The sequence below is a fragment of the Aotus nancymaae genome, unplaced genomic scaffold (genome assembly GCF_030222135.1).
Source record: "Aotus nancymaae isolate 86718 unplaced genomic scaffold, 86718_ANA_hifiasm-v0.15.2.pri h1tg000004l, whole genome shotgun sequence".
In the NCBI taxonomy this organism is placed as follows: domain Eukaryota; kingdom Metazoa; phylum Chordata; class Mammalia; order Primates; family Aotidae; genus Aotus; species Aotus nancymaae.
This window is the reverse complement of record NW_026988415.1, coordinates 35,707,574-35,851,752: the sequence shown is the minus strand read 5'-3', so window position 1 is coordinate 35,851,752 and position 144,179 is coordinate 35,707,574.

Sequence of the window (144,179 nt, the reverse complement as noted above, 5' to 3'; positions counted from 1 at the left end):
CTACCCATCACTACTTCATCAGCCTTTTCCTAGATGTATCCACAAATATACATTTTATATTCCTGTCAAATTTTCTTCATTACTTGGTCTTTATTATTAGACTAAAAGCTACTCATCTAGGAAAAGTTTCTGGAGATGACCACTGTGTAAAGACAACAGCACAATCAAAAGTATAAAGTTTTCTGGTGGTTCTTGAGGTTGAATATTTTATATAAGCTGCAAACTTTCAGGCCATGTTCAACACTGACTAGGGTCTCCTGAACTACTGTATCCATAAGATGCCAATGGAAGTGACAACTAGAAAGCTCAGTTCCAAATCCTGAGATGCTACAAATCTCCAGATGTTCATGCATCACAGGGAAAAAGCATTCCCATTTTTATGGGATTTTTAGTTTTTCTTTGGATGCTTTCTATTTTCTGAGGATTGCCAGGAACTGGGGACTACAATGTCAAGGGACAGTGTGGAATCTCCTTAGAGTTAGAAAAATATGTTCAGGAAGGTCAAGGTTTTTAGATTTTGGCAGAGATTTATTTATTGATAAGGATTTTGAAATATAACATCTATCCAGTGGTTCTAATTGTTTAAAGCAATATTTATCAAACTTTTGGACAATAACCCACAGCAAGAAAAACATTTTATTTTGAACCTTATATACAAACGTGAACATATACATGTGTGCACATACACACATGAATTACTAAAGTAAGGTTAATGAAACAGTGCTTACTCTTACTGCATGAGATTCACATTTCTCTCTTTTATTCTATTTCATTTAAAAATAGTGGCTATCAACTATTTCACAGTGTATTAATGAATCACTGCCCACAGGTGGAAAACTACTGGTTTAAAGGGTAGCAAAAACCAAAAAACAAAAAACAAAAAGCAAAAAAAACAGAAGATGGTGAAATGCTCTGTTTTGTGCCACTAGAAGGCAAGTGTATATTGTATGCTACTGATATGCTGGAAAGAAGAGGCACTTACGTTACAGCTAAAGAACAATGTTCATAGTAGGAATGATAAAATAATTACTTCTGGTATACTGATTTTGTCACTAGCTTTATTCAATTCTTTGTTTAAACCAAACTTATAATCTTTTGTTTTCAGTGCCTATTGCTATATGAGATGGTACCCAATTATATGGTAACCTGTTTCAATGTTTGTAATTATGTAAGAGTTCCATGCTCTTCTGCAAAATAGATAGCTGGGTGTATTTTATCAAAGATTGTTTATAAATAAGACATTACACTTATTTATGCTAAAATATAATCACCTCATTACAATATGGAATAATAGTAAAATATATTTCATAAATATATGTTTTTTCCCACTGTACACCGTGGGCATTCTTTTATTCTTCTTCTTCTTTCCCTCTTCTTTCTCTTCCTCCTTCCTCCTCATCTACATTCTCTTCTTCTTCCTCTTCTTCTGACTCTCTTTCTCTTCCTTTTCTTCTTCCTCCTTCTTTTTCTTTTCTATTTCCTTTTCTGCTTCCTCTATCTCTTTCTCCTTTCTCTTCTTCTGTCTCTCTCTCACTGTCTCTCTCTCATGTTTGTGTTTCCTAAAATTCCAGGACACTGGGATGTTCAGATAAAATTGATGGGATACATAACAATATTGAGGCATTAAGGTTATATAATGTATAGAGTATTCAAGTGAGCATCATGGGGTCAAAAGGATTATAAGGCATTTTGGAAAGTAGGTAGAGTCACCAGTTGCTTAGGTAACTGATTGGCCCAAAGATCTGTCACTTAACACAGATGTTAGTTCTTCCGAAGTTGCATTGTAATGAGAATGCAACAAAAGGACAAAATGGATTTGAGCTGTAGTTTGAGACATTTTGTTAAAGTGTCAAGATATTGCTGCATATCTATTCACGATTGCTTGTATTTTCATTCAGAAGTTTTAGAGGGAAACAAATCAAATGAGGGAGGGGTGGGGACAACCATGCAGATGGAAAACAGAATACCTTTTTACACATTTTGATTTTTAAACCATGAATATAAATTAACTATTCAAAAATGTGAATAAAAAGATAAAACACAAAACAAAATAAAAACAACAAGTGAAACAATAACCACCAAAAGAGCTTTCCAACAGTGGGGCAGCTGCATAATGTAGGCCAATAGGGAAAATTCAAGATTTGGAGGAAGAGAGACTGTGACTCTGCCTCCACCATTCACAAGTTGTGCAATGTTAAACATACCAGCTAACTCGTCTGATCCTGTTTCCTTATCTGTTAAATAGGAATAATAATAATTCCTATCATATAGAAACTGTAGTGAATTTCATTTAAGACCATGTATTTGTAGCACTCAACACATGGAAGATTATGGTAGACAAGATATGGCCACCCCGTAAATATGTCAACACCTTTATCCCCAGAACCTGTGAATATGATGTTACATGGTGAAAAAGATTTTTCAGATACAATTGAAGTGATAATTAGCAGACCTTAAAATAGGAAATAATCCTGATGGCCAGCAAAGAAATTAAAACTTCAGTTTTATAACCTCAAGGAAGCAAATTAGGCCAACAATCTGAGTGAGGAACTATATTCTCTGTTAGAGCCTTCAGAAGGGAAGGCAGTCCTGCTGAAACCTTGATTTTAGCCCAGTGATCCCTGTGTCGGACTTCTGAATTACAGAACTATAACAAGAATACATTTGTGGCACAGTGATTTGAGGATAGAGATACTGTGCCATATATACTTTATTAGTTAGCAGGAGGCATCTGAACAGCTTGGTATACTAAGGTGAAAACAGGAACCTTTGGCAGAAGTAAAGCAGGCAGAAATGCTTTGGTCTACCACCTTCAGTGATGGAGACATGGCAAAAGACAAATTAGAATATTCAAAAACAGGCTAGAGGAAAGCAGCATGACACATTTGAAATATCCACTCAATAATTAAGCACCTGAATGGCTTGCAGATTGGAATTTAATATTGTATGGAGTGAAATGAGATGGCAACACCAAAAAAATACTCCAAGGTCCCCAGTTCCCTGGTTCTATGGAATTCTATCATTGTTTATTCAGTATTTGCAAGTCAAACACAGGCAATTTTAAGATGCATCACATATGAGTTGATTTCTGGATTAATTCCATTCCCAGCCAAAGCATACACCTGGATAGTTTTCTCTCCATTTGTTTCAAAATATCTTCAGTTCTCTCATATTCCTCTCACCTTTTTCCCCTCTGCATCTCTAATTACCTGGCCTAGTCTTCTCTAAGTACTGTGGTTCTGCGTGCCACTCTGGTTTTAGTTATTAGGTCTAGAAAGAACAGAATCTTAGGATTATAGTTCTTACAGCTGAGAAGGATGGCAGATATCTGGTTCAGGTCTTCATGTTGAAACGTATACTGAAGCCAGGTGAATTTGTTTCAGTGAAGCTGGGGGCTACATTGGTTCTGAATCCCTGAACCTGCTGACCTGCTTGTCCCCTGGGTGACCATCAGGTCTCACTTCAACAGCCAGATACTTATATCACCAAAAACAGAGAAAAACCTACACTGTAGGCTTCATTTGTGTTGAAATTTTGAGTTTTTCCCCAATTATGATGCTGCCAGTTCTTTCTTACCTGTCTGCAACTCGGTCTTTGCTATAGCTATAGGAAAGTGTAATTTTAACCTAAGAAAATACTTACTTATGGTTGCCTTTAAAAAGTAACAGGATGGGCACCTTTTCAGATCCTACTTAGGTAATCTTCATTCTGCTCTCTTTCAGCAGTGAACATTAGAACAAATTGCCTGATGCAATATAAACAGTTTCACCTAATGCAAAATCTGTTTCTCTTATTTGCTGAGTTGGAAGGAGGCAATTCATTGCATTTTGGTAAAGCAGTAATAAATAGAAAGTTTAGCAGAAGAACCTGGGTGTGTTGGAAGCACAAATTCACCTCCTGCTCCCCTCTGTTACAAAAGCACAGAGCCAACATTGTATGGGGTTGATTGAGGTCCTTGAAAAACTACACACACACACAGATTCTCTCTCTCTCTCTGTGTGTGTGTGTGTATATACACACACACACACACACACACACACACATACATACAGTGAAAGTTTATGAAAACAGCATCTTCCAGGGACCAAATGTGGATTTTTAGGTGGCATTCAATTCTTCCTTCAACCTCACAGAGAGAGCTTCAGAGACTCCTTGACCCTGTGGGTTTCATTTATCCCAGACTATACATTTGCCTTGAAACGAACTTCATACTATGTAATTGTATTAGCATGCCTTCTAAGCAGATTTGAAAGACATGATGAAAGGTACCATGTGATATCATTTATATTTCTGTTTTTAAAGAGTTTATGGGTAAGGAGACATCATATAAATCATCAATAAAACATCAAAAAACCTAGGGGACTAACAATAGACAATTATGAATGCTGATATATAAACTTGTCTTTCTTGTTAAATGCCATGAAGATAAATACCGGCAATAAAAAACGGGTCTAGGTGTGCCATATCGATGTAATAATTATTTCTCATTTGAAGCCAAGGGCTAACATGCACAATCTCTAAAAGAAGCATTATTGATTAGTCTGTGTGTCTCCTACTCTTATAATAAACTCGGGTAAAGTTCAGAGATTCTATCTTCCAGGCTGCTTTCCGCACTTCAGGCTTTTCATGAGGGAGTAATAACCTTGCTAAACACTTGACCATTACCAGGTACATGACTGTGATCCAAAGAGCCCAGGATATAATAAGTAAAAACCCTTCTCTTAGTCTCATTCTAAGAGACCGTGGAGAAAGATCAGCATCTGTGAATTCAGCTCAGTACCTGCATATGTGGGATATGATCATGACCATTTGTCCAAGCCAGTGTATGTGTAGAGAGGGAGGGAGGTGTCTACTTTGCAGCAGAGATCTGACTGATGCCCCTCCATTTGCATTTCTTGGTTCCTTTAAGGAAGCCAGGCAAACAAACGTGGCCCTTTCTTAAGTTTGAAGGATACAAGAGAAAGAAGGTAAATGGGGACTCTGGTTCCTGAACCTTCATGATCCGGCTCCTGGCTCTCTATTTCTGAAGGTGGCTTTTGACAAAGGGCAGGTATCCTTGGTCCGAGGGCCACACTAATGGATTTTAAGGAGGCCTGGGATCCCTAGGGATCTTAAAATCTACCCAAGAATGAAGCAAATCATTGTCCAGGGATAGGACAAAGCTGTGAGCTGTAGTTCGGGAAAATATTCCCAGTGAAGGGATGCTTTTGGTCATCGCCAAGGAGCACCTTGTCCTATCACCCCTAGAGCTTGCCCGCATTGCATTTCCTCTTCCAAAACAATCTGTTGCTGGCCTCCCTCTGCCACCCTGAGCCCACAGCTAGCCAGTCAATACCTCTCAGCCTACACCAGCCCAGCATCTTCATTCAACCTACACTTTTCTGCCCCTTGCCCCTCAGCAGCGCTCAGGCAGCGTAATGGACTGCACCGGCCGCCTGTCGACTTACCCTGAGCCAGGTGGTTCCTCCGGATCAGACCTGTGTCGTCTGGGTGTCCGCCGGCCAGGATGCGAGGTGCGGCGCCTTGCCGGACTCCTCTTTCGCAGCGCGCAAACAGCAGCCGCCTGGGACAGCCTGGGGCCTCTAGGCTGACGGGTGGGCGGGCTGATGAGCACAGGGAAAGGGGCGGGGTGTAGAGAAGAGCGCAAATACTGACTCCTACCTTGACTTCCCCTTTGGATACTCAGTTATTCCCAAACTTCCCTGTAACAGATCAGCCCTCCTCACCTTTCACCTTCACCAGTGCCCCGAAACTCTTTGCTCTACCAGTGTCCCTGCCCTGTTCTCCCAGCTCTCTAACCCAGCCTGAGCTCCTTTAAGCGCACACACTCCCTTCACGCAGCCAACCACATACAATAAGAGCTAGGGAAGAAACTGACACAGGGAAACTGACAGGGGTAGCTGACACTGTAGTATGAAGGAGAGGGAGAAGGAGGGAGGAAGGGAGAGATTCAGAGAGAGGGGAGAGAAAAGAGAAAAAGAGAGAGAGAGAGCAGCATTCACACTCTTACCTGCACGCTCAAGCTCCAGCTGTTAGGTAGCGGCTGGCGGGAACGCTGGCCACCCCTCCAAATCCCTTTCTACACTAGAGGTTTCTATCCCCTTCTGCTGCCTTTTCTGGAATATGCTATACAGGGAAGGGGAGAGAAAAGCAAAGAGGGGTAGGGAGGGGAAAATCGAGGAGGCACGCTCCCTTTCTCCTCCCCACCCCAATCTCCAAAAATGTTCAACCCTGAGCTCTTCCTTTTCCCTTCTTTCTGCGCTGGGCTTCCCCCTGCTCCTGTTCTCTTCCTTCCTTTGGGGTGGCTGAGAGCTGCGGACAGCCCGTCTCGATTGTGATGTGGGGTGTGTGTGTGCGTGTGTGTGTGTGTGTGTGTGTGAGAGAGAGAGAGAGAGAGAGAGAGAGAGAGATTGAGACAACCCTGGTAGGCAGGCGAAAGCACCCCTCAACTCCCCCAGCCCCGAAGCCTCTCTCGATCTCCCGGTAAAAGGCTGTGGCGGACGGGGTGGGGCGGGGGAGGCGGGGACGGGGGAGGGAAAGAGGGAGGACGGGGCAGGCGGCACGGGCAGCAGCTCCTGCCTTCTCTGCAGCTCAGAGGCCAGGGGTGGAAGGAAGCCGCAGCCGCAGCCCCAAGTCAACCCCTGCTGCCCCGTCCCACCATCTCATCTCTCCCCCCTCGGTACGGAATTTTCTATCTCCTTCCTTGGCTTCCCCAGACCTTCCCCTCCCCTGGGTGGTGGCAGAGACCGGAGGGGAGGTGGGAGGCTAAGCGCGGGTGCGGAAAAAGGGGACAGGAGCCCTCGGATCCTCTGGCTAGCAGAATCTCTCTTTGCTCCTTGACCTGAGTATTTCCTGGTTCGGCAGTGACCTTTGCCCACCACCCTCAGCCTGGGCTCTGGGCCGGCGGTGGCCAGGCTGCTCCAGGGACCGCAGGTCATTCTGGGGGAAGGGGAGTTGAACCGGCAAGAGCGCAGGTGGGTGGCTGATAGGACAGCGGGACAGCGGGGCACTGAGTCGCCAGGAACTGACCCAGGGTCCTATCGGGTGGGCTTCGATCCCTGATAGATCTAGTTTAATCTATTTGGAGCTACCTAATTCTCCCATCCGTGTCCCTCTCACCCATAGGATCGGTTTCCCAAGATCCAGCCTAGACCGATGCAGGGACGGATAGTGATATTGTAGGATGGAGGGGCTAAGTTGCTTAGTGGTGTCTGTGGTTGGAGGAGAGGGGAGGTATCACCGGACACTTGGGTGACTCTTTGATCTTTACGCCTTCCTTTCACGTGAAGCACCTCTCCACTTCCATCTTTCCCCCTATACCCTGGCGCCCAGAATGTCCACCCTCTTAAACCTAACTGGAAGGGGCTAAATAGCCCCACCCCCACCACAAGCCTGAGACTTCTACCTGCAACCTGCAGGCGCGTAGGTCCGCTAGCTGGCAGCATCTCATGGCCCGGCTGCACAGCCCCAAATCTCGGCTTTGTCTTTTATCTCCCTTCCTCACTCTTTCAGGAAAGCGGCAAGTGAGTCTCTGCCTTTCTGGACGCTGGGCTGGTACCTGAAACCGTTTTCCCTACCCATTCTCAGAACCATCCCTAGCTCTGAGAAAGCTCCACTGTACTTCCTGCTGCTCTTTAACCCCCTCTGCATGCCCTGGGAGCCTAAGTCTAAGCTCCAGAAGAAGCCAGAACCACCTCCCTTGCCTAAATGGCCGAGTGTTTTCATTGCGGAGCCTGTGAAGCTGGTATTAGTTATGTTTCCTGCAAGCCTTAGGCACTCTCCTCCTAGTTTACCTTGGAAAAGTCGTTTGGACCAAGCAAGACAAATTTTCCCGTTGTCCTTAGTCCTCCTAGTCCTGAGGGGTCCAATATTCTGGAGAGTATTTAGCTTTTGGATGGGAGCAAGGCATTGGAGAAAAGAAAATGATTATCCTGGGGGATGAAGAGTTTGTGTCGATGGGGAGGGGTGTCGGGAGGGAGAAGTGAGGGTGGAGCTTCCACCTCCTTACAGCTTAAATACTTGTGGAAGTGTTTCTCAAGATTGGCCAAGAGGGTCGCTGAAAAAAAAAATCACTTGATTCTTTGCCTTTCATTCAAAGACAGTTGCCTGTGAACCAGCAAACTAATATATCCAAACAAATAATATACCCAAACTAATATCCCAAACAAGGGAGGTCTATGTTGTGATTAAGCCATCTTCCCTTTGGCATGAGGGTGAGTAGAATATGTGACTGTGGATAAAACTTTGGGGGCATTTCCCTTTCTTTTGCCAAACTGCAGTCCAGCTGAGACTTCCACTTCAAGCCCAGATGCAACCAGAAGCAGTGCTCAGGGATAGTGAAATCCTTATTCTTGTGAGCTGTTTCCTTCAAAGGCTCTATATACAGTGCAATTGTCTTTAACATATGAGAATTGTGTGTGCTTCTGAAGTTTGGTGCTTTCTCAGTGGATTGTGGATAAGGCTAAAATTTCTTTCTCTGCTCCTGCCCTCTCCTCCTAAACTCTTCAGATCAAGGGTATATAAAGAAAAATTATTTCAAAAGTTAAAAGTACCATACAAATGCCAGGCATTACTATATGAATTCCAGAACAAACCTAGCATAGTCTCTCCTAGTGCAATTAGACAGCTGACTTAGGCAGGAACCCAAGCTTTGTCTAGGTTGCTTCTCAGCCTTGGGGCTGGGTGGCTCATCTTCTCTGTCGATAGGGAAATATTCTGGTTTTCCACTTGGTGGCTGAGAGCGTATGTCTCCCAGGGTAGTTTGCAACTACAGACTACATCTGCGAAAGTGGTTCAAAGCCAAAAATGGAAGCAACTATCTGGGTAATTTAAGCCTGGAACTACCTAGCTTCTAGGCTAGGTTTACTCCCGTGGCCTGGCCTATTCAAATACCATGACAAATATGACTGTCAAAATGTAATTGAGACACACTCTTTTCTCCTCTCTTCTTAACAGCCTTGACCATAGTTTTAAATGGTATATATAGACTAGAATTTAATGTAATATCATAGGTGAAGAGAAACTGTTATGAGGAACCCAGAGAGGAGTTTTCCCGGTCATTAAGCAGGGCTTCTCAACCTTGATGCTATTGATATTTTAGGCCAGATGATTCCTTTGGTGGGGGGCTGTCCTGTAGCAACTCCACTAGAGTCCAGTAGCAACCCACCCCCCATATGTGATAACCAAAAATGTGTCCAGGCATGGCCAAATGTCCACTGAAGGGCAAAATTACCCCTTCCCCATTCAGAATGACTGCAATTTAAGGTAGTGTCACTTTTCAAAGACCATATTTTAGCCTTCATTCTACCCATATGGCATGTCCAGGCTTTGCGTAGCACAAAGTCTCAGAAAAATATTGAATATTTTGTGAGGAAACAACATAAAAAGGAACCCTCACAAATTAATTAAGTTTTGATAGATGGTAGAATTCATTGTTATCAACATTACCATCTTCTGGTTACCATCAAATTCTTGTCAAGCACACACTATGAGTAGGGTATTGATTATAGCAAAGATCTATAAGGCATAATTCCAGCCTTCAATATGCTAAGAAATTATTGACCTTTCTTTCCCCAAAGGGAAAGGGTTACTGATTTTCATAGATAACCAATTTCTGGATTGAATCCAACTTGACTTTTTCCCTCTTCTGTTTCCTATTTGTCCCCCAACAGTGACTTATTCTTTGAAGTTCTGCCTTAAAGAGACTGCATTTTGTCTTGCTAATTACCATAGCCCTACAACAATTTTTTTGTGACTTCTCCACATGTAGCATTTGTGTCATAACAATGTACCCAGCATAAAAATGACCACAACGTCACAAGGGCTGTAACAAATTGAGCAAATTTGAAGGCAGGATTTTTGTTTTCAAGGACAGTTTCTAACTACCTGCGTGGTAGAAAAATACTCAACAATGGCAAAAGCAAAAGAAATGGAATGTAAAAAGAGATGATTCTTAAAATACTGTGGAGTGTTGAAAAAATTTGTCAGCGTGATTATGGGTTTTAACACTCAGCACTATCTCTACCCCAGGAAGTCAAACAACACTAATGCAAGTTGTAGGATTTTTACCAGGAATTCAGCAAAGGAAAATGCAGGAGGAAGCGTGGAAGATCTGTTCAAATCAGCTGACTAAGCTCCTGCCTTAGAAAGTAAGTTTCCAGTGAGCCAGGCAAGACTGCATCAGTGTTATTTGCTTTGAATAATTCGTAGCCCAATACCACACATATATATATAGCAACATGTCACTTGAAAAACTCATGCAGCTACCAAGAATTAGCACATTCAAACTTTACACATTCATAAATTATGATGCTATTGCCAAGACTAATTATTTATTTAAATAAAAGTTTTGCCTGAATTGGGATCATGAATGACTATAATTGAAAAATAATTTTCACTTTTCAAGAGAACATTTAAACTGTTATATAGGAATGGGATCCCTATAATCAAGGGATAAGGCCTTACATTAATTAATGATTAATCTTAATAAAAGACGTGTAAATGGAGCTACATTTCATGTATTAGCTATGGACTTTGCTGTTCTCACCAATAATAGCAATGCAAATGGGGCCAGCTCTGAGCAAATTTACAAAGTATAGTTCAATCATACGATATTGCAGAATATTGTACCATTGAGAAGCACCTTGCCTGAGGTTAGAGGATAGTGACAGAGAAAGCTCCAATTGTGTCTTGCTGGTCTGTGACTGACTCTGTGGGACCTCAGGAAGAGTAGGTTTAGTCTTTACACTGCTTGCCCCCTTCCCAGCTTATTAAAAACTATCCCTCATGGAATGATATAATCTGTCCTAATCACTATACTAGAGTGTTCCCTCTCCAAGGAGTAGATCGATCTTCAGCCTTTTTTTACAGTTGTGGGGAAAAAGGCTCTACCTCTTTAATAAAAAGATTTCAAGCATGAGGAAACATGTATGTCCTTGGCATGAGGACTTCCTGAAGCTCCTAAAGATTACCCCAACTGCAGATCATGTTTTGTAAAATCTGTGGAAGCTGGGAGTAGGGACATGAAAGTTTGTTTTTCCCACTATTTCAAGAATGGGCAATTTTTGATATCAGAGAGGGCTTGGTGCAAAAATTAAATTTTGATTTCAGCATTTTTCTCTGGAAAATTTGTCATTGTGAAGGAGTAGTTGGTGAGCCATGCTTTATTCTGATCAAATACAAAAGTCCTTATGGACAGAGTAATGAGAGGCTAGCTATGAGAGGTTCCTAGAGAGTAGGTGGTCATAAAGGGTGTAGGCTTTGGAGTCAGACAGACCTGGGTTTGATTTCCAGATTCATATTTATTATCTAAGGAAATTAGGTTGCATGGGCTTTGGTTTGCTTATCTGTAAGCTAGGGACAATGACTCACAGCGTTATTTAGTGGATTTAATTGGATAATACATAAGCTTAGCACAGAGCCTAATATATAGCAGTAGCTCACTAACTGCTAATTTCCTTTCTTCTCCTTTGCTGCCTTTTTGTATTGAAGTGACATAACATAAAATTAATCATCTTAAACTGTACAATTCAGCAGCATTTAGTATATTCACAATGTTGTGTAACCTTCACCTCTATCTAGTTCCAAAACATTTTCTTCTTTTTTTTTTTTGTTTGTTTGTTTCTTTTTGTGGAGAACGGCGCCTTGCTATGTTGCCCAAGCAGGTCTCGAACTCCTGGGCTCAAGCTGTCCTCACACCTTTGCCTCCCTAAGAGCTGAGATTACAGGTGTGAGCCACCATGCCTGGCTCCTAAATATTTTCATCATACCAAAAGAAGATCCTGTATCTCTGAATCAGTCACTCGCCCATTTTCCCCTCCTCCAGCCACGGACAACTAATTTGCTTTCTGTTTCTATAGATTCAGCTATTCTGGATATCTCATAAAAATGGAGTCATTGGCCTAGCGCGGCGCCTCATGCCTATAATTCCAACACTTTGGCAGGCTGAGGCAGGTGGATCACCTGAGGTCAGGAGTTCAAGACCAGTCTGGCCAACATGGTGAAACCTTGTCTCTACCAAAAATGCAAAAGTTAGCTGGGCATGGTGGCAGGCATTTGTAATCCCCACTCCTCGGGAGGCTGAAGCAGGAGAAGGCTTGAACCCAGGAGGTGGAGGTTGCAGTGAGTCAAGATCATGCCGTTGCAATCCAGCCTCGGGGAGAAGAGCAAGACTTTGTCTTTTTTTTTTTTTTTAAGTCTGAGTTTCACTGTTGTTGCCCAGGCTGAAGTACATTGGTGTGGTCTCGACTCACTGCAACCTCTGCTTCCCGGGTTCAAGTGATTCTTCTGCCTCAGCCTCCCAAGTACCTGGGATTACAGGCATGCGCCACCACACCAGGATAATTTTGTATTTTTAGTAGAAACAGGGTTTCACCTTGTTGGTCAGGCTGGTCTCGAACTCCTGACCTCAGGTGATCCGCCTGCCTCGGCCTCCCAAAATGCTGGGATTACAGACGTGAGCCACCTCACCCAGCCCGAGACTTTGTCTTAAAAAAAAAAATGGAGTCATACAATATCTGACCTTTTGGGTCTGGCTTCTTTTTCACTTAATATAATGTGTTCAAGGTCCATCTGGGTTGTAGCATATAATCAGTACTTCACTTCTTTTTACAGCCTACCCAATTGTATAGATGTAAAATATTTCAGATGTTGGACATTTGGCTTGTTTCCACCTTTTCGCTATTATGAATAATGCTACTACAAACATTAGCGTACAAGTATATGTTTTAATACATATTCTCAAATCTTCTGGGAATATACCTAAGAGAAGAATCACTGGATTATGTGGTAATTCTATAATTAACTTTTTGAGGGACCACCAAATTGTTTTCCACAGTGGCTGTACTATTTACATTTCTATTAGTAATGCACAAGAGTTCCAGTTTCTCCACATCCTCACCAACACTGGTCGTTTTCCATTTTGTAGGTTATAGCCATCCTAGTGTGTTTGAAGTGGTATCTCATTGAGAATTTGGTTTGCATTTCCTTAGTGACAAGTGATACTGAACATCTTTTCACATGCTTGTGCACCCATTTTCTATTTTCTTTAGAGAAATGTCCATTCAAGTCCTTTGCCCACTTTTGAAATTGGGTTGATTGTCCTTTTTTCGTTGAGTTATAAGTGTTCTTTAAATGTTCCAGATACTAGTCCCTTATCCAATATATTTAAATATTGCAAATATTTTATCTCATTCCCTAGGTTGTCTTTTTACTTTTGTGATAGTGTCCTCTGATGTGCAAAAGTATTAAAGCTTGTTGAAGTCCACTATATCTGTTTTTCTTTTGTTACTTATGCTTTCAGTGTCATATTTAAGAAACCCTAGCATAATCCAAGGTCATAAAGATTTACTCTTGTGTTTTCTCCTAAGTTTTATGGTTTTAGTTCTTATGTTTAGATCTTTAAACCATTTTGAGTTAATTTTTGATTATGGTATGAGATGGGGTCTAACTTCATTCTTTTGCATGTGAATATCTAGTTGTCCCAGTATCACTTGTTGAAGAGACCATTCTTTCCTTATCGAATGATATCGTCACCTTGTAAAAACTCAATTGGCCATAGACATATGGGCTTATTTTTGAACCTTCAATTCTATTCCACTGGTCTATAGATCTACCTTTATGCCATACCATACCATTTTGGTTACTGTATCTTTGTATTAAGTTTTGAACATGGGAAGCATGAGTACTCCAACATTGGTCTTCTTTTTGATGATTGTTAAGATTATTTTGGCTGCTCAGGGTTTCTTAAATCCAAATGTAGATCAGCATTTCCATTTTTTCAAAAAAAATCTTTAGGCTTTTGATAGTGAGTACATTGAATCTGTTGATAGCTTTGGGGAAGTATTTCCATCTCAACAATATTTTATTCTAATCCATGACACAATTATGTCTTTCCATTTGTTTAGTTCTCCCTTAATTACTTTCAGCAGTGTTTTGTAGTTTTCAGTGTGGAAGTCTTGTAATTTCTTGGTTAAATTTATTTCAAAATATCTTATTCTTTTTGATATTATTGATTACTTAATTGTTTTCTGAAATTCATTTTTTGATTTTCCATTACTACTTTACAGAAACAAATAACTTTTGCATGTTGATCATGTATTCTGCAACTTTGCAAAATTTCTCCATTAGTTCTAATAGTTGTTTTGTAGATTCTTTAGGATTTCTTATATGTAGATAATCTGTGAATAGAGGTACTTTTACTTCTTCCTTTCTAATTTAGATTCTAGTACAGTGTTAAATAGGAGTAAAAATGTGCACATCCTTGTCTTGTTCCTGATCTCAGAGGAAAAGATTTAAAATTTTCACCATTGATTATGATGTTAATTGTGGGTTTTTAATAAATATCCTTTACCAGGTTGAAGGAGTTGCTTTTAGTTCGTAGTTTGTTGAGTGTTTTAATCATGAAAGGATGTTGAGTTTTGTCAAATCTTTTTATCCTGCATTAATTGAGATGGTCATGTATGTTTTTCTCCTTCATTCTATTAATTTGTGTATCACATTGATATTAATATGTTTTTAAAAAATGTTTAACTAACCTTATATTCCTGGGATTAATCCCACTTAGTCATGGTGTATAATCTTTTTAATACGCTACTAGATTTGGTTTACTAGTATTTTGCTGGGGATTTTTGTGTCCCTATAAATAAGTAATATTGGTCTGTAGTTTTATTTCTTGTGCTATCTTGGTCTGGCTTTGGTATCAAAGTAATGCTGGACTCATAGGAGGAGTTAGAAAGTATACTATTATAATTTTTTAGCAGTTTTAAACAAGAATTGCTGTTAATTATTCTTTAAATATCTGATAGAATTCACCAATGAAGTTATCTGGTCCTGGACTTCTTAAAGAGGGAAGTGATTAAATCACTTTACTTGTTATAGAGCTTTTCAGAATTTCTGTTTCTTCTTGTGTCATTTTTAACAGTTTGTGTGTTTTTAGTAATCTTACCATTTCATCAAGGTTATGTAATTTCTTGGTGTATAATTATTCAATGTTATATCTTATAATTATTTTTATTTCTTTAATATTGGCAGTAATGTCCCCACTTTCATTTCTGATTTTATAATTTGAATCTTTCCTTCTTTTTCTGTCAGTGTAGCTAAATACTCTTAATATTGTTGATCTTTTCAAAGAATGAACTTTTACTTTTGTTAATATTCTGAAATGTTTTTCTAATATCTGTTTATCTCTTGTCTTATATTTACTATTTTCTACCTAGTGCTAGCTGTGGGTTTAATTTGTTCTTTTACTAGTTCCTTAAATGTAAGTTAGGTATTAATTTAGGTTGTTCTTTTTAAATGTATGTGTGTGTCATATAAATATCAGTTGGAATATTGCTTTCACTGTATCACATAAGTTTGGTATATTGAATTTTCATCTTCATTCTTCTCAAAGTGTTTTCAAATTTTTCTTGTGATTTCTTCTTTGATGCATTTGTTGTTTAAGGGTTTGTTGTTTAATGTCCATATATTTTTGAAATTTTGTTTTTCTTCTGTTATTGATTTCTGTTTCTAGCTTTAATTCATTGTAGTCAGACAAGATACTTTGTATTATTTCAGTCTTTGTAAATTGAGGACTTGTTTTGTGACCTGGAGCATGTTCCATGTGGACTTAAGAACGATGTTTATTTTGCCGTTTTCAGGTGACATGTTCTGTATATATCTCTTACATCTACTTGGCTTATAGTTTTGTTCAAGTCCTCTATTTTCTTATGATTTTCTGTCTTCTGTCTATTATTGAAAGTGGGGTATCGAAGTATCCAACTATTATTGTAGAACTACATATTTTTCCCTTTAATCCTTGCTTTATATATTTGGGGTTTTAGTTGTTTGTTGCCTGTATGTTTATAATTGTTGTTTTCTTGATTAATTGACCATTTTATCAATATATAATGTCTTTCATTGTCTCTTGTAGTAATTTTTGGCTTACAGTTTATTTTGTAAGATATTATTATAGGTATCCTAGCCCTTTTTTGTTAGCTATTTGCATGGAATATCTTTAGTGTTCCTTCACTTTTGTGTCTTTGTATCTAAAGTCTACTTGTTGTAGACAGCATATAGCTGAATCTTGCTTTTAAAATCTGTTATGCCTATCTCTGCCTTTTAACTGGACAGTTTAATCAATTTATGTTTAAAGTAATTACTGATAAGAAAGAACTTACTTCTGCCACATTGGTTGCTCTCTTTGTTTATGCATAAAATATATTTTGTTCCTCAAGTTTCTCATTTGCTTGCTTTTGGGTTCAATTGATTTTCTCTTCTGCTCTGGGATTCTGCTTTATAAAGGACCAATATGGGAAAGCTGTAAATCTATTCTTCCTCATATATGAATTCAATAACTATGAAATAGAAAACCCTCACTTCTATATGTACTTCCTCATTGTCTCTCATAGACATGCAAATCAACCTGTCACTCCCATATCTATTCACTTAAACCATCAGTTCAAACTCAGTGGTTCTGCAATTGATTGCATCTCATCAGATGACATGGTTTGGCTTTGTGTCCCCACCCAGATCTCATCTTGTAGCTCCCATAATTCCCACATGTTGTGGGAAGGACCTGGTGGAAGATGATTCAATCATGGGGGTGGGTCTTTCCTGTATTGTTCTCGTGATAGTAAATGGGTTTTATGAGATCTGATGGTTTTAAAAATGGGAGTTTTTCTGCACAAGCTCTCATTTTGCCTGCTGCCATTCATATAAGATGTGACTTGCTCCTCCTTCTGCCATGATTGTGAGGCCTCCCCAGCCATGTGGAACTGTATATCCAATTAAACCTCTAAATTGCCCAGTCTTGGGTATGTCTTTATCAGCAGCATGAAAATGGACGAATACACCAGAAAATTCATTTTACCTTAATTAATGAAATATAACTAGAAGTTGTATTATCCCAGTTCTCAAGGCTTAAGGTTATGTTGGCCTCCTCCCCTCGTTTAGCCCCCATTCCCATAAAGTCACTAAGTGCAATTGCCAGTTCCTCTCTATCAATTGGATTAAATTTATTCTATTCATTTCCACTACTACACCTGTATTTATTGATCCATACCTGGATAATTGCAGAAGACTTCTGAATCATTTCTTTGCCTTGGGTTTTGGCACCTCCAATATATCCTGCTTGAGTAATCTTCTGAAAGTATCATTTTAAATCAAGGCACTTCCCTATTTAAGAATTCATAAAATTATTAATACATGGCCTATCAGCTCAAGTCATGGAAACTCCCAGTTCTCTCTAATCAGGTTCAAGTTTATGTAACCTTCTCCCAATCCACTGTTAAGGTATGTTGAACTTCTCTTGTCATGTAAAAGCCCATCACTGACCCATCAACATTCATTGTTCATGCTAATTCCAGTATCCCTCTCCCTTTGCCACTTTAATCATCTTTCAAGAGAGTTTTCTTCCTTACCAAATATTTGTTGGATACCTCTTCTGTGCCAAGGTATATGCTAGATACTGTGGATATAGATGTTTTTGGTATCTACTATCATAGACCTCATAATCTATTGTAGAAGATAAATAATAAACCATTAATTTAAATAATGTGTGATGTTTGTTAAAATAGAGGAAGTATTTGATAGCAGGATCTAGTCCAGAGGCCTGGAAAAACTTTTCCGCCAAAGTTATTATAAAATGAAACAAATAATGAGTAAAATGTTAGCCAGACGGAGACGACTTGGGATGATATTCCAGACAAAGGTAATAGTGTATGTGAGAACATCTAGGCAAAAGTACAGTATGTTCTAGGAAGTGAAATAAAATAAATGCAATGGCCGTAGAGATTCTACAAAGAGTAACAGCAATAATAGAAACTGTTATGCAATTATATGTGGTCATGTGAGGGCTTGTTGCCATGCTAAATTCATCCTAAGAACAAGGAAAAGCTATTGAAAAAGGAGACTTACATAACTAGAAATTCATGTTAGAAGGATCACTCTGGCTATGAAGAATGAATTGGTGGGGAAGAAAAGTAGAAGTGGAGAGACTAGTTAGGAGTATATTGAAATAGTATCAGAAATAAGTAATTGTGGCTTAGAATAAGCCAGTTACCATTGTGATGTAGAGAAGATGACAGACTCATGAGATAATTAAGAAATATAATCAACAAAACTTAGTGTCAGATTGAATATGGTGGGTAAGGCGGGGGATGTGTCAAACATGGCTTTCAAGTTTCTGGCTTGAACAAGTAGGTAAATAGTGATACCATTTTACTGAAATGAGGAAACTGAAGGATATATGTATCTTAGGGGGAGGATATGAGTTCAATTTAGGATGTGGAGAGTATAAGATGTGAGACATCCAAGGGGAGATGTTAGAGAATTGGTCACATAGGCCTGGAGCTCAGAAGAGAGGTCAAGGTCAGTGACAAGATTTGGAAGTTGTCACCATATAGATAGTATTTCAAGTCATGTGATTGAATTATATCACCTAGGGAGAGAGAATAAAAGCAAGAGAGAGGAGGATTGAGCTGTGGAGTTTTTCAGTGTTTAAAGATCAGGTAGTGAGGTAAAGACCATCAAAGGAGACTGAGAATACTATAGAGAAAGGAGAAAACTCAAAATAGTTTTATATTCATATGTTATTTGAATATGGTGACCAAGGGAAGAATGTTTCAAGAGAGAGTAATCGACAGTATTTGATGCTGCTAAGAAGTCTGGCAAAATAAGGATGAAAAGTGACTGCTCGGGTTAATAACACAATGGTGATTGATTCCTTGATTTTAGCTAGAATGCACTGGACTGAGGAGTGAGAGGGAGGTGAGGAAATGGAAACAGTGTGAATAACTAGATTCTCTCAAGAGATTCTGTAGAAAAGAGGAAGTGGAAAGACTAGCTAGTGGGGATATAGGGTAAAGAGAGCTTGGGTTTTCTTATTTGTTTTTAAGATGAGAAAACCTTTGACATGTTTATATGCGGACATAAAATAACTAGTAGAAAAAGAAAGGAGAAGGAGAGAGGAGATAATATGATGGGATAATCAAGAAAAAGGCAGGATTAACGTTAGAAAGGAGAGAGGACACATTTTCCAATGTAACATGAAGGAAGGAACAAAAAGGATCCACATGAATTCAGATAAGTTTGTAGGTTTCATGGCACAAAGCTGGGGCCATTTCCTTCTGACTCTTTTATATTTTCTGTATAGTAGTAGGAGATGAGATCATTTGTTGAGGGAGGGTTCAAGGTGTGAGAGCTAGGAGGTTTGATGAGAGTGGAGAAAATTATTTTGAGAATGGGATAGCCAGCTAAGTAAGAAAATTGGAATTACCAGGCATTGTTGAGAGCAGGTTATTGGTTCTTCTGATACCACTCTACAGACTGGGTGCAGATGCAGCGAAGGGAAATGGTGAATTTATCCAGGGTTTTGCGAAGTGAGTGTGATAGGAGTTCAATGGATCCAGGGAGCTGCGAATGTGATGGATCATTGAATCATAGAGAAATAAAGTCAGGGGAAATCTATGGATAGGGTAAAAAAAAGAGAGCTCAGTATACAGGTGGTCCCAATGATGGGACCACCTGTCTATTCCATTGATACAGTGCATGCAATGGAATAGTAGGAACTTGTGGTAAGAGAGTGGGGCCAGAATTTGTCATTTTAGAGAATGAGAAGATTCTGGTACTGACCAAGTCAAGGGTGTGGCTGTAGGAGTGGATGGCTGAGGTACAGTGGTGAAGGAAGAGTTAATTGGAAGTATAACTGAAGGGTCAGGGCATTGGCTGGATCATCTATACTGCCATAGATGTCACCCAAGATGATGGAAAGAATTGGTATGTAGAGGAAGTTGAGCACTTAAAGTTTTGATTGAACGGCAGAGGATAGAGATGGTGGAGTGTTATTGAGAAAGTGACAGAGATATTGGTGTATGACAACAACAAGAAAGTTAGGAGGCTATTTAGCCAAATGATAGGTGCCTTAAAGTATCAGAACCTATATGTGATCTGGAGCCAAACTGCCTGAGCTTGAATTCTGGCTCCATCCACCCTGAGTGATGATTGCCAAGTTATGTAACCTCTGTGCTTCAGTTTTTATCTGTAAAATTGATATGATAATAGTATCTGCCTTATAGAGTTGTTAAGAAGATTAAATGAATTAATAGCTGAAGAATGCTTAGAACAGTACCTGGTTTATAGTAATTGCTACACAATTGCCAAATTTCATGTAGGGTTCTACTTTATAGAAGACTGGGTGTCCAGCTCTGATTGTATTCAGATAGAAGGTCTCAACCAACTATAGGTATCCCATTTGTCAATGAGGGGTTTTATTTCTCTCATCTGTGACCTAGTTTTATCATGGATATATTGACTACATTTGTAGTGGGTCCTGAGATCCAGCCATGTCAACAACATGGATGCCATGCTTTCTGAAGCCCATTTTTGTTGAGCAAGGGACTGATGAAAAATGTATCAGCTATCTTGCCAAAGGCTGTCTTGGTAGTGACATTAGACTTACTATATACAGAGTGACCCAACAGGAGCTTCATCAGCAGTGTTACATCTACATTAAACAATATGGTATAGCCATTCCTACTGAAAAGTCACAAATCACACACCAACTAGCCATCCCCACACTATGAGAGCTCTGCACTGCATAGCAAAGCAAGGATGTTGGATAAGAAGATAAGAGGATGAAGCCACACTCAAGTAGATACTCTGTGAGGGAGAGTTACACATCACTATAAATCAGTAATTGTCCTGGAGGGTACAATTGGAGGATGCCATCATGACTTAACATTTTAGGGCATGTTCCAAAGTAAGCATTTGTTCTCTAGCATCCCTTAACAGATGCCGCCATCAGGTGATTCTAATAATAGAATCATAGACTCTGAGATGTAAAAGAGGCCTTAGAGATTAAAGTGTGCCTTTATTGGGAAAATTGGAAGGTTATAAAACAGAATACAACATCTTTGATTGTTGAGGTGTATGGGAACTCTGAAATCAAATAATATAACCAACCTTACCCCCACCCTTACATACATTCATTTATTCATTCACTTATCCATTTGACAAATGATTATTTACTGGGATATATTAGTGAACAAACCAAACAAAAATTCCTGTCATTGTGGAATTTACAGTCTGGTTAGTGGGAAGAAAGGAGGAGGGACTACATAGCAGTTTATTAAACCAAAAGAATCATGGTTATTTATTTAAAAAGTAATGAGTTACTTCATTTTTACCTGCCAAGATGACACAAGACTATATTGAAAGAGAAACAGGTGAGGCACGGTGGCTCACGCCTGTAACCTCAGCACTTTGGGAAGCTGAGGCGAGAGGATCACTTCAGCCCAGAAGTTCAAGACCAGCCAGGGAAACATTTCAAAACCTCACGTCTACAAAAATTAGCCAGGTGTGGTGGTGCACATCGGTAGTTCCAGCTACTTGGGAGGCTGAGGCAGGAGGATTGCTTAAGCCTGGAAGGTGGAGGTTGCAATAAGCTGATTGTGCCATTGCACTCTAGCCTGAGTGACAGAGTGAAAAAGAGAAACAAAGACTCTGCCAACAAAATATAATGTCTGTTTCCCTCCATTTCCCTAATAAATGCCAAGTGCTGCAACTGAACTTTTTAAATACCCCTTTGGAAAATGTCTGATAAAATGACAATGAGCACTTCTGGCGCATTCCAGAGACACATATTAACAATGGTGAGTGCCTTAAACCAAAGGTGGAAAGGTAGAATTTTAGGCCTTAGTGAGGTGGAAGGGGCTGGGTATTTTGAGGACCAGGAATCTTTTTTTTCAATCTGGCCTCTTTTTTGAGCTAGATACTATGCTATATTCTAGATTTAAATAAGACAGTTCTTGGTTTCAAGAATCTCATGGTCTATAGGAGGGAAATAAAAGCTACAAAAGATAATCACAACATGGATCGTGCTATAGCAGTGGTGTGGGCAGCATAGTGAGAGTCTAGAGCAGAGAGAGAGAAAGTGACTAATTTCTAATTCAGTCTGTGAGTCAGGGTAGGCTTCATGGAATAGGTGAAATTTTAACTGGGACTTAAAGGATGAATCAAAGTGTGCCAGAGAAAGAATATAGAGAAAATACTCTATCCAGAGGGAACAGCATGTGCAAAACGAGGGAGCCATAAAAGGATTTACAGAGGCATATTTTTAGTGGTGTGAGAAATCTACTGTGCTGGAGCCTAGGAAGTGGGTGGGGAAGGTGTGGCAGGAGATAAAATAGGAGAGTGAGTGTGTCCAATTGTCAAAGAATTTGTACACCCTACTACAGAGTTTGGCAGTGGGGAATCAATAGATTCTTCTGAGAGCAAAGTGAATAAGAGATCAAATATGTTTGGTTTTATTTTTCAGAGAATGGGGTTGATACAGCTTTATGGAGAATGAAAGACAGACTAGAGGCATGAAGATAAGGTTTTGGGGCAGCCCAAACAAAAGACAATAAGGATCTGACCTAAAATAGACATTTAAGAAAAGTTGTGATATATTTTTGAGGTAGGATTGAAAAGATTTGGTAACTAGTTGGAAATACAGAGTGAGGCAGAAAGAAAAATGAAGGATGGCATCAAGTGTGCCTGTGTAGACATTAACCAAAATGAAGCATGCTGAAGAAACCAGGTTTCAGAGGGGATAAAATCAGTTCAGTTTTGAGATGGCTATGAGACATTCAGCTAGGTAGTTAAAATATGGCTCTGGGCTTCAAGAAGAAAACCAGAAGAAAATAGCATGTTGAAACACAACAGTGTGAAATGTTCCAGAAAGATAAAGTATAATGAAGATTGAAAACAGGCCACTGGAGTTTAGCAATGAAGGGATCTTAAAAAGAGGACTTTCAGTGCAATGGTGGGAGCAGACATAAGATTGCATTGGTTTGAAATTTAGAAGAGAAACCTTAGATACAAAGATATTATCAAAGAATTAAAATGAGAGATAGTAAAGTTAATATTGGACAAATTAAAATGAAAAAGCAACACACAGACTATTAGGAAAAAGAGGGTTATTTTTTACTGACAAAAGCCAGTCTACAATAAATATGAGTCATGAATGTATATACATAGAATGATGCAGCATGACAGTTTATAAAACAAAGACTGTTACAAGAAGGAATTAGCAATATTTTAATCCTAATTGGAGACATTATCATACCTGTATTGGTTGATATTTATTTTAGCTTCATGTAAGGAAAAACTGAAAATAGCAGGAGCTTAAACTAGATAGTAGCTTATTTTTCTTCCATGGAAAAGAGTCTGGATGTAGTCATTCCAGGGCTATATATCTTGCTATGCTGCCATCATTAATGTATTACTTCTTGAACTCTAGCAATCATATCTACATTCCATGGGGGAGGAAGGAGGAAGAGGAGCTACCCCCACCATACACACTTAAATCATAGTAGCCAGAACCTAGTCAGATGGGAGCTGTGATGGAGGCTGGAAAATGTACTCTCTTATTTTGGGTGTCAATATGCCCATGTAAAATCAGGCAGGCCCTCTGTTATCAAGAAGAAGGGTAAGATCAGATGTTGGATTGGCATGTAGCTGCTTCTGCCTTACAATTTTCTTAGTCTTTGACAGACCAAATAGACAAAAGAAGAAAGAACAGATCAATTGAATAATACAGTTAGTAAGTTTGACTATCTATATCTACAACTTTGTGCCCTACACAGAACACACAGCTTTATTAAATGTTCATGAAACATTACAAAAATATTTTTATATTTTATATTTAAGAGCACAAAGGAAACAATATATTACAGAAAGCAGAAATAGTTTAGGCCATAATTTCATAGTCTGTGATCACAATTCAATCAGACTAGACATTAAAATCCAATGGGAAATAAACAAACAAAATCAAACCATGCAGAACATAAAAAAAAAAAAAACCCTGCTGAATAATTTTTGAGTCAAAGACAGAAATAAAAACTTCAAATATATTCTATTTAAATGGTAATGATGAGTGAAACATGTTAACAATGTAGGGAATATCCCCAGTGCTTTGTTCAAAGGAAAAGCTACATGACTTTTTGTCAAACAAAAAAGGAGAAAAATCATGAAGGTAGAAAAGGCAAAACAAAGGAAGATTTGGAAAGCCGAAATAATTATTATAGATAAAAGAAGAAATGAAACAGAAAACAAAAGCCCAGAAAAACTGACAGATAAATATCAGAACTAGCTTTTGAAATGACCCATAAGTGACAAATTCCTGGCAAGAGTAATCAATAATATAAGAAAAAAAGAACTTTAAAAAGCATATTAGAAATGTAATACAGTGAATTGAATAGTTTCCCCCTCGAATTTATGTCCCTCTTGAAGCTCAGAGTGTGACCTTATTGATAATAGGATCTTTGAAAATGTAACTAAGATAAGATGAGGTCATACTGGATTAGGGTGAACTCTAAATACAATGACCAATGTCCTTATAAATAGAGGGGACATACAGAAAAGCACAGACACATAAGGAAGAAGGCCATGTGAAAATGGAGCTAAAGATTATAGTTATGCTAACACACACCAAGAACTGCCAGGAGCCCCCAAAAGATGGAAGAGGGAAGAAAGAACCCTTCCCCTATGGCCTTTCAAGGGAGTGCAGCCTTGCTTTGATTTTAGACTTCTGGCCTCCAAAACTGTAAGAGAATAAGTTTCTTTTGTTTTAAGCCCCTAAGTGTGTCATACTTTGTATGACAGCCCTAGGAAACAAATATACATAAAAGCTTAATAATTGATGGCAAAATATAGTATAGGGATTGTTCTATGTGTTTTACACTTTCATATACATTAAGTAATTTCATCCATACAAGAATCTAATGAAGTAGGTACTATTTTATAGATAAAAGTACTGAGAGTTTAAGTTATTTGTCCAAGTAAATAATTCAAATGTAGATTAACTTCAAAGCCTGTGGTCTAAATCACCACATGTAACTTCCTGTCTTATATAATAAAAACATAGTAGATTTTTAAAAGAGAGAGAGACACACACACAGATAGAATATTATAAATGTAAAATCCTAGGGAAATTATAAGTGACTAAAGAAAAGTACAAAATTAGTAACCATATAAAGTTGTTAAACAACTGTCAATTCTTCCATCACAAAGCAAACAACAAAACAAAACAAACAGCAATAATACTTCATAAAGTTCCACAGGTGAGTTATTTCAAAGAAAGAGAAATTTTAGTTATTCCAGAAATAAGGAATGTCTCTAAATTCTTTTATAAAACTAGCCTATCTGGGAAAATCATATCCGACAAAGAACCAAAAAGAAAAAGAAAAGCACAGCCTACAGAGTGGCAGAAAATTTTTGCAATTCATCCATCCACCAAAGGACTAATATCTAGACTCTACAAGGAACTTAAACAAATTTACAAGAAAAAACAACCCCTTTAAAAAAAGTAGGCAAAGGACATGAACAGACACTTCTCAAAAGAAGACATATATGTGGACAACAAACATACGAATAAAAGGTAAACATCACTGATCATTAGAGAAATGCAAATCAAAACCACAGTGAGGTACCATCTCACAGCAGTCAGAATAGATATTATTGAAAAGTCCAGAAACAATAGATGGTGGCAAAGCTGTGGAGAAAAAAGAATGCTTTTACACTGTTGGTAGGAGTGTAAATTAGTTCAACCATTTCGGAAGACCGTGTGGCAATTCCTCAAGGATCTAGAACCAGAAATATCGTTTGACCCAGCAATTCCATTACTGGGTATATACCCAAAGGAATACAAATAATTCTATCATAAAGACACATGCACACATATATTCATTGCAGCACTATTAACAATAGCAAAGATAAGGAGTCAACCCAAATGCCCATCAATGATAGACTAGATGAAGAAAATGTGGTACATATACATCATGAAATACTATGCAGCCATAAAAAGAATGAGGCCATGTCCTTTTCAGGTACATGGATGGAGCTGGAAGCCACTATCCTCAGCAAACTGACACAGGAACAGAAAACCAAACATTGCATGTTCTTACTTGTAAGTGGGAGTTGAACAATGAGAACATGAATACATGAGGAGGGAAATAGCACACACTATGGCCTGTCAGGTGTGGGGGTGGAGGGACAGAGAGCCTCAGGAAGAAAACTAAGGGATGCTGGGCTTAATACCTAGGTGTTGGGTTGATTTGTGCAGCAAACCACCAAGGCACATGTTTACCTGTGTAACAAACCTGCACATCCTATATATGTACCTTGGAACTGAAGAGAAAAAAAAGAAAAGAAAGCAGACAGACTTTACTTATGAATATGGATTTAAAATTCTAGGTAATAGGGCCGGGTGCGGTGGCTCACGCCTGTAATCCCAGCACTTTGGGAGGCCGAGGCGGGTGGATCACGAGGTCAAGAGATCGAGACCATCCTGGTCAACATGGTGAAACCCCGTCTCTACTAAAAATACAAAAAATTAGCTGGGCATGGTGGCGCGTGCCTGTAATCCCAGCTACTCAGGAGGCTGAGGCAGGAGAATTGCCTGAACCCAGGAGGCGGAGGTTGCAGTGAGCTGAGATCGCACCATTGCACTCCAGCCTGGGTAACAAGAGCGAAACTCCGTCTCAAAAAAAAAAAAAAAAAAAAAAAAAAAAAAAATTCTGGGTAATACGATACTCAAGTGAGTATAACAGGGATGGAAAGAATAATACTTAATGACCTAGAAGGATTCATTTCAAGAATGCAGACAGTTTATTAGGAAATCTTCTATTATTATTTATTTTTTAATCTACAGGGAAAATCGTATGTATTTATTATTTATAGCATGATGTTTTGAAATATATATACATTGTGAAATGGCTAAATCCAGCTAATTAACCCATTCATTACCTCATATATATATCAATCTTGTAATGAGAACATTTAAAATTTATTTTTTACCATTTTCAAGAATACAATATATTATCGTTAACTACAGTCACCATGTTGTACAATAGATCACTTGAACCTATTCCTCCTATTTAACTGAAATGTTGTATTCTTTGAGCAACATATCTCCAAGCCCCCCACTCTCTCCATTGTCCTAGACCCTAGTAAGCACCATTCTATTCGTCATTTCTCTAAGAACAAATTGTTAGATTCCACAAAGAAGTGAAATCATTCAGTATTTGTCTTTCTGTGTCTGGCTTATTTTATCTCACATAATGTCCTCCAGGTTTTATCCATGTTGTTACAAATGGCAGAATTTCCTTATTTTATTGATGAATAGTATTCCATTGTGTATATACACCACATTTTCTTTATTCATTCATCTCTAATGGACACTTAGGTTGATTCCATATTTTAGCTATGGTGAATAATGGTACAATAAACATTGGAGTGCAGATAACTCTTCAACATACTGATATCATTCCCTTTGGATATACACCCAGTAATGGGATCACTAGCTCATATGGTAATACTATTTTTAATTTTTCGAGGAACCTCCATACTGTGTTTCATAATGGCGATACTAATCTACCTTCCTACCAATGGTGTGCAAGGGTTCTCTGTTCTCCACAGCCTTGCCAACATTTGTGATCTTTTGTCTTTTTGACCGTAGCCATTGTAGCAGGTGTGAGGTAATACTTCATTGTGGTTTTAATTTGCATTTCTCTAATGATCAGTCACTTTGAGCATTTTTTTTTCATGTACTTGTTGGCCATTTATATGTCTTCTTTTGAGAAATGCCTATTTGGGTTCTTTTCCCATTTTTTAATTGGGTTATAGGTTCTTTTACTATTGAGTTGTTTGAGTTTCTTATATATTTTGAATATTGATCCCTTATCAGAATCATGGTTTTAAAACACTTTCTCCCATTCTGTAGATTGTCTCTTCACATTGCTGTTTCCTTGGCTCTGCAGAACTTTTCAGTTTGAAATAATTCCATTGTATATTTTAGATTTTGTTGTCCATACTTCTGGATTTATATCTAACAAATCATTGCCCAGACCAATTTCATCAAGCTTTTCTCCTATGTATTCTTTAGTCTTTTTTCAAGTTCAGGTCATACATTTAATTATTTAATCCATTTTGAGTTTACTTTTGTATACAGTGTGAGCCAGTGGTCTAATGTTACTCTTCTGCATGTTAGTTATCCAGTTTTCTCATCATAATGTATTGAAGAGACTATGCTTTCTCTCTGTGTATGCTTGGTAGTTTTGTATAAAATCAGTTGGCTGTAAATGCTTGTATTTATTTCTGGGCTTTCTATTCTGTTCCATCGGTTTGTCTGTTTTTATGCCAGTACCATATTGTTTTGATTACTATAGCTTTATAGCACATTTTGAAATAAAGTTGTGGGATGCCTGTAGCGTTGTTCTTTTGCTCAAGATTGCTGTGATTATTCTGTTTGTTTTTTGTGGTTCTGTACAAATTTTAGGATTGTGTGTTACATTTCTGTGAGAGATTTCATTGGTATTTTGATAGGAATTGCATTGAATTTATAGATTACTTTGTATAGTATGGACATTTTAACAAGACTAATTCTTCTAATGCATGATCATGGGCTATCTTTCCATTTATTTGTGCTTTCTTCAATTTCTTTAATCAATATCTTTTAGTTTTAATGTATAGATTTTTCACCTACTTGGCTAAATTGAGTCCTAAGTGTATTTTATTTTTTTGGAGCTATTGTAAATGAGATTATTTTCTTGATTTTCTCTCTGAAAACTTTCTGTTAGTGTATAGAAATGTTACTGATTATTTTCTCTTGATTTTATATCCTGCAGCTTTACTGAATTTGTTTATTAGTTCCAATAGGCTTTTGTTGGACTCTTCAGAGTTTTCTCCATGTAAGTTAATGTCATCTGCCAATAGAAACAATCGAACTTCTTCCTTTCCAATTTGTATGCCTTTTTATTTTTTTAATCTGACCTAACTATTGGGACTAGGACTTCCAGTTTTATGTTGAATGGAAACAATAAGTGTGGTCATCCTCATTTTGTGTCTGACTTAGAGAAACGTTTTCAACTTTTCCCTGTTAAGTATGATATTATCCATGGGTTTGTCATAGATGAACTTTATTGTGTTGAAGCACATGCCTTCTACAGTTTCTTTGGAGTTTTTATCATGAAAGGGTTTTGAATTTTGCCAAATGCTTTTTGTGTACCTATTAAAATGGTTATATGGTTTGGCCATTCAGTTAATGTGGTGTATCACATTTGTGGATTTGTGTATATTGAATCAGCATTGAATTCCTGGGATGAATCTTACTTGATCATGGTGAATGATCTTATTAATGTGCTATGGAATTCAGATTACTAGTATTTTTCTGAGAATTTTTACATCTATCTTCATCAAGCCTTTCTTTGGCTTTGATATCAGGGTAATGCTGGCCTCATAATGTGAGTTTGAAAGTATACCCTCGTCTTCAATTTTCTGGAGTAGTTTGAGAGGGATAGGTGTTAGTTCTTTCAATGTTTGGTAAAATTTAGCAGTGATGCTACCATAAACATGGGAGTGGAATAAATGTGCAAGTACAGATATCTCTTCAGTATACTAATTTCATTTCTTTTGTGTATACACACACACACACACACACACACACAAACATATAGCAGTGGGATTACTGGATCACATGGTAATTCTATTTTTGTTTTTTTGAGTAACCTCCATACTGTTTTCCGTAATGGATGTACTACTTTTTATTTCCACCAGCAGTCTATGAACACTCTCCTTTCTCTGCATCCATTTGTTATTTTATGTTTTTTTCGTAATAGCCATTCTAACTGCAGTGAAATGATGTCTTGTGATTTTTATTTGCATTTTCCTGATGATTAGTGATCTTGAGCACTTTTTATTTTTTTTGAGATGGGGTTTTGCTCTTGTTGCCCAGGCTGGAGTGCAATGGCATGATCTTGGCTCACTGCAACCTTCACCTCCCAGGTTCAAGTGATTCTCCTGCCTCAGCCTCCTGAGTAGCTGGGATTGCAGGCATGAATCACCATGACCAGCTAACTTTTCTATTTTTAGTACAGACAGGGTTTCTCCATTTTGTTCAGGCTAGTCCCGACCTCAGGTGGTCTTCCTGCCTCAGCCTCCCAAAGTGCTGGGATTACAGGTGTGAGCCACCATGCCTGGCCTTGAGCACTTTTTAAATATGCCTATTGGTCATTTGTATGTCTTCTTTTGAGAAATGTCTATTCTGGTCTTTTGCCCCTTTTTAATCAGATTTTTTTTTGTTTTGTTTTACTATTGAGTTGTTTGAGTTCCATTTATATTCTGGTTATTAATGCCTTGTTGGGTAGATAGTTTGCAAATATTTTTCCCACTCTGCAGGCTTTTCTCCATACTTGGTTGATTGCTTTCTTTGCTGTGTAGAAGTTTTTTAGCTTTATGTAATTCTATTTGTCTATTTTTGCTTTTGTTGCCTGTGGTTTTGAGGTCTTATACAAAATATTACTATATTACTATAGCTTTTTGCTTTGTGGTTACCATGATTCTTACAGAAAACCTCTTATAGATATGACAGGTTATTTTAAGCTGATGACAAATTAACTTTGATCAAAAAAGAAGAAGAAGAAACTATACACTTTTACTTCACTTCCCCTCAATTTGGAATTTTTTATGTCAGAATTTACATCTTTTTATAATTCTTATCTTTAAACAATTTTTTGTAACTGTTATTATTTTAATGATTTTGTCTTTTAACCTTTGCACCAATACTCTTAGAGTATTAAAGTATTCTGAATTTGACTGTTTTATACTTACCTTTTTTCAGTGCATTTTAAACAAACCCATTCAAAAGTGAGCAAAGGATACGAACAGACAGTTTTAAAAAGAAGACATTTATGAGGCCAACAAACAGTATTTCAGGACTTTGAATATATCATGCTCACTTTTGAATGGGTTTGTTTGTTTGTTTTCTTGTAAATCTGTTTTAGTTCTTTGTAGATTCTGGATATTAGCCCTTTTTCAGATGGGTAGATTGCAAACATTGTTTTCCTATTCTGTTGTTTGCCAGTACACTGTAATGATTGTTTCTTTTGCTATGCAGAAACTGTTAAGTGTGATTGGATCCCATTTGTTTATTTTGGCTTTTGTTGCCAATGCTTTTGGTGTTTTAGTCCTGAAGTCCTTGCCTATGCTTATGTCCTGAATGGTATTGCCTAGGTTTTCTTCTAGGGCTTTTATGGTGTTAGGTCTTATGTTTAAATCTTTAATCTGTCTGGAGTTAATTTTAGTGTAAGGTATAAGAAAGTGGTCCAGTTTCTTTTTTCTGCACATGGCTAGCCAGTATTCCCAACACCATTTATTAAACAGGGAATCCTTTCCCTACTGCTTGCTTTTGTCAGGTTTGTCAAAGATCAGATGGTTGTAGGTGTGTGGCATTGCTTCCAAGGCCTCTGTTCTGTTCCATTGGTCTATGTCTCTGTTTTGGTACCAGTACCATGTTGTTTTGATTACTGTAGCCTTATAGTATAGTTTGAAATCAGGTAGCATAATGCCTCCATCTTTGTTCTTTTTGCTGAGGATTGTCTTGGCTATGCGGGCTCTCTTTTGGTTCCATATGAAGTTTAAAGTGTTTTTTTTTCCAGTTCTGTGAAGAAGGTCAATGGTAGCTTGATGAGGATAGAGTTGAATCTATAAATTACTTTGGGAAGTATGGCCATTTTCACAATATTGATTTTTCCTAACCATGAGCATGGAATGTTTTTCCATCTGTTTGTGTCCTCTCTTATTTTCTTGAGCAGTGGTTTGTAGTTCTCCTTGAAGAGGTCCTTTACATCTTTGTTAGTTGTGTTCTTAGGTATTTTATTCTCTTTGTAGCAATTGTGAATGAGAGTTCACTCATGATTTGGCTGTCTGTTTGTCTGTTATTGGTTATAGGAATGCTTGTGATTTCTGCACATTGATTTTATATCCTGAGAATTTTCTTCAGTTGTTTATCATCTTAAGGAGATTTTGGGCTGAGATGATGGGGTCTTCTAAATACACAATCAGGTCGTCTGCAAACAGAGACAATTTGACTTCATCCTTTCCTAACTGAAAACCCTTTATTTCTTTTTCTTGCCTGATTGCTCTGGCTAGAACTTCCAATACTATATTGAATAGGAGTGGTGATAGAGGGCAACCTTGTCTAGTGCCAGTTTTCAAAGGGAATGCTTCCAGTTTTTGCACACTCAGTATGATATTGACTGTGGGTTTGTTGTAGATAGCTTTTATTATTTTGAGATACATTCCATCAATACCTAGTTTATTGAGGGTTTTTAGCAAAAAGGACTGTTGAATATTATTGAAGGCCTTCTCTGCATCTATTGAGATAATCATGTGGTTTTTGTCTTTGGTTCTGTTTATGTGATAGATTACGTTTATAGTTTTGTGTATGTTGAACCAGCTTTGTATCCCCAGGATGAAGTGTGCGCGATCATGGTGGATAAGCTTTTTGTTGTGCTGCTGCATTTGGTTTGCCAGTATTTTATTGAAGATTTTTGCATATATGTTCATCATGGATATTGGCCTGAAGTTTTCTTTTTTAGTTGTGTCTCTGCCAGGTTTTGGAATCAGGATGATGTCGGTTTCATAAAATGAGTTAGAGAGAATTCCCTCTTTTTGTATTGTTTGGAATAGTTTCAGAAGGAATAGTACCAGCTCTTCTTTGTACGTCTGGTAGAATTTGGCTGTGAACCCATCAACCTGGACTTTTTTTGGTTGGTAGGCTATTAATTGCTGCCTCAACTTAAGATGTTGTTATTGGTCTATTCAGGGTTTCAGCTTCTTCCTGTAGCTTTGGGAGGGTGCAACTGTCTAGGAATTTATCCATTTCTTCCAGGTTTACTGGTTTATGTGCATAGGGTTGCTTGTAGTAATCTCTGATGGTAGTTTGTATTTCTGTGGAATCTGTGGTGATATCTCCTTTATTATTTTTTATTGCATCTATTTGATTCTTCTCTCTTTTCTTTTTTATTAATCTGGCTAGCAGCCTGTCTATTTTGTTGATCTTTTCAAAAAACCAGCTCCTGGATTTATTGATTTTTTGAAGGTTTTTTGTGTCTCTATCTCCTTTAGTTCTGATCTGACCTTAGTTATTTCTTGCCTTCTGCTAGCTTTTGAGTTTTTTTGATCTTGCTCCTCTAGCTCTTTCAATTTTGATGATAGGGTGCTGATTTTTGATCTTTCCTCCTTCTCATGTGGGCATTTATTGCTATAAATTTTCCTCTAGACACTGCTTTAAATGTGTTCCAGAGATTCTGGTACATTGTATCTTCGTTCTCATTGGTTTCAAATAACATCTTTATTTTTGCCTTCATTTCATTGTTTATCCAGTCATCATTCAGGAGCAAATTGTTCAGTTTCCATGTAGTTGTGTGGTTTTGAGTGAGTTTCTTAATCCTGAGTTCTAATTTGATTTCTCTGTGGTCAGAGAGACTGTTTGTTATGATTTCTGTTCTTTTGCATTTGCTGAGGACTGATTTACTTCCAATTATGTGGTCAACTTTAGAGTAAGTGTGATATGGTGCTGAGAAGAATGTGTATTCTGTGGATTTGGGGTGGTATGTTCTGTAGATGTCTGTTAGGTCCACTTGGTCCAGATCTGCATTCAAGTCCTAGATATCCTTGTTGATTTTCTGTCTCATCGATTTGCCCAATATTGACAGTGGAGTGTTAAAGTCTCACACTGTTATTGTGTAGGAGTCTAAATCTCTTTGGAGGTCATTGGGAACTTGCTTTATGTATCTGAGTGCTCCTGTATTGGGTGAATATATATTTGGGATAGTTAGCTCTTCTTGTTTCATTGATCCTTTTACCATTACGTTATGCCCTTCTTTGGCTCTTTTGATCTTTGTTGGTTTAAGGTCTATTTTATCAGAGACTAGGATTACAACACCTGCTTTTTTTTTTTTTTTTTTTTGCTCTTCATTTGCTTGGTAAATCTTCCTCCATCCCTTTATTTTGAGTCTATGTGTGTCTTTGCACATTAGATGGGTCTCCTGAATACAGCACACCAATGGGTCCTGACTTTTTATCCAGTTTGCCAATCTGTGTCTTTTGATTGGAGTATTTTAGGCTGCTTACATTTAATGTTAATATTGTCATGTGTGAATTTGATTCTGCCATTTTTGTTATGGCTGGTTGTTTTGCTCATTAGTTGACATATTTTCTTCATTGCGTCATTAGTCTTTACAATTTGGTACATTTTGGCAGTGGCTGGTACTGGTTTTTCCTTTCCCTGTTTAGTGCTTTATTCAGAAGCTCTTGTAAGGCAGGTCTGGTAGTGACAAAATTTCTCAGGATTTGCTTGTCCATAAATGATTTTATTTCTCCTTAAATTATGAAGGTTAGTTTGGCTGGATATGAAATTCTGGGTTGAAAGTTCTTTTCTTTAAGGATGTTGAATATCGGCCCCCACTTTCTTCTGGCTTGTAGGGTTTCTGCTGAGAGATCTGCTGTGAGTCTGATGGGCTTCCCTTTGTGGGTAACCCAACCTTTCTCTCTGGCTTCCCTTAGCATTTTTTCCTTCATCTCAACCCTGGTTAATCCAACGATTATGTGCCTTGGGGTTGCTCTCCTTGAGTATCTTTGTGGTGTTCTCTGTATTTCCTTGATTTGAATGTTGGCCTGCGTTGCTAGGTTGGGGAAATTCTCCTGGATAATGTCCTGAAGAGTTTTCCAGCTTGGAGTCATTCTCACCATCACATTCAGGTACACTGATCAAACGTAGATTAGGTCTTCTCACATAATCCCATATTTCTTGGAGGCTTTGTTCTTTTCTTTTCACTCTTTTTTCTCTAATCTTGCCTTCTCGTTTTATTTCAGTGAGTTGATCTTCAATCTCTGATATCCTTTCTTCTGCTTGATTGATTCAGCTATTCAAACTTGTGTATGTTTTGCGAAGTTCTCGTGCTGTGTTTTTCAGCTCCATCAAGTTGTTTATGTTCTTCTTTAAGTTGGATATTCTAGTTAGCATTTTGTCTAACCTTTTTTTCAAGGTTTTTAGTTTCTTTGCATTGGGTTGGAACATGTTTCTTTAGCTCAGAGAAGTCTGTTATTACCCACCTTCTGAAGCCTGCTTCTGTCAATTCATCAAACTCATTCTCCATCCTGTTTTGTTCCCTTGCTGGTGAGGAGTTGTGATCCCTTGGAGGAGGAGAGGCTTTCTGGTCTTTGATGATTTTATCCTTTTTGTGCTGGTTTCTTCCCATCTTCATGGGTTTATCTACCTTTGATCTTTGAAGTTTATGATTTTGGATGAGGTCTCTGAGTGGATGTCCTTTCTGTTGATGTTGAAGCTATTTCTTTTTTTTTAGTTTTCCTTCTGATAGGCCCCTGTGCTGTAGGACTGCTGGACTTCCACTCCAGACCTTGCTTACCTGGGAATCATCTGTGGTGGGTGTGGAGCAGTGAGGATTGCTGCCTGATCTTTCCTCTGGTAGCTTTGTCCCAGGAAGGTACCCGCCAGGTGTCAGCCTGAGGTCTCCTATATGAGGCGTTTTTTGGTTATTCAGGGGTCAGGGAGCCACTTGAGGAGTCTGTCTGTCCCTTGTCTGCCTGCAGAGGTGCTGTCAGGCTGCCTCAGACTCAGTCCAACTGCTGTGTAGGCTTCCTCTGGCTTTTCTTTACACAGATGAGATTAGACTTGCCTTTGCAATGGTGGACGCCCTTCCTCCCACCAAGCTCAATCATACCCCGTTGAGCTTGGACTAATGTGCTGGCTGTGGAACTCTCAAGTGAGAGGACTTCAGTTTGCTGGTCTTTGTGGGGTGGGATCTGCCAAGCCATAACACATCTCCCTGCTTTCAGCTTTCCCTCTTCCTGGGCTGGTGGGTAGATCTGTTCTGCATGTGCTTTTGGCACTAGGCAAAACTTCTGCCCATATCTGTGCTGGCGACTTCAGTGCTGGGCCAGCCAGAGCTGTTGCTCAGATCTATGTTGGTAACTCATGGTGCTTTTCAGCCCAGCAGCATTCTCTTGGACTTGGGTTGTAAGCACCATGGGAGAAGTGCAATATCTGAACCAGAGTGCTCAGGGGGTAAAGTCCCCAATCCTCCATCTGGTTGCACTACCCAGGTGGGGCATCACCCTGCCCTGCCTCAGTTTGCCCTCCTTGGGCTACACCCACTGTCCAACCAGTCCCATTGAAATCAACCTGATACCTCGGTTGGAAATGTGGAGATCACTCACCTTCTGTGTCTCTCTCACTGGGAACTGCACTCCGGAGCTGTTCCTATTCAGCCAACTTGGCGAAATGGGTAAATAATAAGCAATTCACAGAATAGAAAACAAATGCAAATTACTAGAAATCATATGAGAAAAATGCTCAACCTTACTTGAAATCAGAAAAATGTATTTTTTTTTTTTTTTTAAAAAGCAACAGGCTAAAGAGAACAGCAGTATGTAGTATTGACATGGGAATGCAGAAATGGGCACATGTTCAATTAGGCGGTAAAAAAGTCATACAAGATTTGTATAAGGCATTTTGACTATGTCTTTAAAAAGTTTAAAAACATATTTATAGTCTTTAAAGGAGCAATTCCACTTTCATTAATTTATTCCAAGGAAATAATTCTATAAATATGCAATGTGTAATATATAGGTATATTAATCATAATCACAATATTGTTTCTGATAGTAAACATTTGGAAACAACCTAAGTTTACAGCAGTAGAGAATTGTCTATGCAAATTATGGTGTATCTTTAAAATAAGATATAGTACAGTAATTAAAATAATAATGTAGAGCTTATATTTATGGAAATCGAAATATGTTCTTGACAGATTATTAATTGAGAGAACAGGTTCCAGAACACTATTATATTAATTATCTCTTGCTTTCATAAGAAATCACACCAAAACTTAGCAGTTTAAAACAACAACATTTATTATACAGTTTTTGAGGGTCAGTAATCTGGGAGTGGATTAACTGGGTAGTTCTGGCTCAGAGTCCTTCAGTTCACAGACAAGATGCTGATTTGTTCTGTAAGCAATATGTTGGCTTGATGTTGATTTCAAGCCTTGACTTGTGTTGAAGAAACCACTTCCAAAGTCATTCACATGGTTGTTGGCAGGTTTCAGTTTCTCTCTGGCTATTGGCCAGAGTCTTCTTTTCCTTGTCATATTACCCAAGCGATAAGTTACCTGATTGTCCACATGACATGGCAGCTTACATCCCCCAGAGTTAGGAATCCAAAAGAGAGTAGAGACATAGTCAAAGAAGAAAGCCACAGTCTTCTACAACTTAATCTCCTAAGGATCATGGCATTACTTCATTCATATGATATTTGTCACACAGATCAACCTTGTTACAATGTAAGAGGGAATTATACAAGGGTGTTAATACTAGGAGACAGGATCGTTGGGAGTCACCTTGAAGGCTGGATACTACAACTATGTGTGCTATGATATAATTTTATAGAAAAAATATGCAAATATTTGTGAGTATGAAGATGTAGAGGAAAAAGACATCAAAGTGTCAAGAATGTTTATGATGAGATTATAGATATTTTGAAACTTAGTTTCTTTTTATCAGTTTTCCAATTTTTATGATGAAAATGGATTACTGATGTTAGATAAAATCAGCAGGCTTTTACTTTGTAGCATTTTATTTTATTTTTTTGAGACAGAGTCTTGCTCTGTCACCCAGACTGAAGTGCATTGGTGCAATCTTGGCTCACTGCAACCTCCGCCTCCCAGGTTCAAGTGATTCTCATGCCTCAGTCTCCTGAGTAGCTGGGACTACAGGGATGCATCACCACACCCAGCTAATTTTTTTTTTTGTGGATTTTTAGTAGAGATGGGGTTTTGCTATGTTGGCCAAGCTGGTATTGAACTTCCAGCCTCAAGTGATCTTCCCACCTCAGCCTCCTAAAGTGCTGGAATTACAGGCCCATTTTGTACTTTTTTAAAAAGAAAAAGAATGAGTAGAAGCCGGGCATGTTGGCTCACACCTGTAATCCCAGTACTTTGGGAGGCTGAGGTAGGTGGATCCCTTGAGGCCAGGAGTTCCAGACCAGCCTGGCCAACATGGCAAAATCCTGTCACTACTAAAAATACAAACAAAACAAAACAAAACAATAGCAGCCGGGTGTGGTGGCTTACACATGACACATGTAATCTCAGAGGAGGCTGAGGTACAAGAATGTCTTAAACCCGGGAGGTAGAGGTTATGGAGGTTACAGTGAGCCAAGATCATGCCACTGCACTCCAACCTGGGTGACAGAGCTAGACTCTGACTCAAAAAATAAATAAATAATAAAGAAAAAAACGAATGAATAGGAGTTGAATAAATAAATACAGTGTGTATAGACTATTCTTTCAAAAGGTTTGGTAGTCAAGGGAAGACACAGAGGTAAAATCTTTAGTTTTAGCAATAGTCATGGATGTTTACTGTGGTTTTTTTTTTTCAAAGGAAAATATGTTTGTAGGCTGAAGGGAAGGATCTGCAGGGGAGGTCAAGGTCAGAAACACAGGAGAGAAAAGGGACCATTGATGGATGTGTGAGGGAATACACTTCCATGTAGAGGTGAAGGCCATTGTCAGGATCACAGTGAGCAGTAATAAAAGGGTAGATATGTAACGGCATTGGCCTTAGACATGAGAATGTGTATGCCTTGTACAGGACATATTAGCGTTGGTTAATAATAGTTAGGCTTGAATTGGAGTGGAAACACATATGCCTCTCAAATATGAGAGGAGGAAAAATTGAGTGCCATTATTAGAAATCTTAGTGTATTAAAGCAGGGAAGTTGATGAAGTTTATACTTAATGCTTCCCTTTTCCTCACTGATAAAGGAAGAAAAGCATTCTGTGGAGTCTAACTGTGATGGGTAAAAGGCTTAGAGAGGGTTTTGCAAGTTTAAAACATCTGTCGTTTGTAATGGGAAAGAGCACCAACCAGGGAAAGGATTGTAGAAAAACTTGAGATCCCAGATGATAATATTTGTGGTCTCTCATGTCATCTTTAAATTCAAAGAATATTACTAACTCTAATGTGTAATAATGTTTATCTGTTAATCATTAAAATGCTTGCTACATTTCATGTTATTGCAAGCTTCTGGGGGGGCTTTATATCATTTTGAAAATTGTAACGAGTTAATATAACATGTTTTCCTAGCATTTCTCCTTACTACTTCTTAGGTTGGCTTTCTTGAATTATGTTTATAGAAGGCCCATGATGTATCTAACATTTTTCTTTTTGAGACAGAGTCTCACTCTGTCACCCAGGCTGGAGTGCAGTGGCATGATCTTGGCTCACTGCAACCTCTGCCTCCCAGGTTCAAGTGATTCTCCTGCCTCAGCCTCCTGAGTAGCTGGGACTACAGGTGTGCGCCACCGTGCCTGGCTAATTTTTGTACTTTTTTTTCTTAGTAGAAATGGGGTTTCACCATATTGGGCAGGCTGGTCTTGAACTCCTGACCTCATGATCCACCCACCTCAGCCTCCCAAAGTGCTGGGATTACAAGCATGAGTCATCATGTCTGGCCTCTAGCTTTAATTTTACAATGACAGTTATTAGTCCCTATTTGGAGCCAAACCAAAAGCAAAGGTGTCTTCTTTTCCAAATGGCCAATATAGGATCTTTTTGAGGGTATTTTATGTAGGCAACATGAATTATTTTTAAGTGGAAAAGACTGCATTACACAGGTCAAGAGTTTGCACAAAAGTACATGAAACTTAGGGGTTTTTTTCTTAGCCCTTGGAAGATCATTAACATTTAAGACAAGTCTTCAAGCCTAGTAGTTTACATTTTTCTAGAAAAAAACCAAAACACCAAAACCTTATGTTACTGAAGAACACGAAAGATACTAAATACCTAAGCGTAGTGGCTGAAAAACATGTTAAAAATGCTTTTCAGCAAGTTGAAATGTAACTCTTCTTGCTGCATAAAGACAGGGAATTTGACATACACTAAAAATTATGTATCTGCATTTCAGTCCCTCTGTAAAACGTACTGACTGATGCCCAGGGCACACTGAATGCTTGCAGTTAGTAACTGCCTCTTTATTAAGCCAAAATGCTTTTGCTGCCACTAGTTGAGAGATATGAGTCAAGATATAGTTATATAAAGTGGAGCCTACCAAAGGGTGGAGATTGGGAGGAGGGATAGTATCAGAAAAAATAACTAATGGGTACTGGGCTTAATACCTGAGTGATGAAATAATCTGTACAACAAATGCCCATGACACAGGTTTACCTATATAAGAAACCTGCACATGTACCTCTGAATTTAAAATAAAAGTTAAAAAAAAAGATTGTTATATTTATTGCCAAACCTAAGTCAATTGAACCTATTTTTGAATTCTATAATTCAATTTTAGTATTATGAAAACCAAAGAAACATGATTACAAAAATGAAATTATTTTTTCTATAAAAATTAAGTTGAATGAACAATTTAGGAATGAATAAAATAAGGGACTTAATTAGTGGTACAGCAGAGTTTAATAAGATAATTTTATGAAGTACCTTATGCTACTACATTAAAAATGAAATGAACAAATTTCTAGAAAAGTACAAATTATGAAAGATGACTAAATAAATTTATTAGCTATGATAACATTCAAGGAACTTATTCACTAGATGAAAATATCTCAGTAGGTAAAACAGGAGATCCAGAAGTTTTAATAATTGTACATAAAGTATTTTAGAGGAAAGAAAAAGAGGCAACCCTTCTCAAATTATTTTACAAGGTTAGTATATAACCATGATAACAAATCAGAGAAGTACAATATATTTAAGAGGAATTATAGGTTAAACTCATTCATTAATAGAGGTAAAATATTTTTTAAAATGTTAGCAAATTGATTCCAGCAACATTTTAAAACATAGTTCATTGAGATCCAGATGGATTTATTTCAGACATGCATGGTCTTATTTCAGAAATGTGAGGAAAAGAAACTTTAGGTTCCTTTGTGAGAATTTTCATTTATGCAATTAATACATTAGAAAATCTATTAATATAATTCACCACATGAACATATAATCACAATAGATACAGTAAAAGCATTTAATAAAATTTAACATATATTCATAATAAAAATCAGCCCTTAGCAAGCTAGGCATAAAAGGAAATATTTTAAATGTGGTTAAGGAGATTTTAAAAACATAATGCAAACATTATATTTAATGTTTGAATTCCAAATGCATCCCTTTGAGACAGGGATGCCACTAACTCCACTTCTATTCAATAGTTTTTAAGAAGAAAGGAAATCAGTATATCAAAGAGATATCTGCACTCCCATGTTTTTTTGCAGCACTGTTCACAGTAGCCAAAATGTGGAAACAACCTAAGTGTCCATCAACAGATGAATGGGTAAAGAAAATGTGGTACATATACACAATGGAGTAGTATTCAGCCATAAAAATAATGAGATCCTGTCATTTGCAACAGTATGAATGGAACCAGAGGTCATCATGTTAAGTGAAATAAGCCAGGCACAGAAAGACAAATATCACATGTTCTCACTTATCTGTGGGAGCTAATGAAACAATTGAATTCATTGAGATTGAAAGTAGAAAGATGGTTACCAGAGGCTGGGAAGGGTATTGGGGAGGTGAGAGAAAACAGGGGATGGTTAAGAAGTACAGAAACTAGTTAGAAAGAATCAATAAGACCTAGTATTTGATAGTACAACAGAGTAACTATAGTAAAAAATAACTATATATTTGAAAATAATTAAGACTATAATTGGGTTATTTGAAACACAAAGAAAAAATGGTTGAGGTGGATGGATACCCTAAAAAGAATAGTTTACAGGATATACAATCCAGAAGAGTAAGACAAGGTAAAGAAATGGAAGTTATAAAAAAAATTTGAAAGAAACAAAACTATTTTTTCTAAGATTTTATCCATTAGAGATTATATTTGATTATATCTGAGAAAATTCGTATATCAATTTTATGTGTTTACATGCCTGTATATTATATAAAACCTTCTTTTCTAGAAACAATGCCAGTCAATTTATTTCTTTATTTTTAAATTTCTCAATATCTATTGTAAATTTAGTTGGTAGAGATAAAATTTTAAACTTTGTTAATTAGGACAATACTTTTTTTTTCTATGAATTCAGCATATTTTTCTTTCACAATAATAAAGTAAAAATATTTATACAAAGCTCTAATAGCTCTGTGGAAGAATAACTTACAGCAATTCAAGTTGCAATACACTGATTTTAAAAAAACCAATATATTTCCTTCTTTTTGAAACATTAGTGCCTGAAACCAAGAAAGGGTCATAATAAAATATTATCCAACCAAATCAGAACTAAACACTTTTTTGCCAATAATGTTTTTGTAGCCTCTTAGCCGTAACCAAATGCTACTTACTTACATTCAACATCTAACTTGCTGGCATGATTTCAAAGTTGTTTATAAAATCAGAAACTTTGAAGAGATAAGAGTACAAAGTGCACAAATTGCATTACATTAAACATAAATGCTGTGTGTTCCTTGTAGGAAAAGTCAAGTCAGTACCTCCTGGTAGAAATGTTCTATAAAAATGTGTCACATTGCGTAGGTTTTCTTCTAGAGTTTTTTTTTTTTTTTTTTACTATTTATTTCTAAAACTTTATAAATATTTTTTCTGTGCTAGCAAAATACTTGTATTATATTTATAATGATAAAAACAAGGAAAGTAAAGATTTCTTTTTGGTATATACCCAGAGTTATGAGAAGTAAAACAAAAATGTGTTTAACATAATTTTTATATACTTTTGATGACAATAGTTAACAATACCAACTTCTTGCAATGAAACTTATGGTTTGGAGTTTTCCATTTAAGTCTTTAAGCCATCTTGAGTTAATTTTTGTATAAAATGTAAAGAAGGGGTCCTGTTTTAGTTTTCTGCATATGGCTCGCCAGTTTTCTCAGCACAATTTATTGAATAGAAGATCCTTTCCCCATTTTGTCAGGTTCGTCGAAGATCAGATGGTTGTAGATGTGTGGTGTTATTTCTGAGGTCTCTGTTCTATTCCATTCATCTATATGTCTGTTTTGGTACCAGTACCATGCTGTTTTGGTTACTGTAGCCTTGTAGTATAGTTTGAAGTCAGGTAGCATGATGCTTCCAGCTTCAGGACATAGGCATGGGAAAAGATTTTATGACAAAAATGCCAAAAGCAATTGTAACAAAAGGCAAAATTGACAAATGGAATCTAATAAACTAAAGAGCTTCTTCATGGCAAAGTAAACTATCATCAGAGTGAACAAGCAATATACACAATGGGAGAAAATTTTTGCAATCTACCCATCTGACAAAGGTCTAATATCCAGAATTAACAAGGAGCTTAAACAAATTTACAGGAAAAAAAAAAAAACAAACTTCATCAAATAGTGGGCAAAGGATATGAGCAGACACTTCTCAAAGAAAACATACATATGAAGAAAAGCTCAACATCACTGATCATTAGAGAAATGCAAATCAAAACCACAATCAGATACCATCTCACGCCAGTCAGAATGGCAATTATTAAAAAGTCAAGAAACAATAGATGCTGGTGAGGCTGTGGAGAAATAGGAACACTTTTACACTGTTGGTGGAAATATAAGTTAGTTCAACCATTGTGGAAGACAGTATGGCAATTCCTCAAGGATCTAGAACCAGAAATCTTTCTTTACTTGAAGATGTACTGGTCTACTTCCATTATCAGCTCACAAAGGAAAAGAAAAAAACACCAGTCAAAACCTTACCTCACACACACACACACAATTTCACACAAGTTAAACAAAAACCACCACTCCCCCTGACAAACCCCCAGCACCAAAGTGTCAATAATTCTTGGAAAATAGAACATGCTCCTTGGATTATCTGATTTGTTAGTTGTTCAAGTCTTAAGGACAGAAATGCCCTATGTCGTTATGGGGAAGAGCAAAAACACGTTAGTAATGACTATAGAGCCATCAAGAAAGGGCATTATCAATTACACAGTTAACTTAGAGCCCTGTCCTCCTATGGAGGTGGTCACAACTTTATTTAAATCCCTCAGTAATTGAACATTTATGTCTTTGAGATAAAGGAGATAGGGAAAAAAAGAGCTATGAGCAGGGTGAATTTATTGAAACCAATCCCCCATTTAAATAATTAAAAACTGTGTATGAAACACTGTTTAAAGTCATAAAGGCAATCAAGAGATGACTAGATATTAATACTTTACAAGACCAAAATCTATGATAACACTGGAACAGAGAGCTATAAGCTGAGCTCCAAAGCCACTTTTGTCCTTAAGAGATTTGTCAAACTAGGTGATCGGAGCTTTTGTTTTTGATAGCTTCATGGTAGCAGGTGAGAGAGAATTTATACAGGGCCAGCAGCCTAAGGTGGGGAGGTTAGTTAAGAGACTATCCCTATTAAGGTGAATCTTAAGAGGCTAGACCCTTGAGTAAGGGTAAATCATCCCATCCCAGCAATTCCACCTCCTCAGAAGACTGCATGAAAAGTTGCCTTGACCTTGAACAAGATATGGGGATAAGATGACTAGTCCCTAAAGGTGTTAACACAAGCTGGTCCTCACACATATTTACAATTGGTCTTTTCACCTGGTTGGACAAAACTCATCAAGAAATGAATATTAAAAAAAAAAAACACTGACGAAAAGAATGTAATTTAAAGTGGTACCTTAAAGATACCTAAGTACTTTGCAAGGCAAGCACAAATACTCTCTGGAGGAAAGAACCTTCATCTTAACTCCCAAAGAATATCCATAAATGAAAACACAGCATACTGAATTTATCAAATGAAGAAAAGCAGTGCTCAGAGGAATATTTGTAGCTGTAAAAACCTACATTATAAAAGACAGATCTCAAATCAATAACCTAACTTTGCACAGTAAGGACCTGGAGAAAGAACAGCAAACTAAACCCAAAACTAGCAGAAGGAAAGAAATAATAAATTTTAAAGATAAAACAAATAGAGAATAGAAAAACAATGGAATTGAAGCCAAAAGTTGGTTAATTGAAAAGATCAACAAAATTGACAAACATTTAAGTAGGCTGACTAAGATAAAAACAAATGAAAGAAAATAAAACCAGAAATAAAAGTGAAGACAATGCTACTAACCTTAAAGGAATAAAATGAATTATAAGGCAATAGTGTGAACAATTGTACCCAAACAAATTAGATAACCTAGCTGAAATGGACAAATTCCTGGAAACACACAAACTACCAATTCTGACTCAAAAAGAAATAGAAATTCTGAGTAGACCTACAAAAAGTTTTTTAAAAACCCATAAAAAGATTGAAGGAGTAATCAAAAACATCCCAAAAAAGAAAAGTCCAGGAACAGATGGCTTCACTGGTGAGTTCTACAAAACATTTAAAGAAAAATTAACACCAATCCTTGTTAAACTTCCAAAAAATAGAGAAGAAAGCACTTTTAATTCATTTTATGATAGCAGCATTACCCTTATACCAAAGCCAAATATGTCATAAGAAAATAAACCTACAGACCAATATCCTTTATTAACATAGGTGTAAAAATTCTCAGCACAATAATATCAAACTAAATCTAACAGCATATTAAAAGGGTTAAACACCATGGATAAGTGGAGTTTATTTCAGAAATCCAAGAGTGGTTCATTCTAAGAAAATCAATTAATGTAATACACAAAATGACTAGAATGAAGGGTATAAAAATCACATGGTCTTCTGAATTGATGCAGGAAAAGCATTTGTCAAAATTCAGCAACCATTCATGATTCATATAAAAATTACCAAGAAAGCTAGCAATAGAGGGGAATTTTCTCAACATGATAAAGGGTATTCATGAAAACCCACAGCTCATCACATGTTTAGTGGAGAGAGACTTAAAGCTTTCTTCCTATGAGCAGGAACAGGGATGTTTGCTTTCACCACTACTGTTCAACATTGTAGTGGAAATTCTAGCCAGAGCCATTAGGTAAGATGAAGAAATATAAGGCATCCAAATTGGAAAGAATGAAATAAAACTCTGCTTACATGTGACATGATTGTATATCTCAAAGGAATCCCCCCATAAAAACTGCTAGAGCTAATATACTAATTCCACAAAGTTTCCTAGCACAAGGCCAATACACAAAAATTAGTGTTTCTGTACACCCACACTGAGCAATATGAAAAGTGATTTAAGAAGATAATTTATAACATCATCAAAAAGAATAAAATACAAATGAACAAAAGTTTAAACAAGAAAGTAAAAGACTTGTACAATGAAAACTATAAAACATTGCTTAGGAAATTGAAGAATACCCAAATAAATGGAAAGACATTCCATGTTCATGGATTAGAAGATTTAATATCATTAAAGTGACAGTATAAACTGAAGTAGTCTATAAATTCAATGTAATATATATCAAAATTCCATTGCCCTTTTTTGTAGAAATGGAAAAGCTGACCTACAAGTTCTTAAGGGTTTACAAGGGGCCTCGATTATCCTAAATATCCCTTAAAAGAGAAGAAAAAAGGTGGGAAGACTCATACTTGCAAATGTAAAATCTTATTGAAAAGCTAGAGGAATCAAAACAGTGTAGTACTGGCATAAGTACATATCTGTAGACTAGTGTAATAGAATTGAGAGTCAAGAAATAAATCTGTACATTTAGAGCCAATTGATTTTTGACAAGGGTGCCAAGGCCATCAATTAGGAAATAATATTTTCTTTAACAAGCAATGCTGGCATGACTGGATATTCACGTTTAAAAGAATGAACTAGGGGCCTGGTGTGGTGGCTTATGCCTCTAATCCCAGCACTTTGGGAGGCTGAGGTGGGCAGATCATCTGAGGTCAGGATTTTGAGACAAGCCTGGCCAACATGGTGAAACTGTGTCTCTACTAAAAATACAAAAAGTAGCAGGTGCAGTGGCACATGCCTGTAGACCCAGAGGCTGAGTCAGGATAATTGCTTGAACCCAGAAGGCAGAGGTTGCATTGAGCAGAGATCATGCCACTGCATTCCAACCTGGGAGACAGAGTGAGACTTTGTCTCACCAAAAAAAAAAAAAAAAAAAAAAAAGAACTTGGAAGTTGGGTCCCTACCTTGTATTATGAACAAAAATTAACTCAAACTAAGTCCAACCCTAATATAAGAACTAAAACTACAAAACTCTTAGGCTAAAAATTTGGATATGACACCAAAAGCATGAGCAAAAAATAAGTAAATTAGACTTTATCAAAATTAGTCCTCTGTCTTCTGTGAATCAAAGGACATTATCAACAAAAGGAAAAGATAACCTACTTGATAGGAGAAAATATTTATAAATCCTATGTCCAATAAGGATCTAATGTTAACAATGTATAAAGAACTCTTAGAACTCAACAACAAAAGGGAAAACCATCCATTTAAATATGGGCAAAATAATTGAATAGACATTTCTCCAAAGAAGATATAAAAAGGGCTGAGAAGGAAATAAAAAGATATTCAAAATCATTTGTCATTAGAGAACTACACATCAATACCATAATGAGATACCACTTTACACTTTACACCCATAAAGATGACTATACATTTTTTTTTAATGAAAAATAAGAGTTGGCAAGGATAGTGGATAAATTAGAACCCTTTTGCATTGCCAATGGGAATGTAATGTGTTTCATACATTTTTGAATACAGTTGGCAGTTCCCCAAAAAGTTAAATGTAGAATTACCTGATGACCCAGCAGTTTTACTCTTAGGTATATACCTAACAGAATTGAAGATATATTCACACAAAAACTTTTAAATGAAATGATTGTTCATAGCAACACTATTCATAATAGCCAAAAGGTAGAAACAACCCATATTATCATTAATGTATGAGTGGGATAAACAAGTTATGGTACATCTACACAGTGGAATATTATTCAGCCACAAGCATGAATGAAATATTGATACATGCTGCAAGAGGGATGAAACTTTAAAACATTTTGTAAATGAAAGATGCCAGACATAAAAATTTGTAAAATTAAATGATGTAACTTCATTTATAAAAATATCCAGGATAGGTAAATCTATAAATGCTAAAAGCAGATTGGCGCTTGCCAGGGAATTAATTGCTTAATAGGTACTAGGTTTAATTTTGGGTTGATGAAAATATTTAGGAGCTAGATAGATGAGATAATTGGATTACACGTGATTTACTAAATATCACTGAATTGTCCACTTTAAAATGATTAATTTTATATTATGTTAATTTTACCTCAACAAAAACTGATTTTAGAAAATTCTGAAAGTAATTTTCCAAAAAAATGAGCAACCCACTGTTAAAATGGTTATGCACAAAATGTAACAAGCTACCATAAAACGAATCACTAGAAACAAAAGACAGTAGAAAAATGTTCCAAAAGACTTTAGAGGTTGAATTTACGAGACATGGATTAGTTTTGAAATTATGTTTACAGGGCCATGTGCAGTGGCTCATGCCTGTAATCTCATCCCTTGAGCCCAGGAGTTTGAGGCCATACTGAACAACATGGTGAGACTATCTCGACAAAAAAAAAAAAAAAATAGCCGGATGTGTTGGTGTATACCTATAGTTCAGCTACTTGGGAGGCTGATGGGAGAAGATCACATCAGCCTGGGACGTCGAGGCTGCAGTGAACAGTGTTCTTGCCACTGTACTTCAGCCTGATGAAGCACAGTGATGGAGCAAGACCCTGTCTCTTGCCACTGTACTTCAGTCTGATGAAGCAAGGTGATGGAGCAAGACCCCGTTTCAAAAAAATTATGTTTATAAAAATATGTTTACTATATTTAAATGAATGAGTTGATAATAAAATATCTGTAGAGAACAGATAATTAGAAAAATCATCAGATTGGAATTGTAATGAAATACAATTTCTAGAAATATAAAATGCTGCAACTGAAATTTCAAAGTCAGTGGATAAAAACTGACTATACAAAAAAGTCCAAATTCTTCTATATCTACTAAATAAATTGAATTTATAAGTAAAGATATTTATACAAAGAAAACAAAAGTCTCAACTTGCTTGACTGGTGAGCTCTGCCAAAACTTTGAGAAAGTAATCATATCAATCTTAAAATCATTCAGAAAATAGAGGAGAAGGGAACATTGCATCACATATTTATGAAGGCAGTATTTCCTGATATGAAGATCAAAAAAGATACATTACAAGATAAGGAAACTACAGGCAAATACCCTCCTGAACAAAGACACAAACATTTGTAACAAGATATTAACAAATAGAATCTAGCAATATATAGAAAAAATCGTACAATGTGGTTTAGTTTCATCCCTGTAATGCAAGGTTGATTACCCATTCAAAATCACAAACATTTATAACAAGATATGAACAAATAGAATCTAGCAATATATAGAAGAAATCGTACAACATGGTTGAGTTTCATCCCTGTAATGCAAGGTTGATTACCCATTCAAAAAACAAACAACATTCACAACGTTAATAGACTTTAGAAGAAAAAAATATAGATTCCTCTAAATAGATACTGAGAAAGCATGTGACAAATTCAATTCACAGAGACTTGTGCCTGGTCAAGATGGAGAGATAGAGGGAAAAAAATGAGGTGAGACTTAGTTGACTGACTAGAAAGGGTGTTGAACCCATGGCACAGGGAGGAAAACATAGGTGAAAAAAACAAGCAATTGAAACTACCTACCCAGAAGTCATGCAGATGATAAGATTAGTAGGAAGGGATATTAAAACTATATTTCATATGTTTGGAAGCTAGAAGAAAGATGCAAGCTGTTTAGTAGAGACATAGAAGATATGTATGTATATATATGCATATATACATGTGTTATATTTAGAAGATAAATTTTTTTCTAATATATAGAAGATATATTTATTATCATATATAATACATATATGTATTGTAATATAAAAATAATTATATAATATCTATTATATATGATACATGTATATATATTTTTATATAATATATATTATATAATACATGTATATATCTTCTATATATATGAAATAATTATATTTTATATAGTATGTTATATTTTATATATTTATAATAACCAAATCAGACTTCTACAGAAAATAGATAAAATGTCTAAGATAATGCATAGTCTGGATGAGATTAACACTAGATTAGATATTGCAAAAGAAAAGATTAGTGAAGCTGAAGACATACCAGTAGAAATTGTTTATAATGAAATATACAGATATAAAAGACCAAGAGGAGAAAGGAATAGTGAGTTCTTAAAAACCACCTAAAACATCCTAATGTATTTGTAACTAGAATTCTCAAAAAAGAGGAGATAGAAATTATAGAAAAATATTTGAAGAAATAATGGGTGAAAGTTTCCAAATTTAAAGAAAATTATACAAAAATTAAACAAAACCCAAGCACATGAAACATGAATAAACTACACCAAGTGTAGTTAGTCAGCTTTCTGAGATATACCCTAATGACCCCCACTTTCTGGTATTCATGCCCTCGTGTAATCTCAACCTCTTGAATGTGAGCTGAACCTAATGAATAGAATATAGAAAAAGTAATGAAATGAAATTTATCAGATTTGATTACAAAAGACTGTGACGTCTATCTCACTGGCCCTCTCTTGTTCACATTGATAAAACCAGCAGTGTTGGGAACTGCAGTATGGAGAGGCCCACGTGGCAAGATACATAAGGATCTTGTCCTCTGGCCAGCATCTCATGAGGAACTGAAGCCTTCAGTCCAACAATCCATAAAGATGTGAGTCCTGACAAGAATTAATGAGTGAGCTTAGAATCAGATTGTAGCCCAGTTGAACTTTGAGATGACTGCAGCCTTAGCCAACAACTTGACTGCAGCTTGGTGAGAGACACTAAGAAGAGATGCAGGTAAGCCACCCTCAGATTCTCAACGCACAGAATGCAGTGAGATAACGGTCAAACAAAATAGCAAATAGAGATGGAGACTCCCTAAAAGAAAATTGTATTTATTGAGGAGTAGCACTGCAATGCAAATATATGTGTCATAGTAAACTATGTGTGTATTCAGTTCAAGGAAGTTGAGAAAAGGGGAAGTGTTTAAAGGCAAAACAAGGAGGATCACATATGTTGTTTTGAATCAATTATCCTAAGCTACAAAGATCAATAACAAGGGTGATGTCACTTCAAGGCTGGACAGCCAGTTGCTGTATTTTCTGTGTAAGGTTGCAGTGGTCATTGTGTAAGGTTGTGGGTTTTGCAATCTTTTGTGATAGTACTTGTTATCAGACATATGTGCATGAGGACCCTCCCTTCATGACCTTCTCTAGCTCCATTTTGTCAGGGTTTGACAAAGGTGACTCCATTTTTATTCTGACAACTTTCACATAGTAAATGTTTAATTAAGCCATTGAGTTCTGGCATCAATTTTTATGCAGTGATAGAGAACTAATACCCAAAGGTATATTATAATTAATTGTTTAAATCAGTGATAAAGAGAAAATCTTAAAAGTAGCCATGGAAAAGACACATTATTTACAGAATAAAGAAAGGATGGTAGTAGATTTTTTTTTATCAGAAACAACCACAAACTGGATAACAGTAGAGCAACATCTTTAAAGTACTGAAAGGAGAAAAGAACTGTGAACTTGAAATATTGTAATGTGAAAATATCACATTACATATAAGTGGTCTAAACATCCAAAATTAAAAGGTAAAGATTATCAGTTGAATAGAAAAGCAAAACTTACCTATATGCTGCCTATAAAAAAACCTTCTTTAAGTATAAAGGCAAACATATTTTAAAGTAAAAGAATAGCAAAAAGATATACTGTGCTAACACTAATCAAAAGAAAGTGAGAGTTGCTATTTTAGACCATACATATAAATTTCAGAGCAAATGATATAAAACCATTTCATGATAATAATTGTGTCAACTCATCAAGGGAACCAAGCCTAAATATTTATACAACTAATAACTAAGCTTCAAGACATATTATGCAAAGATTGATAAAACTGTAAGGATAAATAAATGAACCTACGATTATAGTCAGAAATTAAATACTTGCCTCTCAATATTTCATAAGACAGGTAGAAACAACAATTGTAAGAATATAGAAGACTTGAACACCATAAAAAACTTGACCTAATAGCCATTTACAAACTATTCCATCTAACAACAGCAGAATACACATTATTTTAAAATACACACTGTTCATTTACCAAGATAGACAAAATTCTGAGCCAAAAAAATTCTCCATACATTTTTAAAGTCTAAGTTCTACCAACATTTAAAGAGGAAATGAAATCAATTCTAAGCAAACTTTTCCAGAAAATTAAAAAGGAAAGAATTCTTCCCAATTCACTCTATTAGGCCAGCGTTACTCTGATCCCAAAATTAGACAAAGATATCACAAGAAAAGAGAACTCAAATCAATATCCTTCATGAACATAGATGCAAAAAATTGTGAACAAAATCTTAGCAAATTGTTTCCAAAAATATATAGAAAATAATACATAATGACAAATACAAGATTAGTGTAACATTATGTCTATCAATGTAATTCACCATGTTAACAGCTGAAAAAATCATACTATTATCACAGCAGAAAAGATAAAGCATTTGAAAAACTCTAACATCCAATATCTATTTCTGATAAAAATTCTCATCATATCAGGAACAAAGGACATTTTAATAACTGAAATAGTGTATTAGCAAAAAACAAACAAACAAACAAAAAATCACCCACCAACTACAGCTGACATTTTAGTTAAAGGTGAAAGACTGAATATGGTTGCTTTGGAATCATGAACAATGCAAGGATATAATTTTTTGCCACTTATTTCACCAGTAGACTTGCAGTTGTATCCATTGTTATAAAGCAAGAAAGAGGCATCCAGATAGGAAACGATGAACTAACACTGAAAATGTCTTTATTTTCAGACTATATGATCTTCTATGTAGAAAATTTAATGGAATATACCAAAAAAGCTACTAGAAATAATAAGTGAGTTTAATAAGGGTACAGGATAGAAGATCAACATACAATCAGTTTTATTTATATTTACTACCAACAATCCAAAATTAAAATGGGAAAAAAATGTCATTAACAGTAGCATAAAAAATGTTAAATTCTTGGGGATTATTCTGACAACAGATATATAAGACTTATTCAATGAAAACAAAATACCATTGTTGAGAAAAAATAAATAAGTAGAGAAATATATTGTTTTTATGAATCAGAAGAAAGACTCAATATTACTAAGACGCCAATTATTTCCAAATTTGTCTATGGATTTAACACAATACAAATAAAAATGCTGTTTTTTTTTTTAAATTGACAAGCTGATTCTCAAATTTACATGAAAATGTAAAGGGCCTAAATTAGCCAAAACAACTTAAAAAAATAACATAGTTGGAGGAAAAATCAGCACTAGCTAATTTCACAAGTCTTCTTATAATGGTACAGTAATCAAGACAGTATGCTATTAATGTAAAGAAAGACAATTACATCAGTTTTTGCCAGCATCCATGCAACTGTGGCAGGCCAACTTGCCAGCTTGTGAGTAGGGTAAAAATTTTCATACTCTTTACTTTTCCTGGCATAAGACCCTTCAAAGTATTTGCAATGATATATTTATTGAAGTAGGTTGTGAATTCATGCATGCTCATTTAATATTTACTCTTAGATACATTTACATTATTCTTATGTATGATATAGTTAATAATACAAAACAACTAAGCAAAATGATTTGGAAGCACTTAGTAAATTAATGTTACTAAAAATATTTCTGTCAAACCGAATGGGAGTATGCCAACTATAAATTTGGAACAAAATTGTAAAATTTAGAAACCTTTTTACTTAATATACTCTACAAGTACTGTGCCTTTACTCCATGTGAAAGGACCTGAAACTAGATATCATTGATAACATTTATGGGTGAGTTTTATAAAAGAAAAATTATTGTATAGGTCTTGGCCTTTACATAAAAATATTGGGAAGTGAATGTATATTTATGTTTTAAATTAGAATAAAACATCTAACGTATATAAGCACCATTTTTTTTTTTAACCAGTTTCTGCTTTAAAAGAGACTTTTAAGTTAGTCAAGCAATTCCATTGGGAAGGGAACTTGCACTGTACTTTAATTAATGTAGTAACCAAATCCCTAAGTAAATATTGCTTGGATATTTGGCTTTTCATATAAGTAAGAGCTCAAGAGCTCTGGGAGGACTTTAAATCTCCATGGCACCCATGGCCTCATTTTAAGCTCTGAGTACAACAGGAAAACTGATATTGATAGACTTGAGATTGAGCCATACAAGGGGACAGCATAACTTTAACAGTTATTTCATAGTGTATTTTCAAATGATGATGCAGGACTTCAATAATGAGACCTGGTATTCCTTGAAATCTAAGTTAACAAATGCCTTTTTTTCCCCTTTCACTATTCTTACTATTAAACCTCTCAAGTTGCTTCATGTTTTCCTCTTTCCTGACAGGTGGATAGCAGGGGAGAGTCTGTGTGAGGAAAAGACAGAGATTAAAAGGAGAAAGGGAGAAAAGAAACAGGGGGAAGTAAAGGGAGAAGGAACAGTCCAAATAGGAAAATAAATATAGACAGTGAGACAGAGAGAAATAATTAGAGGGAATACAAAAGGAGGAAGAAGATTGTATCTATGGTGATAATAGTAAAATCGAATACAAATCCCTACTATTTATTATGCTCCTTCTATTTGCCAGCTATTTTGCTACATAACGTTTAATCTGAAGTAGTACCAATTATTTCCATTTTATAAATGAAGAAAGAGGCTCAAAGAAGTTAAGAAACTAGCTGCAAGGAGACAGAGTCTGGATTTGAATCCAGGTCTGCTTGTCTCTAGAGCCCATATTTTTACCCACTGTATCAGGTTACCTCTATATGATACTGAAACAACAGGATAATAGACAAAAACCTAAATTAAACAGGTTATTTGGCATCATATAAACATACCACACAACACAAAATAACCTATCATTATCCCTAGCTTTTATTTTCCTTAATTACCTCCCTTCAGAGTCTTACAAAGATTCAATTTGATTAGTGTGCTTTGAGAGGAAGTTAAGCAGGCAGGCAGGCAGACAGAAAAATATTGCCCTATCCTCAGTTTTTGCTTTTCCTGGAGTTTTTAGGTCAAGCAGACAGCTTACCTCCCTCTGATCTCACAAAGGGCATAAAGCCCATTCCACTCATAAAAGCTAGGTCCAAACTGGCATTTCCTAATCTTTTGGGGGTTATGGAACCCTTTGAGATTCTGAAGAAAGCTAGCACCCTCTCTCCAGAAAAATACACATATATACATACACACAAATTTTTCATGGCAAATCTGGAGTTTCATTGACTCCCTCAAAGTCGTGAGGTTTGCATATGAGATGAGTGTTAGAGTCTGGAACTAGAAAGAGAATTACAGTGAAGTCTGAGACAGAAGATGAGCACCCTGGCTCTGCCAGGATTTTCTTGAATCCTTTCAAATACAAAGCTGGATATGGTTGTCTTCTCTCCCATTTTAAGTCATGTCTCTATGAAAAGTTTTATGCAAGAAGGTTAAATTCTTTCCTAGACTCAAATTTATTGGTTGATTTGCACTAAAATAAGATAAGTTCCATAGTTCCAACATGGCATTAAATACTTTATAGACTCCAGTGCCCACTGGTGGTCAAGGACAAATCTTTTGCCTTGAGTATTTGAATGTTACAAATGGCTATTACCTCCTGGAGGAGGGTAGCTTACTTTGAATTTCAAAATAGTCTTCTTCCTAGACATTTCTTACATTCAATTTTAATTTTTTAAAACTCATGTATTCCACTAAAATTTTGATGAGGCCTTGTTGGGGTTCATGGTGAAATAGTGGCGAATAGGAAAGATTATTAGACAAAGAGTCAAAACTGCCACTAATTTGCTGTGTTATTGTTACTGCAGGTAAGAGACATTGCCTTTGTACCCTCAGTATTTTCTTCTGTAACATGAAGTGATTGCTACTACTATACGTGCTTTTCAAATCTCTTTAAAAATTCTTTAGTAGTGAAAATCTTTGTTTCAGTGGAAATCTTGTACAGAATGTCAACATGTAGTTTGATATACCAAGAATAATAATGATAAAAAATAATGATAAAATGTTTGCTTTTATTATTGTGTGTGGGGGAAATGAAATGTTCAGTTGTACTAAACAAACTTTTCAGAGAAAGAAAAAAGATACAAATAGAACTGCTGGGATCAAAAGGTGATGAAGTAATGGCAAGGGGACCAACTCCCTCCTTGCTTCTCCTTCCCTCATACCACTGTCACACCCATAAAGCACATCCATGCAGTCTGAAAACAGTTGATCAAGAGAGCAACACTCTAATAATAGTCAAAAGCATGTGCTTTGGGGTTAAGCATTTGTGGGTTCTAGCTTTGACCTCACCACTTAATAGTTCACGGCCTTTGGCAAACTGCTTAATCCCTGTATGCCTTAGTTTCTATGTCTGAAAAATAAGGGTATTTAACATAGCTCTTATCATAGAAGGTTGTGAAGATTTAGTGAATTAATATATGTAAAGTGATTATCCCAGTGCCTGCTACATGCTAATTGTTTAGTAAATGTTGGTTGTATTCTCATTATTGATCCATATAGTTTTGAACAAAGGCTTTGCTCATGAAAAATTAGTTCACCTAGCTTTCCCATTTCACTCTCTTGCTCAATAATTTCCTAATCCATGTTAGAGCAAATATAACTAGAATATTGAGCAGAACCTCCTAATCTCTCCATTGTTTTAGCCACACTACAATAAACAAATGTAGTGAAAAATTAGTCACATAGCAGACTGATTGAGCTATACCTGTGACTTTCAAGTTCTTCTTTTCAGTTGTGGACTGCTTTTAATTTTTAAGTAAAATGTTGCTCTGAAATTCAGTATATAAAGCAGATAATAGTGGAGCTTCTCTGATTGAAGCAGGATTACCTTCTATGTCTTCTCATTCCTGTACAGCACCAGATTCCAATCTCTCCCAACAATATACTCTTGAAAAATCAGAGAAACTCCAGTGCTTAATAGATTGGAGCAAAGCACTGGAAAACCACTGGGCCATTACTACTCTTACAAATATTAGATTCTGTGGGACTAATATATTTCAGACTTTCACCACTAATACTCTTACAAATACTAGATTCTGTGGGACTAATTTATTTCAGACTTTGAGCACTAATACTCTTACAAATATTAGATTCTGTGGGACTGATTTATTTCAGACTTGGACATATAGTTTGGGATTTTCATTACTCCCATGATTTCAAGAAAAAATGCAAATTGTAGAAATGGACATCTCACTCCTATAGATCATTCTCACACCTACTGGAAAGGAAGGTAGGCTTCCATGTCCTATTACTGTGATCCACCGAAAGTCTACTTCCACTAAACTACCATAGTACTTTTTTTAAAAAAATAGCTTTATAGAGGTATAATTGACATACTATCAACTATAAAGCCTAAACTGTACAATTTGACACATTATTACATATGTGTATACGCACTGAAACTGTTATTACCATAAAGATAACGAAACGTATCCATCATCCCCCAGAGTTTCAACAAGCTCCTTTGGATTTTCCTCCCCGCCCCAGGAAACTGCTGAATGGCTTTTGGTTATTATAAACTAGTTTATATTTCCTAGATTTTTATGTAAGTGGAATCTTATTATATGTACTTCTTTTGGTCTGGTTTCTTAACCCAATGTAATTATTTTGAAGTACACCTATGTTGCAGTATGTATCAACAATTTATTCATAGACGATCGGTATTTTGTTGTATGGATATACCATATTGTCCATTAGCATATGGATGGACAGTTGTTTCCAATGTCTAAGTATTAGAAATAAAGTTGTTATGAACATTCATATACAAATGTTTGTAAAGACATACTCTCCTTTCTCTTAGATAAATATGTAGGAATAGAATAAGTAAATCATATATGTGTATATATATATATATATATATGTTTAACTTTTAACATTTTAAGAAATTGCCAAATTATTTACCTAAGTTATTGTGCCACTTTACATTCTAACAACATTATATGAGAGTTCTAATTGCTTTGCATCCTTACCAACACTTAGTAAGGTCAACCTTTAAAATTTTAGATATTCTAATAGCTGTGTAGTGATAGCTCATTATGGTTTGAATCTGCATTTCCCTAACTACTAATGATGCTAAGCATCTTTTCATGTGCTTATTGGTCATCTGTATGCTTTCGTTGTTGAAGTGACCATTCAAATTCTTTTTTGTCAATTTAAAATATGGGCAATTGTTTTCCTTATTATTGAGTTTTGTGATTCATTTATTAGATATACCTTGCAATGACTTTCTCCCAGTCTATAGCTTGTGTCTTCATTCTCTTTTTTTTTTTTTTTTATTGCATTTTAGGTTTTGGGGTACATGTGAAAAACATGCAAGGTTGTTGCATAGGTACATATGTGGCAGTGTGATTTGCTGCCTTCCTCCCCTTCACCTATATCTGGCATTTCTCCCCATGCTATCCCTCCCCAACTCCCCACCCCCCTCTATCCCCCCCTCTCCCCACCAACAGACCCCAGTGTATAGTGCTCCCCTCCCTGTGTCCATGTGTTCTCATTGTTCAACACCCACCTATGAGTGAGAACATGTGGTGTTTGATTTTCTGTTCTTGTGTCAGTTTGCTGAGAATGATGGTTTCCAGGTTCATCCATGTCCCTACAAAGGACGCGAACTCATCGTTTTTGATGGCTGCATAATATTCCATGGTGTATATGTGCCACATTTTTCCTGTCCAGTCTATCATCGATGGGCATTTGGGTTGGTTCCAGGTCTTTGCTATTGTAAACTGTGCTGCAATGAACATTCGTGTGCATGTGTCCTTATAGTAGAACGATTTATAATCCTTTGGATATATACCCAGTAATGGGATTGCTGGGTCAAATGGAATTTCTATTTCTAGGTCCTTGAGGAATCTCCACACTGTCTTCCACAATGGTTGAACTAATTTACACTCCCACCAACAGTGTAAAAGTGTTCCTATTTCTCCACATCCTCTCCAGTATCTGTTGTCTCCAGATTTTTTAATGATCGCCATTCTAACTGGCGTGAGATGGTATCTCAACGTAGTTTTGATTTGCATTTCCCTAATGACCAGTGATGATGAGCATTTTTTCATATGTTTGTTGGCCTCATGTATGTCTTCTTTTGTAAAGTATCTGTTCATATCCTTCGCCCATTTTTGAATGGGCTTGTTTGTTTTTTTCTTGTAAATCTTTTTTAGCTCGTTGTAAATTCTGGATATCAGCCCTTTGTCTGACGGGTAGGCTGCAAAAATTTTTTCCCATTCTGTTGGTTGCCGATTCACTCTATTGATTGTTTCTTTCGCCGTGCAGAAGCTGTGGAGTTTGATCAGGTCCCATTTGTCTATTTTGGCTTTTGTTGCCAATGCTTTTGGTGTTTTGGTCATAAAGTCCTTGTGTCTTCATTCTCTTATCAGTCTCTTTCAAAGAGAAGGAGTTCTAATTTTGATAAAGTCTGATTTATCAATTGTTTTGTGAGGGTTTTATGGTTTATAATGTATCTAAGAAATCTTTGCCTAAAGATATTCTCTTATATTTTCTTCTAGGAGCCTTAAAGTTTTATGTTTACATTCACATCTGTGATTCATTTTGAGTTAATTTTTGTATATGATGTGAGATATGGATTGAAGTTCTTTTATTGCATATGCATATCCAAGTTTTAGAGCACTACTTACTGAAAATACAATCATTTTACCACTGAATTTCTTTTGACTCTTTGCCAAAAATTAATTCAATATATAATTAATTTTTGGCATATATCTACTGGGCTCCATTGACCTGTTTATCTATTCTTACATGAATATCACACTGGCTTAATTTTAATTTTAGAAAGGGTATTGAGTGTTTCATAGTTCTCATTATACAAGTATTTTATCACCTTTGTTAAGTTTATTCCTAAGTATTTTATTCTTTTGATACTATTGTAAATGGGATTATTTTCTTCATTTCTGTTTTGGATAGTTTTGTTGTTAGTGATAGAAACACAATTTATTTTTGTGTATTGATTTTGTCTTGCAACTTTACTGAATTTGTTTATTTGTTATAACAATTTTGAGGTATCATTAGGGTATTATACATATAAGATTATTTCATCTATGAACAGGGATAATTGTACTTCTTTCTTTCTAATTTGTATATATCTTATTTCTTTATTTGCCTGATTGCTTTGACTATGACTTCCAGTACTATGTGGAATAGCAGTGGTGAGAGTGGGTATCCATGTCTTGTTCCAGATCATACAGTAAAAGCTTTCAGTTTTTCACCATTGAATATGATGTTAGCTGTGGGGTTTTCATAAACTTAACCAAGGAAGTAAGAGAGTTGTACAGTGAAAACTCTAAAAACACTTATAAAGAAACTAAAGCAGACACAAATAAATGGAAAAACACTCCATATTCATGGATTGGGAAAGTAATATTGTTAAAATGCCAACACTACCCAGAGTGATCTACAGATTAAATGTAATTCCTATCAAAATCCCAGTAGCATTTTTTACAGAACTGAAAAAGCTGTCCTAAAATTCAAATGGAATCAAAAAAGATCCCAGATACTCAAAGCATATCGGAGGAAGAATATCAAAGCTAGAGGCACCGTTCTTCCTGATTTCAAAATATATTGCAAAGTTATAGTAATCAAAACTGTTTTTACACCAGTTTTATACCAGTATGGCATTGGCATAAAAACAGACATATAGACCAATGGAACAAAATGGAGACCTGAAACTTTAAAAGTTCTAGAAGAAAACATAAGGCAAATCTTCTTGACATTTGCCTTAGCAATGATTTCTTCAATATGACACTAAAAGCATAGGCAACAAAAGCAAAAACAGACAAGTGAAATTACATCAAACTAAAACACTCTGCACAGCAAAGGAAACAATTAACAAAATGTAAAGGCAAATTCCAGAATGGGGAACAGTATTTGCAACCCATATACCTGATAAATAGATAGGAATTCCTATAACTCAATAGTAAAAAAAAAAAAAAAAACCCACAAATAATCGTATTAAAGTGGGCAAAAAACTGCAGATGCATTTCTCTAAGGAAGACATACAAATGGCCAACAGGTATATGAATAGGTGCTCAACGTCACTGATCATCAAGAAAACTGAAATAAAAACCACTGTGAGATAATCACCTTGTGGTGATTTACCAGTGAGGATAGTGTATTAGTCCATTTCACACTGCTATGAAGAAATATCCCAGACTAGGTAATTTATAAATGAAAGAGGTTAATTAACTCACAGTTCTGCATGGCTTGGGTGGGTCTCAGGAAACTTACAATCATGGAAGAAGGGGAAGCAGGCACAGAGAGTGAGTGTGTGAAGGAGGAACTGTCAAACACCACACATATTGTGAGGACTCACTCACTATCATGAGAACAGCTTAGGAGAAACTGCCCCCATGATCCAATCACTTCTCTTTCTCCACACGTCGTGATTACAGGTCCCTCCCTGGACATGTGGGGATTACAGGCCCCTCCCTCCATATGTGGGGAGTACAATTCAAGATGAGATTTGGGTGGGGACACAGAGCCAAACCATATCAGATGGCTATTATATATTAAAAAGATAAGAGGTAGCACAAATGTGGTGAAAGGGGAAATCTTGTACATTGTTGGTGGGAATGTAAGTTGTTGCAGCCAATATTGACAACAGTATGGAGGTTTCTCAAAACATTGAAAATAGAACCACCATTTCATCTAGCAAGCTTACTTCAGGACATAGCCAAAGGAATTAATATCAGAATCCCAAAGAGATATCTGCATAGCCATGTTCATTGCAGTGTTGTTCATAATAGCCAAGACATAGAAGCAATCTAAATGTCCACTGACAGATGGATAAAGAAAATACAGTATATACATACAGTGGAATACTATTCAGCCTTAAAAAAGAAGAAAATCCTGCCGTTTGCAACAACATGGATGAACCTGTAGGAAATTATGCTAAGTGAAATAGGCCATATACAGAAGGAGAATCACTATATGATACCACTTATATGACACTGCTTTTTAAAATAGTCAAACTCATAGAAGCAGAGATTAGAATGGTGGTAGCCAGGGCATTGAGGAAGAGGGAAACAGGGAGGTATTTGTCCAAGGGTACAAAATTTCAGTTATGAAAGCTGGGTAAGTCCTAGAGATCCACTGTATGGCATAGTGTCTATAGTTAGCAATACTGTATTACTTTAAAATTGGGTAAAATGGTAAATCTTACATTAATGTTCTTATCATAAAATAACAATGACAGTGAGAGAAAAGTTTTGGAGGTGACAGATATGTTTATGCAATAGATTGTAATGATGGTTTCACTAGAGTGTACTTATCTAGAAACTCATCAAGTTGTATACATTGAATCTGTACTTTGAAATGTCAGTAATACCTCAGTAAAGTGTTTTTTTAAGTCTTGAAATTACACAGTATTTATCCTTCAACTTTGCTCCTATTTTCCAAAGTTGTTTTAACTATTTCAGGTCATTTGCATTTGCAAATAAATTTTAGAATCAGCTTGTCAAATTTTAGAATTAGCCTTGTATACAATAAATCTTGTAATAATTTTTTAATTATTAAAAAATAACTAGAGAAAAGAGTTGTAAAAATAGTACATAATATTTCTACTTACACTTTGCCCAAGTTCACCTAATGTTAGTATCTTATATAACATGGCACAATGACCAAAATTAAGACATTAACATTGGTACAATACTATTAACTATAGACTTTATTCAGATTCTCTCTTTTTTTAAAAAAAAATAATGTCTGTTTATTGTTTCAGGATTCAAACCAGGATATTACGTTGCTTTTAGTTGTCATTCCAATCTATGATGGCTCCTCAATCACTCATGTTTCTCATGACCTTGATATTTTTGAAGCATACTTATCAAGCATTTTGTAGACTATCCTTCAGTTTGAGTTTTTCTGATGTTTTCTCATTATTAGACTGAGTTTATGGATGTTGGGGAGGAATACCATAGAGGTGAAGTACCATACACATCACATAATATCAGGGGCTGCATTATATCACAATGACTTATATGGATGATATTAACCTTGATCACTTGGTTAAGGTTGTGTCTGATGGATTTCTCCACTGTAAACTTGCTATTATTCTGTTTCCATACTCTATTCATTAAAAAGAAAGTCACAGAATTCAGCCAATACACAAGGGGGTAGAAATTAAATTCCCTCCATTTCCAGGAGGGAGGAATATTAAAAAAAAGTAGTGGGTGCATGTTAAAACTACAAAAATAATGAATAAATATTTTGGAAAATACACTTTGAGGTTATGTTAATACCAAATTTCAATTTTACTCTAAAGTTTTATCTACTAATTTTAGCATTTATCATTGTATGTTGCCTGCAGCAACTGGTACCGTGGTGCTCTAAAAGTTATTTTCTGTTTTCCTCATTCCTTCTACATTTACTAATTTGAATTATTCAGTAAGGAAGAGTTGTTACTTCTCTCTCGTTTATTTATTTATTGAATCATTTATCTCAGCGTGGAATCACAGCTATTTATTCTTTGGGTTATTAATATGGTTTGGCTCTGTTTCCCCACGCAAGTCTCATTTTGAATTGTTCCCCCATAATTCCCACATGTTGTGGGAGGGACCGAGTGGGAGATCATTTGAATCATGGGGGTGGTTTCCCCCATACTGTTCTCATGGTAGTGAATAAGTCACATGAGATCAGATGGTTTTATCGGGGTTTCTGCTTTTGCATCTTTCTCATTTTTCTCTTGCCACTGCCATGTCAGAAATACCTTTTGCCTCTCGCCATGATTCTGAGGCCTCCCCAGCCATACGGAACTGTAATTCCAATTAAACCTCTTTTTTTCCCAGGCTTGGGTATGTCTTCATCAGCAGCATGAAAACGGACTAATGCAGTTATAATCCAGTAATATTATTGTATCATTTATTGCTCAAATTTTTAAAATTTTAGCCATTGAAGGCTCTTTCAAGTTGGCTAATATTTTTTTTTTTTTTGACATGCTCCATCTTTTGTTTTTTTAAGCACTTCTTTACTTTTTGGCACTACAAGATGCTCCAAGCCCACCTAGTGTTTTCCCTGTCCCAGATCTAAAATCAGAAAGCTCTCCAAGTATTCCTGGTTCTTTTGATTGGAAAATGGTATTAAAAATGAATATCTGGGCTCTAAGTGTGCTCATTGCTGCTAGGTTGTCACCGCTTCTATCTCTTAGCAGACAGAGCTAGAAATGTATATGTCTTAGTCCATTTGTGGCTGCTGCTATAACAAAATGCCTTAGACTGTGCAATTAAAAGCAGTATAAATTTATAGCTCACAGTTTGTAGAGATTGGGAAGTCCATGATTAAGGGCCTACAGATTCAGTATCTGGGGAGGGCTTGCTCTGCTTTACAGATGGCACCTTCTTATTAAGTTCTCATGTGGTGAAAAGGGCAAACAGGCTCCCTCAAGCCTTTTTTATAAGGGCACTAATCCCATTCATGAGGGCTCCACCCTCATGACCTAACCAAGTCCTAAAGCCTTCACCTCTTAATAAGATCACACTGGGAATTAAGTTCTGACATTTGATTTTTGGAAAGACACCAACATTCATACCATTGTAATATGTCTGTATACTAACCCATTTTTGAAAATTTTCATACAGTAAAATTTACTCTTTGTGTTATACAGTTCTATGAGGTTTGACAATGCATATACATGCATCCACAATCACAGAATACAGAATATAATACAGAACAACTATAGCCCAGTTCTTTCCCTTTTTAGTACATTCCCTCTCTACAACTGCAGTCCCACGCTGGAATTTTGCTTGTGATTACATTGATTTTGTAAATCAGTTTGGGAAGAACTGACATTTTGACAATATTGCTTCTATCTCATACATGCAGTATGTATTTCCATTTATTTAGGTCTTTAATTTCTCTCAGTAATGTTTTGTTGTTTTTAGTGCATAGCTCTTTTACATCTTTTGTCAAATTTACTCCTAAGTACTTAAATATATGTTAATGCTATGGTAAATGGTATTTCCATTTTTGTTTAAATTTATGATTTTCATTGCTAATCTATATAAATCCAATTTTTGTTTCGATATTTTATTGTGAACCTTACTAAGCCCATTCATTAGTTCTTATTGTTTTTTTGTAGATTGAATCTTCTGCATACATATTTTCTACATGTCATCCACAAATAAAAGATAGTTTAATATTTTTCTTTTCAATCTCAATAACTTTTCTTGCTTTTTCTTGCCTAAGTGTAGTTGCTAAATTCTCTGGCACAATGTTTCCTGATCTCAGGGAAAAAGAATCAGTCTTTCACTCTTAAGTATGATGTTAGATGTCTACAGTGTAAACTTCCAGTCCACTGCCTCCTAATATCTACTCTGTCCCCTCTAATTCTGCTTTTGGAGATCCAGTTCTGTTGGTATTGAAGGCTATTTGTGGCCTTGAGGATTCTTTTCTTAAATGCCACTCTGTCTTGGAGGGTTCATATATTATGTGGTCTAGATATATCTAGTATATCAAGTAATACTGAAGCTAGGACACTATCAGGCTGCCTTGAGGAAATAGTGGGAATGTACTGGGAAAAAGGAAATAAATGTTGGTGGAGACATGGGAAGCTTCAGTGACACTTCTGTTTAACTTTTATTTTGTTTAGACTTAATATATTCCATTACTTTGGAAATTTGGTGGTTGATATCTAATATCTTTAAAGTTTAGTAACTGAGGGTTTCAGAATCTTTATCACTGGTGATTTTTTGAAAGAGAAGAGATACTATTTATTTCTATGGTTCACCAGACATATACCTTTCAGGAAACATGGAACTGGGAAGATGATCTCTTGCATTTCCTTCAGGTAATACAATATTGCCATCTGTATTTGCCAACACTAAATAAGGATGCTGAACGAAGCTGAGGGTCATATAACCAGATCAGAGCACATGGCAACTTGGTCTTTCATACAAATCAGTAGAACCACCAAAGAGAACAAATCAAATAAAACCTTTGAAGACAAGAAAAAAACAGCACTATCACTGGACTGCCTCCTCGACTGACTTTGGGTCGTTCCCATGAGGGTGAAAACAGAGAAGAATAGGGCAGACTACATTGCATGCCAGGTTCCTGCCCTCAGTGTCTTTCTTAGTGAACTCAAAATCTCTTTTAGGCTCAACTTCAAGGGAAGAAGCCACAAAATATAATCCAAGGGGAATATAATCTTCCTATCCTGATGGTGGATGGATTTAATGGGTTGCTTGTTTAATTCTACCTATGATCTCTTACTAATATAGGTATCTGGAATCATTTCTTTCTTCCCCGATGATTTTTTTCCCTCATACCATGTGAAGTCAAAGACCAGAGCCTGAAAAATTGCCTAGGTTGGCCATGCCCATGGCAGGGTTCAGAAGAGACTAAACAATGACCATGGCCTAAAACAATAAACGAGTTATCCATGTTCTAATCAATATCCAAACCATGGAATGGGAGACTACAAAGCTACTACATGGAGTTTGAAAGTCCTGTAATAGGAATGTGTGCGTGTGTGTGTGTGTGTAACTGGGATGTGGCAGTTTATCTTGTTTAAGCTGAATAGTAGACTATTTTATCTTCTGTTTATGGCTTATGTTAGCATACAGCCAGGCATATCCTAATGACAGAGGAGAAAATTTTAGATGTTATATTGCTGTTACTGAATATTAATATAGCAATAGTTATAGCTGAATGTATGGTATTAGGCTGGTGTAGAACAAGTCAGTAACTGTGACCTCTTTGTGCCTTTACATGCCAAAATGAGTATTCAAAAACACCTCAAAATTACTCTCAGATGAACTTAGGCATTTTTTTTCATAGATTTTAAATATGTAGGTCTCAAGTAAGAATAGGAAATATAAAGCAAGCTGCAGTTACCTTCCACCTGACCACCTTGTGGGTTTTGCTTTTGCCATTACTATTGTTACTCTGTATTTCTGGGGATGTAGATTCAGCACTCAAGATTGGCTGTTTCCAGTCAGTTCCTGTGCTCCCGATTAGGATACAGTCATTTGAATGATTCCAGAAAGTGTCTTTATTTGCAAGGTCACATGAGTATATCTATGAGGCAACACGTTTCATCTAGATCACTGACATTGTTTTTCAATCAGAATTTTTTTAAATCAGCCATTGATAAAGTAGATGAAGTGTATATAGAACAGCATTTCTTAAAGTTTGGTAAGAGGACCACCTACTATAGAATCACCTAAAAATCTTATTAATGTAAATTTTTAGGTTCCACTCCAGACCTACAAAACCAGAATTTCCGGGTATGGGGCCCAGGAATCTACATTTTTAACAAACTGACCCTAGATCTCTGTTGCAAGCTAACAATTATAAAAAGCATATCTTTAGAACTTTTTTTTTTAGATTTCTCCCAGCCTTATTAAGGCATAACTGAAATAAAAATTGTATATCTGCAACGTAAAACATGTTTTGTTATATGCATACAGTGTGAAATGATTACACTAAGGTAATTAACATAATCATTACCTCATATAGAACTACATTTTTTTCATAAAGAAAAGAATCTTTTATATACAAATAAGTACCTTTTTTGCTAATCTTAAATATTTCCAGATATATTATCTTCTAACCTTGGATTTAACCTTAGCGTTGCATTTTGGTTCAGTGCTTGTTTAATTTACTAATATCTTCTCTTGGAGTGAGATCCCTAAAAAAACAGCTCTGGCTGTAGTAGTTCAGTTCAGTTTGGAGTCAAATTGCCTCTAGTTGCTCCTTTTATCTCCAGCTGTTTAACTCCATTACAATCAGAGTGATTATATTTATTTAATCTATTACTTCTGGTTAAAGCAGTGGTTCTTCCACTTGAGGGTGCATCATTTTCACCTGGAAGGCTTGTTAAAACAGAAATTGCTGAGCCCTGTCCCCAGAGTTTCTGATTCAGTAGATCTGAGGTGGGACCACATAATTTGTATTTCTGATAGGTTCCTGAGCAATGTTACTGCAGGTATGGAGATCATACTTTGAGAACCACTGAATTCTCAAAGGAACAAATATAGGCTGCCTGCCTAAGATTTGGACCAGCTAAAAATAGCTCTCAAAACCTGACTGCACATTGGAATCACCTGGGAAGTTTAAACAACATACTAGTGCCTGGGACTTGCTCCAGATTAATTAAATCAGAATCACTGGGAGTGAAGCCTGGGTATGAGTGTCTTTTAATATCCCCAGGTGATTCTAACGTGAATTCAATGTTGCAACGCACTTTGCTAGAAGCTCCAGGCCAAATGTTCCTCTTCCTCCACATATCTCCCATGCAGCTAAGTAACAAATGGAGAAGGTGGAAAAACCCCCACACTCATTACTTCCTCCGTTGGACAAGTGTCCTCATTGAACTACATTGCTTAGGGCCGATCTTGCTTTCTAATCCCAAATATGACCTATTTTCAAGGCTCTTGATGCTGGCTTAGAGTGACATTGTGCATCAGCATGCTCTTCCCCTCCTTCTGGGTATCTATAGTTCTACGAGTCCTTTTTTTTTTTTCTGCAGCAATAAGCCATTCATCGTCAGACATGTTATCCTGAAGGGTTCTGTTCAGCAGCTCTTTTCCTTTAGAATGTTTGCAACAGGTGATGTTTTGAACCTCTTTATTTATAGCATCCTACTTAATTGGAGTGTGTCAAGCAAATGATGCTAGTTGGAATACCTTAATTATTGTACATTCATCACGACCAGAGTTAGAAACAATACTTTTTGATCATGATGGATCCTTCTTAATTACCCTATTTTGTAGACTGGAAAAATCCATTTTGCCATGAAAAGAATATTTTCAGAGAGTTCTATCTATCAGGACCCCAGTGTTGCTTAATTCACCAGAGTGAATTAATGTCAGGGTGTGAGTGGGATGGAGAACAAGTTATTCCCTGACTTTCTCTGGACTGACCTAGAATGAAAGTTCATTTGGAAAGGGGACTTCACAGACATCATCAAGGGAGATGTTGAGAAGGAGTCAAGTTGAGTCTCTAGTTAAGTTTCTTTTTTCATTCATGTATTCAACAGATATTTGCTGAGAGCCTACTGTGCAGGCACTGTTTTAGGTGCTCAGATTACAGTAATGGACTAGGTAAAGTTTCTGCCTTTATGGCAATGACATTCTATTGGTTAGTGTGCGAGGAGGAGACATTAAAAATGTCAACAAGTAAAACAAAAGTCTATATAATTTTCAATTGTGGTAAGTGCTATGATAAAAAGAAGTGGGACAATGGGATAGAGAGTACACAGGGAGTGGGGGCAGGCACATATTACTTTACCTAGAAAAAAGAAACTCTGTGAAAGTGACATCTGAACTGAGAACTAAATGATGAGAAAGAAAGAATCAAAGCAGAAGAAACAAGTGTAACTTCAAGGGACATACCCAGCAAAAAGCCAACAAGCAAAGGAGAGAGCAGTCTCAAGCCAAATCATATATAGGCTCGTAGGCCGTGCTAAAGAGTTTGAATTTTATTACAAGTTCAACAAGAAAACACTGTGGGATATTTTAAGCAGATGAATCAAATTACCTGATTTTTTATTTTAAAATGATCACTCTGTTGCATGAAGAATTGTCTATAGAAATGTTGGCAAGAGTATATTCAGGGAGATCAGATTGGAGGTCGTTGTGGTAATTTAGGCCAAAGATAATGGTGGCTTAGCCTAAGATTTTAGCAATGCCGGGGGTGATAATTAGGCAAATTTGTGAAGATTGTGAATTTTAGAGGCATAACAAGACATGCTGATCAATTGGAGATGGGATGGAAGGAAGAGAGAAAAGTACCTGGGTTTTTGGTTTAAACAACTGGGGGAAGGAAGTTGGGGGCATTTACTGAAATGAGGAAGAGTGGCAAAAGGAGCAAATTTGGGAGGAATATCAGAAATTCTGTTATGATCATATTTACTTTAAGATAGCCTTGTAACATAGTAAAAATGCTGAGTTGGCATCACAAATCTGGAGCCCAGGAAAGAGCTTTTGGGCTGGAGATATACATTTGTGATTTTTTTAACATATAGAGATAATTTAAAATCTAAGTGAGTTAGACAGTTAGCACCGAAGAGGGAAGAGAGATCTGAAGCCTAAGCTCTAAGGCAATCCAAAGGCTATTGGTCGGGGAAATGAGAAGGAAGCAGCAGGGCCAGTGACGTAGGAGGACAAATCAGTGAGTGTGTTTCGCTGAAATACTATTGAAACAAGTGAATCAGGAGGAGGAGATGGTCAATTGTGTCAGGTCATGCTGACAAATGCTACTAAAAGACCTGTGCTGAGCCAGTGTGATGTATGGAACAGAATGTTGTTTTGCAAAGCAGGAAACTTCAATTTAAGGACTAAACAGGAACTACTGTGTAATCATCATCATTATCGTTATCATCATCATCATCAAAATGATAATAGTAATCAACATTTTTCCATGTCTAGTATTTTCAGGTATTGTGCTAAGTGTTTGTCTGCATTATTCCAATGAATCCTCACAACAACCAGATGAGGTACACACTATTATTCTCATTTCGGAGATGGGGGAGCTGAGACTCATAGATGTACAGTCATTTGCTCCAAAGTCACACAGTGTGATCTGTGGCAAATTATTTCCCTTATTTGAAGAAATTTCCCTCATCTCTAAAATGAGCAAGTGAATTACTTTGCATTTTTTTCAGCAACAATACCGTCTCATCTCAAACAAAAGTAGGTACAGAAACTCAGTATATAAAAGAGCAGAGTTGCACTGTTTCAAGCTTGAGTGTAGAATCTGTAGTCCTATCTACTGAACTGGACTTCTCTCCCCTTTTCCCATTCTCTGCCCCGTGGCTTGCAAGGCACTCAACTGGATGGATTCTACGTGTCTTTCGGCTTTTAGAATCCTAGAATTCAGATTCTCAGCTACCCCCTCCCCATTGTGACCAAGTGCTGAAATTACAGGGCGGTTGTTCAGTGTTAGGAAATTCAGTGTTAGGAAATTAGGCTCTGGACCACAGACCACAGAGCCACTAGTCCATATGGAACAGAGTTGTTGCCACTGCACTTCAGTAAACTGGTCACAATGTAAGCTCCTCACTGCCTCCATTTTGAAGTAAACATCTGGATGAATACAGCCCAATACTGTATCTTAAAACAAATTGGGCTTATTTGATTGATTAAAAAAGAATCAAATAGCTCTGGCCTCGGTGCCGTGACTCCCACCTGTAATCCCAGCACTTTGAGAGGCCAAGGTGGGTGGATCACTTGAGGTCAGGAGTTCAAGACCAGCCTGGCCACCATGATGAAAACCTGTCTCTACTAAAAAATACACAAAATTAGCTGGATGAGGTGGCATGGGCCTGTAATCCCAGTTACCTGGGAGGCTGAGGCAGGCTCTTCATCATCTCTTTAGGAAAACCTTTCTTTATGTAGCCTGTAAAAGTCGGACCTCCTCTTCTCTATATATTCCCTGAACTCCCTTCCTAACCCAACCATAGTCTTTGCCACATTGGGTGGTAATTCATCATCTGATTACATGTCTCTTTTCTCCACTAGATGGAATCACATTCACCTTTCTGTCACATTCACCTAGCACAGGACCTGGTCAACCAACATACATTGAATGAATAACAGACTCTCCTTTGGGGGAGAAGGTAGTTGTAAGAAGGGAAAGAGCATTATTTGGTGCTTCCTGCTCATTTGCTGTTCAGTGGAATATTTTGTCTTTAGAAACTTGCTGTGTGCAGTGATGTGAACTTGGGATTCCTTAAAGACTATTAGCAGGCCCTAACCAAGCAGTAATACATGCTCCTCTTCTCCCAATATGATCTAACTGCCATGTGACAGAGTGCAAAAAATCTGGGTTTGATCTTCCAGCTCCACCTATGCTAATGGAATGAAATACAGGCAATAGCCTGCCAGGGAGAAGACTGATATTTGTTATGATATGCTACAGAGGGTAGAGCAGGGCCACATTTTAATTCCTGACAGTTCAGGGTCTTTTGTAGTTAGAAACTGAAAATGCTCACTGCAAATGCCAAGTAATGTCAAGTCTGAGGAGTTTGACCTACTGGTCAAAATGGAAACCTTGGATAAAGATACATATCCTCTATTCACCTGTAGCAGCACAATAGAGCAGAGAGAACAGAGTCTCTGTATACTTTTGACCTGGGTTTGAAACCCAGTTCTGAAATTTCTAGGCATGAGACATTTCGATAGTTACTTGGTTTCTCTGAATCTTACTTTCCTCTTCCAAAAAATGAGAATAATAATATCTATCTTGATAAGTCAGCGTGAGAATTTTGTGTGGTTGTCTAAAGGACCTGGCACATAGTAACTTCTCAATTTGTGATAGCATAAAAAATTAAACTTGTTTTACCTGCACCAGAAGCAGTCCTTCCATCTCATCCTATTGATGTGTCTTTTCCACTAAGTACCTCAGGTAGAGGGAGTGGGTGATGATGGTGCCTCTAAGGAAAAGGAGGGAAGGCAGTCTCCTGTCCCTCAAATATCTTAGTATCTCTTACATCTGTCTATATATGGAAGTATATGTATTTTCACTGGTTAAACAATTTAGTCATTTTTTTCTCCTGGAAAGAAAAAAAACCAGCTGATTATTACTTTAGCACAGTGTATAGGATGAATCTCTTTCATTTACTTGTTTTCTTGTTACTTCCTTTAACAGATATTTAATAGGTGCCTGCTATGAGTGAGACCTTTTTCAAGACTCTAGGGATAGAAGAGAGACAACAGTTCTCACTTTCTTGCAGCTGACAGTCTTTTTGAGAGAAATAATAAAAATGATAATAAAATATATTATTATATGTGAAATGATGATAAGTGCTAAGAAAAGAAATAAAGCAGGAAGAGGTGATAGGAAGTATCATATCAGAAGTATCTTAAGTGACAGAGTTGCAGTTTTAGATAGACCAGAGAAGGGATCACTGAGAAGGTGACAACTGAGTAAAAGGCTGAAGGACACACAAATATCTGGAGAAGAACATTCTAGGCAGAGGATACAGGGCAAGCTCAAAGGCCCTCTAACAGGAGAATGACTGGTGCACGTACAGGGTAGCAAAGGGGCCAGAATGGCAGAAGTTGAATAAGCAACAGAAACAATAGTAGAAAATAAAGCCAGAGAGCTAACTGGGGAGTCGAGAGACAGATGGTGAGGGACTTGTGAATAACAGTCAGAACTTTGCCATTTGCACAGTATGAAACAGGGAGCTGTGGAGAATTTAGAAAGATCTCCCCGGCTGCTGTATGAAGATTAGATTTCAGAGGGGCAAGAATAGGGGCAGCATTCTAATTTGGGGGGTTATTGCCCATTTTACTCAGTATCATTAGCAAAGAAGGTGGTAGGAGAAAAATTGTCTTGAGAGGAGGCAATCACTGGTTAAGGGTATAGCTAGGGAACATAAAAAGGAGGGTAGAGTCCAGGCGCAGTGGCTCATGCCTGTAATCCCAGCACTTTGGGAGGCTGAGGCCAGTGGATCACCTGAGGTCAGAAGTTCGAGACCAGCCTGGCCAACATGGTGAAACTCTGTCTCTACTAAAAATACAAAAAAATAGCCAGGTGTGGTGGTGGGCACCTGTAATTCCAGTTACTTGGGAGGCTGAGGCAGGAGAATTGCTTGAACCTGGGAGGCAGAGGTTGAGCCGAGATTGTGCCATTACACTCCAGCCTGGGCAACAACAGCGAGACTCTGTCTCAAAAAAAAAGAGTAGAGGTATATTAATGACTGATTTAATAATTTTGCTGTTGTCAGGTTTTTCCTGGCTGTTGGTGGGGAGATTTCACCAAACTCAAAGCATTGCCTTAGCTCAGCTGTCACGGTCACTGTGACAATAGTATCACTGTGTGTCCCACTCTGACTCTAGAAAAAGTCCCCAAATCACAGTAAAATGCAAAACTGCAAATGCTTCTGCCCTGTCTTTTCATAATTTTTTTTTTCAGATTTAATCTTTGGTTTTTGTTATAAACTCATCACCAGGTTCCTTAGTGTAAACGACTAGGTGTCTGAGAGATGACTTTGTTACATATGTCATTTCCTCTCTGGATGAGGAAATTGTGGGTTACAAGCTTTCCAAGGTTCAAGGCTTGAATATTGTTAGTTTTCTTAAATTGCATTTGCTCTGGCTATCTAGAAATATGAGCATGGGGCTATTTCTGAGTTTCCTGTCATCTGAGAAGTGGTTTAGGTACTAATGGTAGCGTGTCACATCCTGCCTGTTGCTAATTGCACCCAGAGGCAGGGAAATACATTTGGCAAATTTAGTAAAGAAGTAAATAGGTTCTAAGAAGGATGAAAATGTGCTGTGTTCTTAGCCATGAGGTGGCTATAATGAGGGCAAAGCTAAAGTTGTATCTGTGCAGACTGAATAATGTGATTGTGATGGAGCTAATCTGTTAGTTTCCACTGCTTTAATGATTCACTGCTTGTCTTCCAGGGCAGTGATGAGTACAGAAACAGCTGACATGGACTAGGCTGTTCTACCTGAGCCTACCCGTGATGCTAGGCTCATTATCAGCTTCATGCCTTTCTAATACAAAATTGCTGATGTGCCCAGCCCATTTCAGGTTATTTTTATACATATCTCATTTCATTGTTATAGGATGAGCAGAGCAGGGATTACTATGCCTATTTCAGATGAGGAAATTGAGGTTTAGAGGAAAGAAAGGGTCTTTCCTGTAGGTAAAGAGTGGCAGACCCCTGCCTTGAATCTAGTCCTCTAATTCCAAGTTCATTTCTTCTTCCTGGACATGAATCACATTGCCTATCACAAAATTATTAAACAGTCTTTATTAAGTGCCTATTTGTACTAGACACTATATTAGACATAAACAAAATGTGTATAGACTGGTTTTCTCTAAATATTTGTTCTATGTATGCACAGGATATATGTATGATAAATAGGAACACAGGCATATCAAATTCAGTGACATTGAATTTGGGTTGAAATATGGGTACTTAAAGTGCAAAGGAAGGTGAGGTTGTATGTATTGTCTGAGTGACAACTAAGGTGATGAACTATTCCCTTTTGCCAGGAATGACAGGATTCCTGGAACATAGGATTTTCAGTACTAAAACCAGGAAAGATCCAGCAAACTGGGACAAGCCAGTCAGCCTAGACAATCAGACTTCCTTGGGGGAAAAATCTGGAATCAGAAAGATGTCATTGAAAGAATACTAGACTTGGAGCTAAAAATCTAGGTTAAAATCTGGACTCTGTCTTCCACCAACTGTTTAACCTGAGTAGTGTCATTGTTCCTCTCTTGGTCACAGCTTTCTCTTCTGGAAAATGGGAATGTTGATAGTACCTATCTCCCAGAGTAGTGAGCATTAAGTGAAAGAAACGGTATAGGTAGAAATGACAGTGAAGGACTATACAAATACAAGATTTCATTGTATTTGAAAGTACCTCCAAAGAAATCAATGAGAGAAAGTCTTATGCATTTGTTTTATATATGAAAGTAAACTAACTTTCAACCAGTTTTGAGTGATTCAAACAGTCAAGTCAGTCAACAAAAATTGTCAAATCCAAAACAACACATTTGGGGCTGGACTTCATGTCTGTATTTTCATACATCTAGAGAATAGAAGTTAGCAGTTGTAGATGTTACTTATTTTTCTCATCTGCCAAACCAAATATGAGAAAGCATTCTTCTTTCACTTCCTTTTGTGTACCAGTTTTCTTAAAAGTTATAGCCAGACTCCACATGTATAGTGGAGTCAAAGCAATGTCCACATAATGTCATAAATGGAAAGTAAAATATTCATGTTAATTGGGAATTTACTTTCCCATATGTCTCCCACCTTTACTCTAAATTCTCAAATGGTGATTTTGAGGGAATTATATATTTTTAAAACTGTGTCCACTTGTCTTGATATTGGGACAATATAGCTAAGAGAAAGGAGTATTTGTTTCTACAAAGGTCTTTTATTAGTTCATTTATTTCTGCAACTTATATTTATTGAGAGTCTACCTGATTCCTATCAGTGTACTAGGTGCTGGCAATACAAGCAATGAACAATGTAGACCAAGTCCCTCCCTGTGTAAGCTTACGTTCTAGTGAGAGGAAGCAGACATTAAACACTTTCAATGCAAATAAATACATGATAATAACACATTTTTTATTGTACTTTAGGTTCTGGGGTACATGTGCAGATCAATCATGCAGGATTGTTGCATAGGTACATACATGGCAGATATTAACACATTTTGAATAGTGCTATTAAAGAAAAAGGGAGGAGACTTTGACAAAGAATGATGATAGTTTTAATCTAGATTGGGGTGCTTGGCAATGGAACTTATACCTCAAGGTTTCATCTGGCTTTGTAATAGAAACAAAGCACATGATTAATAGAGATTTATCTCTTTTACCCTAAATTGACAATGAGAAACTCAATTTAGGAGCTTTGATATTGAACCCTTTGCTCATCAATTTCTGCTCTTGTTCATTCAGCAACTGTTTATTGAGTACCTACTATGTGGTAGGCATTGTGCTAGGTACTGGTATAAGGTGTAAGGAATAAGGCGGATAGAGTTTCTGCCTTCATATGGAGTTTACAGTCAGTCTAATGGGAGGAGAAAAGAATAATTACATTTCAGGTGGTGAGACATGCTAAAAAGGAAAATAAAGCAAGGTAAGGGGCAAAGGAAAATCTAGGGTGTGGATAGTCACTATTTTAAGTAAGGTGGGCAGAAAAGTCTTTTCTGAGAAGGTGATATTTAAGTAGAAACAGAAGAAAGAAAGAGAGCCAGATTTGGGGACTTCTTGTAGAAGACTATTTCTAGATGGAGGGAGCATCCAATGACCAATGTGAAGGATATGAGGCTGGAAGGTGCTTGTGTGTTTTAGGAACAGTGAGGAGGCCAGTGTGGTGGGAGCAGCATGAGCCAGGTGGAGGATGGCAGAAGATGAGGCTGGAAAAATAGTGACTGAGAGGGGAATGCTATCATGTAAACCTTGTGGTCATTATAAGGAGTTTGGCTTTTTATTTATTTGCTAAAAGAAAAGATGGTAATCTTCTAAGTAAATACTTGTCTCTATTGGAGTTAGAGATATTTTCCCTTCTGGAAGGAACAGAGGAAATGGAGAAGATGGGAATCTTAAAGAAATTAAAAAGCATGGCAGAGACCAAGGCAGTGGATTGATCTCTTCAATTATCCCAACCAACTGGTTCCAACTGGGAACCAGACACAACCATTCTGAGCTCCCACTTTTCTTTTTTCTTTTCTTTTCTTTTTTTCCTTTCTTTTTTTCTTTTCTTGTCTCATCTTTCTTTTTTTTTTCTTTTTTTTAATCTCTCCCTTCCCTTTAAATCTGCTGAAATTCAAAAGGAAAAACATACAAATGTTCAGTAATGGTGGCATCTAGGATTATGATTTTTAAACTTCTCGGTGTAAAATATCACATTGAAAATCTGATAAAAGCTATGAAATCTCTGTATTTAGAAAGGCACCTATGGGCATATGCATATGAATTGTTGCATAGTATTTGCACAGATTCATAGATTCCTTCTGTATCCACAGCCCATCCATGCATGGAATTCAGGTTAAATAGCTGTGCAAAGAGATCAGCCAGGGTTTTTGCTTTAATAGAGGAAAATGTAGGACATGAAATATGAGAAGAAACAGTACAGAACCACTACTCTGTTAGTATTAATTGAGATTATTTTCCCACCTATCCATTTTCTCTGGACGCAGAAAAGGACTGTTAGTTTTTGCTGTCCTCGGCACTGACCATCTGATTTACACAAGGGACTTGTAGAGGGAGATCAGGCAGGGACTTCTAAGGATCCCTCTTCTTTCTCTCCTTCCCATGGAAAAGGGATCTGGCCATACTGTCTGAAATAAAGTCAAGAAAAAGAGGAGTGGTCAGGGTGCATCAGAGAATTAAAATCTCCTTTTGTAACTTTTCCAAATGGAAGGATATCATTTTGAACCAGGTTCAGGCACACAAGACAGTTTCAGACTGGCTGTGAATGCTGCTATCAGTGCATGGTCTCACATTGGGGATCCAATTTTTTTTTTTTGTTTAGAAGCTTCCTTTTTTGTGCATGATATTTAAGCCTCTCAGCAAATATTCAATGGAAAAAGCTCAAGGCTGAGCCAAAGGCAATTATGAAGCACTTAGAGAGTTGGAGACTGACAAGTGGTAATTATTTGGAGATGCTTATTTTCCTTGTCTTTCCACTCCTCTCCCCAACGCCATCCTACAACCTGGTGTGAACTAACCATTCAGTTTATATTGGCTTATTACCAAAACCTGCCTTTATCATGTCAATGTTATGTAAAGAAATATCAGTAACAAAACCATTTATGCTACTGCTCTAGCAATGAAGTTAGCTAGAAGTCTAATGACTTCACATCAATGCTGAATGTCTTTTCACTATTTCTGTTCATTAGTCTCTGGGAAAAGGAAGAAATAGATGCGATGATGTTCAGTATGTCCTATAGGTTTCCCTGGAAGTAAGGTGAGTTTAATTTATTCCTACAGTCGCACCTTTTGTCCCCTCAGCATGGCAGGTGTTCATGCTGCTTTAATCTGTTCAAAGCAATGACTAATCTGTTTTTTGGCAATTTTGTTTCAAGTCCTGACCCCATAGCTCCTTTGATCACAAAGTTTTCATGTTGACAGCCATGCATGTTTACAAATGGAATGCCATAGGGAAATAAAGGAGGGGGAAGTAGCTCCTGTGGGACAACACAGTTGTACATGTGCTCATTGAGTGTCTGATTAAATTCAAAAAATGAAACACCATTTGGGAGCGGGGTGGTTCTACCTATCAGATTTCTAGGCTTCCAACGACCAGTCAGAAATAATAACAGGATAAGATTATGATAACTTGCCCAGGATTCTTTCTTCTGTAGTTGAAATGAGATGGCTACCTTCAGACTAGGCCTAGGAGGAACATACGAAGCAGCCCTAGTTACCCCTAAGAGCTTTGCAGGATATAGTACTATAATCTTCAGGGCTGTAAATGGGGCTGAGGTAGGAGTGTAAGTTTTTGATTTTTGCACAATATTCTATGACTTGAAATGTGTCAAGAAATCACTTCATTCTAGATTCCAGATTTCAGTGGTTAATGGTTAACATAGATTTCAAGTGGACTTTGAAGGGCATTTTGGAAACTCTATGGAAGTTTGTGTAATTGGGAGCTTGGGGAATAATAATTACTCCTCATTAGACTATAACCTCTATAATGGTAGACCTATGCCTGTTTATGCTCACCAATGTGTCCTCAAGACCTAGTTATAGTGCCTGGCCCATCATAGCTTTCTACTATTGTTGGATGAATGAATGACTTCTGCTCTGATAACAATTTGACCTTGTCTCCTCTCCTGCTCAGTCACACATTGAGGGAAGGAAACTATTGCTCTCTAGATAAACACAGCTAGGTAGTAGTCCTGTTAAAGACGTTTGGAAGAATTGGCCTCTTCTCCCTTCATGTCCTATAAACTTTCTGCCGTATTTTCCCAACAGGTTTATACTACTCTTTTCTCCACTAGAGAGTTAGGCTTAATAAACATAAGACTTTGGGTCTTTACTGTATTTTTCTTCAGCAAAGTTCAGTTCTTTCAAACCATTAGAGATAGACTCTTCTGTTACATCAAATTCTTACTAGCTTTAAAGAAGATGCCTGAGGAAGTTGGATGAACTTACTTATGTCCCTCATGTCTCTATAGGTCCTTAAATATAAGCAAAAGCCTAAAAACCTATAAACACTGCCCTAGTTGCCTAAAAGCATTCAAGAGTACTTAATTTATAGCCAGGTACAACAATTGTTTATGTATCTGAAGTCCAAACCATGGAAAAGGTCAAATAAATTTTTTTTGGCATTTTCTGCCCTCTATTTTGATGAGAAAGAGTAAACAATCTGACATCAGAATTGATTTTCTTCGAAAACGATATCCAGGATTTAGGACTTAGGACTTAGTACATATTCTGTCCAAGTTTCTAAAACTGGTTATATCTCTAGTACTGGATAATAAGAAATTATGTTCTCCATGGGAACATTAAAGCTATAAACAGGGATCAATCACTGAAGAAAAATAGTCATTCATAGTAGATTTTCTGTTTTCCATGTATTGTTATATCCTGATTATTTGGCAAATATCAATTTATGTAAAGAAGAAGGAAGTAATAACTTTTAGCTGCCCAGAGTAATCAATTAAGAAATATTCCATTTGCCAATCAATCTGAATAAAGGAAAGTTGATTGTTGAGATATTTTTGTCATAGTTTTTATATTTTTATTTACTATTTAATTCTTTTATTTCCCTCTGAGATATTTTACTACCTGTAAGAATTTTGATTATGCATCCATGATCCATATATTTAGGCTTTCTATAAGCTAATATAACAGAAAAGTAAGTACAATTTCCCATACAAGTATTCATTTTCAGAAAAATGAGACTTATTTCAAGCGTGTGTTTGGCTGTTTTAGTATAGAATTACCTAGATAATTCTAAAGTATATATTTTTACATAAAAAGTAGGTAGAGGAAACTAGGTACCATAATTTCTAGATTTTCTTTTTGTATCATTCAATTGTGGTGTATATAGGTATGGATCTCTTTGAGTTTATCCAACCTGGAGCTAATTGAGCTTTTTAGATGTGTAAATTAAGATTTTTCATCAAATTAGGGAAGTTTTTAGGCATTATTTCTCCAAATATTCTTCCTGTCCCCTTTTATTCTCCTATTCTTCTGGAATTCCCATTATATATATGTTGATACACTTGGTGGTGTTCACAGGCCTGTCAGTCTCTGTTCATTTTTCTTTTCTTTGTGTTCCTTAGACCGGATAATCTCAATGGACCTATCTTCAACTTTGCTGATTGATAGCACCTTTTCAAATCTGATGCTGAGCACTTCTAATGAATCTCTCCTTTTATTTGCTATACTTTTCAATTCCAGAATTTCTATTTGGTTCCTTTTATACTGTTTATCTCTGTGTTGATATTCTCTGGTAAGGAATCATTTTCATACTTTCCTTTAGTTCTCTACACATGATTTTCTTTAGATTTCAAATATATTTAAAGTAGTTGATTTAAAATTTCTTGTCTAATAAAACCAACATTAGAGCTTCCTCAGGGACAATTTCTACTTTTGATTGCTTCTTTTGTATGTATAAACCATAATTTCTTTGCATGTACTATAAACTTCCGTTGAAAACCTGATATGTAAAACAATACAATATGACAAGTCTGGAAATCAGACCCCACCCACGATTTGTTGTTGTTGCCATTTATTTTTGTTAATCCTGCTGTTTATTTAATTACTTTCCTGGACTAATTTCATAGAGCATGTATTTTGTGTCATGTGTGATCACTAAAGTCTCTGCTCACTTCTTCAGTGGTAAGCTAATGATGAAACAAAGATTTCTTTAAATAGCTTGAAACAAAAATTGTCTCAGCCTTTGCACAAGGGTTTTTACATGCCTTCAGACATTCAGTGATTTACAACTTTTCCTTAGCCTTTACTTCCTGTTTGCAAATGAAGAACCACAAGATCAGCAAAGATGAGAGATTAGGACCTTATTAGGTCTTTTTTGGGCAAGCACATAGTCCTAACCATTTGCATGACTGCTATGGTCTGAATGTCCTCTAAAATTCATGTATTGAAATTTAATTGCCAATGTGATAGTATTAAGAGGTGGGGCCTTTAGGTGATTAATTCTGGTGGTGTGGCTCTCATTAGTGGGATTTAGACTCTTATAAAAGAGGCTACACACAGCATTCAGCCCTTTTTGTTTTTCTGTCATATGAGGACATAACACTTGTTCATTTGTCCCTCCACCTCCTGCTATATGAGGATGCCTCTTCAAGAAGATGTCATCAATGAAGCAGACCTTTACCAGACACCAGATCTGCTGGTGCCTCAATCTTAGACTTCCCAGCCCCCAGAACTATGAGAAATAAATTTGGTTTTTGTAAATTACCCAGTCCCAGATATTTTATTATAGCAGCACAAGGGGATTATGAAAATGGCCTTCTAGATAACTAGGAAAATGTTGAAGCTTTTCAAAACTTACTTTGATTATCTTGTGCCCTGGCTTTTCTTTTTAAATTTTTTGATCAACTTCTTATTTGCCCCAAGTTTTATTGCTGCCTTAGGCAATTGCAATATTAAACAATTGCCACTCATTGTTTTTAATACTCCAAAGAAAAGGCTATTTGCACTGAGCAAGGTCTGAGTTCGGTAAAATAAAGACCAAAGCCCTGTGAATTGGAGTTTTAATGGAAATGCCATACAGGTCAAATAATGACAGTTCTAAGAATAGTTGTTTTGGGAAGTTCTGAACTCATTCTTTCCCTCCAGTGGCCACTAGCCTGCTGACTTTCACCATGATTGTGAAGCTTTTGTTTTTCAAAGCTACTGTGGAGCTGGGAATGGGGTGGGACTGTGAACAAGGCAAGTTTAAACGCCACAAAGCTGACAGTTTTTAACTAAGATTCAGCCACTTTCTTGAATAAATGCTTCTTAGATTGTTGCAAGCCTATGGTTAATTTTCAGAGTTCTGGAAAAATTGATTTTGCCATTTTTTTCCAGTGTTCTTAATGTTTTAATGGAGGAGTGGCTTTTTGGATGTCCTTACTTAACATTATCACTAACAATCATTCCCTTAGGTATTACTAATTTTGTTGTTAATATTTGATTAATTTATGATAGTTTAACTTTAGACTTCAAGGAAATGCTTCTTTTTGCTTATTCTGGATGGTTCTGGTGGTTTTAGGCCAAGTTTCTAGCAGCTCAGCATCAAATTATACATACAGCATTTAGTGGCTATTGGCCGTTGTGTTGGCTATTATGTGTCAGTCCAATGAGTCATTGTGGGATCATTGAGGATATTATCCTCCTTCAAAGCATATTCTGAAAGAATTCCTTAGTGTTTTTACCTTCCTTGTATTGAGACTTCTTTTTCAATCTGTTTCACTATTCCTGAAGAGAGAGACAGCAATATCCTCACCTTAGACACAAACTCCAGAAGGAATTTTTCTTTCAGTTATTTTGTATATTACCCACGAGTTGCAAGTCAAAGAGCTAACTTATTTGAAAGTCAGGTAGCATAAATAAAAGTAAATGAAAGACACTTCAGGAAGCGTTCAAAATTCCATCATTATTTCATATTTGGAGAATCCTTCTGCTAACATATATCAATGCAGGATAAAATATAGACAGAAGAAATTCAAAAGGCATAACTGTAATCCAAAAAGATATATATCTCCATGGTGAAAAATCTGGACAGAAACGCAGAAAACTGAAAGCAAGATTGATATCATAGGGCCGTAGTACTCCTGGCCCAGATGTAGGCAGAGGTGGTTAAATGTTTCACTTCTGGAATAGCAGACACTAAAAGTGCTTGATAGGAGGATGAAAGACTAAAGTTGGGCTTGCTGCTCAGAAGCAGATGCTGGAGTGGGTGGGGGTTGGTTTGTCTTTCCTGCATTAGAAAAAAGTTGAAAACAGCTTCACCACTGCTTGTCAATATGACTTGTATAAAGCTGTATACCAAGGAAATGGGAAGAAGCAGACATAGCCTAGCAACTCAGACTAAATCTCTGGATGGCTCAATAATTGTATCTGCAATATTACCAATATCACATCAGGACAGGAGGATTAAGCCACGTGGTTATGGACTGGAGGGTGGAGACTGGAGTGTTAGTGAGTTGAAGCAACTACAAACTTATTAAGAAGTTAAAAAAAAGAAAACAAATTAATTGCTCCAATTTAAATTAAGACTGCAAACTAATATTCAAAAAGCAAAGCTGACAGGGTATTAAAGTTTGTTAGATGTTGGTGTTGGGTACATAGTTGTCTGTTATACTGTGTGTGTGTGTGTGTGTGTGTGTGTGTGTGTTTTCTGTGTTTTAGTGATTTAATATCAGAAAAGATACCCAGAATATTAGTTTTCATATGTTGACCTCAAATTTTCACTGTAAATATTTAAAAATATGTTTTGCCACTGAATGCAGAACATGGGGCTGTTGAACAAACTTGATTTTCTTTCTCTCCCCCACCCGCTTTTTGTTAAGTGGAGCCTTAAGTATTTTCCTTCTTTTCTCAGGGCCTGAATTTTCTCATGTGTAAATCAAAGATGTTTGGCCTAAATGATCCCTAAGTATAGTTCTAACTCCGATGTTTTGTGAGATTAAGATGTTTTCCACAGGGCAGAAGCTGAAAGAAAGAGAAGTTATATAGCAACAGCCTAGTCCTATGAACTTTGAAAAAACCTGTAATCTACCCTACCCCACCCTAAGCTTCTCAGTTCTACTCTTGTTTCTTCTCTCCTTACCATCTTCAGTTCGGTCAATAGCTTAGCTGGTCTAGTACAGGTGGGTAATGATAGAAAGGTGCCATGCATTTGTCTTTGCAACAGCTACCTCTCATACATATCCTAGTGAGCTCTGCATTCAGATAGGAAACACATCTCTGACAACATTTTTATGTTTATGCACAGGAGGGAGCAGTGTGTTACTCAAACCTGGCACAGAAAGCCTCAACACTCACTTCCTTCTGTGCTGCTTCCTGGGCTGCTGTCCCTGTTCAATCTGACTAGTCTCTGTTCTTCAACTATTCTTTCCTGCTTGATTTGAAGCCTTGACCCTGGACCTTCCTTTAAATGCAGACTCTGCTCCTGCCTTTATACTTTAGTCCAGTCTGGGTGTTTAAAAACTCACCTTTTCCGGTCTTCCCTGCTGAGATCTTGCTTTTAACCTGGTCCCTCTGGATCTGTGGGACACTGCTTTTAACTGTTCTGGCCCTTGTCCTTGGCTCCCTGAGGCCCTACCGTTCTTGAGATCTCACTTGCCTTTACCACACTAGCCTGGCCCAACCTGTCATGTCCCACTGCTTCCTAGGTGGCTGTGTAGAAAGGAAATTTGACTCTCATTTGGCTCCAGCCTCTCCTGCCTTTGATAAAAACAAGGAGTCATATAATCTCAGCCTAAAGCAGAAACTCTGCTAAAAGCGCTGATATCTTTCCAAACAATAGCCATTTTAATGAATACGTAAAAAGCATATAATATGATATTAAAGTAGTCTTTTAAAAAATGTAATAGTAGTGTTTATTATGTAAAATGGAGAATACAGAGTAGTGAAAATAAAATAATAAAAAGTACTTGCAATACTGTTTCACTTAGACACGACTGCTAACCAGGTACATATGTTTTGGTGTTCTCTCTCTCTCTCTTCATATATACATACATACATACATACAGTTTTTCACCAAACAGGATTGGTTTGTATATAATATTTTCCCAAACATCATATCCAATTATTATATAGGATGTCCATCTTTCCATGTCATCATACATTCATCTATAACATTTTTAATAGCTGCATAGTATTCTACTCTGGACATATAAAGATATAATTTAACCACTCTTTTATTGTTGAACATGTAAATTGTTTGCAGTTTTTTTTTACTATTACATTACAAATAATTATAGAGTTAATCTCCCTCTGACTAAATGTTTCTATCACTTTCTGATAATTTTCTGAGGATCAATTCCTGGAAGCAAAAACACTGGATCAAATAATATGCATATTTGAAGGCTGTTGAAATGTGTAGCCAGGCTGACTTTGAAAAGGTTTACACAAATATACACTCTAACAAGGACATAGGAGAAAGGCTGTTTTGGGGAACACTTGACATCCTGAATATTATCTATGTTTTAAAATTTTACCAACTTGTTAGAAAAAATTGCTATTTCATTCTTGCTTTCCTTTTCATTCTTTGATTACCATTGAGGTTTTTAAATTTGCCATATATTTATTGGCCACTTGTATTTCTTTTTCTGTGAATTAACTTTTTGTGTTTTTCTGTCCGTTTTTCCATTAGTGTGTTTGCCTCTGTAATATTGATTGCAATATATTCTAATGAGATTTTGAAAACAGATGTATAAAGTGACTTCACTACAACTGTCCTAGGCAATTTTAATTATAGGCAGGAGTAGAATCTTTTGCTCATTTATTATTTCAGCATCATTGTAAGTCAGAACTGTAGCCCAGAGGCAGGATAGATATGTTTGAAAGCCTGAAAATAAGTCCCAGAGAGGATCAGTGGCTTACCCAGTATCACTGTGAAGTTCAGTGACTGATCTGAGATGTGACATCCATCTTCCCAAATATTGTCATGTTATGATGCCAATCTCATGTACCAAAGAGATCCAGAGGGGAAATAGCAAAAATACCTCTTCCTTGATGCCAGCATATTTAGATTCAAGTAAACCCAGAAGCTCAGTTATGCAAAGGCTATTTAATAATTGACTAGCCAAGGTAAGGTGAACACTTGATCATTTTATTCACCTTATTTTATTATTTTATTCATCTTTACACAAACCTCTGGTGGTTTTTCATTGTCTTAAGTCCAAGATTCCCCACCTTAGCATTCATGACTCTTCATCTGCTTCCACACAGCTCCATGCCCTTCTATTTCCACTCTTCCAAATACATTCCATTCAGATTGGTCTTCTCAGGGATCCCATGTGTGTCACTCTCTGTAGCAGTCCCTGCACCTCTGTTTTTCTCCACACTTGCAATGCTCTTCCCCCACCCTCTTTCTTGTGCCTCTATAAATACTTCCTGTCCTCCAGGGTCCACTTAGAGAGCCACTTCCATGGAATCTCCTGCCTCAGCTTTTCTAGATCCTTTCCTCCTCACATCTACCTCTTAAAGCCTAATCACCAAGTGTTGCTTTGGTGTGTGTTGTCCCGTCTCTTAGAGCTGCATGTTGTTTTGTCTTATTTCCCCTAAGCAGAGGATAATATTAATATCTTGGAGTTATACAGGGATTAGTGTTGGGGCAGACTCTGAATACATCTTGCCTATCAGTATGAGTTAACCTGGAGCAGAGGCTTATACATTGGTAGGTGTTAATTGGCATTTGTAGAGTTGACCATTTCATTGAAATATATACTAAACACTTACTGTGTATCTCTACTTTGCTAGAAAAGTGTTAAGAGGTTTGAGCCTTCAAGGAACTCACAGTCCATTGCGGGAGGTAGATCTAGGTTTTAGACTTGTCTCTGCAAATAACTTAATCGTGTACCTTAAGAAAGTCACATAATCATCTTATTTATTCATTCTAGAAGCTTTATTTAAACTTCTTATGTGTTAAGCAATGTGCTTAGCATTGGGAATACAGAGATGTATGAGATAAATCAGTCTCTGCCCTCCAAAAGCATATATATGCGCAGCTGTTTATGGTACGACATGATAAGTGCTGTAGTAAAAGTACATAAAAAATGCCATGAGGAAGGGAGGGTAAGTCACACTTAAGGGCTTACTAGGTGGCAAGTACTATGTAGATGCTTTCATCTTGGGTGGAATGTGGCATGGAGGCAGGACTTTGCAGAAGGTGGGCATTTAGACTCGACAAGTTCATTACGGAATTGGAGGGTGGAGGGAGAAAGAAGGCATGACTGTTCAAAATGTTACAGGAACTGAGGGAGGGTGTATCTATGTGTGTCTTGTATGTTGGGAGAGTGTGAGAGAGTGAAAGGAGAGCTCTGAGAGTTAGTTAGGATAGGAATGGATTGCAAAGGGTTTTGAATGCCACATTAAGGCGCTTAGAGAAAGGGATAAAGGTTTAGAATGTTAACTGTGTGGAAACAGAAAGGAAGTGATACATAGGAGTGAATAAAAAAGCATGCCACTTTTCCACCCCCAAGCAGGGTGACTACAGTCAATAATATGTATTTCAAAATAACTAAGAGAGTACGTTTTAAATGTCTCATGATAAAAATGATAGGCAAGCAAGGTGATAGATATGTTAATTAGCTTGATTTAATCATGCTACACTGTATACATACCTCAAAGCATTACATTGTACTTCATAAATATATACAATTATGCTTTGCCAATCAAAAATAATGTAAGTTTTTTTGAAACAGCATGTTCCCTTCAAGAAATTTAAATGCTGAGGCTGTTCTTATAGGTGCCCATGTGGTGTGTGTACGTAAAGGAGCCTGCTAAACTCTAAAGTCTTGCAATTACATTGTCCTTGTTGTTGCTAAAGTGGAAACACTCAGTCCCTATTCTCAAATCAAAAATCTCTTCCCAGTTGTTCAATATATCAACTGTTAACATTTCACCATAAAGGACTCATTCCTTTGGCAAAATCATGCCCTCTTCTTGGCCATCCTCCCTTCAAAATGCAAATATCTCTGTGACAGTAAACATATCAACCCCTTACTCTTCCGTATGAATGCGTTTTAGTTTTGCTTTTTCTTGAGTGATGCAGAGAACATCATGAGAGGGAGACCTTGGAGGACAGAGAACATAGAGCTGCCTCTACCATAGAAGCAGAAGCAGGCAACAACCCAAACATATAACAGAGACAACAGTGCCTCTGATTTGTTGATCACCTGTTATGTGCCATGAATTATGCTACGAATATATTCTTTATCTTTTAAAAATCACACTCTACTAGGCCTTGTGCTTGCCAGGTTGCTGTTCTTTCTTTCTTTTTTACTTTGAGGAAAAATGTATTCTAATATCCCCTCCCATTCCAGATCAATATCTTCTTCCACATGCAAACAAGGACGTCATATAATAATGCCCTAACAACCAGCAACTTTTATAATTTGCTTCAAAAGACTAGATTTTTTTTAGAAATAACTTACATTTCTTCCAGTTAAACACCATTACATTTGCTATTTACAAAGGAACGTTTTGGAGAGAAATTGTAGACAGTTGTATTATGAGGAATGTTAGTATCTGGTCCATGGAAAACTAAATCAACCTAGTTTAATGACAATAACAACATCAAAACCCCATAAAGCTATAGGAAACATTTGTTTTACTATGAATCAACCCTGCCTAAAGGAAACCTTTCTAAGGCAACGCAAATGACTTTCTAAGGACTCAGATTTTCTGCTCCTAACTACCAGGAAAACTCTCCTTTTTCTTTTCTTTCTCACTCTTCTCGTTGGTACATTATTTTCTGGTATAAATGTAGTAGGGTCAGTGTTTACATGATTGGATATAAAACCAATAAAAAGTGTCAGATATTCTTTTCCAGTTGAGAGGACATTAGCCTTACATGTTCCCATTAGTGAAAGGAGAAATGATTTGCCTGACATTAGTGATAGGGTTTGGTTTAGAATCTCCTGTCTACAGTACGTTCCAGTATACTGTATTGCCTAGTAGATCTGAGCTGCCCCAATTAAATGGAAATAGTTCTTTAGATAAAATCATATGGGAGAAGATAAGACTAAGGGCAATACATGATTTTAGCGATCAGCTACTGGGAAACCTTTGTTAAGTTAATAATTCTATCATAGAAATTTGTGGATTTACTTCATGCCTTTTGCCATCTACAATAATGAGTCTCCCCTAAGTATAGTTTATTCAAAAATTCCTACTGTGGATTTGTTGTCTCCAGTTTTGCTCAGTATTTTCTGCTCCAGAGGATCCTAAAGGTATAGTCTTGTCTTGAAAAGTCATAATTTATTACTATTACTGTCATACCAGGGAAAAGGATGAATTTATTTAGTGGTATCTGAAAATAGAATTGCCTCAATGTTGATGCTTGCTGCTGATGCTAAATGATGAATACTAAGCACCTGGCACACAGTGTTCAGTTCTCATTTATCTGTTCTTCGTATTTCAGTGCTCTAAGATACATAGATCACATTTTCACTGTGTTCTACTCTTGGTTGGGAGCCAGGCAGTCGACATCATTGATTATTTGTTAATCATTCATACCATGTGGGGAGCTGTACAAAACACAGCATGAAGTTGTAGAAAGAGACCAAGTGTAGAATTCAGCCAGAAAACCTGTATTTGAATGTTGGCTCTGTCAAGCTCTTGACTTTGTGACCTTGGGCAAATTATTTAATTTCCTAAGACTTACTATCCTAAGCTCTGTAAAATGGGAGTAATAATAGCAGTCCTATGTACCTTTGAGGGTTGGTGGGAGATTCTGATGCATTATTGCTTGGCCTAGAGTTCTGAAAATTGTGTCCATGTCTGTCAAGGGGTTGTGTTCTGAGTTCAACCTCATCTCAGCATACTGCAGGCAAAAGACAGTCCTTACCAGAGGGATAGTGGGGAACGTTCTATTTGCTTCACAAAGTACTTCTACCATGGTATCCCTGAGGCCTACATTTCTTTTTCTTGAGGGTAAAGCCTTTTGTTACACAACCAGAAACTCTGCTTTACAATGGTGGTCATATTTGGAGTGAAAACTCTGTGCATCAACTTTAGAGTCAGACACATTCAAATACCAGCTTTGTGATCTTAGCAAAGACTCATAACCTCTCTGAGCTTTAATTTCCTCAACTGTAAAATAGAGATGAAGAAAAATACCTACCTGCATAGAGTTTTTAGGAGGTTTGAATGAGATGAAGTAGGCAAAGTACCTAGCAGATGGTAGGTTGTCATTAAATGGTAGTAGAGTGGGGCAGGTGTTCACAATGCTCTCCCACTCAGGTTTTAATCTGTTCTTTTTTTGAGACAGAGGCTTGCTCTGTCGCCCAGGCTGGAGTGCAGTGGTGTGATCTTGGCTCACTGCAACCTCCAACTCCCTGGTTCAAGTAATTCCCCTGCCTCAGCCTCCTCAGTAGCTGGGATTACAGGCACACACCACCATGCCTGGATAAGTTTTTTTGTATTTTTAGTAGAGATGGGGTTTCACCATGTTGGCCAGACTGGTCTCGAACTCCTGACCTCAGGCAATCCACCTGCCTCGGTCTCCCAAAGTGCTGAGTTTACAGGCATGAGCCCCTGTACCTGGCCTAATCTGGTCTTTCAAGGCTGGTAAGAATTGCTTGAGCCTCTGGGAATGGGGTAAGTAGTTGTCTTTCTCTGCAGTCATGAGGAGATAGTTTAATGATGGAATAAAAACATGACATGCATCGCTTTGCAACCTCAACTAGTCCATCAGTGAATTGAGGTTAATTTTAGAGTGAAGAACACTCAAATCCAGAGGTCTAAAGTGATTTGTTCACAGTGAGCCAATTAGTAAGTAGTAGACCTGGAATTAAGACCAGAGAGTCTAACCCCAAAGCCTGTACAATTGCCACTCGCTCAAAACAGCCTCATGTAGCTAGAGTTCTATGATACTACTCTTGTTGGCTGCTGATGGGGAGAAGGGTACATGGTAGACTCTCCCCACAGGTATCCCAGCCCCTGACCTCCAGGTATATCATCTACTAAGAGTGCTTCCTAAAAATGGTAGTTTCACCTTAGCTGCCCTTGCCTCCACAGTCATCCTTCTGAAGTTCCCAGTGGCTGTAGAATTTTGGCTGAGGGAAAGCACTTTTTTTTTTTCTGGAAGAGAGTATTAGGTAAGTCAAATTTCTGCAACTAGTAAGCTGTTAAGACCGTGCAGATATGGAATAGGTAGGTCCAGTTTCTCTCTGACTTTCCCTCACACTTGTTAGCCTTTGACTGCCCACAGATAGCCCAAGCAGGCATGCCACGGTGGTAATGCTGCTGGCTAAGGCTGTTGCCAGAGGAGGCTGAATGTCACTTCCTTATTCTATCTATCAAGATTAAAGAACCTGTCTGTAATGTGCTTCCAGCCAACTCTTTCCTGTTGGTTTAGAAGCCCTGAATTCGGACTCTGGCATATTTCCTGGCTTCCTGTTTCTTTACAGTTGCATAGGACTCTCAAGGGCTCACTCTTAAAAGAATCACCTCAGGGTGCCTCCCTCAATAAGCTCACTTCCTACCCAAGAGTATTTGGATCTAGGACACCTCATATTGTAGACCTCCTGGAAAGAGCAAAGACTACCTATTTCTCCTGCTGGATATCCTACTAGTTCGGTAAACAGCTTCATTTCCAGTCAGGTTTCCCTGACCATTAGCAGGCCACATTCATTCCTGTATCTGACCTTATTCATACCATTTCTCTGTCCTTTCCCATCCCCTACACCAGGAGTGTCTCCTCTCCTCCACCAATCAAATCCTATTGCATTCATGGTTTGGGTCCCTGATCAGATACTGTCTCACGTGTCACGGCTGTCCTTCATACTGAGATTACAGAGACTGATCCCATTTCAGAGACTCAGAATCCATATAGCATATTTCCATTCTTCCAAGATACACCATTGATTTGAAAAACAACTTTTCAGAAAATAAAACGGTGAAGTATTACATACAATGTACACAGCAACTGTAAGCCTTTATTTTCAGAAGCAGTAAAATGTCAAAAGAAATGCATGGGTCTTAGTCTTGACAGAAGACAATAGCCTGTACCATCCTATCCAATACTTTATTATAGATTGAGATGAACTGTCCTCTGTCTCTTGTCAGTGTGTCTTGTCTCCTGAGCTAAAGTCTATCTGTTGAAGGAAAGCATTTTTTTCTTCCTTGTTTCTTTTTACTTTTTAATCCTCTTTTTAGGTTTCACCACCACTCTACCCTCCTGCCCTAGGCATATAGTAGGTCCTCAACAAATCCCTGGGGAACTGGAATAATTGACTTCAATCAGCTTGAATCACCTATTTCCTGCTGGGCCAAGACCAATATGAAGTCTTATCCCCTGCAGACAGAGTCCACTGACTTAAGTACATCTCTCTCTCTTTCCTCTTTTGGCCATCCCTTATTTTTAATATTGTTCACTCTGCTGTATTCCCTGTACTTTTTATTACTTTGGCATTTTATTCACATCACCCCTCCTGGACCAACAGGTAACAGCCAAAAAGAAAGGCCTCTTGGGATCTTTGTGAATAAGAATCACTGTAAATATTACTGTAAATATTTTCTTCCTCTGCCTTTAGATGCTTTTCTAGCCCCAAGATAGATGGGTCCTGAAGGTGTATTGTGAGGAGCCTTCCAAAGTTTATCTCCTGTCAAAGAGTGGCAGTATTGTGGCACTTTGCCTTTCATTCAAATGCCATTAATGAAGAATGTAATCATTAGATATGTAGCATGTATTCGTTAAAATCAATTCATAGAGAAAAATACAGGACTCTTAAGGAGGAAGGAGATTTGCAATCCAAGAAATAATTGACTTGTTGAAACCTCCTCCATCCAAAGGATCAGTCCTTTCTTAGAAGCCCTACTGACTAATTGATATGGTGCTCTTGACAAAGGTGCTGAAAAGGTGCTAGTAATGGCATAAGTATCCATGTTATTCAGCAATGTCTTTCAGAGACTTCATCCAATGAAAACACTCCAAGTGCCAATGTAGACTCTGAGTCCACTAATTGGTAATGTAAAGATAAGATGCAGTGTGTTCTTTGGGTATTCTTTAATTATTTTGGTTCCCTTTTTCATTTCCTAGAAATATCATGCTTTTAAATGGGCAAGATAAAGGAGAGTAGTAGGTGTGCAGGAGACAGAAACAATTCTTTTATGTTGGCAATTAGGAAGGGGACAAGATTCAGTGAGCTCACATGAATGAAAAAGAAGGAAAGAGGTAAAGGATTAATTTTTAGGACTTGCTGGAGACAATGTCCCATTGAAAGTTCTTTTTGGAGATCCCAGCTATCAATGAATGTGGGTGAGAATAACTTCTGGCTAGAGAAGTGGGAAAGCAGGGGTAAAGATGGATATTTGAAAAGAAAAACTGCCTGGAAAAACAGAAGGAATGCTTAGGGGGTTTCTCTTTTACTCAGGTTACCTGCAGCCTGTGCTTGAAAGTACTTTGCTTCCTAGAGACGTGACGTAGTGTAGTATTTATGAGCAAAGACCATAGAACCAGACTGCCTGGTTTTACCACTTACTAGCTGAATTATCTGGGTATGTCTGTGCCTGTTTCTTTATCTGCAAAATGGAATAATAAAAGTACCTACTTCATGAGGTTATGTGAAGATTAAATGAGTTGGTGTATACTAAATATTAAGAACAGGGCCAGTCCCAGGTACTCAGGAGGCTGAGGCAGGGGAATCCCTTGAACCCAGGAGGCAGAGGTTGCAGTGAGCCACTGCATTCCAGCCTCGTGACAGAGTGAGACTCTGTCTCAAAAAAACAAACAAACAAACAAACAAAAACACAGGGCCTAACATACATTAAGTACTACGTAAGTAGTTTTGATTATGTATTTTGAACTAAGATGACTTTCTAAGAAGTCCATTCCCTTTCTATTGTAGCTGCCTATCTTCTGCTTTGGGCTTGGCAGGCATTCCCTATTCTGCTGTCTTAAGTGATTTCTTATATTTAAAGGTAAACACACTAATTCTTTTTTCAGCTTGCAAATTAGAGGCGCAAGAAGAAATGAGCCTATTAGCAAATAGGTGTCTATCTTTGTGTACTTGACGGGAAAAATGAGATGAGAACAAAACAAAGTCCTTAGAACAAAACATGGACCATGAGTTTGCATGTGCAAAGGATCAAGTTGGTCCAAACCAAATCCCATGTCCATTTAAGATTCTCAAATTGTTATGGTCAGTGACAAAAGGGACAGATTTCCATCTAACAAAATGGATCTTTCAGTGACATGCTTGTGGACGCTCTTAGGTTTACTAATTCTTTCATTTCACCTGAGAAAGGAAAAATAGAAGAGTAAAACTAATATGGGAATACGTAATGGCCAAGCAAGTTGTGTTAATAGAACTTGAGTAAGTGTCTTCCTTGGGCAAAAAGGTTCTATGGTCTACTTGATTTGTTTAACCTGTTGTTTTTTCCTGACCTCTAGAGGCACAGGAAGCTAAATACTCTGACGCAGCGTGGCGTGGGGAGGGTGGGGAGGGATAACCTGGGGAGAAATGCCGGATATAGTATACACCTAAAGTAAAATTAAAAAAAAAAAATACTCTGACCCTGAATTCAAGGGCTTCTATTTTTTTACTTTTTGCAGAAACCACCTCATATTTATATCACTGAAACTTTTTTTCAGAAGGCTTTCTTGTTTTTGAAAGAAATGCTTATTGAATTTCTGCTATGTGCCTGTTACTCTTTCTTTTGATCTTTATAGCAACCTGTAAGGTGCTGACACTATCTCTGTTTTATAGGAGGGAAACCAAGTTTAAGTGAGGTTTTTTTTTTTCCCAATCCTGCTTATACTGTATAAATGAGGTATTGAAATGTCCAAGGTCATGTAGTACTTAATTTTGTTGTGGTAGTATCTTCCTAAGTGAAAATAGCTTTGTTGATACCATTTTTTATTATAGGACAAATGCATACCCAATGTCAAAATAAGTGAGATGATACAGAAAGGCCAAAAGAAAAAAAAAAACACTGTCAACATTTTAGCATATAGTCTTCCAAAATAGTTTTCTTTTATCTATCTTTATATTTATTTCTTTATCGCTTCATTTGTATTTGGGTGATCTCAAGATATCAGTCCATGTCTATTATGGCTGATGTAACTCACACAAATATTGCAGCAAAGGTTCACCTATTTGCTGATAGGCTCATTTCTTCTTGTGCCTCAATTTCAGAACTGATTATTGGTCTATTTAGGGATTCAACTTTTTCCTGGTTCAGTCTTGAGTGGGTGTATGTGTCCAGAAACTTATCCATTTCTTCTAGGTTTTCTAGTTTATGTGTACAAAGCTGTTTACAGTATTCTCTGTGGTTGTTTGTATTTCTGTGGGGTCAGTGGTGATATCCCCTTTATCATTTCTGATTGTGTCTATTTGGTTCTTCTCTCTTTTCTTTATTAGTCTAGCTAGTGGTCTATCTATTCCCCACTTTATATAAAAATTAACTTAAGGTAGACTAAAGATTTAAATGTAAAACTTTGAACAATAAAAATCCTAGAAGAAAAATCTAAGCAATACCATTCATGACATAGGCATGGGCAAACATTTCACAATGAAAATGCTAAAACCAATTGCAACAACAGAAAAAAATGACAAATGGGATCTAATTAAATTAAGGAGCTTCTGCACAGCAAAATAAACTATCATCAGAGTGAACAGACAACCTATGGAATGAGAGAGAAGTTTTGCAATTTATCCAACTAACAAAGTTCTGATGTCCAGAGTCTACAAGGAACTTAAACAAATTTACAAGAAAGAAACAAACAACTCCATTAAAAAGTGGGCAAAGAGGCTGGTCGTGGTGGCTCACGCATGTAATCCCAGGACTTTGGGAGGCAGAGGCGGGTGGATCACTTGAGGTCAGGAGTTCAAGTCCAGCCTGCCCAACATGGAGAAACTTCATCTCTACTAAAAATACAAAAATTAGCCAGGTGTAGTGGCGGGCATCTGTAATCCCAGCTACTAGGGAGACTGAGGCAGGAAAATTGCTTGAATCTGGGAGGCGGAGATTGCAGTCAGTGAAGATCATGCTCCTGCACTCAAGCGTGGCTGACAGTGAGACTTTGTCTAAAAAAAGAAAAAAAAGGTGGGCAAAGGACATGAGCAGACACTTCTGAGAAGAAGACATTCACACAGCCAACAAACATATCAAAAAAACTCAATATCAGTGATCATTAGAGAAATGCAAATCAAAGCCACAATGAGATACCATCTCATGCCAATCAGAATGGTAATTATTATAGTCAAGAAACAACAGATGCTGGTGTGGTTGTGGAGAATAAAGAATGCTTTTACATTGTTGGTGGGAATGTAAATTATTAATAGTTCAACTATTGTGGAAGACAGTGGGCAATTCCTCAAAGATCTAGAAGCAGAAATACTATTTGGCCCAGCAATTCCATTACTGGGTATATACCCAAAGAAGTAGAAGTCATTCTATTATAAAGATATGCTATATTTATTGCAGCACTACTCACAACAGCAAAGACATGGAATCAACCCATATACCCATCAATGATAGACTGGATAAAGAAAATGTGGTACATATACTCCGTGGAATACTATGCAGCTATAAAAAAGAGATCGTGTCCTTTGCAGGGACATGGATAGAGCTAGAAGCCGTTATCCTCAGCAAACTAATGCAGGAACAGAAACCCAAATACCACATGTTCCCATTTATAAGTGGGAACTGAGCAATGAGAACACATGGACACATGGAGGGGAATAACACACACTGGGGCCTGTTAGGGGAGGTGGGGGAGGGAGATCATCAGGAATAATAGCTAATGGATTCTGGGCTTAATACCTAGGTGATAGGTTGATTAGTGCAGCAAACCATCAAGGCAAACGTTTACCTATGTAACAAATATGCACATTTTGCACATGTATCCTGGAACTTAAAATAAAAGTTGATGAAAAGAAAATATAAAAAGACCAAGTTCTCAAGAAAGAACAAATAAATAAGTGCAGGGTAATATTGGGGAGAAAAGAAAGTACATGATCCTAGATTTTAAAAAATTCTATTGTTTCTTAGATGTTTCACCTTTAGCATCAAGTGATGATGGTGGATTATAGAGGATCTGCAAGACTCTCTAGTGTGGTTGTAAAGAGCATGATGCTCCCATCGTTCTCATCTGAGTCCTAATCCCAGCTCTGCCACTTACTGGCTGTGTGGCCTTGGGCAAGTTACTTGGGGTCTCTAAGCCTCAGTTTTCTCATTACTAAAATGGGGACAATAAAAGCATCTGTGGCCATAAGATTTCTGAAGTATGTGGGAATAAACAGCCTCTTCTTGAGAGAGCTCAAGGGGATGCAGGGTTCTTGCGGTGGAGCCAGATATTGGTTAAACAGAGTTGTTATGTGAGAAGGTTAAGCATATAAGGGAGTTTGCTTACCTTGAAATGGTGTCTCCAGAGGGCATAATGGCAAATGTTGGAAGGATGCTATAGGAAAAGAAAGGACAGAGTTATCCTAGGAGTAATAAAGGATTGAGACTAAATGGAGATATTTAGATATTTTGGTACTTAACTGTACATTTATAATAGGTGGTTGAGTGAACGTGTTTTCTTTCTCACTAAAATCATAAGACACAGACTGAGTTTAATTCCTCTTTGTAATCACAGGGCCTTACATATACTAAATATTCAGTAATGACTTGGGTAATAAAAATATTTTCTTATCTTATGGTAATCTAATAATTTAAAGTTATCCTAAATATGCAATCTTGTCAAAGGAAAGTATGAAAATATCTAAATAGATTACACCTATGGGTTTTCTTTTTGTTTCTCAGTATTAACCTACAACAAAGAATTCTCAGGCATTGGTAAGGAGTGATTTCCCCCTTTCCACAACCATCTAGGCTTTCCATGGCTTAGTGATCTCCCCTTAATTAGAAATTTCTGGAGCTGTGCCTGGGGTAGAAGCCAGGTTCAACAGTGTGGTGTTCATAGAATCTCCAAGGAAGCCTCACCCATTACTGGGTGTGCCACTGGCCATGCACTAGACTTCATTTTTTAATTGATATAACATACTTTTGAGGAATATGTGATATTTTGATACATGTGTACAGAGTGTAATGACCTAATCTGGGTAATTGGGATATCCATCACCTCAAACATTTATCTTTGCATTGGCAACATTACAGTTCTTCAAACTATTTTGAAATATAAGATAAATTATTATTGATAACTATAATTTTCCTATTGTTCTATTGAGTACTAAAATGTGTTACTTGTATTTAACTATTTTTTTTACTCATTATCCAACTTCTCTTCATGCCTTCTCCCTACTTCCCTTTTCAGCCTCTGGCAACTACCATTCTACTTGCTACCTCCATGAGATCCACTTTTTTAGCTCCCACATAGAGTGAGCCCATGCAATATGTGTTGTTCTGTGCCTGGCTTATTTCGCTTCACATAATGACATCCAGTTCCATTCAGGTTGCAGCAAGTGATAGGATTTCATTTTTTATTGTGGCTGCATTACATTGTGTATATATACTACAGATATTTTTTATCCATTCATCTGTTGATGGACACTTAGGTTGATTTCAGTCTTTTCCATTGTGAATAGTGCTGCAATAACATGGTAGTACAGATATCTCTTTCATATATACATTTTATTTTCTTCGGATACGTACCCCACAGTGGCATTGCTGAATCATATTGTAGCTCTATTTTTAGGTCTTTGAGAAATCTCCACAGAGATTGTACTAATTTACATTTCCACCAACAGTATATAAGTGTTCCCTTTTTTCTATATCCTTTCCAGCATTAGTTACTTTTTGTCTTTTTGATAATAGCCATTCAAACTGGGATGAGGTCATGCCCCATAGTGGTTTTAATTTGCATTTTCCTGATGATTTGTGATGTTGAACATTTTTTCATACACTTGGCAACTTATATATCTTCTTTTGAGAAATGTCTATTCAGGTCTTTTGCCCATTTTATTTTATTTTATTATTTTTATTTTTTATTATACTTTAACTTCTGGGGTACATGTGCAGAATGTGCAGGTTTATTACATAGGTGTACACGTGCCATGGTGGTTTGCTGCACCCATCAACCTGTCATCTACATTAGGTATTACTCTTAATGCTATTCCTCCCCTAGCCCCCCACCCCCTGACAGGCCCCGGTGTGTGATGTTCCCCTCCCTGTGTCCATGTGTTCTCATTGTCCAACTCTCACTTATGAGTGAGAACATGCAGTGTTTGATTTTCTGTTCTTGTATTAGTTTGCTGAAAATGATGGTTTACAGCTTTATCCATGTCCCTGCAAAGGACACGAACTCATCCTTTTTTATGGCTGCATAGTATTTCATGGTGTATATGTGCCACATTTTCTTTGTCCAGGCTATCATTCATGGGCATTTGGGTTGGTCCCAAGTCTTTGCTACTGTGAACAGTGCTGCAAATTTGTTCATTTTAAATTAGATTATTTGGGATTTTTTTTGCTATTGAGTTGTTTGAGCTTTTTATGTACTCTGGTTACTAATCCATTGTTGGATGGTAGTTTGCAAATATTTTCTACCATTCTGTGGGCTGTCTCTTCACTTTGTTAATTGTTTCCTTTGTTGTGCTGAAGCTCGTTATCTTGATATAATCCTATGCCCCAGTTTTCTGACATAGGTTGTATATTTTGTGTAACAGTTTTGCAGTTTCTGCTTGGTACAGACCACCCAGGTTCTTTTTTTCTCTACCTGTTAATCACATTTAGATCACTATTTCCACAATGAGCTAGATGGTAAATATTTTAGACTTTGTGGGCCATACAGTTGCTGTCTCAACTATTCTACTCTGTCTTTGTAGTGCAAATGCAGCCATAGAGAGTACATAAACAATCAGGAATGTCTAAGTATGCCAATAAAACTTTATTTTTTTTTTAAAACAGTCAACAGGCAAAATTTGGTCTCTAACCTGCAGTTTGCCAACCCCCAGTCTAGACTATCCCATGTGTTTGACATATTTAATTTAGTGACTCTAACATGTCCACTTCATAATACAGATTTGTCATTCTTAATAGTGCTGAAGGTAGGAAATCCATTCAATGTGGCAGCATTCCTCTTTGATGCCTGAGTGTACCCTTGCTGTTTAGCCAACCTCCCCTTGGCTGTACCATATATTGCAGATTAACCAGGACTTGTAGTCAGGAAAAAAAAGCCCAGCCCCATGTGAGCAGCTTTCCCCAGTGAGTCTGGGCCTAGGCTTGGCTTCTTGAGTAGATCTTCTTACGTTATGCCAAAAAGCTATCTGTTAGATGCAATGTGGAATCCTGCATTAGACCTTGATACAGTAAAAGGCTATTAGTGAAAAAATGAGTGAAATCTAGTAGATTAGTAATAGGAACATATCAATGTTTATTTCTTGCCTCTGACAAATGTACCATAGTTATGTAAGCTGTTAATACTAGGGGAAGCTGAGTGAAGGGTGTGTGGGAATAGTCTGTAATATCTTTGCAACTTCTAAGTAAATTAAAAAATTATTCTAAAATATGTAGTTTTAAAAAAACTATATGCTTACCTGATCTCCCATCATCATCCCTCCTGTTTTATTGTTAGGTATCGCAGATATTTCACTTATAATTATCTCATCTGTGATAGGACCTATGAATTGCAACTCCCCTTACTTCAATCCCAATCCCTACATTACTTCGCTAGAATCACATCATATATTCCAGGGGCACTTCCAGAGCAGAAAGAAATGAAATGCTCATTCTATCTCTCCCCTCTGAGTACGATCCATAACACACAGAGGGAGCAAAAAGAGTGTGAAGAGGCTCTTGAATTGTCAATAAGAAAAAAAAAAGAGTCCTAATGGATTTCTGGTCTAATAGACATAATTAAGGTAGTTGGCAAAGAAAAACGAGTTTGGTTGAATTGAACTCTCATTGGGGAACAGATTCCTAGTATTCAATGTTTTCTAAACTCTTTGTTAAGCATGGCCTGCCCAATGTGGCTGTGGATGAAGGGGCCAGATATAGTGACTTTACAGAAGATAAAAAGGCCCCTGGTTTTTGTTGCTCCCTAATTAATGCGGCTCATAATTCTTCATTCCTGTGAGTTAGGCCTAGGGAATATTAAAATTCCAATATTACTGAGAAGGGAGAATAAATCAAGTGAGGCTAAACACCCTGAATGAAGGGTGGCGGCCTACTGGGTATCTGTGGTGGGTAGTGATGTTTCTGCTCCAACTGTTGAGGGCAAAACAATTTTATGTACTCACATATATAGGAACATTGAAAAAAAGCTTTAAGGACAAGTGAAAGAAACAGGTAGTTTCATGTGTGGGTCCTTGTGTATACAAAAATGCCTTGACTTGGCTATATTCCTCTCTGGATTATATGTTAGGCCAGTTCACCAAGCAGAATTTGGTATGTCAGGTAGGACAAGCCTAAAGGATTGATGCCAGATGTATAGTAGGATCAGGTTATTTCTGTAGATCTTAGAAAAATGCAGGCTTGAGGCCCAAAGAGTCAATTAAGGCTAAAGGAACAAGCAGGTATCACTCATTCATTCATTTATTCAACACATTTTTGAGGGCTAAACTATGAGTCAGACACTATTCTAAGCATTGATTGAACAAACCAAACTTCCCTGTGTTCATGGGGCTGATTACAAACAGCATATGTAATATTTCAAATATAATATATTAGCAGGGGATATAGGATATGATATTTAAAAATCAGGGTAAGGGAATAGATAGTGAGAGACTGAAAATTCCAATATAGCAGCAAATTAGTGCTAGTGGGAAAGAGATGCTGAAGACAAATGCTAGTGCTAGGGCAGAAGTATTTGCTATCCACTCTGGTTTATTCTTTGTTGGATGTGGCAGACTTGACTCCACAGGTATTGATCAGACTCCTAAAGGAGTCTGAAGAACACAGGCATATTTTGGCTCTGATTGAGGGTGAAGTGCAATGCTATATATGGTCACTAAAATGCATTGACATTTGGAAACGTTCCTTTATATGCCAACTGTGGTTTGTACTTACAATATTTTGCATGACACAGGCGCCCTTTCCACTTTTCTAATAGCCTATGTGTGAATCAAAGGGGTTTGTTGGAGGAAAACCAGAAAAGGAGAAATTTCCCAAGCAAAGAAAAAACATCTTAAAATTGATATCGAAGTCCCAGTTCTAGAGGCTCAACATCTAAATGCAGCTCTTAAAAATCCAAGAGTCAATGAGGTAAGCCAATACTTAGCACAGTACCTGATGTAAAACCCATACTTAAAGATACTTGAATGAACAAATATGACAATGAAAGAAGCAACTAGAAACTGAAATGAGATAAAAATGGAATTCTGTGATATGACTTTTTCTCTAAACATAAATTCCCACTGTGGATTTTGCATTTTTTTAAATAAGGCCACTTACAAGGGGTTAATTAAGCCTTTTCTTTCCTCTTAAAAACAACTTCAAGCTTATTAAATGGGCTCAGTCCATTTAAATAACTAGTTAATGTGCTTATTGACTTGTAGGTCAAAGAAATGTGATCTCATCCCATCCTTATACTTTGAGGACCTTACTCTTCATGGACCTGAGAGTAATCTCTTTAAATTGTCTCATTCTGTTTAAAGGTAAGAGGAATATATTTTCCCCCAGTTTTACAGTCATCTGATTCAGATGCTGCAGGACATCAGAATAAATCTGTAGTTGTTATTTTTCTTCATTTAAGAGATGGCTGCCTAAATTATAACCTTGGCCATGGTACATGAACATGGAATGTTTCTCCATCTGTTTGTGTCCTCTCTTATTTCGTTGAGCAGTGGTTTGTAGTTCTCCTTGAAGAGGTCCTTTACATCCTTTGTTAGTTATATTCCTAGGTATTTTATTCTCTTTGTAGCAATTGTGAATGGCAGTTCATTCTTGATTTGGCTCTCTTTAAGTCTGTTATTGGTGTATAGGAATGCTTGTGATTTCTCCACATTGATTGTATCCTGAGACTTTGCTGAAGTTGCTTATCAGTTTCAGGAGATTTTGGGCTGAGACGATGGGGTCTTCTAAATATACAATCACGTTGTCTGCAAATAGAGACAATTTGACTTCCTCCTTTCCTAATTGAATACTCTTTATTTCTTTTTCTTGCCTGATTGCTCTGGCTAAAACTTCCAATACTATATTCAATAGGAGTGGTGAGAGAGGGCATCCTTGTTTAGTGCCAGATTTCAAAGGGAATGTTTCCAGTTTTTGCCCATTCATGATATTGGCTGTGGGTTTGTCGTAAATAGCTTTTATTATTTTGAGATACATTCCATCAATACCTAGTTTATTGAGGGTTTTTAGCATAAAGGGCTGTTGAATTTTGTCGAAGGCCTTCTCTGTATCTATTGAGATAATCATGTCGTTTTTGTCTTTGGTTCTGTTTATGTGGTGGATTACGTTTATAGACTTCCATATGTTGAACCAACCTTGCATCCCTGGGATGAAGCCTACTTGATTGTGATGGATAAGCTTTTTGATGTGCTGTTGCAATCAGTTTGTCAGTATTTTATTGAAGATTTTTGCATCTATGTTCATCATGAATATTGGCCTGAAGTTTTCTTGTTGAGTCTCTGTAGGGTTTTGGTATCAGGATGATGTTGGTCTCATAAAATGATTTGGGAAGGATTCCCTCTTTTTGTATGGTTTGGAATAGTTTCAGAAGGAGTGGTACCAGCTCCTCTTTGTATGTCTGGTAGAATTCAGCTGTGAATCCATCTGGACCTGGGCTTTTTTGTTGGTAGGCTATTAATTGCTGCCTCAACTTCAGCCCTTGTTATTGGTCTGTTCAGGGTTTCAACTTCTTCCTGGTTTAGGCTTGGGAGGGTGCAAGTGTCCAGAAATTTATCCATTTCTTCCAGGTTTACTGGTTTATGTGCATAGAGTTGTTTATAGAAATCTCTGGTGGTGTTTGTATTTCTGTGGAATCTGTGGTGATAACCCCTTTATTGTTTTTTATTGCATCTATTTGAATCTCCTCTCTTTTCTTTTTTATTAATCTGGCTAGTGGTCTGTCTGTTTGTTGATCTTTTCAAAAAACCAGCTCCTGGATTTAGGAAGAGTCAATACTGTGAAAATGACCATACTGCCCATAGTAATTTATAGATTCAATGCTATTCCCATCAAGCTACCTACGACCCTCTTCACAAACTGGAAAAAACCACCTTAAACTTCATATGGAACCAAAAGAGAGCCTGCATAGCCAAGTCAATTCTAAGCAAAAAGAACAAAGTGGGAGGCATCACACTACTGGACATCAAACTATACTACAAGGCTACAGTAATCAAAACAGCATGGTACTGGTACCAAAACAGAGATATAAACCAATGGAACAGAACAGAGGCCTCGGAGGCAACACAATGTATCTACAACCATCCTGATCTTTGACAAACCTGAGAAAAATAAGCAATGGGGAAAGGATTCCCTGTTTAATAAATGGTGTTGGGAAAACTGGCTAGCCATATGCAGAAAGCAGAAACTGGACTCCTTCCTGACACCTTACACTAAAATTAACTCCAGATGGATTAAAGACTTAAACATAAGACCTAACACCATAAAAACCATAGAAGAAAATCTAGGCAAAACCATTCAGGACATAGGCGTAGGCAAGGACTTCATGACCAAAACACCAAAAGCATTGGCAACAAAAGCCAAAATAGACAAATGGGATCTAATGAAACTTAAGAGCTTCTGTACAGCTAAAGAAACAATCATTAGAGTGAACTGGCAACCAACAGAATGGGAAAAAATTTTTGCAATTTACCCATCTGATAAAGGGCTAATATCCAAAATCTACAAAGAACTAAAACAGATTTACAAGAATAAGCAAACAAACCCATTCAAAAGTGAGTGAAAGATATGAATAGACACTTTTCAAACGAAGACATATATGAGGCCAACAAACATATGAAAAAATGCTCATCATCACTGGTCATTAGAGAAATGCAAATCAAAACCACTTTGAGATACTATCTCATACCAGTTAGAATGGCAATCATTAAAAAATCTGGAGACAACAGATGCTGGAGAGGATGTGGAGAAATAGGAACACTTTTACACTGTTGGTGGGAGTGTAAATTAGTTCAACCATTGTGGAAGACAGTATGGCGATTCCTCAAGGACCTAGAAATAGAAATTCCATTTGACCCAGCAATCCCATTACTGGGTATATATCCAAAGGATTATAAATCCTTCTATTATAAAGACACATGCACACGTATGTTCACTGTGGCACTGTTTACAATACCAAAGACTTGGAATCAACCCAAATGCTTCGATGGTAGACTGGATAAGGAAAATATGGCACATATACACCATGGAATACTATGCCACCATAAAAAGTGATGAGTTTTGTGTATTTTGTAGGGACATGGATGAATCTGGAAACCATTATTCTCAGCAAACTAACAGAAGAACAGAAAATCAAACACTGCATGTTCTCACTCATAGGTAGGTGTTGAACAATGAGAACATATGGACACAGGGAGGGGAGCATCACACACTGGAGTCTGTTGAGGGGGGATCAGGGGAGGGCAGCAGGGGGATGGAGACATTGGGGAGGGATAACATGGGGAGAAATGCCAGATGTAGGTGACGGGGGGATGGAGGTAGCAAACCACACTGCCATATATGTACCTACGCAACAATCCTGCATGTTCTGCACATGTACCCCAGAACCTAAAGTGCAATAAAATATACTTTTAAAAAGTCTATCAAAAATTTAATCTGGCTGACAAGATGGCTGAATAGGAACAACTCCTGTCTGCAGCTCCCAGTGAGATCAATGCAGAAGGTGGGTGATTTCTACATTTCCAGCTGAATTACCTGGCTCATTTCATTGGGACTGGTTAGACAGTGGGTGCAGCCCACAGAGGGCGAGCTGAAGCAGGGTGGTGTGTTGCCTTGTCTGGGAAGCTCAAGTGGTCAGGGAATTCCCTCCCTTAGCCAAGTGAAGCCATGAGCAACTGTGCTGTGAGGAACAGTGCATTCCTGCCCAGATACTACAGTTTTCCCATAGTCTTCACAACCCACAGACCAGGAGATTCCCTCAGGTGCCTACACCACCAGGGCCCTGGGTTTCAAGCAGAAAACTGAGTGGCCATTTGGGCCGACAGCAAGCGAGCTGCAGGAATTTTTTTTTCATACTGCAGTGGCACCTGGAATGCCAGTGAGACAGAAACGTTTCCGCCCTGAAGCCAGGGAGTCAAGTGGTTTACTTCAGTGGATCCCACTGCCAAAAAGCCCACCAAGCTAAGACCTATTGGCTTGGAATTCTCGCTGCCAGTACAGTAGTCTGAAGTCGACCTGGGATGCTGGAGCTTGGTGGGGCAAAGGGCATCTGCCATTAATGAGGCTTGAGAAGGTGGTTGTCCCCTCACAGTGTAAACAAAGCCACCAGGAAGTTCAAACTGGGTAGAGCACACCACAGCTCAGCAAAGTGGCTGTAGCCAGACTGTCTCTCTAGATTTCCTCCTCTCTGGGCAGGGCATCTCTGAAAGAAAGGTAGCAGCCCCAGTCAGGGGCTTATAGATAAAACTCCCATCTCCCTGGGACAGAGCACCTGGGATAAAGGGCAGCTGTGGGCACAGCTTCAGCAGAGTTAAATGTTTCTGCCTGCCAGCTCTGAAGAGGGGAGCAGATCTCCCAGCACAGCACTTGAGCTCTGCTAAGGGACAGACTGTCTCCTCAAGTAGGTCCCTGACCCCCATTGCCTTCTGACTGGGAGATACATCCCAGGAGGGGTCAACAGACACCTCACACAAGAGAGCTCTGGCTGGCATCTGGCAGATGCCCCTCTGGGATGAAGCTTCCAGAGGAAGGAAAAGGCAGCAATCTTTGTTATTCCACAGCTTCCACTGGTGATACCCAGGCAAACAGGGTCTGGAGTGGACCTCCAGCAAACGCCAGCAGACCTGCAGCAGAGGGTCCTGACTATTAGAAGAAAAATTAACAAACAGAAAGGAATAGCATCAACATCAACAAAAAGATGTCCACACAGAAACCCCATCCATAGGTCACCAACAACAAAGACCAAAGGTAGTTAAATCCACGAAGATGAGGAAAATCCAGTGCAAAAAGCCTGAAAATTCCAGAAACCAGAATACGTCTTCTCCTCCAAAGGATTACAACTTGTTGCCAGCAAGAGAACAAAACTGGACAATGAGTTTGACAAATTGACAGAAGTAGGCTTCAGAAAGTGGGTAATAACAAACTCCTCCAAGCTAAAATAGCATGTTCTAGCCCAATGCAAGGAAGCTAAGAACCTTGAAAAAAGGTTACAGGAAGTGCTAACTAGAATAACCAGTTTAGAGAAGAACATAAATGACCTGATGTAGCTGAGAAACACAGAATGAGAACTTTGTAAAGCATACGCAAGTTATCAATAGCTGAATTGATCTAACAGAAGAAAGGATAACAGACATTGAAGATAAACTTAACGAAATAAAGCACGAAGACAATTTTAGAGAAGAAAGAATGAAAAGGAATGAACAAAGCCTCCAAGAAATATGGGACTATGTGAAAAGACCACCTACGTTTGATTGGTGTACCTTAAAGTGATGGGGAGAATGGAACCAAGTTGGAGAACACTCTTCAGGATATTATCCAGAAGAACTTCCTTAACCTAGCAAGACAGGTCAACATTCAAATTCAGGAAATACAGAGAACACCACAAAGATACTTCTCAAGAATAGCAACCCCAAGACGTATAATTGTCAGATTCACCAAGGTTGAAATGAAGGAAAAACGTTAAGAGGAGCCAGAGAGAAAGGTCAAGTTACCAACAAAGGAAAGCCCATCAGACTGTCAGCGGATCTCTCTGCAGAAACCCTGCAAACCAGAAGAGAGTGAGGGCTAATATTCAACATTCTTAAAGAAAAGAATTTTCAACCCACAATTTCATGCCCAGACAAACTGCTTCATAAGCAAAGGGAATTCTAATGTCCCCAGTCCCATGTTTTCCCAAGAGAAGACAGCAAATCAATTCCAGTCCATGTTTTCCTGGCCAAGGCAGAAAGCATTCATCATTCTCTGGGCAGAAGGTCATGTGGTTTCCTTAAATCATGCTGTGCTTCCACATTCTGCTATTTCGTAAAAGTTCCCCTGGAGACTTTTGGGATGAAGAGATCATCTCTTCAAAATGAATGTGTTAATCTTTTTTTATTGCAACACAAGAACTCATCAGAGATCTTGGTAAGAAAAATGGTGTATAGCCTTCAGTGATTGCCAGACTGATTTATGACTAGGTAAAGTGGCCCTATCATCTGTTCTTTGTCTTCAGGAGTTCCAGCAAAACTGCCTAAATGTCAGCTATCTTTTTGTCTATTGAGACTACAAATAATCACCCAGGAATCCTAGGTTTATTATCTAACTGCATTATTGAATGATCTGAAAACAAGGACAGTCCATAATTTCACAGGCCAATGTTTATAGTCTCCTAGAAGATTAGGAGTCTTAGAGATCATAGAGTCCAGTTATATTATCTTAGGGAGAAGAAATGGACACTCGCAGAGTGGAAATCGCTTTCCCATAGTTACACAGTAAATCAGTGGTAGAGCTAGGATTATAAGGCAAGTTTCTTGGTTCACAATCTAGTATACTTTATACTATCTCCTCATCAATGTTTAGGACTCCAAACAACTTCTGCATGGTTATGCTCTCAGTAGGGTAGTTTCCCTGTTATGGAGCAGACAGCACTGTGTCCAAATAGTGGTCTCAGAGGAAGGGAAGGGCTCCTGCTTTTTCTTCAGTTTTGCCCAAATTTAGGTAGGTTAGGATTTTCCTCCTGCATCAGCTATTTTATTTGAAAAATATGTATTTTTTTCTCAGCAGATAGATAGATGAGACTGATAAGTAGGCAGAGATAGATAATCTAATTCAAGATACTTTCTTATATGCTCTGCTCTCATAGAATTGTATTTCTTTTCTCATAGTACTTATCTACTTCTGCATAATTACCTGTGCATAATTACAAACAGGTTTGAAAGGTAGATATTAATAATATGGTGGTCTCTCTCTCTCTCTCGCTCTCTCTTTCTCTTTCTCTCTCTTTCTGTTATGGTAAACTGCTTGGATTCAAACCTTGGCTTTCTCTGTTAATTGTTTGACATTGAGCAAGTTGCTTAATCTCTCTATGCCTTAGTATCATCTTTAAAATGAAGATAATACCTATCTCAGTCTCAATTAAGGTTCAATCAAAGAAACAGAACCACTATAGGTTGTAGATAGTAAGGGACTTTATTTTAGGAACTGACATTCTGCAATCGTGGGACCTAAGTAGTTTCCATAAGGCTAATTTCAGTGTTTGGCGTTGAGCTTAAAGTCACAAGGGAAAGTGGGGGATAACAAAGACAAATTAGAACCTAGCAAGACAAACTGGATCCCACAAGGATACCTGGAACCTGTGCTTATCTTCCACCACTTCCATTCTTGATGACGTAGGTGACCTGCAGGAGAAGCTGGCACCATTCACCACTCCAGCTTCATGCCAGCAGATTAACAACCGTAATCGTAAACTGAAACAGCACCTGGCACCACCATGACCTTCAGAGTATTACAAATGGCTGCTCCTTCACTTTTGCCTTTCAAATCTTATGCAAATGTCTCCTGGGACCAAGTATAACTTGGTGTCATATAGGGAAAGTAATTTTGGGAAGCATAGCTCCAGATTATAACCAATTTAACACAATACAAAGTCACCACACAGTGCCTAGCATACTATAAGCACTCAGTAAATATTAGCTCTTAATGTCTACTTGCTAACGCGGTTTTTGGATTAGTGTTTTTCTTTTCTGCTAGATTGTAAACGCCATGAGAGGACAAAATGTATATGTTTTTATGTACCATTGTAGCCCCACCACCTAATACAGTGGCTGATGTATGGTGGAGCTTATGAAATACTGTTGAATAAAGATAGAGGCAGACAGAAAGAAGAGAAAGTGGAAAAACTAATATTTGCAAAACTTAGTAAGTTTTTATGATGTTACTGGTGAATATAGATAGATATATAAGATTTAGTCTCTGGTATAATTTGCAGTTGAGGAGTGGGAACTTGGATGTTGGAGTGGCAGAAACCTCAGTAGCACCAAGGAAGTTTGAGCGGGATATGAGTTGTTACAGTAGAACTAGTCGAATTGTTGTGGTAGTCTCAAACAGAAGTATCTGCCTTTACTGAATATTTTCCATTTGTCTGTTTACATCTAGCCCTTACCTTTATGCATTATTCTTTGTGCCTCAGGAGGCTGACCTTTATGGATATATCAACTGGGTTGTTTTGCCTTTTGACTTATCCACACTGGATACAGCCCGTTGGAGACAGTGGTAATGGATGAGAGGAGAGAGAGGTCAGGATGCTTTTTCTCCCAGGTTGATAGTAGTTGTCAGTGACTGAAATCCTCCCCCAGAGACCACATTTATTGCATAGGGAGTGTCTTCTCTTATAGCCACAGATATGGGTCTTTTTCCCTCTGGGATCCAGTAACTAATCCCTACACTTACAGTTTTAGGCCTAGGAATGATAAAGGCTCTGCTGGTATTTTTAACTTTCAGGTGTTTCACCATCCTTTGTTGGTTTCTTTTAACCCTTCTCAGATTATTTAAATAGCTGTTTCATTAAACTCTTCTCGATTACTCTCTTTGAGTGAGCCTTCTGTTTCCTTCTGTGGCCTTGAGTGAAATATTATCAGTCCAGTACAGTTCTCAAAGGAATGTCCTGGGATTTGTGAGGCGTGGAAGCAAGAAGATCTAGGTGACAGACAACATTCAAAATCCGTTGTATGTTGGTATCCTGGTTCTCAATCATCTGTCTTGTATTAAAAACCCCAGGCATAGCTAGGGGTACTGTGGTACAGAACCCAACTTTCTGTGAAGGAACTGGTTAGATCTAGGCAGAGAGAGAAGATAAGGCTTCATTCTAGGGAAGCTAAAACAAAACTCAGTTATCTAGACTGAATTACCATGGGTTAAGTATCCAATATACCACAGGGATATAAGTCCAGGGACCACTCCAGGCTTACTAAATACCATGCATGGGGCATAGTAACTAAGGCTAAACCTACCCAAGGAAGGATATAAAGCTCCCAATTTATCCCTCAGCCATGGTTAGGATTTGTAGCATAATTGAGCAGGTCTGGGAGTGAAGTGCAGGTGAATAGTCTCCAAAGCTAATGATATGGAAGAGATTGTATGAGGCCAATGGTGGAGGACATCAAGTGCCAAACAAAGGAGTTTGGATTTGAAACCATAGAAAATGAGCAGCCATTGATGATTTCTGAGCATTTAATATCAATGACCTTTGATAAGTAATTTGTTATCTTCATTATTTAGGAAGGTCTTTACTGCCAGTACAGAGAGAAATCAGTGACGATGATGATGATAATGATAATGATCATGGCTATGTTAATTAATGTTAGCAGTTACCATTTATTGAGCATCTACTAGGTGCCAGGCACATGTGCCCACCCCTTACACACAATATTTTATTTCGTATTTACAATAATCACTGTAGAATAAGTATTATTATTATCTTTATTTTACACATGAAGTAACTGAGGCTCAAAAAATGTTTAAACACTTATGCTCAAGGTGCTGGAGCTGGAATTGAGCCTAGGACTGAATGACCCAAACCCTTTGCTCATAATCTCCATAAAAGACCATCTCCATCATTCCACTATCTTCTTTCATCTCTAGTCTGCTGATGGTCTTTTGTCTTGAATGTGGCATTGCCTCCTCAGCAATGTTACAAAGAATAGCAATTTACAAACCTTATTCATGAGCACCAAATACTGCCTCCATCCCCAGGCAGACACTGGGCTCTCTGCCAAAGTAATGGCTCTGATAGAAATCTTATTCTAATCCTTCTGCATTTGGACAGCAAATGATGGAAAAGGAGAGTCTGGAAACTTTGAAGTTGACTTTGGAGTTGCCCTCTACAATTTCCCTGAGGAGGTCTTACTTAGAATGAGTCACCAACTTTCCTGACTATATTCTACTGATCCTTGGAAAGAAAATGTTCCCTCGTTCTGGCATTAGACTTTTATGGCCTTCCACTTTCAGTGACCCCAAAGCTTTGGGAAGATACCTTGTGTCCTTGGAACAATAATAATAATAACAAAATCACACACCTCATCTTCAAAAAACGAGATCCTCTTTAGCATGGGATGCTCAACTATCTCCCCATCCCATTTTCCTATACTCACTACTTTTAAGTAATGTTGGAGTTGAAAAAGCATTTAAGGATCTAGTTTAATCTTCTCAGCTTACAAATGGGAATATTGAGGCCAATAGAGAAAGAAGGACTCATACAGCAACCCGTTAGAGGCAGGACTAGAGCCCAGGTAGCCCAGCCTCCAGACCAACTGTCCTTTCCTGATTCCTGTTACCATCTATTCATGATTTATTTGTATAGCTAGTGTGTAAACTCCTAAAGAGTCAATCATAATTTTGAAAGACAGAATCCCAAACACCATAATTCTGAATGTTGAAATCCTGGTATGAGTGTGGTGGCTTATACCTATAATCCCAGCACTTTGAGAGGCCAAGATAGGAGGATTTCTTGAAGCCAGGAGATAGAGAACAGCCTGGGCAGCATAGTGAGACCCCATCTCAATTTTTTAAAAAAGGAAAGAAATAAGAAATCCCAAAAGATCAAAATCCCTAAAATATAATTCTGGAAAAAATAATTTTAAAATTATTAAAAAATATTTATTTACATTTTAAAAGGGGATTTATTTGAAAAATATAAAAACATGACAGAACACTTCACAGACCACATTACACTATAAAATAAGCAATAATAACGTACATAATGTTGCAAGCATAAACATTCAATTATACTAATAACTAGTGCATAGGTATAACAGTTATGAGCAGATGAACTGTGTTAATAAAGAAATAGCTTTTATAACTGTGATCATCTGAAATGCTGTGATGAACAACGTAAGTCTTTTAATGCAATTCATCAGCAACTTCAATGGGTCACCACTGTATATGCACTCACCCAAATAACAACAACAACAACAACAACAACAAAACAGACCTTGAGAAATTCAGTTATCTCAAAAAACTTTATTTTTCAGAATTGCAGATATACAAAAGGAACATCTCTTTACTGAAGAATTTTCAATATTTTTACATACATGCACAATGATTATACACAAAGTCAGTAATGTGATAATACACCTTTGCGGGCTCAAATTTGCAAACAAATGCATAAAATGAATTAGAATTCTCCTTAAGATAGTAGCTTATCCCTTTCTTTTTCTTTTTCTTTTTTTTTTTTTTTTTGTATACCTATGAAATTCTTTAAGCTTCTTGGCATACAGTGGATTCTCAGTGAACGTTTTATTTATTAAACTTCTATTCCAGTTGACCATGCATGATTGAAGCAAAACAGATCCCTTTCTGGTTTGGGCCATTGGCTGTATTTGGAAGCATCTTTTACACTTTAATTTCATTTTGGTCCAATAGAAAGGCCACATGAGAATCTTTTCACTTAGCAAAGGGCCTATCAAAGAGGCCCAGCTCCCCAAAGGACATTGTCTAGTCCTCAGAAAAGATTCCCAAGACACAAACTTTCTAACAGAGCCTGACTCTATTTCTTTCTTTGAGAGCCAAGAGTTGGTAAAGTCTCATTGAAGATTCATTCTCATAGTTTATATGCCACAGGAGGTGCTCCTGATTTGCCATTTCACATGGAAAATTCATGAATGTTATTCACACTTTTCTACTCATTTTATCTGTCTTTTCCACTCATTTTGCCATAATTAGATATGATATCAGTTTGATTCTTTCTTCCTGGGGCTAGAGAGTCTGAGAGTGGTTTAAAAGTACTGCCAGAGGCATTGGAAATTAAATAGCTGTCTGATAGAAGGAACTCTCATCCCCTTTTGAGGTCAACTTCCTGCCTATGGTCAGTCGCTGACATGGTAATTGATGATAGTGGGTAACTCGGTACTATGGCTGTAGTATCCATGTACTGATCTTCTGGCCAGACTCCTGAGCTAGAGGGTCACAATTTGATTTCCACTCAAATAGAAAAATCCCTTTCTCCATACTCTAAGAATGAGCTGATATGATTATCTGGAGCAGGCCTGGTAAAATGTCATAATGCCCAGTCACTGAATTGGGCAGGATTGTGTCTTAGAAGGCAGGGATGGCATATGACAATGAGCTAGTGAGTGGCAAAATAGCAACAATGTCGAGTGTGGCCTTCATGCTTTCTTTCTTGACATTTCTGCCTCCTTATAACCATTGCTTCTTCTCGAAGTGCCCCATCCTGGTCTGTTCTATTGAAAGGTCATATGTGTCCTTTCATGATACTTCCCTCTCATAAAAAATGTCCTAGTTTCTGACATATTCCCACTAGAAGGCATATATGTGCCATGGACAGAACAATAAACTTGGATTTGGCATATCTAGAGTCTTCATTAAGTTTAAAGACTAAATGAAATGGCTCCTGAAAGCCCTTTTCTTGCCTTCTGCTCTGAACCACTGCCCACAACCATCACTCTTTGTATCTATGGCTTTGCTGGCATCCTACGGTATCATAGAGAAAAGCCTAGACTCATTTGGCTTGAAAAAATTTTAGAAATTTTGTTGATTTTATGCCTGCTGTCACCATGGGCTTAGGCGTTAAGTATTTTAAGCACAAATTATACTGGAATTCTGACTGCATTTTGTAAATACAGATTTCCTTTCTCCCCTCTATAAGATTTTCAGGATTTTCCTCTACTTTAGTCATCTTCTCCTGTCACCAAAGAAAAAGGGCATAGGTGTCCCAGCTACTCGGGAGGCTGAGGCAGGAGAATTGCTTGAACCTGGGAGGCAGAGGTTGCAGTGAGCTGAGACTGCGCCACTGCACTCCAGCCTGAGCAACAGAGCAAGACTCCATCTCAAAAAAAAAAAAAAAAAAAAAAAAAGAACGTAGGTAGGTAGTTAAAGAAAAACTGATGGAAAAAGTAGACAAGCAAATGTGACCTTCACCCCCAATTCATACATGTTATATTCAGTGAACTCATCAAGTGATTTTTGAATGGTCTTGATACAAACTTTATTGAATCTTTGATCAGTCTGAGAAGATTGTCAACTTAACAGCATTAAGTGTTCCAATCCACAAACATGGAATGTCTTTCCCATGTTTTTCAATTTTCTTTAATTTCTTTCTACAATGTTTCATAGTTTTTGTGTGTCCAAGTCTTATATTTATTAAGTTAAATTTCTTCCTAAGTATTTTATTATTTTTGGTGCTATTGTAAAGGGAATTGTTTTCTTAATTTAATTTTGGAGTTTTTATTGTTAGTGAATAGAAATCTTAGGGTATTTTTTTGCATATTAATCATGTATCCTGCAAACATGCTGCACTCATTTATTACCTTTAATAGTTTTTTTGTGGATTCTTTAGTATTTTCTATATGCAAGATTACGTAATCTTTAAATAGACAAGAGTTTTACTTCTTCCTTACCAATCTGCATACCTCTCATTTCTTTCCTAGCCTAGTTGTCCTACCTAGATCCTCCAGTACAATGTTGAGTAGAAATGGTAAGACTGTATATCTTTGTCTTATTTTCAATCTTAGAGGAAAAGCTTTTAGTATTTCACTGCTAAGTATGATGTTAGCTGTGTGTTTTATGTCTGATATTTTGCTATTTATTTTCTATATGTCTTATGTCATTCATTCTTGTACCTCACTTTATTCAGCACTACTTTTTTGTGCTAAGTAGATATATTCCAGTGTATCATGTTAATTCCTTTGTAGTTTTTCTTATGTTTTTGAGTAATTTTCTTCATGGTTATTCTAGGAATTATTATTAACACTTTAATCCATTTCAGATTCATACCAAATTAATTTTAATATTATACAAAATTTTTGTTCCTCCATAGCTCCATTCTCTCCCTTCCATTATGCTGCTTTTATCACAAATGATATCTTTATATATTGTATGGCCATGAACATAGATTTATAATCACTACTTTGTGCAGATGTCTTAAATTATATAGAAAAAAATGAAGAATTTACTGACAACAAAACATTGATGCTATCTTTTGTATTTACCTATATATTTACCATTATGAGTTTTTTATTTCTTCATGTGCACTCAAGTTACTGTCTAGTGTCTTTCATTTAAGCCTGAAGGAAGTCCTTTAGTATTTCTTTGTAGAGAAGGTAAGCTAGTAGTGAACTTTCTCTGCTTTTGTTTATGTAGGGATATTTTAACTTGTACTTCCTGTTTGAAAAATAGCTTTTACATGTATAAAATTCTTGGTTGACAGGTATTTTTTTCGTCAGTATTTTGATGATGTCATCTCATTGCCTTTTTGGCCTTTATGGTTTCTGGTGAGAAATCAGCTGCTAATCTTTAAAAAAATTTTTTTTAATTTTTATTTTTTATGGCTACGTAATTGTAGTGTATATTTATGGGGTACATTTGATATTGTGATACATGCATAAAATATGTAATAATAAAATCTGGATAATTGGATATTCATTACCTCAAACATTTATTATTTCTTTGTGTTGGGAATATTTCAAACCTACTATTCTAGTTATTTTGAAATATACAACAAGTTGTTGTTAATTACAGTTACCCTATTGTGCTACTGAATCTAGACCTTATTTCTTCTATCTAACTGTATTTTGACCCATTAACCAATTCCTATTTGTCCTCTCCCTGACTACCTTTCTGATCTTTTGTATATGATGAGTTCCTCTCTTGTTGCTTTCAAAATTTTCTCTTTGTCTTTGCTTTCAACAGTTTATTATAAAGCATATAAATATAGATCTCTGAGTTTATCCTTCTTGGACTTGGTTCAGTTTCTCAAATGTATAAATTCATGTCTTTCATCAAATTTTGGAAGTTTTTGGCCATTACTTCTTCTAATATTTTTTCTGTATCTTTCTCTTTTTCTGAGACTCCCTTTATGCATACTTGATGGCATCCCATGTCTCTGAGGCTCTATCTGTTTTCCTCTATTATTGCCTTTCTTTTCCTCAGATTGGATAATTTCAATTGACCTATCTTAAAGTTGTCTGAGTCATTTTCATATTTTCTGACATTTGCTGTTGAACTCTTCTAATGATTAGACTCTCAGAACGTTTTCTATCTTTAAAAAGAAGCAGGACACTCATTGAGAAAATCCTGAATATAAACAAATTTGCATTTTGGTTTATAAAGCAGAGTCTGGTGAGCTTTTTTAGTATTTAATCAGTTCCCTATGGCTGGAATACTCTGAGGTAAATGGATAAAATCAAGCTCTTGAACACACAAAGCTGAATCCAGACTGCTACTGATCCTGTGAGGGTCCACTCAAGGAAGGGCACTTTGGGAGATACAGCCTGAGTAGCCTGCTTGCTCTCTGCTCTCCAGTGAATGATTATTGCATACCAATAGACATCTTTAATTTAATGTAATTATTTTAGTTATAATTATTGGGCCTCTCATTATATGCCTTTGTTATAGACTAAATATTTCTGTTCCCTCAAAATTCATATGTTGAAGCCCTACCCCCCAGTGTGATAGTATTTAGAAATGGGGCCTTTGAGTGGTAATTAGGGTTAGATGGGGTCATGTGGGTGGGGCTGAAGACAGGAATAATGCCCTTTTATGAATAGAGACCAGAGAGTTTGCTTCCCCTCTCTGTACTATATGAAGACATAGTGAGAAAGCAGCCATTCACAAGCCATGAAGGGAGCCCTCACCATAACTAACCATGCTGGCACCCTGATCTTGGGCTTCCAGCCTCTAGAACTATGAGAAAATCAATTGCTGTAGTTTAAATCACCAAGTCTATGGCATTTTGTTATGGCAGAACTAGCTGACAAAGTAGCCTTCTTTTCCTAAAATTATGACTCTGACCTTAACCTAAAAATGTACTAGAGACAAATAGTGCACATCGACAGACCAACCCTCTTCCAGAGCAGAGTGGGAACAGGAAGTCACACACCGAGAGATACATGCTAATTAAATCGAAAGAGTTATTGTGTAGATTTTCCAGTTGTTTTTATATAGTGTTGTGAACACATGAAAAGATAACTAGGGGAGTACTAACTCACATGCCAAGCAGACTATACTAAGTTTAAAATGAAAGCTATAAGCCATGGGGTTCTGAAGGGAAGAGAGCTTAATGGAGCATATACCATTTAATTTGGAGCTTGAAGAATAAGTAAGATTTAGATGGAAGATAAAGCATGCCAAACACTGTTAATGGTATGAGCAAAAGCATGGAAGTAGGATAATGCAAGATTTCTGTTTTTAGGAAAAGTGAACAGACCAGTCTGACTGGACAAGAAAGATAACCAACATAGGACTAATAAGAATAGATGAGGCTTGAAAGAAAGGTTGAGGCAGAATGTGGAGGGTCCTAAATGTGAAGCATGTGAACTTTGTCCTGCAGGAAGTACAGAGCCATTTCAGTTGTTTTAGTTGGTAGAAGAGTTGAGACAGTGACTATGTTATTCCCTAGTGAAGATGAACATTCATTTCAAGCATATAGACAGGAAGCTATTTGAAAAATTGAAAGAGTGAAGTATATAAATGCTCAGGTCTATGAATTGGGACTAGGAACATATTATTATAGAAGGCATTCAGTTAGTCACATTCTCTTTCATTTGAACCACTTCATTTATTACTTTGTCCCATCTGTCTACTCACTTAAACCAGCAGCTCATTCCTCCATCATGCCCCATCACCAATCAAGTTGGAAAGTCCCACTTGATTCCTAATTGTGAATAAGCTATAGGCTTGGTGACCCTGAAGTTATCCTCTTTGGAGTCTTTGGTATTTAAAGAAACAGACCTCTAACTGAAAACACTATGGCTGTGAAGTACTGGTCTGCTCATTGGGGGATAAGTAGCGCCAAGGTTGCACATGAGATTTATGTTTTGCTTGAGTATTTCACATAGGACTCTAGTACATGGAGCCTAGAAATTGCCCCACAGTAACTGAATTAATTGGTGTGTATCTTTCAATGTACAATGTCCTGATCCCCAGTATTTGTCTGTTAGCATGCTGTGTTTAGTTCTAATACCTCATTAGACAAACATGATAGAAAAACAGTAAATACTTACATGATAAAAGTGATGGAAACACAACTTTGAAGAAAAGGAAGCAAACAATTTTTTTTGAGTGGTCCAAATTCGTTTTCCTAACTTTTTATTTTGAGGTAATTATAGTTTTACATATGATTATCAGAAATAGTAGGGAGAGATCTAATGTACTCTTTACCCATTTTCTGCCATTGTAACTTCTTACAGTCTATTTTATAATATCACAACCAGGATATTGATAGTGACACAGTCAAATTAAATAATGTTTCCATTGCCACTAGAATCCCTCATGTTGCTCTTTTATAGTCACTTCCTTTTTTTCCTCCCATCCCTACCCCCACCTTAATCCCTAGGATATACTAATCTGTTCCCTATTTCTATGTCATTTCAAGAATGTTATATAAAGAAGTCATGTAGTATGTAACTGTTGGGATTTTTTTTTCACTCAGCATAATTTTCTAGATTCAGCTAAGTTGTTGCATGCATTAATAGTCTGTTCCTTCTTATTGCTGAGTAGAAGTCCATGGTATGAATGTAACATAGTTTGTTTAACCATTTACCCGTTGAAGAGCATTTGGATTGTTTATAGTTTTTAGCTACCATGAATAAAGTTGCTATGAACATGTATATACAGGTTTTTCTTTTTTTGTGTGAACACAAGTCTTCATTTCTCTGGGATAAATGCCCAGGAGTGCAATTGCTAGATTATATTGTATTTGCATACTTAGTTTTTTTCAAAAAAATACCAGCTAAACTGTTTTCCAAAATGACTGTACTATTTTATAGTCTAACCAGCAATGTATGAGTACAGTTTTTCTGCATCCTTGCCAACATTTAGTGTTGTCACAATTTTTAATTGTCAATTTTATGGGTGTGTAGTGACATCTCATTGTGGTTTTAATTTGCATTTCCCTGATGACTAATTATGTTAAACATCTTTTCATGAAATTAGTTTTAATCTGTATATACTCTTTAGGAGAATATCTCTTCATATCTTTTGCCTATTTTATAATCAGATTGTTCTATTTTTTTTTTAACTCTTGAATTTTAAAATTTCTTCATATACTTTACACACTGGTCCTTAGTCTTCTCATCCTCACCAACACCAGTTATCTTTTGTCTTTTTGATAATGGCCATGCTAACCACAGTAAGGTGATATCTCATTGTGGTTTTGATTCACATTTCCCTGTAGATTAGTGATGTTGGGCATTTTTCATATAACTATTCACCATTTGTATGTCTTCTTTTGGGAATTGCCTAGTTAGGTCCTTTGCACATTTAAAAAACAACAACTCAATAGCAAGAAAACAAATGATCCATTTTTAAAATGGGCAGAGGACCTGACTAGGTAATTCTCAAAAGAAGACTTACAAATGGTCAACGGTTACATGAAAAAATGTTCAACATCACTAATGGACTCTGCATTTGTTAGGTGGAGTGAAGAGAGGGATAGGTCCTTGTTAATGCTGGGCTGGAGTGGAAGTCCAAGTTCTTCTTCTGGTCTTTGTTGACACTGTGGAAGGGAAGCTCATTCTTGGCTGCCCAGTGATCAAAGTCTCAGTTTCTTGCTTGGCCTTATCTGGTATGACCCCAGCATCGTGGGTGGGCCACCTCATTACAACCTTGTGAGTGTGGAAATCTAGCTGTCTATTTAGCCTTTGCTGGTGTGGGAGCATGGGGTCACAATTTTTTCTGTGGTGTATGGCTTGAATAGAGTAGTATTGTATAAAAGTTTTTTCTCTTGCTAAGATTCTTTACTGGTTGGAAAGACAAGGCTTTTGGAGGACCTTTTTTTTCTTTTTCTTTCTTTTTTTTTTTTTTGGTCTGTTCCATTGGCATTACTGGCTTCTTCAGCCACAAGTCTGAGGTATATGAGGCAAAACAAAACCAAGTGCCCTCCCTTCCATGTCATTGCTTGGGTCCCAAGGTGCTTCACTGCTGTGCTTTCTTCTCTCTACCCTTCAGAATGTTCTTATATTTGTTTTTCTTTTTTATTTTTGCATTTGTTTGTATTTTTGTATTTTTAGGATTGTAGTGGGGGGAATAGAGAAAAGTACATCAACTGAATATTCCTGGAAACAGAAGTCCCAAATTAGGATTTCTGTAGACATCATTTTTATGATCATTTTTCTTCACAGCCTCATAAATAGCTAATCCATGACAGCTTTTCTGTATAGTACAGGGATGCAGAAGAAGATAAGTTCAGAGCAGAAGGCCTTGTCTGAGAGTCTGATACTGAGCATCTGGTGGGAGATTAGGACTCAACCAAAAAATATGACTAAGCAGAAAATGGACCACTAACAAGATCTGGGGTTGTTATGGTCCACAGGGGGAAAGTGTGCTCTGAAGAAAATACTTTTATGCATAGATAAATGGGACAGGGGGAAAGAAACTGGAATATTCTACTTTCTAACACATACCAGAGTTACCTATCTGATTTATTGTCTCTTTCTCTCTACTAGTATATAAGCTTCATCAAGTCAGAGATTTTTGTTTGATTTATTTATCATATACATGATTTATTTATCATGTGTTCCCAGAGCCCAGAATGGTTTCTGTCATATAGTAGCCTCCCAATAAATATTCATGAAATGAACGTATAAGAGAATAAATGACTTGAAGTTGGTTGGGAGAACTAGAATTCTGTTCCTGACTTTGCAACTAACTAGAGATCTTAACCAGGCCACATTCCTTTTCCTGGGCTGTTTCTAAAGTTACAAAAGTTGATATTTGTAGTAAAAGATTATTCATGTCCTTTTGTCCTCTATTATTCAACAGTTCTGTGAATATACTCTTTCTATAAATTATCTAAAGTATCTATTTATCTATTTACTTACCCATTCATTTGCCCTTCCAGTCATCCATCCATTCATCTCCCCATGCATACATTCATCTATCCATCCTTCCATTCTACATTTATTGAATGCTGACTATGTGCCAAGGCCTTCAAGATATACACGGATTTATATAAGAGATAGAGCAACTGATGAAAATTATGCAGATTGTTACTGTGGAGAAATGTGGAGTGTCATGTAGTATATAACTAGTAACCTCTAAGCTAAGGGACTATGTACTGTTCTTTGTGCCACAACTTGAAGGAAAATTAAGAGCTAACTAGGTGAGAGCAGTGGAATTGCAGAAATGGATAGAGCATTATAAGCAGAGGTAAAAACTGATATAAAGGCCTGAGTCAGAAAAGTGCTTTACCTGTGTAAAGAAAAAAAATATGTGTTGGAGGGATTTAGTCAGCTAAGGGCAGAGTGATATGAGATAAGATTTAAGAGACTGAAATGCACCTGTAAGGCCTTAAAAGAGTGCTAAGAAACCGACTATGGAAAGACACATCTTGTCCTTTCTTTTGGCTAGTTGAGGAAGAATGGGTGACTGGTGGGGTGGAGGAGGCTCCATTAACCTAATTCTGTCTCCCTTTTCTGCTTTTGTATATCTTTATTGGAGACTTTGTATAGAATAAGAGTGGTAGATGACATCGTTAGATTAGATTCAAGAAAGGACTATTTGGCTAAAAGTTATTAGGCTTGTCACAAGACTAACTGCTACGTAGTTCACTCCTCATAAGACCATTTGGATGAAACTCACTTCCTAGTAGGGGCCCACAAGCTCATTAAACAGTACCAGAAAATTATTCAAATATTTTATCAATAATTGATAGATACTTTTCAAAAGGAGCTATTAGTCATATTGCACAGCAAAATTCTGCTCTGGATCATCCTCACATTTATTGTGAAAAGACTAGTAATGGTAGCAGTCATAATAGTTAAATTTTATTAAGCATTTACTATGTGGTGGGCACATTATTAATGGGGTTCTATGCAGTATTTTGTTATGTGCCAGGCACTCTTCTATTTGTTTTTTATAACTCATTAAATCCTTACCACAACTTAGAGGTGAGAACCATTATCCCCATTTAACAGCTGAAGAAACTGAAACCTACAGTAAGGAGTAAGTTTGTTGCTTAAGGTCACCCAGTGGTTAGTAGGGAATGCATAATTCAAACTTAGGTAGTCTAACTTCAGGAGTTGGACCCAAAACTACTTGGCTTTGTTGTGACCTAAGTGAACATAGATGGTCAGTGCCAAGATGCAATGGGACAGGAGGAAAGAGCCTGAGATATTCTACTTTCTAATACATAACAGAGTTACCTATCTGTTTATTCTCTCTCCCCTCCCCCACAACTAGGATATAATCTTCATAAAGTCAGAGATTTTTGTCAAATTTATCTATCAGATACATGATTTATTTATTATCTTGTGTCCTCAGAACCTAGAATGTTATCTGTCATATAGTAAGCTCCCAATAAATAGTTGTTGAATGAATGTATGAGAGAATAAATGGCTTGAAGTTGGGAGAAGTAGAATTCTGGTCAAAAACTAATGAAGGGGTAAAAAATGCCAGAAGTTGACAAGTAGACACCAGAATCCAGTTACTGAATTAAGAATTGGTGAGAAGGACATGTTCAAATACTGGGGTGAATTACCCAGGGCATCCTAACCTGAATGGGGCTGATTTGAACACCAAACTTAGTGAGGTGATCCTGGGATAAAAGCCAATCAGAACAAACCAGAGGTCGAGGTGGAAACACCATTATTATCCATGAATCTGCAATCATTCTGATTAGCTCTGGTGGTTTGAAGACATGCTCCCTTTGAAATTCTGGTATTGCTGCCCCATGTAAAGGTAGGCTTTTGTATTTGTCAGGGGCATGATAGAAAAGCAAACGAGTTGGAATACAGAGAGTAAAGCAAGAAGAGGGAGAGGAATAATGAAGAAGGATCTCTTCTATTACCATTATTTGAATCCTACCTTGTATTAGTCCTTTTTCATACTGCTATAAAGAACTGCCCAAGATTGGGTGACTTATAAAGAAAAGAGGTTTAATTGACTCACAATTCAGGACTGCTGGGGAGGCCTCAGCAAACTTACAATCACGGCAGAAAGGGAAGCAAGGCAACTTCTTCACACGGTGGCAAGAAGGAGAAGTGCTGAGTGAAGGGAGATAAGAACTCACAATCATGAGAACAGCATGGGGAAACCACCCCCATGATTCAATTACCTCCACCTGGTCTCTCCCTTGACACGTGTGGATTATGGGGATAACAATTCAAGATGAGAGTTGGGTTAGGACACAAAGCCTAACTATATCACACCTCCTTCTTGTTATACCATTCTATTTGTACTTTGTTGTATACATCACCTACATTCAGTCTTAGAGTCCTCAAGGAGAATTTTCTTCTATTCACCTGTATCCCAAAGGCATCTTTAAGAGAGTAAGTGCCTTCATCAGTGGTTATAGTGCACTTGAAACATGTCAAGGATCAGAGAAATACAAGTAACAAACAGAATGAAGTAGAGGAGGACTGAAAAGCATCTAACCCACCGGGAACACAGTTGAGAACCAGATAATAAGGAGAAAAACAACCTCTGAAGAAACAAATTAGGTTGAAATGAGAGCCTGCAGGAGAGCCTCCTTCTGTGTGAGAAATGCATTTGTTTTAGGACTTAGATTTTACATTATCTATTTACTTTTAAAATATGCAATGATTTTTAAAACATTTTATTTTGGGATAATTGAAGCTACATGCTGTTTTAAGAAATAATACAGAGATATCCCAAGTACACTACCTAGTTTTCCCAATAATGACAATTTTCGTAACTATGGAACATGTCACACCAGGAAACTGACATTGATAAAACCCACCTATTATATTTAGATTTCCTTATTTTTACTTGGACCCAGTAGTGTGTGTTTGTGTTTACTTCTATGCAGTTTCATCACATGAGCATATTTGTGTAACCACCACCACAGTCAAGATGCAGTACAGTTCCGTAACTACAAGGGTCCTCTGTGTTGCCCTTTAATAACCAAATTCACCTCTCTCTCACAATCTTCACCCTGTCCACAACCCCTGTCAATTACAAATATGTACTTTATTTCTGTAAGTTTGTCATTTCAAAAAGTTATGTATAAAATCGTTATAGTGCGTTACCTTTTGGGGTTGGCTTTTTTTCACCTATCATAATTCTCTGGAGAATCATCCAAGTTGTTGCTTCTATCAGTATCTCATTCCTTTTGATTTTTGAGTAATATTTCAGTTTGCAAACTTAACATGGTTTGTATAACCTTTTTCCTGTGCAAGACCATGTGGGTTATTTCTTGTTTGTGACTATTATAAATAAAGCTGCTATGGATATATGTACGGGTTTTGAAGTGCATATGAATTTTTAGTTATCTGAGATAAATGCCTAAAAGTGCTCTTGTTGAGTCATATGGTAGTTGCATGTTTAGTTTTATTCATTATTGTTATTATTATTATTTGAGACAAAGCCTCATTCTATCACCCAGGCTGGAGTGCAGTGGTGCTATCTCAGCTCACTGCAACCTCCGCCACCTGGGTTCAAGTGATTCTCCTGCCTCAGCCTCCCGAGTAGCTGGGACTACAGGCCCATGCCACCATGACCGGCTAATTTTTATATTTTTAGTAGAAACAGAGTTTCACCATGTTGGCCAGGCTGGTTTCAAACTCCTGACCTCAAGTGATCTGCCTGCCTCAGCATGTTTAATTTTATAAGAAAATGTCAAACTGTTTTCCAGAGTGACTGTATCATTTAAAATCCCAATCAATGGTGATATATAAATGATTCAGTTTTTCTGCATCTTCCCTGGTATATACTGTTTTCACTAATTTTAATTTTTGTCATTCTGATAGGTGTGTAGTGATATGTTATTGTGGTTTCAATTTGCATTTCTCTGCTGTTGAATAATGTTGAACATCTTTTCATGTGCTTTCCTCTGCAGAGCCTTTTCAGTAAACTGTCTCTTCGTATCTCTTGTCCATGTTCTACTTGGTTGGTTCATATTTTTACTGTTGAGTTTTGAGAATTCTTCATACATTCTAAATACTAGTTTTTTGTTGAACATATGGGTTGCAAATATTTTCTCTCCACCTTTAATTTATCTTTTCATCCTCTTAAAAGGTTGTTCACAGAGGAAAAGTATTTAATTTTGATGGAGTTCAGTTTATCAAATTTTTCTTTTCTGAACTGCTTTTGTAGATTATCAAAGCTAAGACATCTTTCCCTATTCCTAGAGTATGAAGATTTCCTTTTACTTTTTATTTTTCAAAATTACATTTTCAGTTTATATTTAATTCTGTAACCCATTTGGAGACACTTTCTATATAGGGAGTTAGGTTGAGCTCAAGGTTCATTTTTATGCCCTAGTGCCCAAGTGTTCTAGCACCACTTGTTGAAAATAGTACTTTTCCTTCATTGATTGAATTTTGTTCATTTTTCTCATATGTTGGGCATATTCATATAGGTCTATTTCAGGCTTCTCTGTTCTGTTCCATTGATCTATGTGTCTATCCCTCCACTGATACAACTCTGTCTTGGTTCTATAACTATCTAGTAAACCTTCATATTGGGTAGAGTGATTCCTCCCTCTTTATTCTTGTTTGTTGAGGTTATTTTAGCTATTCTAGGGCCTATGACTTCCCATATACATTTTGGAATAAGCTCGTCTATGTCTAAAACAGTTTTGCTAGGATTTTGATAAGAATTGATTAAACACAACATAAAACAATTCAGGGAAAACTGACATCTTTGCTAGTTGAATTTCCCACTCCGTAAATGTGATATATCTTTTAAATTATTTAGGTTCTTGATTTCTTTCATCAGCATTTTGTAGTTTTCAGTATGGAAATACCGTACATGTTGTTATGTCTACATCTTAATATTTCATTGTCATTGTAGCAATTGTAAATGGCATTGTGTTTTTAATTTTAGTTTCCAAATGGCAAACAGGCATATGAAAGTGCTCAACATCATTCATCATCAGAGAAATGCAAATCAAAACTACAATGAAATATCATCTCACACCAGTTATAATGCCTTACATCCTAAAGACAAGCAATAACAAATGCTAGCAAGGATGTGGAGAAAAGGGAACAATTGTGTATTGTTGGTGGGAAGGTAAATTAGTGCAACCACTATGGAGATCAGTTTGAAGGTTCCGCAGTAAACTAAAAATTGAACTACTATATGATCCAGCAATCTCATTGCTGGGTATATACCCAAAAGAAAGGAAATCAGTATATCAAAGAGATATCTGCATGTCTATGTTTGTTGCAGCACTGTTCACAATAGCCAAGATTTGGAAGCAACCTAAGTGTTCATCAACAGATGAATGGATAAAGAAAATGTAGTATTTATATACAATGGAGTACTATTCAGTCATAAAACAGAATGAGATCTGGTCATTTCCAACAACATGGATGGAACTGGAGATCATTATGTTACATGAAATAAGCTAGGTGCAGAAAGATAAACATCTCATGTTCTCACTTATGTATGGGAGCTAAAAATCAAAACAATTGAACTCACGGACATAAAGAGTAGAAGGATAGTTACCAGCAACTGGGAAGGGTGTGGGGTGGGGGCGGGGGTTTCAGGGGAATTGAGAATGGTTAATGGGTACAAAAAATGTTAGAAAGAATGAGTAAGACCTACTATTTGATAGCACAGCAGAGTGACTATAGTAAATAATAACTGTACATTTAAAAATAACTTATACACTATAATTGAGTTGTTTACAACTCCATGGCTAAATGCTTGAGGGGATGGATACCCCATTCTTTATGATGTGCTTATTTTACATTGCATGCCTGTGTTGAAACATCTCATGTACCCCAGAAATATATACACTTATGTACCCACAACTTAAAAAAATAGTTTCCACATATTCATGGTTTGTATGTAAAAATGTGATTGATTCTCCTGTGTTGATCTTTTGTTTTGCAACCTTGCTGATAATCTGCTTATTTTTATTCCATTTATAATTTCAACAGCTTCTGATTCCTGTTTCAAGCTTGCAGATAATCAGGAGGGAGAGGCATTGCTTTAGGCAGATGCACTTGCAGCAGTGCAATATTGACACAAGAGGAAGAAGATGCAATGGATGCAGTTTTTATTAGATAGATGTAAAAACCCCAAAAGCACAGAGCTCTGAGGTTCTTTGGCAAAGGAACATACAAATTATACTCCCCCAAAACATCCTTGTCTAATTGAGGTTGTTATGCAAGGTCATAAGACTTGTATAAGAGTCTTATGACCTTGTATAAGAGTCATTTATGACCTATTAGGTCATAAAATGAGGTTCTTAATAGACCTAAGAAAAAATGTGGAAGCTATACAAATGTATTTTACCTTAAAAAGGGAGCATATATCAAAAAATTTTATAAAGATACCTATGCAAAATAAAGTTTGAATCCAATTATTGGTCTTTAAGTGAGATTAATGCAGCTTGGTTGATCATCCTGAATATCTCATTTCTGAAATGTGCAGTGTGCTTGGATTTTAGAGTATATGTTCACAGATCCACATGTGCATGTAGACACACAGACACACACACACATTTACATACATACACCTCTCTCCATTGAGGGATTTAGACCAACAGTTGTAAAAGGACTCTTTATTTTTAAATTGGCCAGTACTGAGTGCCCAATGGTAATTATACATTGATCTCACTAGTATAGATCACAAGCCTTATCTCTACCATATGTTAGGGCATATATGCAGGGGAAACAGCCAAGTCAATGAGAAAAGATTTAACTAAACATGGTCTAGCAAGATAGGCAGGGCATCAGGGACAATTATATGCTGTAATATTTATAAAGGCCTGGGGCTTTTAGGATATGTTCCTTAAATATAGGTCATAGTTTTAAATTGCCTACACGTCTTTCTGCTGAAACTATTTAAATGTTTGTACACAGTTAATATTGGCTTTTCCCTGTGTACATTTTGATATGTCTTTATTGACTTGTGCTCTTCTCTTAGGGTGGTAGAGGAAGTATGTTTTTATCTAGGCCCATCTGTGGTGATGTTATTGTCTTTAGCTCCCCAGAAATCAAAGACTTAATCTGTTAAATTTTGCTGGGCTAGATGTCATCTCCAGTGACAGTATTAAACAATTGGGAAAGAGATGTTTATTTGCAATGCTTTCTTTTCACAACTTCCTCTCCAGTTCTTTTATGCAGTACTCTACTACTCATGGCTGTTCTTATACCTCAAAATATAGGAGGGCAGCCAGTTGACAGGATTTTACAGAGTGGAAAGACTACAATTCCTTGCTCCTCCTCAAATCTTCCTACCCATTGACCAAATCCTGAAATGCCAACATTACTTTTCTGTATTTATCTTACTCTCTCTCTCAGAAACTTTGACACAGGTGACCACACTCTCCTTCCCCAAACACTCTACTCTCTAGACTTTCATGTCACCATGCTCTGCTGGTTTTCCTCCTGTCTGACAGTGTTTCCTCTCTGCTCCTTTGTTAGCTCCCCCTTTCCCTGGCTTCTAAAAGTTGGGGTTCATCAGGGCTTAATTGTGGCCTGCCTTCTCTTCTCCATCTCCACTCATTACATAGGTGATCACATTTTTTTATGGCTTTTATATCATTTCTTTGCTGATAATTTCCAAATTTATGCCTCCCTAGTACTCCAGACACCTTTATCCAATTGGTTTGTGGACATGTCTTGAGGAACCAATAAATATCACAAACATCATTTGCTCAAAACATAATTCAGTTGATTCTGACATGTACTCCTCTCATTGGCCTAGGTCAAATGTATCTGCTCATTGTACAATAGTTGTCATCTCACTTAATGGCACTACTAACCAATCAGATGCTTAATACTAAAACCGAAGAATATCTTTGATTTCTGTTTTTCTCTCAAAACTCACATGCAATCTATCATCAAATGTTCTCAAACTTTACTTCCGAAGGTATATCCTACATGTTTACTTTTCTCAATCTCTCCTGTTACCAATCTAATTCAAGTCATCATCATTGCTCACCTGAGTTACTATAATAGCCTCCTTAATGCTTTTCCAAATTCTTCTCTTGCCCTCTTCCACAACTAGCCCCAGGATTTATCCTTTGCAAATGTTAATCAAACCATGCTTAAACTCATTTAGTGGGTGCATGAACCACTTCTCTTATCTTAACTCCAATTGTCTACATTTCTTGCACTGGCTCACTGAGTTTCAGCTGCATTGTTTTTCTCCCTATACCATCTCATCCCAAACATCACCTTTCTGGGGAATTTTCCTCAACCGGGACCCTATCTAAACTAGTTCTTAAACCCACTATTCTGGTCACTCTATCCCATTACCCTATTTTACTTTCTTCTTTGGACCTATGACTATCTGAAAGTACTTAACTTTGTTTCAGACTCAAAAATTTGTTTCAAATGGATCTGATAAATTAATGGATGGCAAATTTAACCATGTATTTTTGAGCAGGAAGCTTTCCATGACATGCCAATTTCACTACTTTGAGATTCTGTCCGTGCTCATGGTCAATTCTGTAGATAGATTTCTGTAATGGCTTGTGAATTTTGTTTTCTAGTGGTATTTTTTTCTCAAATTTTCTGTGGCACCCCAATATATCAAATGGATAAAAATAAAATTGCTCTGGTGAAGGGAGATAGAGTGGGATACTGAGCCTGCCCAGTCAATCTTTCTCTTTAAAACTTTTTGGCCAGGCATGGTGGCTCACACCTGTAATCTCAGCACTTAGGGATGCCGAGGTCGGTGGATCACATGTGGTCAGGAGTCCAAGACCAGCCTGGCCAATATGGTGAAACCCCATTTCTACTAAAATACAGGAAAATTAGCCAGGCGTGGTGGCACAGGCCTGTAATCCCAGCTACTCAGGAGGCTGAGGCAGGAGAATCACTTGGATCCGGGAGGTGGAGGTTGCAGTGAGCCAAGATCGCGCCATTGCACTCCAGCCTTGGTAAAAGAGTAAGACTCTGTTTTAAAAACAGCAACAACAACAACAACAACAACAACAACAACAACAAGCCCCTAAGACACACAGTGGAATCCTGGGGCTCTAAAGAACAGCTTAATTCATTGGATTTGAGGTTTAATAGAATGGAATACAGGGCTCTACTGCACACAACTCTGGGCCCTTGTCTTCTAGCTTATGCTCATTCTAAATATATATTTAACAGTAGTAATGGACACCAGAGATCCTATATAAATTGACCCCATTGAGTTGCATGGCCTGAGAACATGTCCCATTTAGATAGATATTAGACCAGGGCACTGTTCAATTTGCTAAGAATAGGGACTTGTCTGGAGGCAGCAAACCACCTGGTTATGTATGCACCTATGCAACAAACCTGCATGATCTGCACATGCACCCCAGAACCTAAATTACAATAAAAAAAATGAATAGGGACTTGTGGCATTGAGACCAAAGGTTAAATCAAAGCATCAATTGCAATGCCAGGGGAAATTACCTTGAGATTAATGGATGAGGCTATGTTTCAAACTGCTGTTAGCTGAAAAGGAGTTCAGTGGAGAATGTCGGCAAATAATTGTGTAGTGAAGATGTTTGTGTTCCTCTGTTTCTTAATAAATCACTGGTGCTTACACAGATGACGACTTTTGCAGTGCTGGGAAATAGGTCCTACTGGGAGTAACCAGTTCACAAGACATGTTTATTCTGAGAGGCCTCACCATCATTATTTAGACTCAAATATTTTTCTGCTTTCAGAATCATGTCCCTGTAATAATGGGTAGTTCTGAGGCCAAGTTCTCAGACTGGACATGGTTTATCTGTATTGTTTTAGTAATTCATTCAAAAAATAAGATCCCTGAGCTCTTCGCTAAAATTGTTTCCAGAAACTAGGATAGTATTCAATGGAAAGGGCCATTTGAAGAGACTGAAAAAGTCAATATAGCGATCATCTATCTATGGCCTCAATTAAGCTGGCATTCTAATCAAGGAAGAAAGTCAGCTTCAATATCTGTCTCACTAGCTAGATAAGAGAACCTTTTAAACTGCTTAAAAAACAGGTCAAACTATCAGAAATGCTAGGTGTGTATGTAAAGACACAACAATAAATACTCTAACCTGTTTTCAGGCCAGGGACTGACCTTAGGAGCATAGTTCAACTGCACTCGGAAGTCCGTGGGAGGAAGGGCTATTTTTCAATCTGTTTTGAGAATTTTACAGGTGTGGAATGCAGCCAAACTCCAACGTGGTATAACAGCTGAAGGACTACTTTGTTTTGTCCAGGCTCTAAGACCTTTGTTATCAGTTTACAGAACCATGCTTCTTGGGTTCCAGTGATGACAACATAACCCTTTAGATTGGAGCACCAATCAGACCTCCACAGACAAGATTGGGTTAGAAATAGGCTCAGTCTGTTTACCAAAATGCACCTGAAAAAAGAAAGTTCATTGTAACTGTGTGTCATTTTCTATACCCATTCCCACCACCACACACAAATGCCAGGGGAGATACTGCAGTGTGGCCAGGCAGTGCTGCTATCTTCTAAATTTTCTTGCAAGCTTGAGAATATAGCTCCTGTCACCCTTTAATATCTCTGTTTCTGAGGCAAGTTTCTACAAACATGTTCTTACATCTTCTGATTTCATTCTTACCTCTTGTTTTTAAATAACAGCTCTATTGAAATACATATATTGAAATTCACATACCATGAAATTCACCCTTTAAAACTGGAAAAATCAGTTGTTTTTAATTATACAAAATTGTGCAACCATCACTACTATATAATTCCAGAACATTTTTATCATCCTAAAAGAAACCCCACACACCTGTTAGCAGTCACTCACCATTTTCTCATCCCTGCAGCTACTTTGGTCTCTATAGATTGGTCTATTCTAGGAATTCTCCTCTTAGCTGTATTCTTTTTCCAAAAATGTTTTCCTAGATATTAAGATAACTCTCAATGGTGTTTCAAAGCTAGCTTAGAATATCTGGATCCTTGAAATTTGCTTTACTATACCATGATCATTTCATGCTATTTTTTTTAACTGAGTGTATTAGTCAGGGTTCCCTAAAGCAACAGAACTAATAGGAAATGTATATGTTTATATATACATATACATAAGGGAATTTATTAAATAGTAGCTTACACAATCAAAAGGTCCCACAATAGGCTGTCTGCAAGCTTGAGGAGCAAAGAGAGCCAGTCTGAGTCTCAAAACTGAAGAACTTAGGGTTTGATGTTTGAGGGCAGGAAGCATCCAGCACAAGAGAAAGATATAGTCTGGAAGTCTAGATCAGTCTCATCTTTTCATGTTTTTCTGCCTGCTTTACGTTGACTGGAAGCTGATTAGGATGTGCTCATCAGATAAAGGGTGGGTCTGCCTTTCCCCGCCCACTGACTCAAATGTTAATCTCCTTTGGCAATACCCTCACAGATACACCCAGAATCAATACTTTGTACCCTTCAATTCAATCAAGTTGACACTCAGTATTAACCATCACAAGTCTACCCCTTGTCAACTTGAACCCATACACATCTTCTGAGATGAAACATAATCTTCAAATAAAGACGATAATGAGTTCATAATTATGCCTAACATAATACAACTATCCTTCATACAATCAGAAATGCACCAATCCCCAACCCAAATACAATTAAATAAAATTAACAATACTTAAATGCTGATATGAAGTCAATAAATCTTATGTCATGTGATAAAGGGAAAGGAAATAAAATGAAGATATTTTCTTAGTACAAGTGTATACATGCACAAACATGTTTTTAACAAAAGAAGGAGGAAATACTCATGACAGTTACAGTCCTCAGTTCTGCAGTTGGTCACATGGTCATAGCTGGAATTGATGACTACCTCCTTCTACTATCCATTCTGTATTCCCTTTGCCTTCAGCAAACACCTCAGCAGGTTGTGTTTTTTTTTTTTTTTTCCTGGTGGAGTGACCCAAACCTTCATTCCTGAGGGGTCTGGACCATTTGTAGTCCTGACTGGATTGGGCTGTTATAATTTCCCATTGACCTTAATCAAAGGGCATGGTAATACTAAGAGATGCCCTAATGGATCTCCTGTATTCCATGCATACTCTTCTTTACCTCCATTGTGGAGAGTAGACTGATTTCATCTTGATAGTCTGGATCAATTACCCCTGGCAACACTGTAACTCCCTTCTTAACTTGTTGACTTAAAGGTAGGAGGTGCCCAAAGTGTCCAGGTGGAAATCTTAACTTCCAGTTTAATGGAATCATTTTTGTGTCTCCTGGTGGCAGCATTCCTCCCTCTGGAACTAAGACCTCTATGCCAGTAGAGCATAATGTTGTGGGAACAGGAAGGAAAAATTTTGCTAGTGGATCACTAGGGGTGATATTGAGTGGTGCCACTTCCACTTCCACCCGTTGATTCCTGGACCTGTGAATCTTAGCTATGGGAGAAACAATACCATATATTGCACACTGATTCAGAGCATACGCAGCCTTCTGGAGAACTTTTGCTCCAACCTGGCAAAGTATTGTCACCTAGTTGGCATTGTAATTGTGACTTCAAAAGGCCATTCCACTGTTCTATCAATCCAGCTGCTTCAGGATAATGGGGAACATGGTAAGACCAGCTAATTCCACAAGCATGAGCCCACTGCCACACTGCTTTAGCTGTAAAGTGAGTGCCTTAGTCAGAGGCAGTGCTGTGTGGAATATTGTGATGGTGGATAAGGCATTCTGTGAGTCCATGGATGGGAGTCATGGCAGAAGCATTGCATGCAGGATAGGCAAACCCATATCCAGAGTAAGTGTCTATTTCAGTGAGGACAAATCTCTGTTCTTTCCATGATGGAAGAGGTCCAATATAATCAACCTGCCACTAGGTACCTGGCTGATTACCCTGAGGAATGGTGCCATATTAAGGGCTCAGTGTTGGTCTTTCCTGCTGGCAAATTGGGCACTGAGCAGTGGCTGTAGCCAGGTCAGCCTCGGTGAGTGGCAGTCCCTGTTACTGAGCCCATGCCTAACCTCTATCCCTGCAACAGTGGCTACTTTGTTCACGGGCCTATTGGGTGATGACAGGGATGACTGGGGAAAGAGGCTGAGTGGTATCCACAGAATGGGTCATCCTATCTGCTTGATTATTAAAGTCCTCCTCTGCTGAGGTCATCTGTTGATAAGCATTCACATAGGATGCAAATATCTTCACAGTTTTTGACCACTCAGAAAGATCCATCCACATACTTATTCCTCAGATTTCTTTGTTACCAGTTTTCCAATCATGCTTCTTCCAAGTCCCTGACCATCCAGCCAAACTATTGGCTACAACCCATGAATCATTATATAATCACACATCTGGCCATTCTTTCTTCTATGCAAAGTGCACAATCAGGTCCTCGGCTCAAAGTTCCGCCCACTGGGAAGATTTCCCTTCACTGCTGTCCTTCAGGGATGTCCTAGAAAGGGGCTGTAGTACTGCAGCTGTCCACTTTTGGGTGGTCCCTGCACGTCGCAAGAACCATCTGTGAGCCAGGCCCCAGCCTTTTCATCCTCTGTCAACTGATCATAGGGAACTCCCCATGAGGCCATTGTTGCCGACTGGGGGAGAGAAGGCAGGGTGGCAGGAGTAGAGACCATGGGCATTTGAGCCACTTCCTCACGTAACTTACTTGTGCCTTCAGGACCTGCTTGAGCCCGATCACATATATACCACTTCCATTTGATGATGGAATGCTCCTGGACCTGTGACCCAATTTATAGCTAGATGGGTCAGAAACCACCCAGTTCATGATAGGCAGTTCAGGTCACATGGTGTCTTGATAACCCATAGTCAAATGTTTAGTTTCCACCGAAGCCCAATAACAGGCAAAGAGTTGTCTTTCAAAAGGATAGTAGTTATCTGCAGAAGATGGCAGGGCCTTGCTCCAAAATCCTGGAGGCCTCCTCCATGATTCACCTATGGGGGCCTGACAAAGGTTCCAAACAGTATCCCTATCTGCCACTGATACCCCCAGCACCATTGGATCTGCTGGGTCATATGGTCCAAGTGGTAGAGCAGCTTGCACAGCAGCTTGGACCTGTTCCAGAGCCTTATCCTGTTCTGGACCCCATTTGAAACTGGCAGCCTTTCAGTCCAATCAATCCAATTGGATTTCATCCTTCAATGCGATCAAGTTGACACTCAATATTAACCGTCACACCTAGCCTTCTTAAAAGCTTCCTCCTTGCCTTACCTGAGAGCCATTATAGGATAGTGTTTAATAATGTGATGTTTAAAGTCAAACAGATTTGCGTTATAATCTCAATTCTGTCACTTGCAAATTCTGTGATCATGGGGCACATTATTTATTGCTCTGTATTTCAGCTTCCTCATTTATAAGATGAGAATAGTAACAGCACCTTCTTCACAGTGTTCTTAAGATTAAGTAATGGAATAAAGGGGGGGAGGGAACACATGGCATAGTGCCTGGCATATACTAAATGTTCATTGAATTATAACTTTTATCATGTCTAAATTACTGAATAGGATATAAGCTGGATTGTGTGATAACATGCTGCCATGGCAGGTTCTGTACGACTTAGCAATGAGAATATTGAAAGTATTGATACGCAGAGCTAATATTTGAGTTTCTTGTACATTAGCACATTTTCATTATATCATGCAAAATTCAGGTTGACTACTTTCCTCCAGATGAGAAATCCTGGATCTTGTCATCTTAGATTCAAGCTGAGCCCTCCTAAGCCTGTGGGTACTCCACAAAGAGAGCAACACAAACCAGTTAATCTAGTCAGTTGATTTGCATTTTTTAAAAGTCCTAGATGAAATTTTCAGATAGGTTTTAGGGCATCTCATCCAAGAGAAAAAAAAGGTCTTGTTAGCAGGGCTTGGATTTTTTAGCTCTTGTGAGAACTTAAGAAACAATATTTGCCTTTTAACCTGGATTTTACGAAGTCCTAGAGAACATCAAGTTTTCCCCAAAGGAGAGTGATTTTTCCACGAGAACTGTCTCCACTATAACATAGGGTATGTATTCATTGTTCACCAATAGATTCCAGTAATAGGAATGGCAAGAACAGAAGGGAGCTATTCGTTCAAAACAGTTGGTTTATGTGTTCTAAAACTCTCTGTATAAAAGAATAGTAAGGCACTGGAGCTGAGACTTCGCCCCCTTCAGAAAATGACACCACATGGAATGCTGAATACATCTCTCTCTGCATGAGATGATATTAGTGGCCTAGAAATAGAACTTGGTAAAATGAAGCTCACAGTCATAAATAGACAACTGAAGGCTTGGAAATGCAGGGAGGGGATTTAATCAGGAAAATGTTCATTTAATTTTAACGGTTTTTCATAGCAGAGCCACTGAGGAGCTTAGAAAGAGAACTAATTAAAACAAGAGGACAGAGGGTAAAATAGATGACTCTGTACAAAGACTGCTGAAATGTAGATGAGTGCATTGACATATCTGATTTTCCTGAAAGTTGTGGGTTTGCTTGTGTGAACCATAATTTTAAGGCCTGCCCTATGTGGTAGGATGCTTTGTTAGAATGTGTATTCCAACATTTGGAAAAATGCTGCCTAGAATTGGACCATGAGGGTGGCAAACAGAGTAAGATGATATTTAATATCTTGTCTAAAGAGCTCTGCCTGTTGTTACTTTGGCTGCATTGGCACAGCCCAGGGAGCTAGGTTTGTTGTGAACTTTGCAGATGACTAAACCAGGGTGTTGGCCAAAATTTGGTGTTGGCAGCCCACAATGACTCAACAGTGTAATTGTAGTGGTTAAGAGCACAGGCTCTGGTGTTAGATCTTACCTAGATTTTAGTTCCTCCCTTTCTCTTTGCTTCCCTCTCTCCAGTAAGTGTTAGTTGAATGCTAAGTTATATACAGGCACTGTGCTAGACATTTTGATAGAATGTGGAACAATAATAGACATGATTCCTGACCCTTTGGGGTTCCTAGCCTAGTTGGGGAATGATCAAACACATAAATATAAATTTTAGGAACTTCCATAGAAGAAATGAACAGGGTTGGGTTATAGAGGTGAACAGGAAGTATGTAATCAGATGACATGGTAATCTTTACTACCTACTCACCGTGCAAACTTACCCTTTCTTATCCCAAAATTATCTCACCTGTAAACTGGGGATAACATTATTACCTTCTTTATAGAATGAGTGTTTGTAAAAATTAAAAGAAGGGTATGTAGTGCATAGGTCAGTTCTTAGCACTTAGTACAATCATTGCTACTGATATTAGAACAAGGCCTAGTGGCACTAAACCTTCTCTTCTCCAAACAAAACATCTTGGCTTCCTTACCTGAAAGTCATTATACGATAGTGGTTAATAACGTTAAAATGCTTTCCTGATCTCTCACTGTTTTGATTGTCTACCTACCTGACACAAAGGCTGGGATTTTGAGTATGTTTACAATCTTATAAGCTAGAACTGAAAAAGGACCCATCTGAGGTTCTGAGAGAAGGTTGCTAATGGCAAGGCTGAAATGCAAACACATTGGCATGGTGGGCCTGAGGCAAAAAAAGCTAGCAAGACAATCAGTGTTTAATATTCTTCTAGTCACCTTTTGGCATCCCTTACTTCATCAGTGCATGTTTTTCTTTCCAAGTTCAACAAAGACCGTCTCTCCCTACTGAAGCCTATTCCTATAGAAGCTGCTATACATAATTACGGTGCTATATAAACGAGTACGTTCACTTACAAAGTGGGTTGTAGAGGCTGACCGCCACCTCCACCCCACTCTGCAATATTGCTTTTAGACACCAAATAACCCTGGAGGAGATATACTTGCATGTTATCTGAGTAGTAATAGTTATTCTCTTTGTTTTCCCTATGGGAAGACTTGATAAGCTCACTTTTGTAACTTTATTCCAAGTTGGGAAAAACAGCCAATAAAATAGATAACACAATCATCGGTCATGCCAATGGGGAATAACCGCCTAGGCAGCTGCTTGTGGGAAAGAAAAAAATATCTGGGGGTTTATGATGGACCACAAGTTTACTATGTATTATATTTTTAGGAGTCACATAATGCACTTCATGATTTAGTTTCTTCTTTGGTAATATAAGGCTAATAACATTTACTTCACAAGATTATGGGGAGGATTAAAGGAGTTAATAAATGGGAGGTGCTTTAATGCTTTGCCTACGGTAAGCATTCAGGAAGTACCACGATTGTAGTATGACATTACACCTATGCTTATCAAAATCTCTGATCCAGATCAAGAAATATGACAAGGTCTGCTATACTTGATGCTGGCCAGAGCACAGCTGGTTATTGGGTCCAGTGCTTGGTGTCATACAGACATGTTTTGTTTTATTTGTACCATTGAGTTATTTTTATTTTTATTTTTTGTTTTTACTATTAACTGAGCTCTAGACTATTAGGATTTCACCATTTTTTAAATTGTGGTAAAATATACATAACATAAAACTTACAATGTTAACCATTTTTAATCATACAGTTCAGTGGGATTAGGTATATTCCAATTGTTGTATAACCATCATGACCATTCCTCTTCAGAAGTTTTTCATCTTTCCAAACTGAAACTCTGTACCAATTGAACAACTCCCCATGACTTTCTTCCTGAGCCCCTGGCCACCACCATTTCACTTTCTTTTTTTAAAAATATACCACTTCACTGTGATATTTATTCATGTACAAAAAGCTGGACATATTTAATGTATACAACTTAATGAATTTTGGAGTAAGTGTACATGTGTGAAACCATCACTACAATCTATGCCATAAACTTATCCATCTCCCAAAGTTTCCCCTTGTCTTATTTATTTACTTATTTAAATTTTATAATAAGAACAATTAACATAAGATCTACTCCCTTAGCAAATTAAGTATAAAATACAGTATTGTTAACTATAGGCACAATGCTGTATAGTAGATCTCTAGGACTTACTTATCTTGTGTAACTGAAACATCGTATACTGACTAATACCACTCAATTTCCCCCTCCCCTCAGCCTCTAGAAACTGCCATTCTACTCTCTTCCTCTATGAGTTTAACTATTTTAGATTCTTCTCATAAGTGATATCATGTATTATTTGTCTTTTTGTGTCTGGATTATTTTACTTAGCACAATGCTCCAGGTTCATTTGCATTGTTACAAATGGCAGGATCTCCGTCTTCTGTAAAGCTGAATAATACCTCATTGCATTTCTATTCCATGTTTTATTTATCCATTCATTTGTGGATGGAAATTTAGAGTTGCTCTCATATCTTGTCTATTAGGAATAACGCTGCAATGAATGTGAGCAGGAAGATATCTTTTTGGATCCTGATTTCAATTCTTTTGGACATATAGATAGAAGTGAGATTGCTGGATCATATGGTAGTTCTATTTTTAATTTTGGGGAACCTCCACACTGTTTTCTACAGTGGTTGCATCAATTTACATTTCTACCAACAGTATATAAGGCTTCTCTTTTCTCTACATCTTTGCCAACACTTGTTTTTTGTTTTGTTTTGTTGATAGTAGCCATTCTAACAACATGAAGTGATATCTCATTGTTGTTTTGATTTGCATTTCCCCGATGATTAGTGATTTTGAAAAAATTATTTATTTATTTTAAAATCCTTTGATATATAACAGTTCTACATATTTGGGGGATTCATGTGTTATGTTGATACCTGTATACAATGTTTAATGATCAAATCAGGGTAATTGGGATAGCTATAACCTCAAACGTTATCTTTTCTTTGTATTGGGAATACCACAATTCTTCTCTTCTAGCTATTTTGAAATCTGTAATAATTGTTATTGGCTATAATTTCCTTACTGCACTATTTTGAGCATCTTTTCACATACTTGTTGGCAATTTGCTTATCTTATCTTGAGAAGTGCCTATTCAGTTCATTTGCCCATTTTTCATATGATTATCTGTATTTATTTGCTATTGAGTTGTGGGAGTTCCTTATATATTTTGGATATTAACTCTTCATTATCAATTTGACTATTCTAGATATTTCATATAAGTGGAGTCACACAATATATGTCCTTTTTAGTTTGTCTTATTTCACTCAGCACTGTCCTCAAAGTTCATCCACATTGTAGCATGTGTCAGAATTTTACTGTTTTTTAAAGCTGATAGTATTGCATTGTGTGGATATACCATACTTTGGTTATCCACTCATCTATTGATAGACATTTGGGTTGTTTCTGCCTTTTGGCTATTATGAATAAAACTAATATGAACATGGATGTACAAATACCTGTTCAAGTCTCTGCTTTCAGTGCTTTTTTATATACCTCCGGAAGGGAGATTGCTGCATCATATGGTAATTCTAAGCTTAATTTTTTTGGGAACTGTTTTGCCATATTGTTTTCCATGGTGGATGCACCATTTTACATTCCTACCAGCAATGCACGAGGGTTCTAATTTCTCACCATTGAGTATTTTTAAAGGCTTTCAAATTAATTGCCAAGATATAAAAATCAGGAGGTTGCACATTGTATCTTTCAAGTGTTTTCCTTTATGTTAAGGGATGGGCAGAGGGAATGGTATTTTCTTTCATTATATAAATAAATAAAAAATATTTAAAAATTGTAGCTTCAGAAGGAAACATCAAGGACAAGGAGTAGAAGTTCCAGGCAGGTCAATCCAGACTCAGTTTGAAACACCTACTGCTTTGGAAAGTAAAATTTCCAGTAACCTTTTGGAGCTCTGTCTGTCAGGGACAATGCAGAGGAGACTGGTGAGCTGAGTGGAAGTTTGAAATAGAAGAAATCTTTGGCCTCTCAAAATCAATTATTCCACCAAAGTAAACACTAATACTACCATTAAAGAGAAGTATGGTTTTCATAAATGTTTTAGAACATCACTAATTTATAATCATCATACTCCTAACTATAGAATACATGTGTTTTAATGGTTGTCATAGCCATAAAATCCCAATAATGAATCTATCTTTGTTTAGGGATTAATATCTAGGAACCGGAGAACTATTATGCCTACCCTAGCCTGTTACCTATTAATGGTTTGCCCATAAATTCTAGTTGCAGGAACTTATGTAAAAACTACTTTAAAATTCTGGGTTAAATTTGGGGTCTGTAGCCTTTTCTTCTTGCACTTCCTTTGCCTCCCTATAAAAAACTTTCCTACAATGATAGATGGCTGTCCCACCCCCCTGTTTTTAAAGGATTTGTAAATGGTATGATTAGCTTAGAGAGACCTGGAATAGAATTTTCTTCTCAAGCATGTTTATTTTAGTACAGAGGAAGTAAGAAGTTCTTTCCGGCATCTGTAGAATGAGGAATTGGTTCATTTTCCCCCAATGGCAGTGGAACAGACCATTAAAATCTACCCATATATTGAAGTCATCCTGTTGCTTATTCCAAAGTCGTTGGCTTCTACATGATTAATGAGATATTTAATCCAACAGTCCTTTGCTAGCTGTGCAAAGAGTTAATGATCCATGACAACAGGGATCCTCCAGAACATTATGGGTCCTGAAATCAATGGCTCTCATTAACATTAGAAAAATAGACATTCCTTGGCCAAAAGTTAGCACTGGTCAATGTTACCATAGGTAAAAGGAGAGTAGAGAATGAGAGGGGAGAATAGATACAGAGTTCTCCTTACTTCTGATTGTAGGGAAGCTGGGCAATGTGAGCAGGAATGCCACAAGAGGGACAAAGCCTTCTTGTCCTCTTGACTTCTTATAGGATTCTGAAATAGTGACATAGGCAGTGTCCTGAGTGTTCTAAAAGTTAAGAGCCTTGAGAATGCCCCAAATCAATGGGGCACATGAAGAGAGTTGGTGGTGATCAGAGGAGGCATTATACTTTATGAAAGGAAGAATCTGCCTTTTCCATTGTAAGTGGCTCATTGTCAACACTAGCAACTTTTTTTTTTCTTACTAATTTCCAATAGGCAGTAAAATCGAGTTTTAAAAACATGAACTCCAGAAATCACCTGGACTCCAATCTCAATTCTGCCAATTACTTTCTGTATGCTCTCACTCAATTCATTTATCTCTTTGGATTTTAATTTAGTCATTTCTTAGTGGTGGGGGAGTCATAACAGGAGGTCACATGAGATTGTCATAAGTAGTAAATGTGATGATGTTCATAATAAACAATCAAATGTTGGAAAAGGAGAAAAGAATATACCAGTAATATTTTCTGCCAATAGCATATGCACAATAAATATGTAATTGTTCTGCTTAACATAGAGTTGGCCTTAAAGGATCCTAGGTGATGTAATTCAAGTGGTTGGACAGAAACCTTGAATGAAATATTTCCCTCGTTTGCTATCATGGTGTCTGAAATTTCATTAAGATATCATTCTCTTATCTATAGGAGACTTTCTAGTTTTTAGGAGTACCTTGCAAAAATGGAAATAACAAAAGATAAAAAAGAACCCCTGGGAAAAGGAATACTGTAAGCCATCATTAGACATTTAATCAATTAAACAGCAAATCTTGTTGAGAGTTAGTTGACAACCAAAAGCAACAAGCTCTTTGGGAACAAAGTGTAAGCTAGTAGAGAAAGAGTCGAGGTACCAGGAATGGGGCAAGGGAAACAAAAAAGGAAGCAGGGGATATTAAAAGCAAATATTACTGATGGTATAATTTTGCCCAATAGCTTGTCAAGAGTTCAGGATACTTAGTAAAAGTGGTAACTTTGGTAGAGACCAAAGTGAACAGTAGACTGTATATAGGCAATAGACACAAGCTCTGGCTCTGTGTCATCCCTTCCTTGGCTGAGGTGAACTAACCACCCATTATCTTGGTTTCCCTGTCTCTGTGATGCTGGTCTCCATTAGGCCTTCTGCCAAGCTGTCAACTAGTCATACCATGTGTTATTAACTGGTGCCAAAGTTAAGTGCCAGTTTGTGATCAGGTTGCCTTATGCCCATTCTCCATAGACTCTCTCCTTGAAAATAGTATTGTCCTTTATTTGTTTCCCAGTCTTCCATTGTCTGCCCACTGGCAGTTGACATTCCCATTCTGTCTGCACCCAATTTCAATGTCCTTTAGTTGAAGACCAAGTAATTTAAGGCAGTTAAGTTCTCAGCACATTCTAGCTAGCTGCTGCTCCCCACCATACTCTCATACACAGTTCTAGATGTGGTATGATCACCACTTTCTAGTTCTTGGCTCTGATTGCGATTCTGGACTCGGTTTCTCAATAGTCCATAAGAGTATTAGATATTCCATTCTGTTCTGTTAGATATGAGACTATTAGATATTCTGCCTGTAATCTAAGTAGCTACCACCATGTAGACATTAGTGTTGGTTGGCTATCACCTATGGTTTGAAGACCTGAGTGCCTGGAAATTGCTGTAGTCATGGGTGATTGATTGACTGTGTCCAGGATTTATATTACTTCTAAGAGAAACTGCACTTTAAGTATTTTATCA